The 141,619-nt window shown below is 46.4% G+C and overlaps 1 protein-coding gene across 4 annotated transcripts; it reads right to left on the reverse strand.

Annotated features, from left to right (window-relative positions):
* Positions 1–1,070: 1,070 nt before the first annotated feature.
* On the reverse strand, positions 1,071–71,731 carry arhgef39 (Rho guanine nucleotide exchange factor (GEF) 39). 4 transcript variants are annotated; one of them, XM_055652893.1, is made up of 13 exons: positions 71,664–71,731; positions 69,818–69,889; positions 44,021–44,196; positions 43,512–43,606; positions 41,931–42,051; positions 39,830–39,948; positions 27,873–27,943; positions 26,623–26,751; positions 21,919–22,148; positions 10,645–10,733; positions 6,001–6,133; positions 4,716–4,813; positions 1,071–2,836 (listed from the first exon to the last, which is right to left on the reverse strand). In XM_055652893.1, exons 2-13 carry the CDS (start codon positions 69,858–69,860, stop codon positions 2,779–2,781), a joined length of 1,362 nt encoding a protein of 453 aa, XP_055508868.1. In that variant the 5' UTR covers positions 69,861–69,889; positions 71,664–71,731; the 3' UTR covers positions 1,071–2,778. The 4 variants fall into 4 exon arrangements, with proteins under 4 accessions (XP_055508868.1, XP_055508867.1, XP_055508865.1 ...); XM_055652892.1 differs by having other exon boundaries at positions 69,818–69,911; positions 71,664–71,692; XM_055652890.1 differs by having other exon boundaries at positions 69,818–69,911; positions 71,551–71,688.
* Between the last annotated feature and the right edge of the window lie 69,888 nt (positions 71,732–141,619).

Raw genomic sequence — 141,619 nt, forward strand, 5'->3', positions numbered from 1 at the left:
ACCCACCATTCACCCTCTGTGGGGGTCTTAAATATTGAACACACAGCAAGGAACCAATCTTCTGGTTGTTTGTGTTTTTGTTCAATCTTTTGGAGGGGGGGTGGGGGGTGAAAATGTTCTCAGCTTCTGCCTGCCTCATAGGTTGTCTATGACATCTCAGCATGCTGTGGCACTGTGCCAGAGGATGGCTGGTTCTCTCTTGATCTCGCCAGCTGCCAGCTTATCCCACCTCCTGCAAAAACAGTGCGATGTTCCCAAAGTGCCAAAGAAACACAGCATGGGGCCCCTGTTCGGTACAAAGAATAGTTACTCCTTCTTAACAACTTGGCTTCTAATTTTGCAAAGCAACGGTTCGAGACAGGAATGTTTTATTTACTGTTAAACTGCACTGACGTCCAAAATTCTTATCACACTTAAAGTATTTGTCTTCCTGGAAAAAAATGCTTCATTTGGAATGAATAAAAATGTGAATTTATCTGCAATTGTGGAATTGTCGCAATTAAAGAGATGAAAAATTAGTTATCGTTTGTTTTTTGGTTTAAAAAAAGTCTAACCGCTATTCCAAAAAGTAAACAAAATGCATGTTAGATTGTAGAAACCAAGAACTGCAAAAAGTAAGCATGCAGGTACAGCAGGCAGTGAAGAAAGCGAATAGCATGTTCGCCTTTATAACAAGAGGAATCAAATATAGGAGCAAAGAGTATAACTTCTGCGGTTGTACAGCGCCCTAGTGAGACCACACCTGGAGTATTGTGTGCAGTTTTGGTCCCCTAATTTGAGGAAGGACATTCTTGCTATTGAGGGAGTGCAGCGTAGGTTTACAAGTTTAATTCCCGGAATGGCGGGACTATCATATGCTGAGAGAATGAAGCAGCACACACAGACAGCACCCGAGGTCAGGATCGAACCCGGGTCTCTGGCACTGTGAGGTAGTGGCTATACCTGCTACGCCACCATGCCGCAACATAGTGTTGCAATCACCGTGAGTTCACGACATTGCACGTCTAACAACCATGCTATACGGCCACTTTTGATTACAGCAGATTGGAAAGAAGATTTCAAAGAAATACATTTATTAACGAGATTTAATAACAATAAAAATAGTTTGACACAAAACACACGCGCAACTTCATTCCGCTACAGTTTGTAACGGAGGCAGGAACACTCGCCATTCACAGTTGTGTACAAACCTTGGCATCATTGAAGCAGCTTTGCAAACCTTACAGCAAAACAATCTGTGCAATTTAAAGCTCTCCCTGATTGGTATTTTCTGTGCAATTTTCATTTAAAAATCGATTCCACCACAAGCCTAAAATGAAAGCGAGTTGGGTGAATATGGCTGAACGGAGAAGCTGATCGTATTAAAACTATCATGTCTGAACAGCAGGTAGTTTATGTAAGAGGTTATGTAATTGTTTGAAGAGAAGGGGGACGGGGAGAGTTATCAAAGAGAATGTCAACTAATCGCAGGCCAATATCTAGCAAGACCACCCCACTCAACCAATGAAAATATTTATTCCCTTTGTTTTCTGCGAACAAAAATTAATTTAACTTCACATTTTTTAAAAAACAATTAATACACTTGGAATAAAATTTAAGGGCGTTATATTTATTTTATTTGGAAACAAACAGGCTCTTTAGCCCACGCCAACCATCGATCACCCGTTCATGCTAGTTCTATGTTATCCCACTTTCTCATCCACTCCCTACACAATTTACAGAGGGCCAATTCACCTACAAACCTGCACGTCTTTGGGATGTGGGAGGAAACCTGAGCACCCGGAGGAAAACCCCGCGGTCACAGGGAGAACTTGCATACTCAACACAGACGGCACCCGAGGTCAGGATTGAAGTGGGTTCTCTGCCGCAGTGAGGCAGCTACTCCACCGCTGTGCCACTGCAGGTTGCATTCCGAATACCTGTAGTATTCACAGTGAAGGATTAGCCCTTTGGCAGCTAAGGCGGGACATTCCCAGCCTAACGATGATAAAATACGTGAAAGAAAATCTCATTCATTATTCTACAGCACAAATTGACAGCTCTTTTAGTAATGACCAAGTAAAGAACATTAAACAATTATCACCAATGTAATCGGTGTTGAACTGTAATCGTGGACACAGCATTAAACCGTTAATTAAAAGGTGTTCCTTATTGGAGACGGGTCCGTCCTGGCTTGTAATGTGAACATCAGGGTCTGCTCAGTAAAATAAGAATGGATTCGGCATTTCCAGTAATCAAAATCACCGCGGCATGACTTTGACCAGGGTCTGGACTGATCATTTACGTGGATGGAAGGGGAAAGGAGTCGGGAAAGTGGGACAAATGGGGGCACAGGGAAGAGTGCGTGGGGAAAAAAGGCCAGGGATACTAAGAACATTTTTCAACCTCCATGAAATCCAAGCAAAAAACAAAGAGGAGGTGAAGGACTGAACTTCTTGTGGTTCACAGCTAAATCTGCTGGGATTCATACCGGAAGAGGTTGATGGTGTTCATGCCAAGTGTACAGTTATCTCTCCTCCCCACCCAGCAGAGGTTGAACCATCAGCATGTTATATTACACAGCAGGAGTCAGACAATGTCGCGGGTAAGGAGACCTTTCCGATCCGTAGACTTCAAGCGGGCCTTTTGTACAATGACGCTGCACCCGACTCGTGGTGCGTTAGAGCAGGTGCAGGGTTTGAGTCCAGGTGCGTTTACAAGCCGCCTTCACCCGTGGTACGTTGAAGCTTGTGCTCTTTATACAGAATGGAGTCCGGTCCTCCCTGAGGCTTGGAAACATCACAGGATGATACAGCTGTTGCCCGCCTGTTGCGCACTGGGGCCGGAGTCTTCGGGCCTGGAAGGGTCAACACAAGTGTCAGTGGTGGAGGGAATTGGTGTTTGCCTGTACCCTAAATCTGGCTTCCAGCTGGACCCATCTTGTTCCCCCTTGGGTTAGTTTAGTTTTAGAGATTCAGCGCATCCTACACTCCATGGAGACAAGTTACAGAAGCCAATTAATCTACAAATCCGCACGTCTTTGGAGTGTGGGTGGAAACCAGAGCACCCAGAGACAACCCACGTGGTCACAGGGAGAAGCCGCCCCGTCAAGTCATTGAGTCCTACAGCACAGAAACAGGCTCTTTGGCCCATCTCATCCACGCTGACTAAGATGCCCCATATACACCAGTTCCCACGTTTGGCTCGTATCCCTACAAACATGTCCTATCCATGTACCTGTCCAGTACCTTTTAAATGTTGTTATTGTCTCTGCCTCAGTTTCTGAGGAAACAATTAGACTGGTGGATAAACACATTATACACGACCAGGGCAAAAGTACTGCACTCCAAAGATCTGAGGACTGGCCTGTTCTACCATTCTTAAATAACAAGTCAAACTCAGATGCGCAGACTATAGAGCCACCTTGTGGGATCATCAGCAAAGTACAGAATAGAGTTTAACTATTTAAGGTTTTTTAAAAACACACAAGGAGCTGGAGTAACTCAGCAGCTAAAGCAGCATCTCTGGAGAACAGGCGACGTTTCAGATTGCGACTCTTCTTCAGACCGATTGTAGTGGGGGGGATGTAGAAAGCTGGAAAAGACAGGTGGGGGCAAAGTTCCTATAGTAAGCAAGATAGACCATTCGACGAAAAAGACGTAGTACGGTCATGGGCAGACTCATGGGTAATTTTCGGCCCCATTTCCGTAACCGGCTTCCGTCTCCGCACCAAAGATCCCATAGGATACTAGTGCGGAGACGGAAGCCAGTTACGGAAACATCCTCGTAAAAATCAAAGTTCTTTGGTAAAAATCTTCTCCTCATTTTCAGAATTATAATTTATTAACACAACCTGATCCCCCCCCCCCCCCCCTAACGTTGATTACACTGCGAGTCGGGTCCGGTTACTGAAATGGATGAAAAAAAAGGCCCACGTTCCGCTCCGTTGCGTACTATACGTCAGCCCATTACATTTAGCAGGAGTGGTCTATCTTGCTCCACTATTGGATCTTTGGGTGGGGGTGGGACAAAACCTGGCAAGTGATAGGTGGATACAGATGAGGGGGGTTTAATTGGCAGATGGGTGGACTAAGTAACAAAGGCTGCAGGTGAAAAGGAGACAAAAGGACATCAGATAAGGAGAGAAGAGGAGCAGTGGAATGTAAAGCTAGAGGGAGGGATACAGGTGGGTGTACAGGGGGAGACCATGATTGAGGTAGAAATTGGTGCACATCCGGGTGGGGCACAGGGGAGAGGGTGAGAGGAGGTGAGGGATTGTCTGTTAGTTACATAAAGTTGGAGAAGAGATAGGTGGAGACAGGGGAGGGAAGTTAAGTGGCAGCTGGGTGGACAGAGGACAGAGATGAGAAGGAAACAAAAGGAGAAAATAAAGGAGAGGAAAAAAGGAGATAAAAGGATATCAAATAAGGAAAGAAATGAAATGTGAAGACAAAGGAAAGGGGGGGGGGTAGTGGGAGGAAATGGGTATGTGCTGTGGTGCACAGGGAAGGGGGGTGGGGGGGGGGGGGGGGGGAATAGGGGGGGGGGGGGGGGGGGGGGGGGGGGGGGGGTCGTCACCTAAAATTGGGGAGATGATTACATATGGCCTTAGGACCAAAGGAAGATGGTTTAAGATCAAAAGAGCAGCCAGTGCAGTGGATCAATAGAACAGTCTTGAGTTGGGAGCAGTGCTCCAGCATCAGAAGCACTCGATGTGCAGGAATGGTGGAGATTACCTCAGGGTGGGATGTGGCATCAGTTTCATTTGCTTTGGTTCAGTGCAATGGTTCTCAGTGTAACTGCTCGCGCTTGGCTCCTCTCGTGGCTGGTCGCTCTTTGAACAGTTAAGGAGAGAGAGTTGTGGGTTAATGCAGTGACAGTAACAATGCAACATCTACAGTGTTGGATCATTCACACTTTGGCCAGGCCGCCTGTATTTGGAGTATTGCGTGTGGTTCTGGTCACCCCATTACCGAAAGGATGTAACGGCTTTGGAGAGGGTGCAGACGAGGTTTACCGGAATGATGCTTGGATTAGAGCGCATTAGCTATAAGGAGAGGCCTTAGACCTGGACATGGTTTGCTTTCTTTGGAGCGTCGGAGGTCGAGGGGAGACATATAAAATTATGAGAGGAATATACCGAGTAGACAGTCAGAACGTTTGTTCCATGTGGTCGCAGGGAGTAAGTGCAGCGTCATATTGTCTTAGCATTCAATGACATTGCCTTCATCCAGTCCTTAACATCAGCATCCTGGAGTAGGGTGGACAGAACCTATTTCTGGGGTCGACAGTCAGAATCTTGCCTAGATAGTCAGAACATTTCTCCTCAGGGTGGAAATGCCAAAGACGAGAGGGCACAGCTACAAGGTGATAGGGGGATTAAAGATTAAAGGGGGATGTGTGGGGCAAGTTCTTTTTCCCCTCAGAGGGTGGTGGGAGCCTGGAACGCGCTGCCGGGGGAGGTGAAGGCAGATACGATAGTGGTGTTGAAGCGTTTACATAGGCATGTGGAAGTGCAGGGAATGAAGGGATATAGATCATGTACAGGCAGATAAAATCAGTTTAACGTTACTTTATCATGCTCGACACAAACATTCGGAGATGAGATGTACACTGCTGATTTAGGTACCTTTACTGTTTTGACCCTATATTTAAAATTCAAGATCCATTGTCTAACGTCGTACATATTAAATCAATTGTTGTCACACATTGTTAATGGCCATTTTAGAGTGGTTCTACACTTGTAATCAAAATACAGTGGTAGATCTATTTTGGTTGAGCATGGATTTTAATTAGTGGCAATGCTGCCAGCAAATCTGGAGTCCTTCTTAAAGGCTTTTAGAAATGCAAATGGATATGCCGGGCATGGAGGGATATGGAACACGGGATTATTTTAAATTGGAGTTATGGTCGGAAGGGATATTGTGGGCTGAAGGGCCTGTTCCTGTGCTGTTCTCAGTAACAGCTTGTATAGATATCCCTGGGATGTGGGGCGTTTCCTCTCTCGAAGTAAATCCTTACCAAGTATCTCTTGCTGCCGGCTTTCGGGATGGGCGAGTCAGTGTTCGCCTGTGTTGAGTCTTGTGCCGGCCGTAGTGGTCTCCTTGCGAGGTTATCCCTCCTCTGGGTAACAGTGGCCCGCGATTGCAACCGCCTGTGACATTACACAGTTAAAACAAAACTTTATTCGGTCGTAAATCGCATTTCTTCTGTACAATCATCCTCTACGATCATTCTCAACACTGGTTGAGGGCGCGGTGGAGCAGCGGTAGAGTTGCTGCCTCACAGTGCCAGAGACCCGGGTTCCATCCTGACTACGGGTGCTTGTCTGTACTTTCTCCCCGTGACCCGTGTGGGTTTTCTCCGAGATCTTCGGTCCTCTCCCACACTCTAAAGGCGCACAGATTTGTAGATTAAGTAGCTTCGTATAAATGTAACATCGTCCCTAGTGTGTGTAGGGTAGTGTTATTGTACTGGGTTCCCTCGTGTGTGTAGGATAGTGTTATTGTGTGGGGTTCACTGGTCGGTGAGGACTCGGTGGTTTGTACGCCTTCCCTAGTTTTCTCCCACATTCCAAAGATGTACCCGTTTGTAGGTTAATTGACTTCTGTAAATTGTAAACTGTCCCTCATGTGTGTAGGATAGTGTCAGTGTATGGGTATCGCTGGTCCACACCGAAACTGAACAAAACGAACACCCTCAAGGAAGCATTCTCTGCCCCCGACTGTACTCCATATACATCCAAATACAGCCAAATACCAATCCAATTCCATGTACAAATTGAGGAAAACGAAGAACAGTAGATGCTGGTTTATAGCAAAGACAGGCACAAGTTTTTGGAGTAACTCAGCGGGTCAGGCAGCATCTCTGAAGAAAAAGGTTAGATGATGATTTGTGTCGGTACACTACTTCAGACTGAAGAGAGGTTTCAACCTAAAACGTCACCCGTCATTTTTCTCCAGAGATGCTGCCTGACCCGCTGCGTTACTGCAGGACCTTGTGCCTAACGATGTACAAGTTTGTAAATGACACCACCATAGTGGCCGGATAATGATGAGGAGACCGAGAATCTCGTAACCTGATGAAAAGACAACAAGCCTTTTCTCCATGTCAGCAAGGCAAAGGAGTTTGTGATTTAGACTATAGACAATAGGTGCAAGAGGAGGCCATTCATCCCCAATCAGTACCCCGTTCCTGCCTTCTCTAAAAATATACTTGCGACGAAAAAAAAATGGTTACTTTTTACTCGTAGGAGCTTGTGAACATACTTGTGGAAGGTAGCAGGAGTTTGTAGAATACCGCGAGTTTGATTTTTTTTTAAACTCGGGAAAGCTCTTGGGTAAACTCGCATCATGGGACAGGGGCTTTAGGAAGCTTGGCACGTTCCCAGCGACTCTCACCAACCTCGACAATATTCCAGAGAAAGCATTTTATCGGGATGCATCACAGCAGGGTTTGGGAACCGCTCCAAGTCCGCAAGAAACTTCAGAGGGTTGTGGACGCAGCCCAGACCATCACATAAATCAACCTCCCTTCCTTCCATTGGCCAGCTGCACTTCACGCTGCCTCGGCAAGGTCACCAGCATAATCAATGACCAGTCTCACCCCAGTCACTCCCTCTTCTCCCCTAGGTACAGGCAAGAGTACAGAAGTGTGAAAACGCACACGTCCAGATCCTGCCACTATCAGGCAACTGAATAATCGTCTCAATGACTAGAGTGTGGTCCTCACCTCCGATCTACCTCATTGGAGACTTTTGAACTATCTTTAGACACACGTTATATTTCACTAAATATTGTACTCTTTATCCTGTAAACTGTGGACGCCTTGATTGTAATCATGTATAGTCTTGTCCTTAACTGGATAGCACGCAGACAAAGCTTTTCACTGTACCTCGACAATAATACACTAAACTGGAGGGATATGGGTTATGTACAGGTAGATAAGTAATTGTCTTGGCATCATGTACGGCACGGGCGTTGTGGGCTGAAGGGTCTTCTCCTGGGCTGTACTGTTCTATGTGAAAGCACCCTGTGCAAGTATTCTCACAGAGAAGACCAAAACAAGGCGACAGGTAGCTGAGAAGAGGGGTCCGTCTGATTTTCCCTTATCACCAGTCCACATTCACGGTTGGTTCACAGTCAATTCTCTTTGGAGCCAGAGTCATTATGGAGAGCGATGTGAAGCCCACTTCTAGTGAGCGGCTGGGATGAAAGACTGCCCTTCAGACGAGAGGGAAATCAGGGCACCCACACTCTTTATTCACGGTTACAAACGACCACTGTGCCTCCACCAGGAGGTGTACAGGGGCAGAGGTTAGAGGTTAGAGGTGAGGGGGGGGGGGAAGTTTCAAGGTGTGCGGGGCAAGTTCTATTTTTAAACACAGAGGGTGTTGGATGCCTGGAACACACTGCCAGGGGCAGGTGGTGGAGGCAGATACGATAGTTTGGTTTAGTTTTTAGTTTAGTGATACAGTGCGGAAACAGGCCCTTCGGCCCACTGGGTCCGTGCCGACCAGCGATCCACGCACATTAACACTATCCTACACACACTAGGGACAATTTTTACATTTCTACCAAGCCAATTAAACCACAAGCCTATATGTCTTTGGAGTGTGGGAGGAAACCGAAGATCTCAGAGAAAACCCACACGGGTCACGGGGAGAACGTACAAACTCCGCGCAGACAGCACCCGCAGTTGGGATCGAACCCGGGTCTCCAACGCTGCATTCGCTGCAAGGCAGCAACTCTACCACTGTGCTGCTGTGACCACGTTTAAGATATGATAGTGGTGTGCAGGCACATAGATATGCAGGGGATGGCAGGATATGGATCATATGCAGCCAGAAAGTAGTTGAAACATCTTTTAGTTACCTGTGACCGTATTCTGGTGGCGTCTCTGAGATTACTACAACATGCTTTTATAATGGTGGGGAGTCGAGTCTGTGTGAGTCGAGACTGGGCTACATCCACAACTCTGCAATTTCTTGCAGTTTTGGGCAGAGCTGTTCCTAACGTTGCCAGGACGTGACAACATGGGCTACAGGGAGAAGTATGGCAGACTAGCTCTTTCTTTGTTCCTTGTAGTGCAGGAGACCGAGGCCTGATCTTATAGAGGTGTTTGAAATCATGCGTAGAATAGATGTGGTGAATGCACAGAGTCTGTTATGAGGCCGTCCCACTGTGTGAGCTAATTCAAGAGTTCCAACTCGGAGAATTACGGTAATAGCCGCTCATAGGTACTCGGGGCTCTCGTGGACATTTTTCAACATGTTGAAAAAAACTTCTTCACGAGCTTACCGGGTTTCCCCGAGTACCTGCTGTTAGTGTTACGAGCCGCTAAGAGACGTCCCGAGCTCCGACGTACCCTCTACGTACATTCTACGTGCTTACCACGAGTTTGATTTTTGTTTAAACTCGGGAGAGCTCTTGAATTAGCTCGTACAGTGGGACAGCCCCTTTACCCAGGGCAGGAGAATCAAGAACCAGAGGGCATGGGTGTAAGCTGAGAGGGAAAAAGATTCAATAGGAACACGAAGGGCAAACCTTTAACTAGGGTGGGTGTATGTAACGAGTGCCAGAGGAGACAGTTGCAGCAGATACAATCGCAACATTGAAAAGACATTTGGACAGGTACACGGATAGGATAGGTACAATGGCAGCATGAAAAAGACACTCGGGTTCCTATTAAATCTTTTCCCCTCTCAACTTACACCCATGTAGTCTGGTTCTTGATTCTCCTTCCCTGGCGAACAGGCTCTGTGCGTTCACCCTGAAAGCTTTAGAGGGATCTGGGCCAAACGCAGGCAAACGGGACTATCTTAGATGGGGCATCTTGGTCGGCATGGACGACTTGGGCCGAAGGGCCTGTTATTCCACGAGAATAACATTGCTGCCCACATTACGCGGAGTACTTCTAACAACGTGTGCACAACGGAATAAAAAGAAGAGATTTCAAACTCCAGAGACTGGCTGCCGGCATTCATGTCAGTGAAGCTAGAAGGTATTGAAATAAAACACCAACTGTTCTGGGCTTTTAAGCAAAACTTTCAAGGACTTGACAACTCTGGCTAACAGATGCTTTTGACAATATCATGTATATAAAAAAAAAAAACTTTTAACAAGGAGCTCTCAGTGGCGATCGGTGCTGCGCTCCCTGTAGTGTGAATTTTATAGCAGGCTTCTTTCAGGGGCAAGGGTAGTGTAGGCTGGTGGTGTTTTTCTACTTAGGGTTCAAACTGTGGCCCTGCCGGCAATGTTACAGCAGGGGTGACCTTGGTAATGACCGGCGTGTAACCACTGCCAAGTCTGGCCATCGCCACCTGATTAAACTTTCAGCGGTATCCCTTGTGCAGGGAAAGGGCAAAGACGACAACTACCCCCCCCCCCCCCCCCCCCCCCCCAATCGTCAGGGCGTCTCTGTATAATAAACTAATTAGCAAACCGCACGGTCTGTGGACGCTTTAATGAGCTCCATCGGCTGCGCTCTGTAATAATAGCCCACGTCGGGTCCCTTTTGGGATTCAATTAAGGGAAAGACTGTCATATGCTGGCTCTGGCTGATCAATGAATCCATTCCGACCTTTTTGCCAACAGTTCTCTCCCCCCCCCAGGTCAGTGGCTCCAGCAAGGACAGCAAGCAAGGACAGCAGGGAGAGACACCTACCCTATAGCAGCGGAGAGACAACGGTACCAGTTGTTGATGTCCTCCTGGTCATTCGACATCACCAGGAGCTTCTCCTCTGGGAAGGTCAGCTGGAAGACATAATGGTTTGGTTTTTTTTAAAAAGTAAAATACGTCACTAGAACTTTAGTTCCAGTGCTGGGGAAACATGGCGGGTCGTAAGGGATAGGAGGAGAATTAGGCCATTCGGCCCATCGAGTCTACTCCGCCATTCAATCATGACTGATCTATCTCTCCCTCCTAACCACATTCTCCTGCCTCCTGCCACAGAAGCTAGTTGAGGCCAGTTCATTGGCTATATTTAAGAGGGAGTTAGATGTGGCCCTCGTGGCTAAAGGTATCAGGGGGAACGGAGAGAAGGCAGGTACATGATACTGAGTTGGATGATCAGCCATGATCATATTGAATGGCGGTGCAGGCTCGAAGGGCTGAATGACCTACTCCTGCACCTATTTTCTATGTTTCTATGTTTAAACCCACTGACTTTGCCTCCACAGCCTTCTGTGGCAAAGAATTCCACAGATTCACCACCCTCTGGGGAGGCAGAGGTGGTGAATCTGTCGGGCAGCATCTCTGGAGAATTGTTCGGTGGTCTCTTCTGTACCGAGGTACAGTGAAATACTTGTGTAGGAAGGAACTGCAGAGTAAAGGAGGGTTCCAACTTCTGCATATTAGTAGCAATGTTACCAAATTTTGAGATTTAAAAAATCAAGTCTGTAATTTATCCCATCAGATAAAGCATAAAAAGAAGTTTAATTTTGCACCTAATTCACTTTCATATCGCAAGTATTTAAAAAGTTATGGCCATTTTCATACTCGGAAATTAGCATCTTGTTCCCTATTGATTTTCTATGGACATAACAAAAAAGCTGTGATCGTGTACAGTCAAAAGCCCATAACCTTCTTAAAAATTAAGAGAACTGAATGAAATTTTCAGTTATCGTAGATTGAACCATTCTGAAACAAATATAAAATAATCTTACTTGGATGACCTGAAATTAAAGCATATAATTAGTTAGTTACCCAAGTGTAGCTAATTTCAAACTTAAATTACTAGATCTAAACATCTATCCATTTCTTAATAAATGATTAACATTTTTAAATAGCCTAAGTGTCCAAATAATATTCATAAATAATTCACAATAAAACATGATTTTTAAATCTCATTTACATTAATTTATAGGCCAAATGGGAGGAATTTAGTGTTCACTTGCTGTAAATTAAAGTCAATTTAAATCAGCTTTCTAGTGGGATCCTGTGAACGCGCTGGTTTAGAACGTTCACATTGCACTAGATTTGTGCCCTCAAATGCCCAGAAAAATACTGCGGGATATAATGGGCCCAAAATGAGCTACTCGCAATATTAAACTTTGTATAAAGGGATCTTAAGAAGCCCTTTTTAATGTAAAAATAAACAGCCTACCTTCTGTTGTCTGCTCTATGCGACCCTGACGGCTGCCGGTGGTCGCGGGTTTAGAGATTGATTTTTAAACTACTATAACTATTATACAAGGCCTTTAAAACTAATAATAGCTTTTGCGACGGGGTCTTCCAGCGATTTTTCATTAATAATTAACTAGGCTGAACATCTTCGATTGGAACAGCCTAGGGAAAATCGCGTTTTAAACCCCGCCCCCCTCTAAACGGCGCCAAAATCGCGCACACCCGCAGCGACAGATTTTCAGCGACGTTTCAGGTAGGCTTTGCATTAGCCTGTACCCAGGAGGAAAAGATATAATAGCTGGCCACATAAAGAACTCAGCGGATCAGGCAGCATCTCTGGAGAACATTGATAGGTGAAGTTTCAGGTGGGGACACTTTCATCAGTCTGAAGAAGGTCCTCGACCCAAAATGTCGCTTATTCCTTTTACACCCGAGATGCTGCCTGACTCGCTGCGTTACTCCGACACTTTGTCCTTTTTGTGTAAACCAGCGTCTGCAGTTCCTTGTATCCAGCAGTTTAGAGATACAGCGTGGAAACAGGCCCATCGGCCCATCGAGTCCATGCCGACCGTTGATCACCCGTTCAACGTGATCCCACATTCCCATCAACTCCCTACACGCGAGGGGCAATTTTAGAGGGACAATTAGCCTGCGAACTCGCACCTTTTGGGGATGCGAGAGGAAACCGGAGCACCCACATGGCCATGAGGAAGAACATGATAAACTGCACACCCGAGGCCAGGATCGAACCTTGGTCTCTGGCGCTGTCAGTCAACGGCACTACCCGCTGCACCACTGAGCCACCACTGCTGTTTCAAAACAGCCTTTTGAACATAAAACGACAAGCCACCAAAATGATGTAGTTCAATAATGTGCATGGTTTTTTTTTGTTTTTTTTAAACTGTTCCGCCTTTAGATCAGGCAGCGTGAAATATTCGAAACCATTTAAGAATGCATCGGCACGTTATCATTCAATAACCATCTTTGACAAGGTGAGCTTGAGCCCGATGATTGGAAACGTCAAATAAAATCAGCCAACCACCACGGCAAGACAACAATATTTCTTTGTTAACAAAAAATAAATATATGGAGCAGCGGAGGGTGAGGGGTGATCTTACAGAGCTGTCCATGCACAGTCCTTTACCCAGAGTAGGAGAATCAAGAACCAGAGGACATGGGTTTAAGGTGAGGGGGGGATTATTTAATAGGAACCTAAGGGGCAACTTTTTTTTTCCTCCCCACACAAAGGGTGTTAGGTGTATGGAACGAGCTGCCATAGGAGGTAGTTGGGGAAGGTACCGTAATAATGGTTTGGAAACATTTAGACATGAAAAGGATAGGTTTAGAGGGATACAGGCCAAATGCAGGCAGGTGGGACTAGTGCAGGTGTGGCTTGTTAGCTGGCATGGGCAAGTGGGGCCGAAGGGCCTGTTTCCACGATGTATGACTATGAAAAGCAACTTTACGAGTGTGAGAATGAGCAAACGTTTACATTTAGAGCGGCACGGTGGCGCAGCAGGTAGAGCCACTGCCTCACATCGTCAGAGACCCGGGTTCGATCCTGACCTCGGGTGCTGTCTGTGTGTAGTTTGCACGTTCTCCCTGTGACTGCGTGGGGTTCCTCCGGGTTATCCGGGTTTCTTCCCGCATTCCAGAGACGTGCGGATTTGTAGCTTAATTGGTCCTCAGTAAATTGTCCCTAGTGTGTAGGGAGTGGGTGCAAAAGGGTGACAACATAGAACTAGCATGAATCAGAGATGCTGCCTGATCCGCTGAGTTACTACAGCACTTTGTGGCCAGCTGTTATATCTATTCTTCCAAGGTACGTTACAGGCTAATATATTAAATTTGGACTTGCAATTAAAATTAGACTTAATTTCTTGTAAAGAACTGGTCACTAGATTATAACCGGCAAAACCTTGCTCTGTCAGTGGTAGAAACAAGGAACTGCAGATGCTGGTTTACAAAAATAAAGACACAAAGTGCTGGAGTAACTCAGCGGGTCAGGCAGCATCTCTAGAGAACATGGATAGGTGACATTAAGTTGAGACCATTTCATCAGTCTGAAGAAGGGGTCTCGACCCGAAACGCCACCCATCCATTTTCACCAGAGATGCTGCCGGATCGTCTGAGTTACTCCAACACTTGATGTATTTTTTTTTTGTAAACTAGCCTCTGCAGTTCCATGTGTCTATATTTTCGAGGTTGACCATTTTCAAACATAATTCAATGAAGAAAATAGACAAGATCCAGGCATTTGCAAATGATTGGATGAGATACAGCATAGAAACTGGCCCTTCGGCCCACCAAGCCCATGCTGACCGTCGATCACCAGAGGCGACGTTTCTGGCCTGGATTGGGACCCTTCTTCAGACTGTAAATATATTTTGCTGCAAAATACATCTCCATCACAGGATTCAGAATCGTACACCGATTAAGATTAATCTTTAATAAAGATTTCAAATGCGCTGTCATCAATTGTATTATCTAATTATGAAGTTCAGTGAACAGGCCAAGCAAAACTGTTGATAACGTTACTTCAATGCCTCGTGGGAATACTTAAGATTTATGCATAAATAGGCTCAGCGGCTGAGGAAATGCTGTAATTAAGAATTTGTCATGGAAATTTGACTCTCTGGGGCAGAAATTACATTGTAACTCCAGAACAGCAGTCCGCCAATATTTGTACTGGGCATGATTCACGTTGATTATTTATACATCAAAAGCAGTTCACAGAGAACTGAGCTATAAGGCCGAGCGTTCTCAACGGCCAAATTCTCTTTCAAACCCGCGTGCAAAAGTGAAGATTCATGAATCACTTCGTTTTGCATATAAATTGGGGCACAGGTTTGTGCCTCTGAATTTAATGCTGTCAAAGTTAATTTCTGTTTAATTCTTCAAGAGAGCGCCTCGTGGCACTGACTGCAATTGTGCAATGCTTACAGGTAGCACCCAGATTGATAAGCGGACTGGGAAAGAGGGAGGGAGGGGGAGAGAGAGGGATAGGGAGGTGGGGAGGGAGGGGAGAGGTGGAGTGTCAGTGGGGAGGGAGAGAGGGGAAGAGGGATGGAGAGAGGAATGCAGGAGGGATGGATGCAGGGAGGGGAGAGTGGGGGGGGAGAGAGAGGGGGGGGAGAGAGAGGGGGGAGAGGGGGGGAGAGGGGGGGGGGAGGGGGGAGAGGGGGGGGGAGAGAGGGGGGGAGAGAGGGGGGGGAGAGAGGGGGGGGGGGAGGGGGGGGGGGGGGAGAGGGGGGAGGGGGAGGGGAGGGGGGGGGAGGGGGGGGGGGAGGGGGAGGGAGGGGAGGGGGGGCGGGTGGAGGAGGGACGAGGGGAGGAGGAGGGGGCGGGGGGGGAGGGAGAGAGGGGGGGAGAGGAGAGGGGAGAGAGGGGGGGGAGAGGGGGGGGGGGGAGGGGGGGGGGGGAGGGGGGGGGGAGGGGGGGGGGAGAGGGGGGGAGGGAGGGGGGGGGAGAGAGGGGGGGAGGGAGGGGGAGGGAGAGAGGGGGGGGGGAGGGGGGGGAGAGGGAGGGGGGGGGGGGGAGGGGGGGAGAGAGGGGGGGGAGAGAGGGGGGAGAGAGGGGGGGAGGGAGAGAGGGGGGGGGGGGGAGAGGGGGGGAGAGGGGGGGGGAGGGGGAGGGGGGGGGAGGGGGAGGTGGGTGAGAGAGAGGGGGGGGGGAGAGGGAGGGGAGAGGGGGGGCTGGGGAGGGTGGGGGGGGGGGGGAGAGGGGGGGGGGGGAGAGGGGGGGGGGGGGGAGGGGGGGGGGGGAGAGAGAGAGGGGAGGGGGGGGGGAGGGGGGGGGGGGGGCGAGGAGTGGGGAAAATTAGGCTTTGATATTATTGCACTATTAGCCTCCAAGAAATTCACTTCACTGGAAAATGGCTTGATGAAATGACTAGAGTTATTAGAGAAAGCAACATACTTAAATGAAGTGTTTGACAGAATTGGCAGCGACAGACATAAACACACACCAGCTCAAAACATTTAAATATTGCAATAAGTGGAATAAACTAATATTCAAAGCTTGAGAGGCACAAGTGAATGCAGGTGCAGGCTTTCAAAAGATAAAGACACAAAGTGCTGGAGTAACTCAGTGGGTCAGGCAGCATCTCCGGAGAACATGGACAGGTGACGTTTCAGGTCGAGGCCCTTCTTCAGACTGATTTCTCCCCCCCCCTCCCCCCAATTAGTCTTAGTCTGTTACAATTAGTCTGAAGGAGGGTCCAGACTAGAACCGTCACCGATCCATGTTCTCCAGAGATGTTGCCTGACCCGCTGAGTTACTGCAGCATTCTGTTTCCAGACTACATCAGTTATTCCATGCTTATTCCCGTTAGCAAACCATAAACTTTTAATTCAATAAAATTATCCATTTCATTTGCATCTCATGGTGATTTTTTGATTTTATCTGTTAAAATTACCCAGTAATTACTTCACTAATGAAATGAATCAAAATGAAATTGCCTTTGATATATAGATATGCAGAATTATTACATCTAATTAATACCCAGGTCTCAGTAACCTCATTTTATCTGCATTTAACATATATTATTTGGTTAATGTTTAAAGCGTTGAAGTTCGGCATGAACCAAACAACTCTCACCAACTTCTACAGATGCGCCTTAAGGGGCTGTCCCACTGTACGAGGTCATTCAAGAGCTCTCCCGAGTTTAAAAAAAAATCAAACTCGTGGTAAGTACGTAGAATGTACGTAGCGGCCACGTCGGAGCTCGTGGATGTCCCGTAGCGGCTCATGACGCTAACGGCAGGTACTTGGGAAACGCGGTAACTCGTGAAGTTTTTTTCAGCACTGTGAAAAATGTCCACGAGAGCCCCGAGTACCTACGAACGGCTATTACCGTAATTCTCCGAGTTCGAATCAGGGGAAACTCGGGGGAACTCTTGAATTACCTCGTACAGTGGGACAGGCCCTTTAGAAAGCATTTCATCGGGATGCATCACAGCATGGTGTGGGAACAGCTCCATCCAACACCGCAAGAAAATGCGGAGAATTATGGACGTAGCCCAGACCATCACACAAACCAACCAACCTCCCTCCCATCGACAGCATCTACACTTTGCGCTGCTTCAGGAACGCTAGCAACGTAATCAAAGGCCAGTCTCACCCTGGACACTCCTTCTTCTCTCCCTCTCCCATCAGGTTCGAGGTACAGAAGTGTGTAAACGCATTCTTCTACATTCAGGGACAGTTTCCATCAGGCAACTGAACCATTCTATCACCAACTAGACAGCATTCCTGACCGACCATCTTCCTCATTGGAGACTCTCAGGCTATCTTTACCCAGTTCAGTGCCTCCCTCGAGTATACTCAGGTCAGAGTGTACAAGTGGGAAAAAACAGGTTAGTGGAATTTATCTTGCACTGAACATTATTCCCTTTATCCTGCATCTGTACACTGTTGACGGTTTGATTGTAATCGTGCAGTCTTTTCGCAGACTGGATAGCACGCAACAAATGCTTTTCACTGTACCTCGAAAATAACTTTTTTGAAAGACAAATCTAAAGCTAGAAGAGAGGAGAGGCAGGAGAAAGCTGTCGAGTTATGCTTGTAATAAGGCTCGTACCACGACGTAAACAGAGTATACCTTTAATCTGTACAACAACAGCAGCAACTGCAACAGCCTCGTGTAAGCCCAGGCCTCTCTCTTCCCCTTGCCGACACCCTGGGTTTTCCAGACACAACCGGTTACTGGAGCCTGGCTTCTGGCAGGGTCCTAGTGCCCCTCTGCTCAGCCTTACTCTATTATTGCATAATACCACATCTCCCTTTCTTTGAGAACAAAGGGTGGACTACCTTTGTCTCTGCAGGTCTTAAGGGGTTTATTCTGCCCTTTTGCTGGAAGACCTGTCCCTGATCTAAGCATGCAAAATAGAAATAAAATAACTTACACGTTACCATACTGTGAACTATTCTTTCAGGTTTCAGGTAAATGTAACAGGTTTACAGAACATTTTCACATCACATTCCACTCTCTCTTTTTCTTTATTGTAGAAAACAGATCAATAAATCACAAATCAAGTCTCTGCGGCTTTCTAACCTCTCTCCCACACCTAGTCCGCACAGTCTCTGTGGTGGGGCCCTCTCCGCTGGGTGATGCTGTCACTGGTGGAGCTGGGTCTGGTGGAGCTGGCTCTGGTGGAGCTGGCTCTTCTCCCACCGGTGGCTCATCCGCGTCGACTACCTCACTGTTGGTCTGCAGCGGCACCAAGTGCTGCCGGTTCCTCCTCAGTGTGCCCTGAGGCACCTGGACGATATAAGAGCGAGGTGCATTGTGTGTAGATAGCACTTTGCCCTGGACTCGTGCATCGGTGATCCACACATCCTCCCCAGGTATTAGTGGCTCCAGATTTCTCGCTCCGTGCCTCTTGTCAAAGGATCTTGCGTCGTTCCACCTCTTCTCCCTTTCTTTGGCCCCCAGCGCGTTGTAGTCAGGCAAAACTGGATTCAGCAGGGTTGGAAGGGCAGGAACTGTAGTGCGTAGGCGGCGCCCCATCAACAGCTCGGCCGGGCTATAGCCATTCTGTAGAGGGGTTGCTCTGTAGGCCAGCAATGCAAGATATGGGTCTGACGCCTTTGTTAGCAGGTTTTTCACGGTTTGTACAGCGCGTTCCGCCTCCCCATTGCTCTGAGGAAACCTGGGGCTGCTCGTGATGTGCATAAAGCCATACTCTGCTGCAAAGGATTTAAAGTGGCTACCTGAGAATTGGGGCCCATTGTCACTTTTAAGAAATTCACAAATTCCATGACGAGCAAATATGGATTTCAGGTGCACCACCACATCTGTGGACCTTGTGGGTGATAGTAGCGCAACTTCCACATATCTTGAGAAATAATCTACGACTAATAGATAAGTCTTGTTTTTCAGCGTGAATAGGTCAGCTCCCAAGGTTTGCCAAGGCCTGTCTGGCATCTCCGTTGGCATCAGCGGCTCTTTGACGTTCCTTCGCTCTTGGATGCAGGTTCTACATTTCAGCACCATGTCATTCAGCTGGCTGCTGAGTCCTGGCCACCATACCGTCTGTTTGGCCCGGCCCCTGCACTTTGTCACCCCCAGGTGTCCTTCGTGTAGTCTCTGCAGCACATCACCTTGTAAGGCTGATGGGATGACGAGCCTCGTGCCCCGCAGCAGCAGCCCATCGTGCACAGTCAGCACTGCTCTATCAGCCCAGTAATGTCTCAGCACTCCCTGCAGTTGGCTTTTGTCGGGCCAGCCTTCTGTGCAGTACTCCATCAGTGCAGAGCATGTGCTGTCTGCCTGTAGGTGCTCCCGTAGGCTGCTCAGATAATCTCCACTGACAGGAATGTTGCTGATGACAGAGTCTACATAGATGTTGGTGTCCTCTAGTAGGCTTGTTTTATTGCCTCTGCGCAGTGTTTCTCTGGCTACGCCCAGGACAGAGAGTGCATTGCCCCCTGGCCCAAACAATGAGCGTGTCGACACTGCCAGGCACTTCACATCATGCCCCCCTGTAATGTCATGGTACACCTCCGCTGGCATGGCGGTCACATCAGCACCAGTATCTATTTTAAAGCGCACTTTTTGTTGTCTCACTTGTAGCTGCACCGTCCATGGGTCTTTTCCAGCATCCACGGATCCCAGGAAAAAGCTCTCTTCTTCCTCTGTAGTGACAGCATTGAGAGATTTAGCACCGTTTCTGCACACTTTGCCATAATGTCCCTTTTTGCCACAGTTGTGACACGCAGCATCTTTAGCAGGGCATTCCAATTTTCCATGCGAGGGCATTTTTCCACATCTATAGCAGGCCTTTGAACCTGGCTGTGGCTGTGTATTAAATTTATTTTTGCCTGGTGTTTGTGCTTGTGGCTGAGGCCTTGAGGGAAATTTGGGTTTTCTGTAGCTTTTAGCATGCACAGCATCAACATTTGTGCACTTGCTAGCACCGCTATTTTCTCCTCTTAAGTCAAACCGCTGTCGTCTAACTTCTTCAGACTGCCTTGTCTTTGTTATAGCAGTTTCAAGGGTTAGGTCTCTGTCTAGCTGTAGCTTTTCGGACAATGAGACGTTTCTCAGCCCAACCACTAACCTGTCGCGGATCAGCTCGTTCTGTAACTGTCCATAGTTGCAGTGTTCGGCTAATCCGTATAGAGCAGTGATGAAGGAATCCACCATTTCTCCTGGCAGTTGCACACGCTGATTGAACTTGGCTCTTTCATAGATAACATTCTTTTTAGGCACAAAAAATGCATCAAAGCCCGCCTTGACATCCGTGTACACCCTCCTCTCATCTGCAGTTAGCGTTAGCCCCTTTAGCACATCATCTGCTTCATCGCCCATGCAATACACTAGCGTGTTCACCTGGTTTTCTGCCGACGTCGCGTTTAAATTGCTTGCAAGCCTGAAGCGGTCGAATCTCCTGATCCAACGCTCCCATTCTTGAGGCTTGGTAAAATCGAATGGCTCTGGAGGTTGTATTGTGAACGTAGCAGTTGGTGTAGGTTGCGCCATATCTGCCAGCTCGTCTCCTATTTCCCGCCAAAACGATACACCGTCCTCTTCTTCTTTATTTATTTTCTTGCTTACAAGTCTCCCAGTTCTGGCACCATGTCGAGTTATGCTTGTAATAAGGCTCGTACCACGACGTAAACAGAGTATACCTTTAATCTGTACAACAACAGCAGCAACTGCAACAGCCTCGTGTAAGCCCAGGCCTCTCTCTCCAACTGCCGACACCCTGGGTTTTCCAGACACAACCGGTTACTGGAGCCTGGCTTCTGGCAGGGTCCTAGTGCCCCTCTGCTCAGCCTTACTCTATTATTGCATAATACCACAAAAGCCTGGCAAGTAATAGGCTGAAGATAGGCACAAAGTGCTGGAGTGACTCAGCAGGTCAGGCAGCATCTTGGGAGAAAGTGGAAGAGACAATTCGGGTCGGGACACTTCTTCAGAGCGATTGTAAGATGGGAGGGGGGTGGAACTGAATGCAAGAAAGGAGCAAGTAATAGGTTGATACGGGTGAGGGGGTTATTTGTTTGCCAGATGTTTGGACAAAGGCCAGAGGTGAAAAGACAGAATGTGTGAGGCAAAAGGACTTGTGCATTGTGAAGCTAGAGGAAGGAATCAGGGTGGGGGGGGCAAAATAGTCATAGGAGCAGAATTAGGTAATTCGGCCCATCAAGTCTACTAGACCATGCAGTCATGGCTGATCTATCTTGACCTCTCAACCCCATTCTCCTGCCTTCTCCCCATAGCCTTAGTCACCCTTCCTAATCAAGAACCTGCCAATATCCCCTTTAAATATACCCAAAGATGGCCTCCACCGCTGTCTGTGGCAATGGGTTCCACAGATTCACCACCCTCTGGCTATAGAAATTCACCATCTTTCTAAAGCTACCTCCTTTTATTCTGAAGTGGGTCAGAGTCCTTTTGTAGGGCGAGGTAAATGTTAAAGTGACTTTTAGTTTATAATTTGGAGATACAGCTCCGAAACAGGCCCTTCTGCCCACTCGAGTCCGCGCCGACCAGCGATCCCTGTGCACTAGCACTCTCCCGCACTCCAGGGGCCATTTTACAATCTTTACTGAAGCCAATTAACCTACTAACCTGTCGCCTTTGGAGTGTGGGAGGAAACCGGAGCCACCTGGAGAAAACCCACCCGGTCATGGGGAGAGAAGGTACAGACTCCACGCGGACAGCACCAGAGGTCAGGATCGAACTCCGGGCCCGTGGCGCGGTGAGGCAGCAACTCCACCGCCGCGCCACCATTTTATCCTCCCTTCCCATTCCCACGCGATCTTTCAGTCATGATCGAACTCGACTCTCTCTCGAAGACTCACGCTGATCAGGCCTCCTTGACTCCTGGTGTGCCCGAAGACTTTCTCTACCCTGCCCTCGACCAAAGGGTAGGCCCTCTGCCAGACGAGCTTGTCGGAGTGCACGGGGTGGAGCGGGTGACAGGGTTTGGTCATCAGGAGAAGGTCGGAAAACAGAAAGAACATTCTGTGCTTGGTTTCCTCGCCCTTGGACGGCACGGCGGTCAGCCAACCTTCGCGAATGTACTGCCTTCCTGTGGGAGAAAAGATCAAAGTGGCTCAGATATTAACGTTGGAAACTACAAAAGGAGCTTGTGGAGCCCAGAACCTTCTCATCTAAAATATCCATTCAAAGGAAAAAATTCTCACTTGACGATGTTGATCCCACCAATCTATTCGCCCTTATTTTTAAACTGTGGTTAACAATTATTAGTCTAATGGCAGCTTAGAATTTCTCCGTGAAAGGACAAAACCGCATACTTTGATGGGGGAACTTGGGTTAGAGAGTAAGGGTGTGTTATCAGTGCGGGTAACTATGTCAAAGAGCTACGGTGTGAGTTAACCTGCTCACTCCCATAACCAACAAGCAAAGCATCAAATCAAAGATACCCCCCTATTTTCAATACGCCAGGATTTAAAAATTTTTTTTTTTTAAAGAGATACAATCTGGAAACAGGCCCTTCGGCCCACCGAGTCCATGCCGACCATCGATCACCCCCCTTCACACTAGTTCTACATTATCCCACTTTCTCATCCACTCCCCACACAATAGGGAACGACTTACAGAGGGCCAATTAACCTGCAAACCCGCACGTCTTTGGGATGTGGGAGGAAACCCCGCGCGGTCACGGGGAGGGCATGCAAACTCCACACTGACAGCACCCGAGGTCAGCATCAAACCCGGGTCTCTGGCGCTGTGAGGCAGCAGCTCTACCCGCTGCACCACCGTGCCTCCTTGGTGGCATTTTTATTTAAACTGCGCCATTCCCCCGAGGCAATATTCCATATTCATTCGCTCATTTTGTAAAGTCAATAAAAAGGGATGGCTGGCTCTGAACAATGTTGCTTGCAGATATTTTAAACTGGCCCAAAAAAGGCAGGGTCAGGAAATCTTGCTCCTGTCCACCTCTACCCATTTCAGAATTAATTTCATAAGTCATAGGAGCAGATTTAGACCACTCAGCCCATTGAGTCCACTCTGCCATTCAATCTTGGCCATTCTAACTTTCCCTCTCAACCCCATTCTGCTGCCCCATAACATTCGATGCCCTTACTAATCTAGAGTCTGTCAACCCTTAAAACTACCAATGACTTGGCCTCCACAGCCTTCTGCAGCAAAGAATTTCACAGATTCACCACCCTCTGACGGAAGAAATTCCTCCTCATCTCTCAAGGCACGTCCTTTTATTCAGAGGCTGTGCCCTCTCCCACTGGTGGAAACATCCTCTCTACACCCACTCTATCCAGGGCTTTCACTGTCCGTTAAGTTTCAATGAGATCTCCCCGCATTAAACTCCAGCGAGTACAGGCCCAGTGCTGTCAAACGCTCATCATGCCTTAACCCAATCATCACGCCAACCTCCTCTGGACCCTCTCCAAGGCCAGCACACCCCTCCTCAGATATACAGGGGTCCAATTAAATCGATAAAGTCAAGACTTCAAAGCATCGGAGAAGGCGAGGGATGTTTCTGAACTGGGTAGCAACCTCTGGTAAACCCCGCCTCGGATTGTGAAAAATATACATCTTCTAGATGCGCTGGGATGCATCCTCAGTGACGTGATCTGGGGTCATCGGGTGTTTCGGGTCTCACAGCATCAGACACCCTCGCCCCAGGTGACCCAGCCGGGGTTGATCGGGCCCCAGCGGCAACCGCCCACGGATCAGCCATCTTAATAACTACTCTGCAGGGGTTGGGAGACTCTAGAGCGTGGAGGGACTGGGCACTGCGGGGTGAGTCCTGGCCGGGCTCCACCTCCGTCTCACCAGGTTCAAGGCCTGTGTGCTGCACACCTTTCTCCTTCTCCAAGCATTTCATTCTCGCCTGATGTATTTCTAGGCCACGGTGGTTCATTCGGCCTTTCCGTAGCTTTGTTGGGTGTCTTTTCTCACGAAAGGCACAGACTGGGGTCCCGGGTGCCGTCTCTCCGTGCCTTCAACTGTCTCTCCAGTAGTCACCAAACTATTCTTGGTTGCCATTAATAAAGTGGGTCATTTGGCGAAGGGAATAAATAATATTCGAGTTAAAATAAAGTAGGTGTGGGCCTGCGCGGAATGAAAATACAACGTGATGTGTCCTCTATTCAATGAGCTGTGGACCGGTGTATTATTGCCCTCCCCGGTACTTTAAGCTGGTCTTTGAAAAGGGAGAATTCAAAGAGCAAGACTTTCATGCCACCCTTTCCATGTCCAACACTTTCAACTTCTCCATTCAAAGTGAAGCCCAGTGCCAGATCAAAGACTTGCAGGTTTGCAGGGGGCAAGGAGAGAGCTAGAGGTCGTTCGACTAAATCTTACAACTTCCCTGCAGTAATATATCTTACTCAGAAGCTAAAAAAAAACCTTGGAAAAGTAAAGAGAGAGAGAGAGAGAGAAAAAAAACAACATATTGAATTGCTGTCAATGTAAACACTGAAGCCTTTGCCTCACATTTATTCAGAAATGGGGAAAGCGCAGAGAGAGCAGACAAAAGGCTTCAGGATTAGTTTTTCATTAAATTAACTAGTTAATATCAAGAGGGATGAGAGAGGTTGAGATTTAAGAAATTCCATCTAAGATCCACAGGAACACTTAAGAAAAGCCTACAAACAGCTAAAAAAAAACAAACGTGGCTTTGTACATGTCAGGGATTCATCTTCCTCTCAGTCTATCGCTCGGCTTTTTATCTGCCTGCCCAGAAGATTTGGAGCACCATTAATTGGTCTTCAGGGAGGTTGACAGACCTTGGCTTTCATGACGAGACTCTTTGTGCTGTTACACATGTGGGGATCTCTCCAGAGATAAACAAAACGAGACGGAGAGAGGGGTCGGAGAAAGGCAGGGAGAGAGAGAGGCAATGAGAGAAAAGAGAGGGGGAGAGAAAAGAGAGGGGGGAGGCGAGAGAGAGGGGGGGGGAGAGAAAAGAGAGGAGGGGAGAGAAAAGGCAGGAGGGGGGAGCGGAGAGGAGAAGAGAGGGGGGGAGAGGGAGTTTCGGAGGGGAGAGAAAAGAGGGGGAGGGGGAGAGAAAAGAGGGGAGGGGAGAGAAAAGAAAGGAGGGAAAAGAGGGGAGGGGAGAGAAAAGAGGGGAGGGGAGAGAAAAAAGAGGGGAGGGGAGAGAAAAGAGGGGAGGGGGAGAGAGGAGAAAAGGGGGAGGGGGGAGAAAAGAGGGGAGGGGGGGAGAGAAAGACAAAAGGGGAGGGGAGGTTTTTCAAAAGAGGGGGTTAATGGGGGAGGGAGAAGAGAGGGGAGGGGGGAGAAAAGAGGGGGGGGGGAGAAAAGAGGGGAGGGGGGGAGAAAAGAGGGGAGGGGGGAGAAAAGAGAGGGAGGGGGGAAGAAAAGAGAAGGGGGGGGGGGGAGAAAAACGAGGGGAGGGGGGGAGAAACAGAGGGGAGGGGGGAGAAAAGAGGGGAGGGGGGGGGAGAAAAGAGGGGAGGGGGGAAAGAAAAGAGGGGAGGGGAGGAGAGAAAAGAGGGGAGGGGAGAGAAAAGAGGGGAGGGGAGAGAAAGAAAAGAGGGGAGGGGAGCAGAAAAAGAGGGGAGGGGGGGTTGACAAAAAAGAGGGGGAGGGGGGAGAAAAGAGGGGAGGGGGGAGAAAAGAGGGGAGGGGGGAGAAAAGAGGGGAGGGGGGATCTCTCCAGAGAGAGAAGAAAATGGGGGGAGGGGGGAGAAAAAGAGGGGAGAGAGAGGGGGGAGGGGGGGAGAAAAGAGGGGAGGGGGGGGGGAGAGAAAAGAGGGAGAGGGGGAGGGGGAGAAAAGAGGGGAGGGGGGAGGAGAAAGAGAGGGGAGGGGGGAGGGGAAGAAAAGAGGGGAGGGGGGAGAAAAAGAGAGGGGAGGGGGGAGGGGAGAGGAAAGGGCGAGAGGGGAGGGGGAGAGAAAAGAGGGGAGGGGGGGAGAAAAAGAGGGGGGGGGAGAGAGAGAGGGGAGGGGGAGAGAGAGAGAGGGGGGGGGAGAGAGAGAGAGGGGGGGGGAGAGAGAGAGGGGGAGAGAGAGAGAGGAGAGAGAGAGAGAGGGAGAGAGAGAGAGGGGGGGAGAGAGAGAGAGGGAGAGAGAGAGAGAGAGAGGGGGAGAGAGAGGAGAGAGAGAGGACACACAGAGAGAGAGAGAGAGAGACGGGGTTGCGGAGAGCTACACACAGTGTGTGTGTGTGTGTGTGTGACGGGGGAGTGTGTGTGTGTGTGTGGGGCGTGTGTGTGTGGGAAGGCGTGTGTGTGGGGGTGGCGTGGGTGGGGGGCGTGTGGGGTGTGCAGGGGGTGGGGGGGTGTGGGGGTTGGTGGGTGTGTGTGTGTACACATATATTGGGGAAAGAGCAGAAAGTGAAGAAAATTATAAACTATGTCTTCAATAATCCAGTTAAAGCCCTTGAAGGCGGGACAATTAACAAGGCCCATTCTTGTTTGGGCCGCATGATTACGACTGATGTAATCCCCCAATACACTGGGCAGTGGGATTTCTGTGTTCTCATTTCTCCACCATACAAGACCCTTCCGAGGAGGAGGTCAATATAAAAGGGAATGGCTGATCACAGGGACGAACCTGCGGCCAGCACCTTGCTCCGTCGCCCTTTCAATAGTTTCTGCACCCGGAGCACCTGGAGGTGGTTCTCCTGCCTCCGAGCCTGGTCCTGAATGTGCTGGGAAGCTTCCGAAATCACCCTCACTGCACCTGATAGTCGGTGGAAACAAAAAAGGCAGCAAAGGCAATCAATTCTATTTATTTATTTTCATGAACTTGATGTGCTACAATGCTGAGCCTTCAATGAATCAGACAGTATAATTTTTGCCTTTGATTCGTTACTCCGTGAAAACCAGACGCAAAAACGCCGAGATTTTTACCATTTCGCTAGCGATGTTACTTTTACATTCGCATATCCACACCTCATTAAATTTGGTCATTTTTCTGTACACATTTTCAATAAAACCCTTCACAAAACTTACTGTTTTCTTTAAATCGGCAGCTGCGGACGTCACTATGCCCTTGCGCTGGCGGCGCTGCCACCCGCTCTCGATTCAAGCAGATGTTCTCAACGCGCAGGCGCACTTTCCACCAACCCCCCCCCCCCACCCGCCCCTGTCACGCTGGCGGAAGCCACAGATCGGCTGTTCCCCCGCTGCTTTTCACCGTCTTCACATCGCACCGTGCATTTCCTCGCAGCCCGCAGGCTCACTCGGACCCACGGCAATATTGGAATTGGTGGAGTGGTGGAATATTGCGAGCCCTCCCGTGTGAACATGGGACCCAACACATACTATAATCTGCACTCTGTATCTTCCCCTTTGCTCTACCTACTGCACTTGCGTTTGACTTTAGAGATACAGCTTGGAAACAGGCCCTTCTGCCAACCAATGATCACCCCTACACTATCTTACACACTGGCGACAATTTTACCAATATCAATTAACCTACAAACCTTTGGGTCTTGAGAGCATGGGAGGAAACTGGAGCATACGGAGAAAACCCACACGGTCACTGAGCGAACTTACAAACTTTGTACAGACAGCACCCATAATCAGGATCGAACCCAGGTCTCTGGTGCTGTAATGCAGCAGCTCTACCGCTGCGCCACCCAACTTGATTTATATTCCTGTATAGTATTATCTGATCTGTTTGGACAGCATGCAAAACAAAGCTTTTCACTGTACCTCGGTACGTGACAATAATAGATCTAACCATACTTAGCAATAAAAGCCGAGTTCAACAACGATGTCCAGCTAGCAAAATATAAATGGGATGAAAAAAAAATCAACGAACCTTCATCTGAATGATGATGAAGCCAAGTAACTTACTTTTGAGCTGCTGAAACTCTGGATGGTCAGGATTGGTATTTTCAGTTAAATCTCGCAACAGATGCTTGTATCTGAAATAAATTTTTCAAAATAAATGCCACTGTTTCAACAGCAGAACACAAACTTGCATATGATTTCTCAGCACACAACGACTCATTGGGATTGCAGTTTCTTTAACTATTCCTGCCTCCCGCTACCTTCAGGCTGAAGAAGGGTTCTGACCCGAAACGTCACCTGATCTCTTTGTCCAGCCTGACCTGCTGTGTTACTCCAGCACCTTGTGTCTATCTAGCGGTTAATTTAGTTTTAGTTTAGAGATAGAGCGTGGAAACAGGCTCTTCGGCCCACCGAGTCCACGCCGACCATCGATTACCCGTTCACACTAGTTCTACGCTATCCCACTTTCTCATCCACTCCCTACACACTGGGGGCAATTTACAGAGAACAATTAACTTGCAAACCTCCATGTCTTTGGGATGTGGGAGGAAACTCGCAGTACTGGAGGAAAGTAAATAGCGTGGAGACAGGCCCTTCGGCCCACTGAGTCCATCCCGACCAGCGTTCACCAGTTCTATCCTACACATTAGAGACACTTTACAGAAGCCAATTAACCCATAAACGCATAAATGGAGTGGGGGAGGAAACTGGAGCACCTGGAGAAAACTCACGCAGTCACAGGGAGAACGTGCAAACACACACATAGACAGCACCCGAGGTCAGGGGCGAACCAGGGTCTCCGACGCTGCGAGGCAGCAACTCAACCAGCTGTGCTGAGGGAAAGTAAAGGGCCTGTCCCACTTGGGCGTAATTGACGCAACATCATTTATGCGTCACGACGCATGCGTCTTGCTGCGCAAGTGATGGGCGCATGGTGCGTGGTGGCGTGGGCAGTGACGCGCGGTCGCACACGCGCCCCGGGATTTTGAGATGTACAAAATCTTTGCGCGCCATCTGCATGACACGTAAGTGACGCCCAAGTGGGACAGGCCCTTGATGGTTGACCGTCTGTACCCAACCCAGCAACTTGTCAGCCCAAGCAGATGGAAGGCACAATCTGGCCCGATGTGACTCTGAGCAGCGGTGGTGGGCACAGGTCTACAAGTGACCTCTCAAGTCCAATGCCACCCAAGACCTCATTATGCACCACCTTCAGTAGTTCGGCACAAGCTCCCAACTAGGAATATTTCCAGACCCGTCGCAACTGTCCAGGAAATAGTAATTGCTCTAAATCCATTTCCAGGGGGAATCCCCGCGCCGTACGTAACTGACAGTAATGAGAGACAGAAGTGACAAATATACTTATGGCTTCAGATGTGACATTCTGATAGAGGTTATTTATCAATGTTCATGTTTTAATTAAAATGAGGCATGTTGACACACTACTTCTGGGAATATACAATTTGTGGTCGCTGTTTGTTAACGACTGAAATGGGGAAATAATATATTCACAAGGTAGGCGCCATTTCACGGACCTTGCGCAAGTTGGGAACAAATGCAAACTTCAAAAAGAAATGGTGCTACTTTGCAGAATGGTATTCAAAAGGGGGGTTTCACGGGGGGGGGGGGGGGGAAGAAGATGCACTTCAAATGTCCACTTGCATCTCCTTTCATTTCCCTCGCAACCCTTCCATCCCTCTCTGTAGTTGGGACACTGTCAGAAGAGATTATTTGTTCTTCCCTTAGATAAATTCTCAAGTGACAGGAGTTTTAAAAAAAAACTTCTGCACACAATCGGAACCAAGTGCGGCAAGATATCATTAGGCCCCAGGAGTTGACATAAAACGCCTGGATTGCAAGTGGAGGTTGCCGCGAGACGGGTCTGCAGAGGTTGTCGTGCTGGAAAGGGAGCAGAGGTTTGTGAGGATGTTGCCAGGACCAGATAGTTAGTTTAGTTCAGAGATACAGCACGGAAACAGGCCCTTTCGGCCCACCGGGTCCGCGCCGACCAGCGATCCCCGCACATTAACACTATCCTACACCCACTAGGGACAATTTTTACATTTACCAAGCCAATTAACCTACAAACCTGTACGTCTTTGGAGTGTGGGAGGAAACCGAAAATCACGCATGTCACGGGGGAACGTACAAACCCCGTACAGACAGCACCCGTGGTCAGGATGGAATCCAGGTTTCTGGCGCTGCATTCGCTATAAGGCAGCAACTCTACCGCTGTGCCACCAATAGTGTGAGCTATAGGGAGAGGTTGAGTAGGCTGGGGCTCTATTCCTGGGAGCGCAGGAGGATGAGGGGTGATCTTATACACGTGTATAAGATCATGAGAGGAATAGACTGGGTCTCTTGCCCAGAGTATGTGAATCGAGGACCAGAGGGCATGGGTTTAAGATGAAGGGGAAAAGATTTTCATAGGAATCTGAGGGGAAACTTTTTCACACAAAAAGGTGGGTGTATGGAACAAGCTGCCAGAGGAGGTAGTTGAGGCTGGGACTATCCCAATGTTTAAGAAACTGTTACATAGGTACATGGATAGGACAGGTTTGGAGGGATATGGACTAAACGTAGGCATGTTTGACGAGTGGAGCTGGGCAAGTTGGGTCAAAGGGTCTGTTTCCACACTGTGTCACTCTATGAATCTTGACCCGAAACATCACCCATTCTTTCTCTCCAGAGAAGCTGCCTGTCCCTCTGAGTTACTCCAGCATTTTGTCTCTACCTTCTGTGGGATTACAGAGGCCAGCTCCAGAAATAACAGAAAGCTGTATTCAATGATAACACAATCCCCACCTGACCCAACTGTTCAATTAAACCCATTGACTGCACCTTTGTAAATAATCAAAAGTTATTTCATGCATAGAATTTTTTAACAATCTATCCGCCACTTGCACCATTTTCCTGCAGAAATGTCCCTGCTTTTACTGGGAGTCGGTTCAGGTTAATTATTGTATCGAGCTAGAGTGAAAAGCTTTGCTCTGCATGCTAACCAAGAAGATCGGACAAAACTACACGTAAATATAATCAAGTCAAACTCAAGTACAATAGGTGGAGCAAAGGGGAAGATACAGAGTGCAGAATATAGTTCTCTGCATTGTAGCGCATCAGCTCCATACACATAGTCCAATGTCCGCAATGGAGTAGAGGTGAATCAGACAGTATTCCAACTGATGGAAGGACCGTTCAGAAGCCTGATAACAGAGGGGAAGAAGCTGTTCCTGAGTCTGGTGGTGTGCGTTTTCAAGCTTCTGTACCTTCTGTCGGACAGGAGCGGGGAGAAGAAGGAATGACCGAGGTGGGACAAGTCTTTGATTACGTTGGCTGCTTTCCCAAGGCAGCGTGAAGTGTAGATGGAGTCGATGGTGGGGAGTCTGGTCAGTGTGGTGGACTGGGCTACATCCACAACTCTGCAATTTCTTGTGATCTTGGACAGAGCTGTTCCCAATTCAAACTTGTGATTGAAGTGGTTTCAGTTTTGATCCCAGTGACTTACCTTTCCGCTGCCCTATCAATAGATGTTTTTCTAAGTTAAACGAACCTCCACCTGCACATGATCCATATCCCACCATTTGTGCTTGTCCATGAGCCTGCCTGAAAGCCCCTCGTGCATGGGGTGATGGTGGATGCAGGCGGGATAGTGATGTTTCAGAAGCTTCTAAACGTTGGGCCGAATGGAGGGATAGGGATTACATGCAGATTAGTTTAACTACGCCATGTTCGGCACAGTCAATGTGGGCCAAAGACCCTGTCCCTATGTTCCACGTTCTATGAAATAAAACACCCAGAAGTTGCACAGTAATCAAAAGACAGCACAGAAACAGGCTCTTCAGCCCATCTTGCCCATGATGGCCCATCTCCACTCGTTCCACCTGCCTGTGCTTGTCCCATATCCCTCCTGTCCTTTCCTATACATGTGCCTGTCTAAATATATATTTAAATGTACCTGCCTCAATTACCCACTCTGGTTCCTATTAAATCTTTCCCCACTCACCTTAAGCCTATTTCTTGCTTCCCCTACCCAGGTTAAAATACTCCGTGTATTCTCCTTATTTATTCCCTCATACTACAAATAAATTGAACATGACAATATTTTCTCTTATACCGTTCAACCCTGAATTCGATTTTTCCTCCCTCACCTTAAACCTATGTCCTCTAGTTCCTGGTTCCCCAATTCTGGGCAGAATGTGCATTCCAGCCATCAATTCGCGGAAACAATACAACAGGACAAACATTTTCACATTAAAAATCACCATTAGACCTATGTAAAACTAGTTCACCCTGCACACTCTCTCTCTCTCTCTCTCTCTCCACTCATCAGGCAAGAGGTACAGAAGTGTGAGAACGCTCACCTCCAGATTCCAGGACAGTTTCTTCCCAGTTGTTATCAGGCAATTGAACCATCTTATCAACAACTAGAGAGCAGTTGGAGACCCTCAGACCATCTTTAAAGGAACTTTACTGGACATTATCTTGCAATAAAAGTTATTCTCGTTATCCTGTAGGTAGACGAAAAAGCTGGCGAAACTCAGCGGGTGAGGCAGCATCTATGGAGCAAAGGAAATAGGCAACGTCTCTGGCCGAAACACTTCTTCAGACCCTTCCGGGCTGAAACCCTTCTTCAGGTCTGAAGAAGAGTTTCAGCCTGAAACGTTGCCTATTTCCTTCGCTCCATAGATGCTGCCTCACCTGCTGAGTTTCTCCAGCATTTTTGTCTACCTTTGATTTTCCAGCATCTGCAGTTCCTTCTTAAACCCTTTATCCTGTATCTGTACATGGCTTGATTGTAATCATGCATTGTCTTTCCGCTGACTGGATAGCACGCAACAAAAATACTTTTCGCTGTGTCTCAGTACACGTGACTATAATAAACTAAACTAAGTTTGGGCGATACCAGACAAATCCACCCTCTTCCGCACAAACACAATGGGAGACTAATTAGTATGGATTTAACGTGATCAACATTCCCGGTTGCTGGCATTCCATGCAGGAAAGAAAAAGTCTAATGAAAACATTGCAGCCTTGACATACCGATCTGCTCAACACACACTCCTCGCATTGTGCTTCTCATATAATTAGTGTATTTTGTTGTTGCCTGATAAGATACTTTCTGGTAATAAAGGGCAGCGTGCGACAGGTCTCAGCTCCTCTGGGTCTCTAATGTGTCGGTGGAGCAGGGCGGTCGCGGTGGGAGTGCGTGGAGAGCGGGGAGTTCCACTGAGCTGAGCCGCTCCGAACAGCGTCCGCATCTGTCGATGGCATATGCTTCCTCAGGCTGGAGTTGCCCAGGATGGCTGGCTGCCTTTATCACGGAGGAGATTAATTACTGCAGAATGCTGCCAGTTACAGCGAGGACTGGAGCCGACAGGGGGAAAATCCCACTTTATACACACTGTGACAGGAGACATCATGGGCAGTGTCATTCACACGCCCAGCGCTCGACTCTCTGTTCTTAAGACAAAATTTTAAACAGCCCTCAAAGGCAAACTGGAGATCTATTATTTTGCTAAACTCACTTTGGACGTGGTAAAGAGTTTAAAAATCCAAGAAAAACGTTTTGCAGAAATAATTGCGGTTCTGGGGAAAAGGTTAACATGAGCAGCACACGGGTGGCGCAGCTGGTAGAGCTGCTGCCTCATAATGCCAGGAGGAGAGGAGACGGCGAGGGGTTGAGAATTTTCCATGTTCTCGCTGTGACCGCATGGGTTTCCTACATTTCTTCCCACATCCTAAAGCTGAGGGTTAATTGGCCCTCTGTAAATTGTCCCCCCCCCCAAGTGTGTCGGGAGTGGATGAAAAGGTGGGATCACATGGAGCCAGTGTGAATGGGTGATGGATGGTCGGCGTGGACTCAGTGGGCCGAAGGGGATGTTTCCACGTTGTATCTCCCAATCAAGTAACATTAAATCAGGAATTACGGGATTGTGAATCAGCATCGGCAGTTTAGACGGTTAGAGACACAGCGTGGAAACAGGTCCTTCGACCGACCGTCACCCGTTGACCAGTTTTATCCTACACACTATGAACTATTTACAGAAGCCAATTAACCTGCAAACCTGTACGTCTATGGGGTGTGGGAGGAAATTGGAGCAGATGGAGAAAAACCCGCCTGGTCACTGGGAGAGCCTGCAAACTCCGTACAGCCAGCAGCAGAGGTCAGGATATCTGGCACCCGGGTCTCTGGCACTGCAAGGCAATAACGTTATTGCTGCGCCGCCCTGATACAAGTTCCTCGTGTCCATATTAAAGAGAAAGCAATCCATTTCCTCGGAAGGGGACCAGCTTGCAGAAGATGCTTCTCATTCCATTGCTATGATTGTACATTCAGAGGGGAATGTTGCAGAGTTAGGACCTACTCACAAACCTGTGGTAAGTTAAATTAGATGACTTTTAAAAAAAATTCTAGTTAGTGGCTGTAACACGAGAGGCTGAGGGGTGATGCTAACGAGGTGTATGAACTCACGAGTGGGTCAGATCGGGTGAATGCACCATTGAATCACTCTTCTGGCAGCTCATACAAGACTTTGATGAGGCCGCACTTGGAGCACCGTGCCGTAGTTTTGGCTACCCTCTAGAAGGAAAGAGGCCATTAAACTGGAACGAGTGCAGAGAAGATTTGCGAGGATGTTGCCAGGGCTCGAGGGCCTGAGCTAAAGGGAGAGGTCGGGCAGGCTAGGACTTTATTGCTTGGAGCACAAGAGGATGAAGGGTGATCTTATAATGATGTACAAGAGCACGAGGGGAATAGATTCAGTGAATGTACCAGGTTGGGGAAATCAAGAACCAAAGGACACAGATTTAAGGTGAGAGGGGCAAGATTTAATAGGAACCCGAGGAACAGCTTTATGACACAGAGGGTGGTGAGTGCATGGAATGAGCTGCCAGAGGAGGTAATTGAGGCAGATACTATAACAACATTTAAGGCACTTGGCCAGTACACAGATAGGACATGTTTAGAGGGATAGGGGCCAAGCACGGACAATGTGACTAGCTAATGGGGTGCTTTGGTCGGCATGAACAAGTCGGGCCGAAGGGCCTGTTTCCTCCCTGTATGACTCTTTGACAGGGATGACAGAGTTGCGAGTCTGTGGAATTCCCTGCATCAGAGGGCAGTGGAGGCCAATTCTCTGGAGGCTTTCAAGAGAGTTAGATAGAACTTTTAAAGATAGCAGAGTCGGGGGATATGGTGAGAAGGCAGGAACGGGGTACTGAATGTGGATGATCAGCCATGATCACAGCGAATGGCGGTGCTGGGTCGAAGGGCCGAATGGCCTACTTCTGCACCTATTGTCCATTGCAGGGGTGTCAAACTCATTTTAGGTCACGGGCAAAATGCGACTTTATGCGCTTCGGATTACGCCGTGTACGCACGAATGCAGTCCGATCCGGCACCGGGGACAGCTGCAGCCCGCTCTGGCATCAGGGAAATCATCCCGCGGACTTGATCGGACCCCTTCGCGGGCGGCATCCGGCCCACGGGCTTGACACCCCTGGGCCAGTGTCTGTTGTCTTTCTCAGGCAGTTGACAACCTATAAGTAAATTATTTTCATGAGAGAACTATATTCTGCACTCTGTATCTTCCCCATCGCTCTATCTATTGACATGATTGTACTCCTGTATAATATTATCTGATCAGACAGCGTGTAAAATCAAACCTTTTCCCTGTACCTCGTCAATGATAAACCAAAAAAACTTCTGCTCAGAATTGTAATTCTCCACTGTTTAAATGGTGATTTTTTGCGTTCTAATACTCCGAGATAGAAGTATTGCATTGAGGGAGATAAATGAATAATAAATAAGCCTTTAATTTATGAATGACAGTATACAAAATCAGACGGAAATTGTAGTTCCACAGGGAGACATCCTCTTAACCAGAATATTAATATTTCCCTGTGGACTATGAAATCTTCAAATTTGGCAAAAATAAAGATTGTGGCGCTCGGACCAGAGACTAAAACAGCCGACAGGATAAAGGTTTATTTATTCAAAGCTCAAAGGGCGGCGCTATGGCGCAGCGGGTTGAGCTGCTGCCTCAGAGCACCAGAGACCCGGGTTCGATCCTGACCTCGGGTGCTGTCTGTGTGCGTGGGGGGTGTATGCACGTTCTCCTTGTGGCCGTGTGCGCTTTCCTCCAAGTGATCTGGTTTCCACACACCCCCCAAAGACGTGCGGGTTTGTACATAGAACGTGGAATAGTACAACACAGGAATATGCCGAATATGATGATGTCAGGTACAACTGATCTCATCTGCCTGCACGCGATCCAAATCGTTCTATACCCTGTGTGGGTTTCCCCCCCACGTCACGTGCGGGTTTGGAGGTTAATCGGCCCTCTGTAAATTGCATTTAATGTGTAGGGAGTTGATGAGAAAGTGGGATAACATAGAACTAGTGTGAACGGGTGGACAATGGTCAGCTTGGACTCAGTGGGCCGAAGGGCCTGTTTCCATGCTGCATCTTTCAATGAATCAATCCCTTCATCTGGTCAAAAGATGCAGCAGAACAATAGACAATAGACAATAGGTGCAGGAGTAGGCCATTCGGCCCTTCGAGCCAGCACCGCCATTCAACGTGATCATGGCTGATCATGCCCAATCAGTACCCCGTTCCTGCCTTCTCCCCCGTCTCCTCTATCTTTAAGAGCCCTATCTAGAAAAAATCTCTCTCTTGAAAGTATCCAGAGAACCGGCCTCCACCGGACGAGACAGAAAATTCCACAGACAAAGCAGAACAAAGTTGTTACAATGAAGAGTAAAATTCCAAAAGTAATGTATCCTAGTTCTGCATACACCAAACTACTCCCTCTTCTCCCCTCTCCCATAGGGCAAAAGGTATACAAGTGTGAAAACGTACACCCCAAGATTCAGGGACAGTTTCTTCCCAGTTGTTAACTGCCAACTGAACCATCCCACCACAACTAGAGAGCGGTCTTGAACTACTATCCACCTCAGTTGGAGACCCTCAGACTATCTTCATTCGTACTTCACTGCCTTTACCGTGCACTAAATGTTATGCCCTTATCCTGTGGTTGTGTACATTGTGAATAGCTCGATTGTAATCATGTATAGTCTTTCCACTGACTGGATAGAACGCAACAAAAGCTTTTCACTGTATGTGGCAATAAACTTAACTGAACTAAACAAAACAAGGAGAAACACACCATCCATTGTTAAAATTTGTCTGATTCTTTTATTTTCCTCAATTAAAATGGACCCAACCCGTTCAACCTTCCTTCATATATCAACCTCCCCATCCCAGGAGCCAACCTCATATAGATTTGCCATTTATTGTCACTATAGTGGTACAGTGAAACTGAAAGCTGCTTAACTCATGCATACATATCCATTTAGCACAAAACCACAAAAAGCAGGAGTAACTCAAAAACGGGCAGGCAGGGGGGGGGGGGGGAAGGAAGATAGGTGCACAATTCTGCGGCGCTACATACATATATACAGATGGAAGTCCGGGTGTTGGGCAGTGAAGTCAGTGCATGTGTGAATTTGAATTAAGAGTAGTTATAATTCTCGGAAAGCAACTATTTCTGAGTCTACTTACCTTGTCATGTACCTTTGCCACTCTGCCTCCAGTGGCACCTCATCCCCCTTTAACATGAAGACCAAATCCATTCGAAGAGAGACACAAACAGCTGGAGTAACTCAGCGGGACAGGCAGCACCTCTGGAGAGAAGGAATGGGTGGCCTTTCGGGTCGAGACTGTCTGAAGAAGGGTCTCGACCTGAAACGTCACCCATTCCTTCTCTCCAGAGATGCTGCCTGTCCCGCTGAGTTACTCCAACTTTTTGTGTCTATCTTCGGTTTAAACCATCATCTGCAGTTCCTTCTTACACCAAACCCATTCTCCAGGTACAGACTCACCTGCACCCTGTAAAGTTGCATCAAAACCTCTCCACCTTTATGCTCAAAAAATTGTAATGGTATCAGCCTTAAACTTTGCCCCTAGAACAGTACAGGGCAGAAACAGGCCCTTGGGAACAACAATGTCACCACCGAACATGAAGACAATAAAAAGGCAAAAAATCTCCTCTGCCTGCAGTGGTCAGTATCAGGCAGCATTGCCTGGACAACAGGGCAGAGGTGACGTTTCGGGTCAACACCACACTGGTATCTGCTACCACCACTAATCCTTACAGCACTGAAGGCACCAACCCTTTTATGCAAAAAAAAATTTTTTTTAATCTCCCTTAAACTTTGCCCCTCTCACCTTAAAGGGCAGGATTTACGTAGAACAAAGCTGCTGCTGGTTTACAGGGGGAAAAAAAGGCACAAAGTGCAGGAGTAACTCAGCTGATCAGGCAGTATCTCTGGAGAACATGGAGAGGTGACGTTTCGGGTCGGGACAGTGGGGTGTGGATGGGGAACAGGTTACAGACTTGTAAGAACTTCATTGTATTGAAAGGAACTGCAGATGCTGGTTTACACCGAAGATTGGACATAAAATGCTGGAGTAACTCAGCAGGACAGGCAGCATCTCTGGAGAGAGGGAATGGGTGACGTTTCAGGTCGAGACCCTTCTTCGGACTGGTCACCCATTCCTTCTCTCCGGTGATGCTGCCTAACCTGCTGAGTTACTCCAATAAGTTGCAAGAATTTCATTGTTCTATCTGTGACCTATGACAATAAAACACTCTTGACTTGACTGTTGCCAGTTCTAGCACATTGTGTTTTGCTCATTAGTTGTCGCAAGATTAGTTGTTGCTCAGGTAGAGCGCACCTGTCCACAGTAACATCTTCCAATAACGTGCGTCAAATGTCTTGCCTCACAGCACCAGCTTATGATTATGAAGCACCAGGATTGGAGTGGGACTTCTGTAATGAAAGCTGAGTGCGGAAGCATGATTTGTGTTTGATGTATACATCACGTTATGAAATGAGATATCAGGTAATAACTCAAGATCAGATGTCATTGGTGACTCTAGGTATTAAAATGCAGTCGACAGACTGGGGAACCACACAAGCAGAAGACTAAATAATTCTAAATCAATCAACGAGACTGATCCGGGTAAATACCATTTCATCCGCACAGCCCCTGATGACGAGGTGAATGAGAGTGAGGGCTGATGTCAATGCATTTGCCACCAAGAAACCAAATTTACCAATTTCTTTGGTTTGGCATTTAAATGCTAACAAATAAACTTCATGGCTTTGTGCAAATTTGTGGGGTTTAAAAAAAACCAGGGCACATAGAATCATACAGTGTGGAAACAGGCCCTTCGGCCCAACTTACCCATGCCGACCAACATGCCCCATCTACACAAGTCCAACCTGCCTGCGTTTGGCCCATAACCCTCTAAACCTGTTGTATCCATGTACCTAAGTTGTCGCAATAGTGCCTGCCTCAACTACCTCCTCCAGCAGCTTGTTCCATGCTGTTCTCTTTGGACAAGAAGCGAGCCGAGAGTGCCCTGGACTGCTGTGGTCTCAGCTTTAGCCGGCATGAATCCATCAAGCCTGAAGACTTCACACCAGAAATCTTTCATTGGGTGACAAAGCATCCGATGGCACGTCGCTGCAAGCAGGAACGCCGTCCGGCCCAGTATCGGAAATCTCCAACGCCTCTGTTAGCCCTTCGAGCACCTCCACGACATTAACTGACTTGACTAATGTCGTGAAAGGGTTCATCACCCTTTGTGTGAAAATGTCACCCCTCAGGCTCCAATTAAATCTTCCCACCCTTATCTTAAACCCATGTCTTCTGGTTTTCAATTCCCCTACTCTGGGCAAAAGGCTCTGTGCATTTTCCCGATCTATTCCTCTCATGAGGAATAGACCAGGAACCTCTCTGAGATCACCCCCCTCATCCTCTTGCAATCCAAGGAATCAAGTCCTAGCCTGCTCAACCTCCCCCTACGGCTACGGCCTGCATGTCCGAACAACATCCTCGTAAAATCTTCTCTGCACCCTTTCCAGCTTGACAACATCCTTCCTACAAAATCAAAACAGAACAGATGCCAATAACTAGATAAATTACAATAACTAGTAAGGCTACTCACTGATATATACGCCGAAGAGGCAGGGGAAGCAAGTCTTCTAGTTTCAACCCGTGGAATTCTGCTCGAGATTCTTGAAGCTTCTTAAATCGAGCGAATTGTTTGTTTTTCTTAATTTGCTCCTAAAACAGAACGCAGGAGACGCACATTAATTAAAAGGGCGTTGGGCACTGGTAAAATACATTATTCTCGCACACCGAGAAGATATTTCAGAAGATCTGTCGATGGAAACTAATTGCACTAGGGCACATTATTATGCACAGGGACGTTACTGAAGGTTGATTAGGGCAAATCTACCGGCTTTTGTCACATCGCCCTAATTATGCAGCCCCATGTTCCGACAATTACATTTATGTACACCCACTGTTAGAATCAATGTTACTTGTGCAGCTAGTGCTTAATCAATGAAATCAGTCAATTTACCATGGTCATATCCTTCTTCTTAATTAAGACAGCGATACCTCTCTCCAGCTCAGGGTGTTGAAGAGATAAATAAGCACATAGGTTGGGAACTACTGTCAAAAGAGGCGATGCTGCGATTTCACTCCTTCAGACTCTTGAAGGAGCAAGACTTTGCCGCCGTTTCCCAAAGGGGTGAGGGAGCTCCGTGCCACCTTCCCAAACTTGCACCCACATAAAGATGACAGCGCGGTCTCTAATGAGCAAAGACTGTGACGAGCGCGCACAATGCGAGCAAAGTCTGAAGTATGAAGCTTGAACCACATGCCAAAACTAATTGGGAAAGGAGCAAACTGCATTGAACAATTAGCCTTCCCTTGGCAAGATTGATTTCAGTTTAGTGTCACCTTCCTGACCAACAGAATGGCGTGCAAAAGAAATGTACGGTTTGAGAGTCATAGAAGTGAGACAGTATGGAAACAGGCCCTTCGGCCCATCTTGCCTACATTTTTGGGGCCCAGAACCTTGAACTGTTTTGGGGGCCCCGTCGCGACCAGCAACGAGGTTTGGGTAACCACTGTTATCTTCTTCAATGGGGTTGTCCCACAACAGGCCCCCCCCTGAAGCTCCTGCATTTTCAATACATTGAAAGTGATTTCAAGCTTTCTGCTGGTAGTTTACATAACAGAAGCTTAGAATTATCCTAACATATAAGCAATAAAATAACCCCCAAAGGATATATATTTCATGAAATAGACAATAGACATTTCTATGATCACCCACAATCAGTACCCCATTCCTGCCTTCTCCCCATATCCCTTGTCTCTGCTATCTTTAAGAGTTCTGTCTATCTCTCTCTTGAAAGCCTCCGGAGAATTGGCCTCCACTGCCAATCCACTCTTGAAGATAGCGGAGTCAGAGTATATGGGAAGAAGGCAGGAACGGGGTACTGATTGTTGATGATCTGCCATGATCACATTGAATGGCGGTGCTGGCTTGAAGGGCCGAATGGCCCACTCCTGCACCTATTATCTATTCACAACTCTCAGTGTGAAAATGTATTTCCTCATCTCCGTTCTAAATGGCCTATCCCTTTTTCTTAAACTGTGGCCCCTGGATCTGGACTCTCCCAGCATTGGAAACATGTTTCCTGCCTCTAGCATGTCCAAACCCTTAATAACCTTATAAGTTTCAATAAATGGCCCTCATACAGCTAAAAAAATCTTTACAAAAAATATGTTCCCTGAAAAGTCTCTTTGCCGAGCACTGAGATGAGAAAAAACTTTTTTGCCCAGAGTTGTGAATTTGTGGAATTCTCTGCCACGGAAGCCAGTGGTCTCGTCTCCTTCAGCAGCAGTTCGGTCTCTGTTCCCGAGCTCAGACACCCACTTCTCCTCACCTCACCTCCGCTCACTTCCCCTCACCTACACCTCGACTAATCCCCTCGCCTCACTAAACCCCTCGTCTCAACGATACCTCACCACCAAACTTCTCCTCACACCTGGACCTTGCCTCAACTAAACCGTACATCACTAAACCTCGCCCCTCAAATAAACCTCACACCTTAACCCCGCCTCAACGTAACTAAACCTCCCACATCACACCTGATCCACGCCTGCGCCACTCACCGCGCCTGGACTTTTGTACATACATTCTGAGCGCTCGTCGCAGTCATGCCCATAATGCCCCCTCGTGGATGAATTACCTGCAAGACTTTGAGAGCATGTTCCATGTTATCTGTGTAAGTGGTATAAAGATGAAGTTGAGGGCAGAAGCGTTCAAATCCTTGCCCTAGTTTTCCGTTCTCGAGATCACTCAACAGCATCCTGTGTGAGACCCAAAAGCCGTCAGCAGCTAAGTGACAAATATGACCCGTGTTTTCACACCTTACCCTTCCATGTCTCCCTCTCCCCTGACTCGCAGTATGAAGAACGGTCTCGGCCCCGAAACGTCACCCACTCCCTCTCTCCAGAGATGTTGCCTGTCCCACTGAGTTACTCCAGCATTTTCTGCCTATCTTCAGTGACAAATTAGGGCAGACCAAGACTTCATTTCTCAGAGCACAGGAGGTTGAAGGGCAATCTTATAGAGGTGTGTAAAATCATGAGGGGAATAGATAAGGCGATTGTTTGTGAAATGCCGTTATAGTACCGGCCTCAATTACACTGAACCATCCAACCATTCCACCGACAACTTATACAAGATGTTGGTGAGACCGCACTTGGAGTACTGTGCTCCGTTTTGGTCACCCTGCTGAAGGGAAAGATGCCATAAGGCAGAGTAGCTTTGTGAGGATGTTGCCAGGACTGGAGTGCCCGAGTCCTGCCAACACAGGGTGAGGTCGGACAGGCGAGGACTTTATTCCTTGAGACACAGGAGGCTGAAGTATGATGTTTTAGAGGTCATTGTGTAATATCACGAGGGGAATTGATGGGGTGAATGCAGAGTATTTTACCAGGCCAGGGCAATGAAGACCCAGAGAACTTAGCCTTAAGGTGAGAAATGAAAGATTTAATAGGAAAATGAGGGACGACATTTTCCAATCAGAGGGTGGTGGTTAAATGGAACTGGCTGCAAGAGGAGGTAGTTGAGCCAGGTACAATAACAACATTTAAAAGACACTTGGACAGGAACATGGATAAGAAATGTTTGGAGTGAATTGGATGAAATGTGGGCAACTGGGTCTATCTAAGATGGAGCATCTTGGAAGGCATGAACAAGTTGGATTGAGGAGCCCGTTTCCTTGCTGGACTAACTTATAAATTAGACAGGTACATGGATAGGAAAGGTTTGGAGAGATATAGACCAACGGGTGGGAAAATGGGACCAGTGATAGGCATGAACTAGTTGGGCTGAATGGCCTGTTTCCATGCTGTATGACTCTACGATACGGTATGTCTCATTGCCTAATTATACTTTTATAATTTCCTAAAATAAATTATCCCTGGAGGCAGAGCCTATTTCCTTTACAAAGGACAGGTTGAATGAACCCGCACAAACTGGATAATCAGAGATACACATCAGCCATCTTGCCGTGCCCACACGTCCTGCGTCTCTGCAACTTGTAATCTGACACCTTAGACACTGACCTCTGGGATCGGAGAAACAAGGAACTGCAGGTGCTGGCTTGCAAACAAGACACAAAGTGCTGGAGTAACTCAGCGGGTTAGACAGCATCTCTGGACCCTTCTTTGGTTTGAAGAACAATTGGCTTTTTACTGTACCAGGACATCACCAAGCAGTGTTTTACTAAGAAATTTAAAAGTCGAGTTTTAAACTAGTGTACCTGTTTATTGAATGGATGGACTTAAAGGTGCAAAATATGGCATCTCGTTCCTCCGTCCGCAGAGTCCCCTTTGCCGTTAAAATCTCTATAAAATACTGCAATACAAGACCATTAGACATTGAAGAGACTGTTTCTTTAAACCTTGAACATTGCATGTGACTATAAGTTCCTGCAGGGCACTCCGTTACAAGGGTAGCACTGTGGCACAGCTGGTAGAGCCACTGCCTCACAGCGCCAGGGACCCAGGTTCGATCCTGACCCCAGGTGCTGTCTGTGTATGGAGTTTCCACATTCCCCTTGTGACCGCGTGCGTTTCCTCCCACAGACGTGCAGGTTTGAAGGTTAATTGGCCGTCTGTAAATTGCCTGCAGTGTGCGGGGAGTGGATGAGAAAGCGGGATAACAAGAACTAGTGTGAACTGGTTAGATCGCTGGTCTGCGTGGACTCGTTGGGCTGAAGGGCCAGTTTCCATGCTGTATCTCTAAATTTGAACACTGAAACATCCTTACCACTGCAACTAACTCCAGCTGTTCGAAGTACCTCTGCTCCGTCTCAATCAACTCTTTCACAGTCCGAACCCTTTTCCTTTCCCAACGCGTTCTCTGCTCCTCCAGGTTGGTTCCGCCCGCTGGGTACTTCGGCTGAGGGCGACTTGCCATGGGGACACGGACTTCTTCACTGGAAGCTGGGTTTGGGAAACAGGAATCACGTGCCAACATGAAGTAGAACACAGGTAACATACAGTGGGGTGAATGCACACAGTCTTTTACCGAGCATCGGGGAACTAAGAACTAGAGGGAAACGAAAGGAACTGCAGATGCTAGTTTATAGCAAAGACAGACACAAAATGCTGGAGTAGGTCAGACTGCATCACTAGATTTTTTTTAAATTAATAGGTGACATTTCGGGTCGGGACCCTTCCTCAGAATCAAGAACTAGAGGGCATAGGCTGAAGGTGAGAGGGGAGGATTGAGTTAGAGTCAATCCTCAGGGACTACATTCACACACCAACAGCAACAGTCACAGCAGGGAAACATTCCCTTTGGCCCATGCCGACCAACATGCCCCAACTACACTAGCCTCACCTGCCATGTTTGGCCCATATTCCTCTAAGCCTATCCTATAACTTTAATAGGAACCTCAGAGATTGGTGGTTGGAAAGAGTCGAGCAGCATCTCTGGACCCTTCTGTGGTTTGCAACATTGAAAAGATGCTTGGGTAAGTGACAGATAGGATAGATTCGGAGCGATATGGGCCAAACGTGGTCAAATTGCTTTGGCTTAGATGGGGCATCTTGGGCGGCATGGTTGATTGGGCCGAAGGGCCTGTTTCCGTGCTGTACGACTATGAAACACGGGCAGCTTTGACTTTTTTTTTTGCTTTGGTTGGTTGATTGACTTGATTGTATTTGACTTGATTGACTGCAAAAGAGTTGATTGAGTGCGTTTCGTATTATCAGGTTGGCAAGCGTGCAATACAAAGCTTTTCACTGTACCTCAGTACATGTGACAATAATAAACCAAAACACCTGATTCTGAATGTAGTCCAGCACAGCACAAGGGACATGCGCTGAACATGATGCCAAGTTAAACTGATCTCCTCTGCCAGCACGTGATCCATACCCCCTCCATTCCCAACATCTCCATGTGCCTGTCAAAAAACACGATCGTATCTGCCTCCACCACCACCCCTGGCAGCGAGTCCAGGCATCCACCACCCAAACGGGTTAAAATGTAGAAAGACATTACTTCAAACCCCACACTAATTTCATTACCATTAGTTCAAAATAAAAACAGTAGCAGCTGGAAATATTCTGTAATAAGTTTCAAACTCATGGGTCCTAGCATTTAATTTCACTCCAGAAGACTTCTTTCCAGTCTGAACAAAGGTCTCGAACCAAAATCTAGTCTGTCCATTCCCTCCACAGATGCTGCCTGATCTGCTAAGTTCCTCCAGTGCTTTGTGATTCTTGCTCAAGATTCAGATTCAGATTCAATTTTAATTGTCATTGTCAGTGTACAGTACAGAGACAACTAAATGCATTTAGCATCTCCCTTGAAGAGCGACATAGCAAACGATTTGAATTTAAAAAAAATAATAAGTGTCCGGGTGGCGGGGGGGTGATTGGCAGTCACCGAGGTACGTTGTTGAGTAGAGTGACAGCCGCCAGAAAGAAGCTGTTCCTCGACCTGCTGGTTCGGCAACGGAGAGACCTGTAGCGCCTCCCGGATGGTAGGAGGGTAAACAGTCCATGGTTGGGGTGAGAGCAGTCCTTGGCGATGCTGAGCGCCCTCCGCAGACAGCGCTTGCTTTGGACAGACTCAATGGAGGGGAGCGTGGAACCGGTGATGCGTTGGGCAATTTTCACCACCCTCTGCAATGCCTTCCGGTCGGAGACACAGAGCAGTTGCCATACCATACTGTGATGCAGTTGGTAAGGATGCTCTCGATAGTGCAGCGGTAGAAGTTCACCAGGATCTGAGGAGACAGATGGACCTTCTTCAGTCTCCTCAGGAAGAAGAGACGCTGATGAGCCTTCTTGATCAGAGTAGAGGTATTGTGGGTCCAAGAGAGGTCATCGGAGATGTTGACTCCCAGGAACCTGAAGCTAGAAACACATTCCACCTCCGTCCCGTTAATGTGGATGGGGGTGTGCGTGCCGCCTCTGGACTTCCTGAAGTCTACAATGAGCTCCTTGGTCTTCTTGGAGTTAAGGGCCAGGTTGTTGTCAGCGCACCATGCTGCTAAGTGCTGGACCTCCTCCCTGTAGGCCAGCTCATCGTTGTTGCTGATGAGGCCAATCACCGTTGTATCATCTGCATACTTGATGATGGTGTTAGTACCATGTACAGGTGTGCAGTCATAGGTGAAGAGGGAGTAGAGGAGGGGGCTCAGCACACAGCCCTGAGGAACGCCGGTGTTCAGGGTGAGGGTTGAAGAGGTGTGCTTGTCTAACCTCACAGACTGGGGTCTGTTGGTTAGAAAGTCCAGTATCCAGTTGCAGAGGGAGGGGTCGATGCCCAGGTTACCGAGTTTGGTGATCAGTTTTGATGGAATAATGGTGTTGAATGCTGAGCTGTAATCGATGAACAGCATTCTTACATAAGTGTCTCTGTTGTCGAGGTGGGAGAGGGCGGAGTGAAGTGCCGTTGAGATGGCATCCTCCGTACTGCTGTTCTTGCGGTAGGCAAACTGATAGGGATCCAAGATTCCACCATCTGCAGTTCCTTGTGTCCCCATCTTACTTCTCCTCTGTGGACGTTCCTCAAAGATGTTCTTCTCCACACTGATGGGACCCTCTCTCACTGCTCCCTCCTCTGTGATACCTGCTGCACTCCTGCCCTTTGGCCATGTTCTGACTCGCACTCAATGCCACAGCCATCCATCTGCCAATCACATGCATCCACCGACCACTCGACAGGCTCTGTCTCACCCCCAACTCTCTCTTCCAGCTTCCTTCCCCATACTGCACTCAGCCTGAAGAAGGGTCCCAACCCGAAACATCATCTGTCCTTTCCCACCACAGATGCTGCCTGAGCCACTGAGTTCCTCCAGCACTTTGCGTTTTGCTCAGGGCAGCACAGTGGCGCAGCCGGTGGAGGCTTTGCCTCACAGCGCTAAAGACCCGGGTTCAATCTTGACCTCGGCTGCTATCTGTGCGGAGTTTGCACGTTCTCCCTGTGACCACATGGGTCTCCTCCGGGTGCTCCGGATTCCCCCCACATCCCAAAGTTGTGTGGGTTTGTAGGTTAATACTAATTGTATTAAATACATTAACTCTGTAAATTGCCCCTGGTGTATAGAGAGTGGATTGGAAAGTGGGATAACATAGAACTGGAGTGAATAGGGTCGGCGTGGACTCGGTGGGCCGAAGGGCCTGTTTCCATGCTGTATCTCTAAAGGAAGCACAGGATTCCAGCAGTCTTGTGTCTCTCAAGTTAATTCCTCACGTATGGATTCTGTACTTTGAAGCTTTGCTCTTTTCATAATTTGGCTCTGTCAGTCAAAAGCCAACTCTGGAATTTGAATGTTTACAACACGATTTACAAAAGAGCGAGTCCTCTCCTGATGTCCATCACTGCTCTTCAAAAATTAATCCTTCATTCATTCACCTTTATTGTTTACAAACCAGCGCCGATCCTCAGAAGTAATTAATCGAATGTTAAGCGCTTGAGACCCTTCCAAGAGATGTGGGAAGGCGATGCATAAACAAGGACTTGTTTTTGTGCTTGAAATTTACTGCCTTTGTTCCCATTTCTGTTTCTTGTTGATTGAAAGATGCAGCGGGGAAACAGGCCCTTCGGCCCACCAGGTCCACGCCAACCATCGATCATCTGAACACACTCGTTCTACATTATCCCATATTCACATCCATTTCCTACACACTAAGGGCAACTTACAGACTAGGACTACATACTTGGGGCATTTTTGAGTTTGGGGTTCCAGCACGCATGGAAACAGGCCCTTTGGCTCACCGAGTCCACGCCAACTATCGATCACCCATTCACACTGCTCTGTCTCCGACCAGAAAGCACTGCAGAGGGTGGTGAAAATTGCCCAACGCATCACCGGTTCCACGCTCCCCTCCATTGAGTCTGTCCAAATCAAGCGCTGTCTGCGGAGGGCGCTCAGCATCGCCAAGGACTGCTCTCGCCCCAACCATGGACTGTTTACCCTCCTACCATCCGGGGGGCGCTACAGGTCTCTCCGTTGCCGAACCAGCAGGTCGAGGAACAGCTTCTTTCCGGCGGCAGTCACTCTACTCAACAACGTACCTCGGTGACTGCCAATCACCACCCCCCCCCCGGAACACTTATTATTTTTTTTATTCAAATCGTTTGCTATGTCGCTCTTCAAGGGAGATGCTAAATGCATTTCGTTGTCTCTGTACTGTACACTGACAATGACAATTAAAATTGAATCTGAATCTGATGTTATCCCACTTTCTCATCCACTCTCTACACACTAAGGACAATTTACAGAGGGCCTGTTAGACTACAAAGACAGAGTAACTCAGCGGGTTAGGCAGCATCTCTGGAGAACCTGGAATAGGTGACGTTTTGGGTCGGTTGCCTTCATTAGACTCCACATTTTGACTGCTCTAGCCCATAAACCCACACGTCTTTGGCAAGTGAGAGGAAACCAGAGCACCCGGAGGAAACCCATGTGATCACAGGGAGAACGTGCAAACTCCCCACACACCCAAGGTCAGGATCGAACCCGTGTCTTTGGCGCCGCGAGGCAGCAGCTGCGCCACTGTGCTGTTCACTTTCTAAAAGCAACTGTACCTCTTCCGAAATTAAACCTGCCATTTTCCAACTCTCCGATGCCAGCCATTCTCGGCACGAACAGAACCATCTAAGTAAAAAGTCTGTTCCAGCACTTACAACTGAGCACTTGATCTGGTCAATGCTAAACACACCAAAATGGTTATTTCTTGGAGTCCATGAAAATGTAAATATTTGTTGCTTTTGAATTTCTTGTGCTCATTTATAATATCCAAGGTCCTTCCATAAGCTAAGATACAGTCCCTTTCACCTCTACACTTCACGCCTTGGGAAAGCAGCCAAAATAATCAAAGACTTGGGAACAGCTCTGCCCAAGATCAAAAGGCATTGCAGAGAATTGTGGATGTAGCCCACCCCAGACTCCCCACCATTGACTCCATCTCCACTTCACGCTGCCTCAGAAACACAGCCAACCTAATCAAAGACTTGCCCGTCCCACCTTGGTCATTCCTTCTTCTCCCAGCTCCCCTCAGGCAGAAGGTGCAGAAGCTTGAAAGCGCGTACCACCAGACTCAGGAACAGCTTCTTCCCCTTTGTTATCAGGCTTCTGAACAGTCCTTCCATAAGCTAAGGTACTGTCCGATTCACCTTGTGGACTTTGTCTCTGGAACTGATGCGCTACAATGCTGAGAACTATATTCTGCACTCTGTATTTTCCCCTTTGCTCGACCTACTGTACTTGAATTTGAACTGATTGTAGTCAAATATAGTATTATCTGATCAGTTTGGATAACATGCAAGCCAAAGCTTGCCACTGTACCCGACCGAGTGCACGTGACAATAATAAACCTGATCCTATACGTGTATCAAGGGTAGATCTTTTAAGATAAAATAGCAATTCTATCTTGAGCAATAAGTGAGTTTAAAGCAATAGAGGTTGATGAAAGCATCCATCACCTTAATTCCACAGACAGGTCACCAAAACTGTCAATTCCAATCTGCTCTGTAATTAAATACATCACTAATATGGATTTTTCCAAGATTGTCACCAGTTCTACAGACATCAAGTCTGTGACAGTCAAAGATTTCAGCCTTAAAGGTTTCAGCAACTTTACCCTGGTTGCACAAATCCAATAAACGAACACACTGCCGCGCCAATTAAAATTCAAAGATGATAGTTTGCCCTTAAAATATTTAATCCAGGAGTCCATCTAAAACGGAAAGCGAGCAGATGTATAAATCTAAACTGGCGGCACCATTTTGACACTGGGGTTTCTGCTTTTCACCTTGCACTTAAGCTTTTAAATGCTTCCTTATAGATTCACCATTGTTGCAGCATACTGCCCAGGGCAGCACAGTGGCGCAGCTGGTAGAGTTGCTGCCTCACAGCACCAGAGACCTGGGTTCAATTCTGCCCTCGGGTGCTATCTGTGTGTGAGGTTTGCATGTTCTCCCTGTGACTGCATGGATTTCCTCCAGGTGCTCCGGTATCCTCCCACATCCCAAAGATGGGGAGGGTTTATAGGTTAATCAGCCCTCTGTAAAATGGTGTCTGATGTGGATGAGAAAGTGGGATAACATTGAACTCATCAATGGGCGACTGATGGGCGGCATGGACTCGGTGGGCCGAAGGGCCTGTAATAATGGTGTATCTGTAAATTTAAACCAAGATGGAACGCAATGCCCCCTGTCCCACTTAGGAAACCTGAACGGAAACCTCTGGAGACTTTGCGCCCCACCCAAGGTTTCCGTTCGGTTCCCGGAGGTTGCAGGTGGTTGCCGGAGGTTGCAGGTAGTGGAAGCAGGTAGGGAGACTGACAAAAACCTCCAGGAACTGCACGGAAACCTTGGGTGGGGCGCAAAGTCTCCAGAGGTTTCCATTCAGGTTTCCTAAGTGGGACAGGGGCATAACAACTCACTGAGGACAACGATAACAAAGCATCGTCATGGGAACTCATTACCTTCAAGCAAGACCCACAGTGTTTGAGTAACTCAGCGGGTCAGGCAGCATCTCTGTAAAACATGGACAAGTGACGTTTCGGGTCTGGACCCTTCTTCAGACTGGAGAAGGATCCGAGGAAGGGTCCTGACCCAAAATGTCACCTATCCATGTTCTCCAGAGGTGCTGCCTGACTCGCTGAGTTACTCCAGCATTTTGCGTCACTTTTGGTAACCCGGCATCTGCAGTTCCTTGCATCTACATTACTTTCTAGCACTCAGCGATCATCCCACAATCTCCCTCCCAACTCCCTCCCAACCCACCCCCAACCCCACTCCACACTGACTCCATCTACACCTCCGCTGCCTCAGCAAGGCCGCCTACACAATCAAGGATCAGTAACACCTTGATTACTCCCTCATTCTCCCCCCCCCCCCCCCCCCATCAGGCAAGAGGCACAGAAGTGTGAAAATACACACCTCTAGAATCAGGGACAGGTTCTTCCCAGCTCTTATCAAACAACTGAACCGTCCTCTCACTAACAAGGGAGCGGTCCTGAGCAACCATCTACCTCTGGAGACCCTCGGACTATCTTTAAATTGGACTTTACTGGACATTACCTTGCACTAAACATTATTCCCTTCATCCTGTATCTGTACACTGTGGACGGATTGATTGTAACCATGTATAGTCCTTCTGTTGACTGGATAACGCGACAAAAATGCTTTTCACTGTTCCTTAACCCACGTAACATGAAACTAAACAAAACACGACACCATCCCGAATGATATACGCCATGACTTTTACACCTTTAGCTCCCAATCTGACACCACTGTGGATGCTGGCTGGTTTCATGGTTCAGGTTGGCCGGGGCAACGAGTGCTATAAAATTGCACACATTTCCCACGTCTCAAAACTGCACCAAAACAATAACTCCTTGCGGCTCAGTAGGAGCACATTAGTCACCAGCGTCACAACTCAGAGCTAACACCTACACGTCAAATCAAATTATTTAAAGACTGCATAAGATGTTATGAATTTTGTTGCATTTGCCCATTTTGTCAATTTTTGGCAAGTTTACATGTTTAACAAGTCAGACCCAAGAAGGAGACAAAGTAGTAGGAAAGAACTGCAGACACTGGTTTAAATCCACGGTAGACACAAAATGCTGGAGTAACTCAGTGGGACAGGCAGCGTCTCTGGAGAGAAGGAATGGGTGACGTTTCGGGTCGAGACCCTTCTTCAGTCTCGACTCAAAAGGTTGCTGCCTTACAGCGCCAGAGCCTCAGATTCAATCCTGACCTCTGGTACTGTTTGTGTGGTGTTTGCATGTTCGCCCTGTGACTGCGTGGGTTTCCTCCAGATTACTGTAGGTGAATTGTCCTCTTTAAATTGCCCCTATTGTGTCGGGAGTGGATGAGAAAATGGGATAATGTAGAAATGTACATAACATACAAACAGCTCTAGACTGCCCAAAACAGCAAGATATTGCAGAGTTGTGGATGTAGTCCTGTCAATTACACAGACCAGACTCCCCACCATTGACTCCATCTACACTTCACGCTGCTTCAGAAAAGCAGCCAACATAATCAAAGACTTGCCCGTCCCAGCTTGGTCATTCCTTCTTCTCCCTGCTCCCCTCAGGCAGAAGGTACAGAAGCTTGAAAGCGCGTACCACCAGACTCAGGAACAGCTTCTTCCCCTTTGTTATCAAGCTTCTGAACGGACCTTCCGTAAGATAAGGTACTGTCCGATTCACCTCTATCCCATCGCGTACATTGGACTATGTCTAAGGAACTGATGCGTTACAATGCTGAGAAGTAGATTCTGCACGCTGCATATTCCCCTTGGCCCTCTGCAAATTGCCCCTAGCGTGTAGGACATGGATGAGATAATGGGATAACGTAGACCTAGTGTGACTGGGGTGATCGATGGTCAGAGTGGACTTGGTGGGCTGAAGGGCCTGTTTCAATGCTGGATCTGAACGAAACTATAAAAGACTGCATCGCTCCAGACATTTCCTGCACTTGCAATTGTTTATCGAGTCGCTTTGTCACCTAAATGAGTTCAAGCAGAGGCCCGTGAGCATTTGGTTCCCTCTCGGTATCAGGAAGCCAAGATGCAGATGGTAATTAGTTCCTCCAGGAAACGTAGAGTGAGGCGCTCAGGAAATGCAAATAATAAACCCTGAATAATCTTCCTATCCGTTGTATAATTTGCTCCCAGTGCAATGCACCTGCTGCAACTCAGACCCCGAATGTCAATGGTAGACAGCGTACAGCACTCTCTCTGGTCCATTCTCTACTCAACACTAAGGTGTAAACATCGAGCAGACCCTGCAACAAAAGTCTACGGGAAAAACCTACACTATTTAAAAACTAATTTACACTATCCTCCCTCTCTCCTTATCCCCCTCCTCCTGCCGGCTCTCCCTATCACCCCCCTCGATATCTCTCTCCCCATTTTTAAACCGCCCCACCCCTTCTCTGCCACCCCCCCTCTTTCCTTGGCTCCCTCTTATAGGGCCTGTCCCACTTTCACCACCTAATTCACGAGTTTCCCCTTGACTCATACTCGCAGCATGGTCGTCACGAGGTCGTAGGCAGGTTGTGATGCTAGTCGTAGGTACTCGTGGCATCAAGTAGGTTGGGGCGTTTTTCTAGCCTGATGAAAAATGTCCATGAGTAAAAAAGGTTGTGAATTAGGTCGTGAAAGTGGGACAGGCCCTTTATCCCTCCCCTCTCTCTCCTCATCCCCTGCCTCTCTCTCCCTTTATCCCACCTTTCCCGATCCCTCATTATCCCCCTCTTTTTCCCCTGGCATGCAGGGAGTGGATGAGAAAGACAGATAACATAGACCTAGTGTGAACGGGTGATTGACAGTCGGTGTGGACTCGGTGGGCCGCAGAGCCTGTTTCCCAGCTTTGCCTCTAAACTAAACTATCAGATGAAGTTATGTACAGATGCAAGTACAAACATTTCAGGAAATTTCTCGCAATAAATCTTACAACGTCAGATCGAGTGGCAATATCGAGCATTTGCTAATTATGGGGTTTTAATATCAGATATCATCTGTGGTACATTTTCCTTGCCTTCCATCAATTAATTTTTCAGGGAGAATAAAAAAAAACACACACACATCTAAATAAGACTTAATTAATCGTGAATTGTCAGCTCTCCATATCCACAGACAGTGCCAGCTCAGTGAGGACGGCCAGAAATGATCGCATTAAGTTCTCTCACAAGAGACTCTGAGAAACAGACACATTGATTGAAAAACCAAGTCTCAGACACATGTCCCTGAACACAGCCAGCTCTTGGATTCATCGCGCAAGGAATTCAAAGAGCGTTTACGGCACTTAAGTTTAAAACATTTCTGTACCGTTAGAGCATCATGGAGCCATACAGCACGGAAACGGGCTCTTCGGCCAAACTCGTCCGCCTGCTCCAAGATGCTCCATCTTTTAGACTTCAGGGATACAGAGTGGAAACAGGCCCACTGAGTCTGCGCCGACCATCGACCCCCCGCACACTAGCAATATCCTACACACTCGGGACAATTTACAAATTTACAGAAGCCTATTAAATTACAAACCTGCACATCTTTGGAGTGTGGGAGGAAACCAGAGCACCCGGAGAAAGCCCGTGTGGTCAGTGGGAGGACGTACAAACTCCGTACAGACAGCACCCCTAACCAGGATCTAAACCCGGTATCTGGCGCTGTAAAGCAGCAAGTCCACCACATCATCACTGTGCTGACTAGCTTAGCTGGTTCGACCTTCCTGTGTTTGGCCCATTTCCCTTGAAACCTTTCCTATCCATGTAGACATAGACATAGAAAATAGGTGCAGGAGCAAGCCATTTGGCCCTTCGAGACAGCACCGTCATTCAATGTGATCATGGCTGATCACACACAATCAGTTCCCCGTTCCGGCCTTCTCCCCATATCCTCGATTCGTCTAGCTGGAAGAGCTCTACCTAACTCCCTTTTGAATGCATCCAGCGAATCGTCCTCCACTGCCGAAGCAGAGAATTCCACAAATTCACCTCTCTGTATCCATACTCCAAATGCAGCCTAACCAATGTCCAATAAACAAATAATCATTGGATTTCCAACAGGCCCATATCCCTCAAAACTCCTCCTTTTCCCTTTCTTGTCCCCACCTACCCCCACCCCCGATCAGTCTGAAGAAGGGTTTCGGCCCGAAACGTTGCCTATTTCCTTCGCTCCATAGATGCTGCTGCACCCGCTGAGTTTCTCCAGCTTTTCTGTGTAACCTCCCTCAAAACATTTCCTATCCATGTACCTGTCCTTTAAATGTAGTAATTGTACCTACGTCAACTACCCCCTCTAGCAGCTCGTCCAAAATTGCTACCACATTCCGAGTAAAAAAATGTTGCCCCTCAGGTTCCTATTGAATCTTTCTCCTCTCCTCTGGTTCTTGATTTGCCTACCCTGCTTAGAGGACTCTATGCATTCACTCTATTCCTCCCATGCTGTTATACACGTCTATAAGATCACCAACCTCGATCTCTCTGTCCAAGCATCCATCCAATGATTGCCTCAATCTAACTGTTCAACAACATTTCCACATTTATTTTTCCTTCTGGGATGTGGGCAGCAATTTCAAAGCCAGAATGTGTGATTGATTCCCAATATCCCAAACACACCCATTCCTTGCTATTCGCTGCTTTCACGTTCTCCCTGCGCCCACGTGGGTTTTCTCCGGGTGCTCCGATTTCCTCCCACATCCCAAAGACCTGCCGGTTTGCAGATTAATTGGCCGTCGTAAAGTTCCCCTTTGCCCTGGGGCAGGTTGTTTTTCAGAGGGTGGTGGGCGCCTGGAATGCACTGCCAGGGGTGGAGGGAGAAGTCGACATGAGAGTGGCAGTTAGGAGGTCCTCACATCGACACATGGATATGTAGGGAATGGAGGGATATGGATCACGTGCAGGCAGAGGAAATTAGTTCAACGTGGCATCATGTTCGGCACTAGCGTTGTGGGTTGAAGGTCATAGAGTTGTACAGCGTGGAAATATGCCCTTCAGCCCAACTTTCCCTGTCCAATAACATGCCCCATCTGCACTATTCCCACCTGCCTGTGTTTGCCCCGTATCCCTCTAAAACTACCCTTGATTAGATATGTTGATTTCTCTAACTTCAAGTAACCCTAGCATCCCCTCTCTCTTCCCCCGTCCCTCCCCCACCCCAGTCATCGTACTAGTTTCACTGCCGTCTATTGAGTTTCACCGTCTGTATAACTCGTTATCACCCAACCCGCAGCCAACAATGGACCATTGTGGGCTCCACCTTCCCTTGATCATCGTTTCTTTTTGCATATCTTTCATTCATATGTTCTACATTCTATATCTCTAGTTTCCCTTTTCCCGACTCTCAGTCTGAAGAAGGGCCTCAACCCGAAATGTCACCTGTTCCGTTTCTCCAGAGATGCTGCCTGGCCCGCTGAGCTACTTGGGTCCAGCATTTTGGGTCAAACTTCAGTAACTAGTTCGCCCCAGACGACTTTGACTGTAGTAATCACTGCTGAACAAGCTTCAAACTGAAAGAGCACTAAGTGCTCATACAAAATCATCATTCTACTAAATAAGCTTTCTCGGCTTAGTCTGTCTTCCTTCACGTTAAAATGTTACTACCTTTTCCTTAGTGTGCCTTAAAATTACAGACGTTGTAAAAATCCAAAACAAAGGCAGAAAGTGTTGGAAGCATAAAGCTGATAAATATCTTCACTCGGGCATGGGTCGTTTCATAGAACAAAGAACGGTGCAGAACAGGAGCTAGCCCTATGGCCCACAATGTCCATGCTAGACGGAACACCAAGACCAACTCCTATCTGCCTGCATGTGATCCATATCGCTCCATTCCCTGCATATTAATGCCCCTATCCAAAAGCCTCGTGAATGCCACTATCCTTTCTGGTTCAACCACCATCCTTAGCAGTGCATTCCATGCCCCCACCACCCTCTGTGTAAAAGAAAACTTGCCCCACACATCTCCATTGAATTTTCCCCCTCTCGTCCTCGAGTGTTAGACATTTCCACCTGTGAAAAAGGTTATGACTGTCTACCCTATCTATCCCTAGGAACTGGGTGAAGGAACAGGTTATCCGGTGTGGTCCCGATTTGAAACGTCAGCCAGTCTATTCCCTCCACAGGTGCAGCCTGACCTGCCGAGTTCCTCCACACTTTGCGCTCTGCTCAAGATTCCAGCATCTGCGGTTTCTAGTGTCCACATGATATCTCGCGGGGATCAATGAAGTAGGGTTGGAAGGGGACTTTTATGTAGCGTGTCCATCAGCATTAAACAGTTGAACTGAACCGTTTGCTAATGCGTAGGAAGTTGTGTATTGTGTAGTATTCACTGGAATTTAAAAGGATGAGGAGATCTTATAGAAACATATACATTTTTTAAGGGATTGGACAGACTAGATACGGGAAAAATGTTCCTGATGTTGGAGTTCAGAACCAAGGGTCACCGTTTAAGAATAAGGGGTAGGCCATATAAGACTGAGATGAAGAAAAACTTTTTCACCCAGAGAGTTGTGAATCTGTGGAAATCTCTGCCACAGAAGGCAATGGAGGACAAATCACTGGATATTTTCAAGAGAGAGTTAGATAGAGCTCTTGGGGCTAACACAATCAAGGGATATGGGAAGAAAGCAGGAATGAGGTACTGATTTAGGGTGATCAGCCATGATCATATTGAATGGCATGCTGGCTCGAAGCCCCGCACCTATTTTCTATGTTTCTATGTTTTGTAACAGGCAGATGTGATGTATCGTATACAGACCCACCTACTGTGGTGAGACCAACGATAAGGCTGTTCACATGCAGAGAGCAGCTCGAGTAGTTTCAACAAATCCGTAAAAAGCCAAGTTTGAAAAATAAAAAGTGTTTTTTTTTAATGGTGAAGCCAAAGAATTTAAAAAAAACGGCTGTATTATTTTATTTATCAGCTGTACTACTAATACTTTCGATTTGCAAATCCCAACAAACTTAATGGGCTACTTCAGGAATTCCACCACTTAATAATTCAGCACGAGCTGTTCGCTGTAAAAATCATTCATTGCCAGGGGCAAAGCTCTCAGAAAGAATTAAATGTGCAGGAAAACTGAGGAATGGGATTAAAATCAAAGGATGGATTGGGGTCGGACAGTTTTATGGAGAGGAAGGGTTTAGAGGACTATGGGCCAAATAAGACAGCCCAATATGTCAACTTAGTCGGCATGGACTAGGTGGGCCAAAGGGCCTATTTCTGTGCTATCTAGTTCTATGAGGACTAGCAGGAGGGAGAGTGAGAGACCAAAAGGAGATGAGGCTTAAAGTGGTAAGATTGACACAAGGTTTGCTAGAGATGGGTTTAGGTTTATTATAGTCATGTTTACCGAGGTTTGTTCTGCTTGCTTTCCAAACAGATATGCCATACATAAATACAATCGTCAAACTCAAGGAGGTAGAGCAGAGGGGGAAGATACAGGGTGCAGAATATGGTTCTCAGCATTGTAGCGCATCAGTTCCAGAGACAAAGTCCAATGTCCACAATGGGGTAGAGGTGAATAGGACAGTACCCTAGCTTATGGAAAGAGCATTCAGAAGCCTGATAACAGAGGGAAAGAAGCTGTTCCTGAATCTGGTGTTGCCCACTTTCAAGCTTCTGTACCTTCTGCAGAGATGGAGCAGGGAGAAGAAGGAATGACTGGGGTGGAACAAGTCACATCCCAGGCAGTGTGAATTGTTGATGAATCAATGGTGGGGAGTCTGGTCTGTGTGATGGACTGGGCTACATCCACAACGCTCTGTGATTTTGTACGGCCTTTGGTAGAGTTGTTCCTAAACTGACCCACACACCAGCACGTCTTCGGGATGTGGGAGGAAACCGGAGCACCCGGAGGAAACCCATGTGGTCACAGGGAGTACATGCAAACTCTATATGGACAGCAGCTGAGGTCAGGATCGAACCCAGGCCTCTGGCGCTGTGAAGCAGTAGCTCTACCAGCTATGCCACTGTGCCATCCCTGATATCTGAGAATGATCCTGGCGATGATTGGGCTAATGTATGAGGAGCGTTTGGCAGCTCTGGGCCTGTACTCACTGGATTTTAGAAGCATGAGGAGTGGATCCCATTGAAATCTATTGGATAATGGAAGGCCCAGAAAGAGTGGATGTGGAGAGGATGTTTCCAGTAGTGGGAGAGTCTAGAACCAGAGGGCACAGTCTCAGAATAAAAAGATGTACATTTAGAGTGAAGGAGTTTATTTTGTTAGTGTGGCGAATCTGTGGAATTCATTGCCACAGATGGCAGTGGAGGCCTCGTCATTGGGTATTTTTAGAGCGGAGATTGATTGATTCTTGATTAGTTTGGGTATCAAAGATTACAGGGGGAAGGCATGAGAATGGGGTTGAGAGGGAAAAATAGGGTTGATCATGTTTGAATGGTGTAGTCGATTTGATGTGCCAAATGGCCTAATTCCACTCCAAAGACGTACAGGTTTGTAGGTTACATTTTCTTGGTAAAAATGAAAAGTGTCCCCAGTCTGTGCAGGATAGTGTTAGTGCGCGGGGGGTGGGGGAGAGAATCGCTGGCCAGCGTGGACTTGGGCCTGTTTTCACGCTGTATCTCTAAACTAAACTAAGTTTTATGGCAATCTTCCATTCCAGCCTTGGCCACAGCCAGACACACCCTACACACTCTGAGCAACTTCAGGCGAGGAAGGATGAGCATAGGTGTCGCTCCGAGTGTTGGCCAACCACCAACAAAGCCACCGGAGGACGGCAGCTATCTGTGCACCTGGGGGACAATTAGGCAGCTTAAGGATCAGTTGACGGTGAGAAAGCACCGTTTTGCAGGTGACAAAAAATGTCACCCGCTATTGCGCACGCAGAGTGCGTTGACAAGGCTGACAGAGCCAGCGCGGGCTTAATTACGTGATGGCCCCCATAATGTTGCATGTCAACTCCACTCCAGGCCTCTGTCACCTTCGTTCCTGCCTCAGCGCAGCGCCAGTCACCTCGCGCTTCCTTCAGCACCGCGTTTTTTTTTAATAAACGTCGCAGCAAGGATGCATTGTTAGCCGGCTGGAAGAGTTTAACAGTAATTAACCTCTGCTCCATCTCCTGGGAGCCATACATCAGCCACTTGCCACAACACTGTAAACAAGTGGATCCTGATCAATGAGGAGCCACGCTGGCTGAAGGGCTCGCTAATAATGGGAACCATTCCCACACGGACAAGCCCACACAACTGATGGTGCAAGCGTGACATTATCTTCAAAAATTAAAAAACACTGCAAATACCAAATCCCATTTTTCAATGCATAATTGAGACCCAAGATGATAGCAAAAGATTTGAGCGCAAATAAAACCAGATGCCTTCCTTAATATAGATAGAGTAAGTGGCCTATTACTGCAAATATGTCGCAAGCACTTACTCTGCCAGATAACACATTCTCCTCCTACACTAAAATGGCACACAATGAACCCATGTGGTCGCCGGGTGATTGCTTTTTAAAATTCCAAGCACTGAAGGTTTACGATCTCCTCCAAATTCTGTCAGTTAATAAATTAAAAAAACCTTAATTCCAATTGCACAAACCAGAAGCAGCGATAGCTGAAGGCTGAGGATTGTGATTCTGCAAATCCCGAACAGCACCTCTGACTCTGAACCGTCAACACTAAGTGGTTTCCAAATGGAATGGACCCTCCGCATTAACAATGTCACCGCTGGAAGCCACAACACAGCAGAGAGCCATTGTTAGACTTAAATCCATAATTCTCTCCTTTCTGCAACCCTCCTCCCTCTACTGCAGTCAGTCTGCCTCACAATCGCAATCCTCAGCCTTACGGTGCCAGAGACACTGGTTCAATCCTGACCTCGGGTGCTGTCTGTACATTCTCCCTGTGACAGCGTGGGGTTTCCTCACATACTCCAAAGCTGTGCGGGTTTGTAGGCTAATGGGCTTTTATACATTGTAAATCGTCCCAAGTATGTAAGATAGTGCTGGCATACGGGATGATCGCTGGTCGGCGCGGACTCGGACTGTTTTCACGCTGCATCTCTAAATTCTAAAGTAAAATTCTCTCCTTTCTTTCATCCGCCTCCAAACAAAGACCTCCGCTCCCCAAGTCTCTGAACATGTTGCTATGACTCTGACGCTGAGAGTTCATTCATATAGGCTGGGTTCATACAATTGTCCATTGCCCCTCATTCTTTGACCCAGTTTAATTGCCATATATACCAAAAACACAACAATTACATTCCAAATAGACACAAAGTGCTAGAGTAACTCAGTGGATCGGGCAGCATTTCTGGAAAACATGGATGAGTGACCTTTCTAGTTGGGTGCCATTCTTCAGACTAGCATCTGCAGTTCATCCTCTCTATGTTATGATCCATTCCACCGTGCAATCTTAGAAGAAGTTATGGGAGACCCTCTATCACTGCTCCCACTCTGTGATATCTGCTGCCGAAGTATCCCGACCTGAAACGTCACCTATCCACTTCCTCCATAGATGCTGCCTGACCGGCAGAGTTACTCAAGCATTTTGTGTACTTCTTTGCAAACTAGCATCCATGGTTCCTTGTGTGTATATTGTTCACTGCATGCAAGATGGCACCGTGTGGTTGCCAAGTGTACCAAGTCTAGAGGAAGGGGCAGTCACCATGGAAACCAGCAAGCAAATTTGGAAAGCAAGGCAGACACACGCACACATATACATGCGTGCACACGCACTTGAATGGGGCTCCAGTGAAACCTGAACTACTGCCTTGGAGGAATCAGTACAAAAAGGAGTTGTGTTTTTCTGATACGAGGCCCGTGACCAGTGTTCACTGGTTAGATGACAGAGTTCCTCAGTCTGAAGAAGGGTTTCGGCCCAAAACGTTGCCTATTTCCTTCGTTCCATAGATGCTGCTGCACCCGCTGAGTTTCTCCAGCACTTTTGTCTACCTTCGATTTTCCAGCATCTGCAGTTCTTTCTTAAACACCTCGAATAGAAACATCGGGTGTTTGACAGAAGATAGACAGAAAATGTTGGAGCAACTTAGCGGGACAGGCAGTATCTCTGGGCAAAAGGAAGAGGTAACGTCGAGCCAGAACCCTTCTTCAGACTGAAAGATAGGGAGCAAAACAGGGTTAGCAAAAATGGCCTCAGGCAGGGTGGAGTCCATAATGGCCTATTGGTGGCTGGGGAAGATGTGCTAACGAGATGGATACAAGGATGTGATCAGTGGAATTAGTAGGACGACTAAGAGGGGGGGGGGGGGAGAAAGAGGGGGGGTGGGGGGGAAGAGAAACGAGTGATCTGTTTCACAGAGGTCATCTCACAACTCACTGGATATCAGCCGTAAATACATGGATTAAAGATACTGATGTCAGTAATGACCGACAAAATGAGGAGAGGTTAGAGCAGGTGCATATGAACCTCTGGCTCAGCTGGAAGGGCTGTCAGGGTCCCTGGAAGGAGGTGCAAGGTGTTACATATGGGGTGGTTTGACTGGGAAGGGATTTCAGTAATGGCGAAAATTATTCAAACCATCCAAAGATCCGACTCAGCTTGAACTTCAAGTCATGGATCCGACATGTTGCATGGTTTCCTCTGGAACGCCAGAGGCTGAGAGCAGACCTGTACAAAATTACGAGCGGCAAAGAAAGGGTAGACCTTCCCCTTCCCCCTTCCTTCCCCCCCCCCCCCCCCCCCCCCCCCCTCCCCCAGGCTGAAAATGTCAAAGATGAGAGGGCTTAGCTTTAAGGTGAAATGGGCAAAGTATAAAGGAGATGTGTGGGGCAAGTTTTTTTTTTTTTTTAAATCACACAATGGGGGGGGGGGGGGGGGGGGGGGGTGCCTGTAACGCACTGCCCCCCCCCTTGGTGGTTGAGGCAGATATGAGTAATGTTTAAGAGGCTTTTAGATAGGCACCTGGATGTGCTGGGAATGGAGAGATATGGCAGGCAGAGGAGATCAGTTTAGCCTAGCATCACGCTAAGCACGGACATTGTGGGTCGAAGAGCCTGCTGCGGTGCTGTACCGTTCTACGTTCAATGTTCATTTCAATCTCTCACATTCTTCATTCCTCCTGGGAATCAAAACCGCACAAATTTTGCAAAGAATTATTTCCTCGTTATTCAGGAGTCGACAGATTAGTTTACTGGGGAACTACGAAGCCACTCAGTAAAATGTAATTATCAGAATTACCAGATGCCAAAACGACTGGAAAAATATATAAATTCTCGACGGCTTTGACCCGATAATTAAGAGACCGGAATCCTAAGGATGTAATCTTCAGAATCCTAAAACTTAAATCTTGATCTTTGATTATTTTAATTAGGAGATGCAAGCAAGCCTCCGAGTATTTAATCTACTGATGAAGAGCATCGTAAACTAGCCTTTGATAGTTTACATTCGTTCAAAAACAAATCAGCAACATTTCTGTGAATATTCTCAATGCGAAAAGTGTTTGTCCAGCATTTCACTTCAGTCAATGTGGGAATGAATATGTAGCTCAACTGTGGCATAATCCTTTGGCCATTTGGCTACAGAGAGAATCTCACTGTGAGTTAAGATTTCAAAGGGATATCTGCCCAGCCAGCATGAAAGAACCACCCCACCCTGGCCACGCACTGTCATTCTAATCATCGGGAGAAATAGATACAGGAGTATGAAAACCATAACTACCAGGTTCAAGAGCAGCTTCTGACCCGCAACCAGTAGTGCAGCGGTAGAGTTGCTGCCTTACAGCATCGGAGACCCAAGTCCGATCCCGACCTCGGGTGCTGTCTGTACGGAGTTTGCACATTCTCCTTGTGGGCGTGTGGGTTTTCTTCGATTACTCCCGTTACCTCCCACATCCCTAAGGCGTGCGGGTTTATAGGCTTCTGTAAATTGTCCCTCCGGTGCGTCGGATAGACCTAGTGTACGAGTGGTCGATGGTCACTGCGGACTTGGTGGCCGAAGGGCCAATCTCCACGCTCTATCTCCAAACTAAACCATCAGGTTGTTGAACATGACAAACGGTGACTAAACTACAAAGTACGAACTCTTGTGTAAGAAAGAACTGCAGATGCTGCTTTAAATCGAAGGTAGACACAAAATGCTGGAGTAACTCAGCGGGACAGGCAGCATCTCTGGAGAGAAGGAATGGGTGGAGTTTCGGGTCGTAGAGGAATCAGCCCCCATCCTCGGGGACCAGTGCGTAAAAGGTCGCTACCCTCCAGCGCCGTCTAATAACTCTGGTGGGGGTCAAGGAAAGAGCGTTCACATCGCGGCCCCATCTTTCCACCACCGCACACAAGAAGCACAAGACAGATGCCATTGTGTGCAGATGCCGAGAAGCGTGTTCAGCTCTGGCTGAACAACACCTAATCCTGCGTGTGGACTCGATAAGAAGAATAACTCTGGTCATAGTAGAATCAGTAGATCGAGTTTTCTCTGCTAAAACGCTGGATTCACGAGATGTCGTATCATGGGCAATTGAAGCGATGGAAGGGATTGCTTTTAGGCAACTTGACAACGGAACTTCTCCGACGTGGAATCTCGCAGCACGGTGGGCAGCGGTAACGTTGCTCACAGCGCCGGAGACCCGGGTTCGATCTGGATTCAGATACTGTTTGTGCAGAGTTTTCACGTTCTCCCTATGACCCCGAATTCCTCCCACATTCCAAAGATGTGCGGGTTTGTTGGTTTATTGGCCTCTGTAAATTGTCCCTCGTGTGTAGGATAGAACAAGTGACCACTGGTCAGCACGGTCTTGGTGGAGAAAGCGCCTGTTTCCATGCTATATCTCGAAAACTAAAACTAAAGTCATTGAGATAGAACATAGAACAGTACAGCACAGGGTGTCCTCCAGGTTTTGGCCAATCTGGTCTGGCTGTATGAAGTTGGACACCATGTCCAGTAGATTTTCACGTTCCTGCACCCTCTGCACACTTGATTTCTGTTCTGCAAACCCCTCTTCAGGATCAGCCCAGAACTGACCCCCAGTACTCCCCTCTGACGAGGGAGAAGCACTGTGCAGCCCTACAAGAGGTGCTGCTGTGGGTTTTACATAGAGCCCACAGTGGCTCGACTCCATCTCCCGGAGCCTGTCACATTGGAGCAAATGCTCCACACACCGCTCCATCCGGCTCCAGCGCTCACGGTCGCTGGCCGCCCTAGCGTTTCTACGGAAACGAAAACACATGATCATGGCATATCTAGATGACATACTTATTGTGGGCAAAACTTTGGAATTGGCCAAACAAACTGTAACAGCAACAAAACAGTTATTTGAAAAACTGGGGTTTATTATCCATCCAGTTAAATCTAAATTAACGCCTTCCACTACTACGGACTATTTGGGGTTCACCATTGACTCAGTTCACATGTCGGTGACTTTGCCAAAGGGAAAGGCTATAGACTTAATAGAGGCTTGCAATAACCTCATTGACATCAGTAACCGTCCATCAGATTGGTAGCAAATGTAATTGGCAAAATGGTGGCTGCTTTTCCAGCCACACAATTTGGACCTTTACATTACCAAAATTTACAGAGAGCAAAAATACAAGCACTCAAAATCAATGCTGGTCATTTTGACAGACCAATGAAGCTACCAATCAAAGCTATAATGGAACTAAAATGGTGGATAGATAACATTTGGCTTTGTTTCAATCCAATCATTATCAGCAACCCTTCTATGGTGCTACAAACTGATGCCAGTGCACTTGGCTGGGATGCCACCAATTCCATCTCCAGCTGTGGAGGTAGATGGACTGCTCAGGAGGCATCATTATTACTAACACTGGGCATAAACTACCTGGAAATGTTGGGTGCATTCCATGGCCTAAAGTTAGGTATGTTACAAAACCTACCTGAATCGTGGCTGAGCATCTGCCCCACCCCTTGTGTGTGATTTTGGCGCTGTTTAGAGGGGGCGGGTTTAAAACGCGATTTTTACTAGGCTGTTGCAATCGAAAATGTTCAGCCTAGTAAATCATTAATGAAAAATCACTGAAAGACCCCGTCGCAAAAGGTATTATTAGTTTTTATGGCCTTGTAAAATAGTTAGTTTAAAAATCACTCTCTAAACTCGCAACCTCTCGCAGCCCCAGGGTTTTATAAAGCAAACAATTAAAGGTATGTACCTTATTTTTACATTAAATGGGGCATGTATATAACCCTGTTATTAAGTTTTCTATAGCGAGTAGCTCATTTTGCGCTCTTTATATCCCGCAGTATTTTTCTGGGCATTTGAGGGCACAAATCCAGCGCAATGTGAACGTTCTAAACCAGCCTGCTCACAGGAACCCACTAGAAAACCGATTTAAATTGACTTTAATTTACAGCAATTGAACACTAAATTCCTTCCATTTGGCCTATAAATTGATGTAAATGAGATTTAAAAATCATGTTTTATTGTGAATTATTTGTGAATATTATTTGGACACTTGTGCTATTTAAAAATGTTAATCATTTATTAAGAAATGGATAGATGTTTAGATCTAGTAAATTGAAGTTTGAAATTAGCTACAATTGGGTAACTAACTAATTATATGCTTTAATTTCAGGTCATCCAAGTTAGATTATTTTATATTTGTTTCAAAATTGGTCAATCTATGATAACTGAAAATTTCATTCAGTTCTCTTAATTTTTAAGAAGGTTATGGGCTTTTGACTGTCCACGATCACAGCTTTTTTGTTATGTCCATAGAAAATCAATAGGGAACAAGATGCTAATTTCCGAGTATGAAAATGGCCATAACTTTTTTATTACTTGAGATATGAAAGTGAATTAGGTGTCAAATTAAACTTATTGTTATGCTTTATCTGATGGGATAAATTGCAGACTTGATTTTTTAAATCTCAAAATTTTGTAACATTGCTACTAAAGTCATATTGTACTGGGTCATATCACCAGCATGTTAGACTACAGATTGACAATACCACCGTGGTAGCATATATCAACCACATGGGTGGAAACAAATCGACATCATGTGACAATCTGGCTAATACAATTTGGCAGTGGAATATACAGAGAGATATTTGGATGTCAGCTACTTACCTACCAGGTAAACTAAATTTAGTGGCAGACACCAGGTCACGCAAATTTAATGAAAACACCAAATGGATGATGAATAAAAAGTATTTGCTGATATTACAGCATGATATGGAACACCAGATATCGATCTATTCGCATCCAGGCTTAATCACCAGTTATCAAACTATGTTTCGTGGGAACCAAATCCTGGGGCAGCGGCGACAGATGCATTTTCGCTGCAGGGGTCTGCGTCTGGTATTTTGGTAGTACCCGATTGGCCTACGCAACCATGGTTCCCAGTGATACTGAACATGGTATTAGAACCATGTATCACCATCCCGAATAGACCAGACTTATTGGCTCATCCCGTAACAAGGGATAGCCACCCATGCCATAACTATTTGAATTTATTAATTTGTAGAGTTTAAAAATACCACTACTACAGCTGGGACTGACGGACCGAACAGTGAACATGATTTCGGCGGGCCACAGACAGTCCACCAAAAAACAGTATCTGGTCTATATGAGGAAGTGGGAGATGTATTGTCACAAAAACAGCATCACCTACAGAGATATGAACATCCTGTCTGTCCTGGAATACCTGGCAGGCCTCCATTATGATGAGGGGCTCAGTTATAGTGCCATCAACTGCGCCAGAAGTGCCCTATCAACTTATCAATGGCAAGGAACAGAGCGTCACTCTGCTGGGACTCACCCACTGGTAACAAAACTTATGAGGGGAATTTTTAATACAAATCCCCCAAGAACCAGGTGCTCCCAAATATGGGATGTGAGTATTGTCCTGAAGATGCTCAGGAATTGGTCTCCAGCAACAGCTGACATTAAAAACAGTCACGCTAATGGCATTGGTCACAGCACAAAAGGCACAGTCATTACATAAATTAAGACTGGTCACATGACTTCTTCATCTGAAAATATTACGTTTCATATTTATGAATTAGTAAAGCAGAACAGACAGGGATCAGCAGGCCTCAATATAGAATTTAGGTCATACCCAACAGATGATCATCTCTGTATAGTAAGACATTTGTCGTTATACATGGAGAACACGAAAATCATCAGAGGCAATGAGAAGGCACTTTTAGTCAGCCATAAGCAACCACACAAAAGAGTGACGGTCCAGACCATCTCAAGATGGCTGAAACAGGTTCTAATACAGGCTGGGATGGATACTAATATTTTTAAATCTCATTCCACCAGGGCTGCAGCTACTTCGGCAGCTATGCAGTTGGATGGCAATGGACCAAATCCTCAAGGCAGCAGGATGGTCAGGGGAAAAACATTCCAACTATTTTATCATAAACCAGTCATTAAACCTGGAACATTTGCAGAAACAATTTAAGTTCGGTAATTTAATTACCCCATAAATAGGGGCTATAATTTGTGTTAATCAATTCATGGATTTCAATGTCGGATTCATGTCTAAAATATGTTGACACAATTCCTCCTACAGTCATTAAGGCAGATGTGATGCATGGACTCGTTTCCATGGCGTGAAATCACAGAGCTTTGAAATCTTCACGTAGTCACTCATGTGACTCCGAAGTAAAATAGTAAGATTAAACGAGAACTTACCAGTTCGAAGTTTGATCATTATTTTAGGAGGAGTACGTTGAGGGAATACGTGCCCTCCGCTCCCACCCATGATCATATACTCAACTGGTATTTCTTCTCCAATCTTACTATGTTTAAGTCATTACAGTTATCTGTGATTTCACACCGCTGCTTTGAAGAATGACACGCATGCGTCCTGGCGGGGTTCTTCATGTATTCCCTCGACGTACTCCTCATAAAATAACGATCAAACTTCGAACTGGTAAGTTCTCGTTTAATCTTACTATTCTTGATTAGTACGGGTGGCAGAGGTTATGGGGAGAAGGCAGGAGAATGGGGGTAGGAGGGAGAGATAGATCAGCCATGATTGAATGGCAGATTAGACTTGAGGGGCCAAATGACCTAATTCTACACCTATCATTTATGATCTCATGACAGGCCCTTTGGCCCACAGTGTCCCTACCGATCACAAGAACAAGATAAACTAATCTCCTCTGCCTGAATGTGGTCCATATCCCTCCATTCCCTGCATATCCACGTACCTATCTAAAAGCCTCAAGCACCACTATTGTATCGGCTGCCACCACCACCCCTGGCTGCATGTTCCAGGCACCCACCACCCTCTGTAAAAAAACACCTGTGCTGCACATCATCTTAAAATTTGTCCTATCTGATGCAAAAGCTTTGCCCTCTAATCTTTGACTTAACGACCCTGGGGGAAAAGGGTTCTGACTGTCTACGTTATCCATCCCTCTCACAATTCTATACACTTCCATCAGGTTTCCCCTCAATCTCTGGTATTCTAGTGAAAATAATCCATCTGTTCAAGCTCTCCGTGCAGCTAAGACCCACTAACTCAAGCATCATTCTGGTAAACCTCCTCGGCACCATCTCCATAGCACTGCACTCCCTTCCTGTAACGGGGCGACTAGAACTGCAAGCAAGACTCCAAATGCGGCCTGCCCAAAGTCTTGTAGAGGTGTAACATTACCCCCCTAAGATCTGAATACTGGAAAGAATATGGTTCTCCCCTGAAATGACAGAATCCCTCTGAAGCATTTTGCTGCAAAACATGGTATATTCCAAAGCCGGATCAAAACAGGAAAGGATAAGTGCCCTATTGTTTACATGCAGGCACAAGAAACTGCAGATGCAGGTTAATAAAAAAAGACACAAAATGCTGGAGTAAGTCAGTACATCAGGCAGCACCTGTGGGGAACATGGACAGGTGAGATTTCAGGTCGATACCAATCTTCAGACCAGCACCCCCCAGTGTGAAACATTGTCCTGAACCCACCACTCGTCCAGCTTTCTCCGCACTTATCCCACCCCTCCCCCCCACCAGCACTACCACCACAATCACTGAAGAAGGGTCCAGACCAAAATTCCACCTTTCCATGGTCTGCAGCGATGCTGCCTGACCCACTGAGTTACTCCAGCAGTTTGTGCCTTCTCTTGTAAACCCAGGGTTTGCAGTTCCTCGCATCTGGATTAAAACAGGGTTTTGGTCAACGTTAGGAACCATAAGATATACTCACTCAGGTGCCGCTCCACTGGGGTGTGATAGGATGGCGCAGACATGACTCCAACAAGGTGACTTTCTGTCCCACCTACAAGCAAGCAAAGAGCAACCTAGAATAAAAAAAGCAGCAAATAAAACATAAAGCCTACACCCACTCAGGAGGTGATGACATGAATGAACAAATGCTGCAAGGGTGGCTGCAAGAGTCAATGCAGACATGCTGCAAGGGTGGAGCAGCTGGCAGAGCTGCAGCCTCACAGTACCAGAGACCCGAGTTCAATCCAGACCTCGAGTGGTGTGTGCGTCCGTGTGTGTGTGTCTATGCGTGTCCATGTGTCTATGCGTGTCCGTGTGTATCTATGCGTGTCCGTGTGTATCTATGCGTGTCCGTGTGTATCTATGCGTGTTCGTGTGTATCTATGTGTGTCCATGTGTCTATGCATATCCATGTGTATCTATGCGTGTCCATGTGTGTCTATGCGTGCCCGTGTGTATCTATGCGTGTCCGTGTGTATCTATGCGTGTTCGTGTGTGTCTATGTTTGTCATGTGTCTATGCATATCCATGTGCCTATACGTGTCCATGTGTGCCCGTGTGTGTCTATGCGTGCCCGTGTGTATCTATGTGTGCCCGTGTGTATCTATGCGTGTCCATGTGTGCCTATGCGTGCCCGTGTGTGTCTATGCATGGCCGTGTGTATCCATGCGCATCCATGTGTCTGTGTGACCATGTGGAGTCTGCACGTTTTCCCTGTGACAATGTGGTTTCCTCCATCATCTCTGGCCTCTGTGCACCCATTTGTCAGAGGTTATGGGGAGAAGGCAGGAGAATGGGGTAGGAGGGAGAGATAGATCAGCCGTGATTGAATGGGGGAGTAGACTTCATGGGCCGAATGGCCTAATTCTACTCCTATTCCTTATGACCTGATGATCTGCCAATTAAATGCCCTCCCCCCTCACCTGTATCCACGTATCACTCACCAGGCTATGTCCCGCCACCACCTCTCTTTTCCAGCTTTCTCTCCCCACCCCCCCCCCCCCACCCAGGACAATCAGATTGAAGAATGGTGGGCGCAAAACATAGCCTATCCATGTTCTCCAGAGATACTGCCTGACCTGCTGAGTTACTCCAGCACTTTGTGTTGTATGCTCAAGATGCCAGCATCAGTAGTTCCTTGTATCTACCTTTAAGAACTTCTTCAAAGTGGTCACACTGTAAGATTTCACAGTGGACCAGACAGAAGGAACTGTAGATGCTGGAATTTTGAGCAAAATACAAAGTGCTGGAGGAACTCAGCTGGTCAGGCAGCAGCTGTGGAGGGGAATGGACAGGAAGGAGTGTCCAGTGTTTCTCTCTCTCTCTCTCTCCTCACTTTACTCATTGAAAGTAAATGAATGTAAAAGCTTCCAGTGAAAGTCAACCAGCTCATTCAAATTAACGGGGGTTAGGCGGGCATGACTGGGTGAAGGAGGGGGCGTTAAAGCCAGAGGAAAGGGAAGGGATACAAGCCGCAGAAGACGATGTGGGGGAGGTGAAGTAAGAAGGGGGGTGGTAGAGAGGAGAGGAGAGGGGTGGTAAAGTCGGGGGCGGAGGAGTGAGGGAGAAGGGGTAAAACCACACAGTGGCGGGGGAACAAAGAGAGCCCACCCTCTGCTCAGCGGGAAGTGAGACGGAGCCGCCCAGAGACGGGCCGCTTCACTGGGGCAGAGTCTCCCCGCGACCCGGGGATGGGACCGAGCCGCCTCTTACCCGCTCAGACCGAGGACCGATCTCTCCACACACGGGGACTGAGACCCCCGCTCTTTTCCCCCTAGACCAAAGCTTGCAATAGGATCTTTGCCTTAAACCGCTCTCAATCTCACCTACTGCCGCTCCGTCCGCGCCTTCTTTTCAAACAGCCGACTTCCTGCTTCTGGCGGCTTTTGATTGGCTCCCTGGAATGTATCCACTGGAATGTATCCAGTGAAACGTCGCCAGTGGCATGTATCCAGAGGCATGTATCCAGTGAAATGTAGCCAGTGGCATGTATGTATCCAGTGGCGTGTATCCACTGGAATTCATCCAGTGAAACGTAGCCAGTGAACCGTAGCCAGTGGCATGTATCCAGTGGCATGTATCTAGTGGAATGTATCCAGTGGCATGTATCTAGTGGAATGTATCCAGTGGCATGTATCTAGTGGAATGTATCCAGTGACTCACTTGGGAGCCCCTGAAATGTGTAGGAACTGCAGATGCCGGTTTAAACCGGTCAGAAGAAGGGTCTCGACCCTATACATCACCTATTCCTTTTCTCCGGAAATACTGCCTGACCTGCTGCGTTACTCCAGCTTTTTGTGTTTGCCTCCTCAAATGTATCCAGTGAAATGTATCCAGTGACTCACAGTGACCCCCTGAAATGTATCCAGTGAAATGTAAACATTTTTCCAGTTTTGTACTCACAGAACAATTTCCTTTTTTAGTAATTTTCTTTTTTAGTAATTTACAGTGTCGGTCAATTTGCAACTAAAGCCAGTTCATTTCTGAGTTTTATTCATGTCGGTGAAGGACATGGAAACAGGCCCTTCAGCCCAACTAGTCCATGCTGACCAAAATGCCACAAGCATCAAATAACAGTCAACGAGTCTCAATGCAAGCATTCTAACTATTTTGCCACAATGATGAAATTACATTTTATTTTAGTTTAGTTTAGAGATACAGTGTGGATACAGGCCCTTCGGCCCACCGAGACCACGCTGATTATCGATCACTGTACACTAGCACTATCCTACACACTGGGGACAATTTAATGTTTTTACAGAAACCAATTAACCTACAAACCTGTATATCTTTGGAGTGTGGGAGGATACTGGAGCACCCGGGGAAAACCCACGCAGTTATAGGGAGATTGAACAAACTCTGTACAGACAGTGCTCATTGTCAGGATTGAAACATAGAAATATCAAAAATAGGTGCAGGAGGAGGCCATTTGGCAATTTGATGCAAGCACCGCCAATCATTGTAATCATGGTTGATCATTCACAATCAGTAACCCGTGCCTACCATCTCCCCATATCCCTTGATTCCACTAGCTCCTGGAGCTCAATCATCTGTAATCATGGTTGATCATTCACAATCACAAATTCACAACACCGTGCCTACCATTGTCATCCAAGCAACATATCCAAAATGAAAAGACGTTTCCCAGAATAGCGGAGCATCGCACATGAAATTTAAACACTTCACACATAACAACACTAGCTCCTGGAGCAGTATAATATTTAAAAGCTCTACACAATGTTTACAATAAACCAATCATAAAAAAGTGAATTGGCCTCTACTGTCCTGCCAGCCGCAGAGTCAAGGCAGAGAGTGACTGTCAGCCTCAAATGTGGTACAAGCTCACCTGGGGGCTGATGCTTTTTTTTGGCAGGAGAGATCCAGGTGTGTGTGGGAGGGGGTGCAGTTTGTCCTTGGCAGTTTTCAAATGGAACAGTTCTTGTTGGGAGCCCATTGATCCTCTCTGCTCCCCTCATTCTGCAGAGCTTCCTGTCCGAGCAGTTGCAGGTGCAGTACACGTATGCAGTATATGCCCCTATCCTGATTTTGTCTAGATATACGGTCCCAGTGGTGTTCCTGGACCAGGTGAGGCTGTCCGTTATTTGCACACCGAGGAACTTTATGCTCTCCACTCTCTCCACTGCAGTGCCACTAATGTTGAGCGGTGTATGCTTTAGCTGCGCCCTCCTGAAGTCGACAACCATCTCCTTAGTTTTGTCGACATTCAATGGGTGAATTTTTTTTTCTTGCAGTATTATTTTGGACACTAGGGGGTGGTCATTAGATGCACAGAGTGGCATATGTATATGGGCATGACAGGAAGTAACAGACACAGGGAGGGAGAGCATACAGTTCTCACCAGACCAGGGAGAACAGCCAGCTACAACTTGTATGCAGAATAAGGAAAACCTGGTACGTTCATCTCTTTGTTTGTACAACTACTTCAATAAACAACCAAATAAACTGGAAATAACGACTGGAAGATCTGTTCTATTTTGGTCTGTGTAAGATCACTCCTACTTACCTGTGTAGTAATGGCAACGGAAAAGAGGACACTGGAAGAGTCGGAAATTTGTCATTACAAATGACCTCCCCATTATTCATAGAAGGTGGCCCCCTGGTTCTGGACACCCCCAACATTGGGAACATTTTTCCTGCATCGAACCTGGGTCTCTGACGTTGTAAGGCAGCAGCTCTACCGCTGTGCCACCATGCAGCCCTTTTAATATTGATTTTGTAAACATTTAAAGTAGAATAGTTTTGTGCTCAACCTCTGTTGTTAAATAATGGAAAAGAAATGCAATGTGGGTATAACCTGATGCTCAAAAAAGGTCACCTTTCAGAGCTGTATGATACGATGCAATACAATAGACAATAGGTGCAGGAGTAGGCCATTCGGCCCTTCGAGCCAGCACTGCCATTCACTGTGATCATGGCTGGTCATCCACAATCAGTACCCCGTTCCTGCCTTCTCCCCATATCCCCTGACTCCGCTATCTTTAAGAGCTCTATCTATTGCGATAGAACTTTATTTTGGTCTGCCAACAGTCATAGAACAGGGATACAGAAAACTAACATTTTGTAATTAGTTCCCTCAAAACAAGTATGTAAATGCAATAGGATAGATTACATTTTCAGTTAAACAATAATATGTTACGGAACGATTATAAGCAGTCATTTTGACAGTGTCATTTACAGAATCTTGTCTTTAACGGTTTAGAATCAACAGTATAATTGTTTGTGTAGGAGGGAGGAAATTAATGGGAAGTGCAACAAATTGGTTAGATTTGTGGAGATGCAACCATGTTAGAAGAGGATTTAAAACGGGTTCCTCTCAAGAGCTGCATCTGTTTACAACACTTTGATAATTTAGGACTTTGGAAGAGATGGGTGGTACGGTGGCGCAGCGATAGAGTTGCATCAGAGACCCAGGTTCGATGCTGGCTACGGGTGCTATAGAGTTTCCTCCCACACTCCAAAGACATGCAGGTTTGTAAGTTAATTGACTTCTGTAAATTGTCCCTAGTGTGTGTAGGATCACTGGTCGACATGGATTAGATGGGCCGAAGGGCCTGTTTCTGCGCTGGATCTCTACGGTCTAAAGTCTAAAGATATCAGATTGAATGTTGTAATGAAGACAGACACAAATATCTGGAGTAACTCAACGGGACAGGCAGCATATCTGGAGAGAAGGAATGGGTGACGTTTCGGGTGGAGACCCTTCCTCACACGTGCAATGTTCTAATGGATGGCATTCCCATTGGATGGGATTAATTGGAGTGATCTATAATGCTCTACGTGTAAGAGTTCTGCTTGCATTGTTTTCTTTTGTCCCAATGAAATTACAAACAAAATCTTTTCAAAGACAAGAAATAGTAACAGGGGTAGAACATAGAACATAGAACAGTGCAGCACAAAAACAAGCCCTTCGGCCCATAATGCCTGTGCCGAAAATGATGTTAAGTAAAACTCCTCCGCCTGTATGTGATCCATATCCCACTATTCCCTACATATCCATGTGCCCATCCAAAAGCCTCTTAAATGCCACTATTGTATCTGCCTCCACTCCTACCCCTGGCAGTGTGTTCCAGGCATCCACAATTCTGTGTATAAAAACATGCCTCACGCATCCCCTTTAAGCTTTGTCCCTTTCACCTTAAAGCTATGCCTTCTCGTCATTGACATTTAGTTTTGAGGTACAGCCTGCACCTTTATCATCAACTTGCCCCAGATTCTACCACGCACAACATACTTGAATTGAGTTCAATTGAAAGATCAGAATGGAAACGGACACTTTGTCCCAGCAAGTCCACGGCAACTGTCGATAACCCGTTCACACAAGTTCTACATTATTCCAATTTCTTATCCACTCCCTACACAACTTATAGAAGCTAATCTCACCTACAAACCCGCACGTGTTTGGGATGTGGGAAGCAACCGGAGCACCCGGAGGAAACCCACGAGGTCAGAGGGAGAACGTGCAAAATCCACACCCGAGGTCAGGAATTAACCTAGGTCTATGGTGCTGTGAGGCAGCGGCTCTACCCGCTGCACCAACAGTGATGGTGACTCCGTGACACCACAAAGATGACAACCTAATAATGTGAACGACCCAATCTCTCGCTGTTTACAGATGGGGACTAGAAACTGGGCGTTACATTCTTGAATCCACAGCCTTATTTCATGGTGTGCTGGTTTTGCCTCTATGTATTTTGCCTTTATACCTGCTGTGCTGCTGCAAGTAAGAATTTCATTGTTCCATTTCGGGACACATAGTAATAAAACACTCTTGACTCTTGAAACATGTGCTGTACTAACATTCAAAAGTCCGATATGAACATGGCTTCCTGTTTTAGAAAAAAAATCCCAGAAGATCAATTTCGTTTCAGTAAATTGAAATTGATTAAATGGTGGCTTCTCTCGATGAATATTTGTGCTCTTAGCTGCTGTGGGCCATTGCTGGATAGACTTTTAACAGGCTTTACTACGTCTTGCCGCAACTTGTCAATACTGCTTACTTAGTATGAATATTGATACGCAGCTAAATCTAAAATTGTTTTCACTGCATCGGTAGTCCATTGCTCCACTGATGACTAATAGCCCATGATGAAAATTGAAAATGATGAAGGCAAGTCCACCAAGGTTGGGATTTATGCTCCGTTGCAAATCATTTGTGGACCTCAGACCACAGATCCATAATCTTGCCCATTGCAAAAATCCCATTTCAAATATGTTTACATTTTGACAAGTGCTCGGGAAAAAAATAGACCAATCTATTTAAATGCATGTGGGTTTATCTGTTGTCATAGAAACCGGGGTTGAAACGTTTGTGATGGACAAATCTTTACATGCATTTCAATAACCGGCCACTAGTGCTTTGAATTCAATGAAAAGAGAAGGTTTCAATTGCTCCTCTCTGTAAGTAGGCTATCTGCTTAATGCAGCCTGATATTAGAACTTAGAACCTGGAACAGCACAGCAACAGGCCCTTAACCAATGTGCCAAGACCAACTCATCTGCCTGCATGCGATCCATATCCCTCCATTCCCTGCATACCCATGTGCCTTCCTAAAAATCTTTTAAATGGCATTTCTGTATCTGCCTCCAGCACCACCCCTGGCATTGTGCTCCAGGCACCCACCACCCTCTGTGTAAAGAACTTGCCTTGCACATCTCCTTTAAACTTTGCCCCTCTCACCGTAAAGCTATGCCCTCTAGTATTTGTCAATTATATCCTGGGATAAAATGTTTTGACTGTCTACCCTATCTATAGTCAAGGATGAGTCTTACCCCGTTCTCCATCTTCTCCCCTCCTATCAGGCAAGGGGTACAGAAGTGTGAAAACGCACACCTCCAGATGCAGGGATAGTTACTTCCCAGCTGTTATCAGACAACTGAACCATCATACCACACTTGGAGAGCTGTTATCTGACAACTGAATGGTCATCTCATCAGCCAGAGTGTGATCCTGACCTCCCATCTACCTCATTGCAGAGCTTTGCAGTATCTTTAATTTGACTTGATCTTGTATTAAATGTTGTCCCATTTATCCTTTGTCTGTGCACTGTGGATGGCCTGGTTGCAATCATGTATAATCTTTTCTTTGACTGGATTGCACACAAACAAAAGTTTTTCACTGTACCTCGGTGCACGTGACAATAATAAACTAAATTAAACTATGCAGAAACCATCGGCCTAACTTTCACTTTCTTAGGTCCCTAACTTAGGTCCCACTTTCACGACCTAATTCACAACCTTTTTTACTCGTGGACATTTTTCATCAGGCTAGAAAAAACGCCCCGACCTTACTTGATGCCACGAGTACCTACGACTAGTATCACGGCCTACCTACGACCTCCTACGACCTCGTGACAACCATGCTGCGAGTATGAGTCAAGGGCAAACTCGGCAGAGGTCGTGAATTAGGTTGTGAAAGTGGGACAGGCCGTTAAGGCCAGCAGTGGACAAAAGGGAATGGAGGAGTACACAGGAGATCTAGTGCCAATAAAGAAACTAGCTGTGGGAACAGCAGGACCAGAGGTTGGTGTGCATAAAGGATGGTGATAAGGGCCTCATGCCAAGTATTTTGAAGATGGACACCACAGTAATGAGACTAGCCTATCACACAAATGGAAGTGGCTCAAAAAGGTAATGTAGTATTTGGAACAAGTTTAGTTTAGTTCAGAGATATAGCATGGAAACAGGCCCTTCAGCCCACCATGTCCATGGTGACCATTGATCACCCACCCACACTAGTTCTATGTTATCTTCTTTCACATCCACTCCCTATAGGAATGTCTTTAGCCAGAGGGCGGTGAATCTGTGGAATTCATTGCCACAGACGGCTGTGGAGGCCAAGTCAATGGGTATTTTTAAAGCAGAGATTGATTGGTTCTTGTTTATTAAGGACGTCAAAGGTAAGAGAATGGGGTTGAGAGGGAAAAACAGATCAGCCATGATCGAACGGTGGAGTAGACTCGATGGGCTGAAAGTCCTAACTTTGCTCCTATTTCTTATGACTTTATGATTATGCACTTGGGGCAATTTACAGCACCCGGAGGAGTATCTCAGTGCAAAGTCCCATGATCTGGATTGAACCCGATGTCCACCATTGTTAGACAGTGGCTCTACCAGAATCCCCACTGTGCCGCAGTGAACCACACTGAACACGAGCTGTAGTTTATGGCATTGGAGATGGCAGCACATATTCATTGGAATAGTCAAACGTGGGTGTAAGAAAGATTCATCATTGGAGGTGTGACAGAGGCTGATAGTGTTGTGATAATGAGCAGCCTTGGCTGGGATTTAAACTTAGCAGCATTCATGTTTTTTACATTGATAGTGTCGATTCAGAAGACTAACATTTATTTTGTATAGCATAGAAGTTGGGATATTATGTTACATGTATGCAAGACATTGGTGAGGCCACATATGCAGTACAGGTATTGTGTTTAAGAAGGAACTGCAGATGCTGGAAAATCGAAGGTAGACAAAAGTGCTGGAGAAACTCAGCAAGTGCTGGAGAAACTCAGCATCAAAATCGTAGCCGATGGAGTATTGTGTTGAGTTTTGGTCACCCTGTTATAGGAAAGATGTTATTAAGCTGTAAATGGTGCAGAGTAACTTTACAAGTATATTGCCGGGACTCGAGGGTCTGAGCTACAGGGAGTGCTTGGACAGGCTAGGATTTCTATTCCTTGGAGAGCAGGAGGATGAGAGGCTGATCTTATCGAGGTGTATAAGATAATGAGGGGAATAGACAGGATAAATGCACAGAGTCTTGTGGCATGGGCAGATTGTGCTGAAGAGCCCGGTTCAATGCTGTATGACTCTATGAATCTATAATCCCTAGATTTTTACCCAGGGCAGGGGAATCAAGAACCATGGGTTTAAGATATGCCATTTATTGTCACTATACAAGTACAGTGAAACTGAAAGCTGCTCGTACTCAGTGCATACATACAATTTAGCACAAAAAACAAGAAACAGAAAAAAACAAAAAACAGAAGGGAGATGGGGGGGGGGGGAATAGGTGCACAAATTCTGCGGCGCTACATTCATATATACATATATACAGATGGAAGTCCGTGTTGGGCGGTGTAGTCAGTGCATGTGTGAATTTGAATTTATAGTAGATATAATTCTCGGAAAGCAACTATTTCTGAGTCTGTTTGTCCTGGATTTGATGCACCTATAGCGCCTTCCAGAGGGCAGCAGGTCGAACAGTCCAAACGCAGGATGGGAGCTGTCTTTGATGATCTTCTTTGCCCTGCTAAGGCAGCGGGAGGTGTAGATGTCCATCAGGGAGGGGAGAGGGGCAGCCAATGATCCTCTGCGCTGTCCTGGTTACCCTCTGAAGCCTCTCCCTGTCTGCCATGGTGCAGCTGCCATACCATGCTGTAATGCAGTATGTCAGCAGGCTCTCGATGGATGAGCGGTAGAAGGTCAGCAGCAGGTTAGAGTCCAGGTTGTGCTTCCTGAGGACCCTCAGGAAGTGCAGCCGCTGCTGAGCCTTCTTGATGACCGCTGTCGTGTTGTCCGTCCAGGAGATGTCAGCAGCGATATGGACACCGAGAAACCGGAAGGTGTTGACCCTCTCCACACACTCGCCGTTGATGTGTAGGGGGGCTAAGTCGGTGCTGTGCCTCCTGAAGTCGACAATGAGCTCTTTTGTTTTCCTGGTGTTCAGAGCCAGATTGTTTTCTGAGCACCAGGTTGTCAACTTCAGGACTTCCTCTCTGTAGGCTGCCTCGTCTCCCTTCGAAATAAGTCCGACCACAGTAGTGTCGTCAGCAAATTTGACGATGCGGTTGTTGTTGTGGGCCGGACTACAGTCGTAGGTGTAGAGACAGTATAAGAGGGGGCTTAGCACACAGCCCTGTGGGGAACCGGTACTCAACCTGCGAGTGGAGGAGAGGTGGGGGCCGAGTCTCACAGTCTGGGGCCGGTTGGTGAGGAAATCCTTTATCCAGGCACATGTGACAGTGGGGAGGCCGAGAGTGACCAGTTTACCTATGAGAATGTCCGGAATGATTGTATTAAAGGCTGAACTAAAATCCACAAAGAGCATCCGGACGTAGCTCTGTCCCTGCTCCAGATGGCTCAGCACAGAGTGGAGAGCTACGGTGATGGCGTCTTCTGTGGATCTGTTTTGGCGATAGGCGAATTGGTGGGGGTCGAGGTCTGGTGGTAGATAGTCCTTGATGTGCTGGAGGACCAACCTCTCGAAGCACTTTTTTGTCGTGATTACCGGAGTGAGGGCCACAGGACGGTAGTCATTAAGGCTGGTGATGGTAGACTTCTTCGGCACAGGGACGATTGTGGCTGATTTTAGGCAGGACGGAATAACTGCCTGGGCCAGGGAGAGGTTGAAAAGGTTTAAGGTGAGAGGGGAAAGAGTTACAGGTGCACAACCTTTTATCCGGAGTTCCAGAAACCGAAAAGCTCCGAAAACCGGCCATTTTTTCCAGATGTCGTCTGCGCACCAAAGCTCGCGTTTGGCGCCAAACTTGACCCAAAACGACCCACGGTCAACCCAGGTCTGTACTACTGTAGCGGCTGCCTCCTCCCTGGAGACCGGGAGACACTTAAACATCTGTTAGTCAGTTAGTTTGGAGGGCTTTTATGTGAAGGGGGGTGAAGGGGTAAACTTTAATTCTTAGTCCCCTACCTGGTCGGAGAGGCGGGGAGCGGTCAATGCCTTACCGGGTCGCTGTGCAGTAAGCTCCGCGGCGCTGTGGCCGGTGGGGCCGCGGGCGGCGCCAGTTGTAGCTCCGACCCCGGCAACTCTACCCCTGGCTGCGAGGCGCTCCAAATCCAGCGCGGCCCGCGGCCGGACGCCCCAGCTCCGCGAATGTCGGGAGTCGGCGGCGTCGCAGCGCTGGGATGCCAGCGGGGTGCGGGCAATGCCTTACCGGGTCGCCGTGCGGCAAGCTCCGGAGCGCTGTGGCCGCCGACACACAACATCGCGGAGCTCCGCTGGATTTGGAGCCACGCAGCCAGGGGTAGAGTTGCCGGGGTCGGAGCTCCAACCGGCGCCGCCCGCGGCCGGACGGAGCCCCCAGCTCCGCGGCTCCAAATCCAGCGACGCTCCGCGAATGTTGGAAGAAGGCAGCCACAGCGCTCCGGAGCTTGCCGCACGGCGACCCGGTAAGGCATTGCCCGCTCCCCGCTGGTATCCCAGCGCTGCGACGCTGCCGACTCCCGACATTCTCGGAGCTGGGACGTCCGGCCGTGGGCCGCGCTGGATTTGGAGCGCCTCGCAGCCAGGGGTAGAGTTGCCGGGGTCGGAGCTACACAACCGGCGCCGCCCGCGGCCGGACGGAGCCCCCAGCTCCGCGAGGTTGGGAGTCGCCGACCAGGTAGGTAGGGGACTAAGAATTAAAGTTTCCCCCTTCACCCCTACACCACCACCACCACATAAAATCCCTCCAAACTAACTGACTAACATTTATGCAATGATTCTCCCGGTCTCCGGGGAGGAGGCAGTTGCTCCAGACTTTTCAAGCCGCCCGCGCTACCTACCTAATCTACGCTAAAAATCTTCCATTCTGAAATCCGAAAATGTCCGAAATCCGACAAGTGTCTGGTCCCAAGGCTTTCGGATAAAAGGTTGTGCACCTGTACTAGGAACTATAGCTGGAACACCCTGCCGTTGCACATCAGACAGGCCCCCTCACTGTCCATCTTCAAATCCAGTGTTAAAACGCATTTGTACTCCCTGGCTTTTGACCATGCCTGAGGCTTTGCTTCTGTTTGTGGTGTTTTTGATGTTTCTTTATTTTACATGTCTTTTCCTACTATTTCTTTTGATTGTTATTTTTGGTGTGTATTAACTTTTTTGTCAATGATTAGTGATGTACAGCACTTTGTTGCAGCCATGTTTGTTTTTAAAGTGCTCTATAAATAAAATTATTATTATTATTATTATTATTATTATTATTATTATTATTATTATTATTATTATTGCAGCAACATTTGCGCACAAAGGCTGATGGGTACGTGGAGGCAGGTTCTATCACATAGAAACATGGAAGCATAGAAAATAGGTGCAGGAGTAAGCCATTTGGCCCTTTGGCCAGCACCGCCATTCAATATGACCATGGCTGATTATCCAAAATCAGTACCCCATTCCTGCTTTCTCCCCATATCCCTTTACTCCATTAGCCCTAAGAGCCAAATCTAACTCTCTCTTAAAAACATCCTTCTGTGGCAGAGAATTCCACAGATTCACAACTATCTGGGTGAAAAAGTTTTACCTCATCTCAGTCCTAAATTGCCTACCCCTTATTCTTAAACTGTGACCCCTGGTTCTGGACTCCCACAACATGGGGAACATTTTTCCTGCTCACAATTTTTAAACGGCATATGGACAGGTACATGTATAGGATATGTTTAGAGAAATATGGGCCAAATGCAGGCGGGTGGGTCTAATGTAGATGGGATATCTTGGTCGGCATGGGCAAGTGCTGAAGGGCCTGTTTCCATGCTGTATGGCTCTATGAATCTATAATCCCTAGATTTTCCAACGTACTTTTACAACGTGGTGAGTTTTGTTTGGTGTGTAATTATCGGTGAATTTAGAAAACTCAGCAACTCTTTATCAACTTTTACATTCCACCAACAATTGATATTGACCAGATAATCTTTATTTGAGAGAATAAGATAGGTCAGGGCACTGTGGAATAATCCTCGGGCAAGGTGAATCTCTTGATTTCACCTCCGAGTCAAACAGAGATGGGTGTTGAGAGGATGTTTTCACTAGCTGGAGGGTTTCCTTTCAGGATGCATAGATCGTCGAACAGTGCAGCACAGAAACAGGCCCTTCAGTGACAATGTCCGCGCCAAACATGATGCCAAGTTAAACTAATCTCCTCTGCCTCTTTGACACCACTATCGTACTGTATCTGTCTCCACCATCACCCTTGTCAGCATGTTCCAGGCACTCATCACCCTCTGTGTAAAGAAACTTTCCCCACACATCTCTTTTATTAAATAAATTAGGTGTTCAGGCCCTTGAGCAACTTTAGCAGTTCCTATGACGATAATCTGCACTCGACACCAACAACAAGTCTCTTAAACAAAACTATCATCTCTAACAGCATATGTTCATCAGTCACTGAAAGTAAGCATGCAGGTACAGCAGGCAGTGAAGAAAGCGAATGGCATGTTGGCCTTCATAACAAGAGGAGTTGAGTATAGGAGCAAAGTCCCTCTGCAGTTGTACAGGGCCCCAGTGAGACCACACCTGGAGTATTGTGTGCAGTTTTGGTCTCCAAATTTGAGGAAGGACATTCTTGCTATTGAGGTGAGGCGCAGGTTCACGAGGTTAATTCCCGGGATGGCGGGACTGTCATATGTTGATAGAATGTAGCGGCTGGGCTTTCATACTCTGGAATTTAGATGGATGAGAGGGAATCTTATTGAAACATGTAAGATTATTAAGGGATTGGACACGCTAGACGCAGGAAACATGTTCCCGATGTTGGCGGAATTCAGAACCAGGGGCCACAGTTTAAGAATAAGGGGTAAGCCATTTAGAATGGAGATGAGGAAAAACTTTTTCACACAGAGAGTTGTGAATCTGTGGAATTCTCTGCCGTGGCAGTGGAGGTCAATTATCTATGCTTTCAAGAGAGAGTTGGATAGAGCTCTTGAAGATAGCTGAGTCAGGGGATATGGGGGAAAAGGCAGGAACGGGGTACTGAGTGTGGACGATCAGCCATGATCACAGTGAATGGCGGTGCTGGTTCGAAGGGCCAAATGGCCTACTCCTGCACCTATTGTCCATTGTCTATTGTCTATTGTCTAAGACATTTATGACTCAAGGACACAAGGTGCTGGAGTAACTCAGCGGGTCAGACAGCATCTCTGCAGAACATGGATAGGTGATGTTTGCGATAGTTGACCCTTGTTCATTCTTTGGTCACACATCCACAACATGTCACCTCTCCACCTTCTCCAAAGATGCTGCCTGACCTGTTGAGTTACTCCAGCACCTTGCGTCTTTTCGTGTCAATCAGCATCCACAGTTCCTTGTTTCTACTGTTTAACATTTAGGACTCTTCACAGGGGATGGTGAAGTTGTGAAGCTGTCCACCATATAAAATTGTCCAGGAGATTTTGCAGAATATATTTAAGAAGAAGATCAACATTCTTCTGGATATGAAAGGCATCAATAAGTATGGATGAAGTGTGGGAATATGCCCTGGAGTAAATGGTTCTGCCGTGCTCATGTTTATTACACAGTGGTTTCCTTTGTTCCAATGGCCAACTCCTGCTCCCATTTCTCTTCAGCTTAGAGTTTAGAGATACAGCATGGATACAGGCCCCTCGGCCCACCACGTCTACGCCGACCATCGATCATCCATTCTCATTAGTTCTACGTTATCCAACGCCAGAGCTCCATCATCCGGCGAGAGGGCCTGAAACATTGGGTTGCCGTCACGGCAACTGCGGAGGCTTCAAATAGGCCCTGACCATGGGTGAACAAGAGGAAGAGGACTGGACTTTGCTGCCTTCCCTCAAAGTGGGAACCATTGTGGGGAGGATGTTTTTATGTTTAATGTTAAGTTCTTTAATGTTGTGTTTTATTTTTATTGGTGTGCTGCAAATGGCAACTCAAATTTCACTGCACCAAAAATGGGGTATGTGACAATAAATGTCCTTTGTCCTTATCCAGCTTTCTCATTCACTCCCTGCACACCAGGGGCAATTAACACCAGAGGCCCAATTAACCAACAAACCCGCACGTCTTTGGAATGTGGGAAGTAAACGGAACACCCGGAGGAAACCCATGCGGTTTCAGGGCGAATGTGCAAACTCCACACAGACAGCGCCCAAGCTTAGGATCAAACGCAGTAATCTGGTTTGAATCTGAGGGATTAATAGGAACCTAAGGGGCAATAGTTTCACTGAGGTGGGTATATGGAAGGTGGATGTAGTTGAGGCAGGTACATGGATAGGAAAGGTTTAGGGGGATGTGGGCCAAAAGGGACGAGCTGAGATGGGCCATCTTGTTTGGCGTGGACCAGTTGGACCAGAGTGCCTGGTTCTATGCTGTGTAAAAGCCCTGTCCCACAGTACGAGTTCATTCAAGTGCTCTCCCAAGTTTTAAAATAAAATCAAACTCGTGGTAAGCACGTAGAATGAACGTAGCGGGTACGTCGTAGCTCGGGGACGTCTCATAGCGGCTCATAACGCTAACAGCAGGTACTCGGGAAACATGGTAAACTCGGGAAGACTGGTGAAGATTTTGCAACATGTTGAAAAATGTGCACGAGAGCCTCAAGTACCGACGAGCGGCCATTACCGTAAATCTTCGAGTTCGAATCAGGGCAAACTCGGGAGAACTCTTGGAATGAACTCGTACAGTGGGACAGGGCTTTGACTCTATAACTCTATGGATTTTTGATTTGTTACAGTACCCACAATTTGTTTTAAAAAAGTGCGAGAAACTTCTAGTGCTTTATTTATAACAACAGACCGGGATTGTTGAACACATTGACGCAAGGTTTTGAAGTGTAAGATTGTCACTAATCATTGTCAGGGAGCTGGGAAACATTAACATTGCACTTTCTGATTTAGCATATTGTTGTGCTGCAAATTCTGTACCTGACAGCTGCACTCGGAACGTGAGAACGTCTGCCTGCACTGCGGGGATGGATTTGTTTCCTGTTAAAACGATGGAAACACTTCAATAAAATGTAGCCCACGAGAGTTAGCGGATTTGTAAACTGGAAATTGTAATTAACTATCGGCTGAATGAGACCTGTTTTCCAAGTTTACATTGACCTCTGGAAAATGTTGGAGGATAGGATGAAAAAAATGAGGGAGTCAAAAACCAGGATTTTCCATTTTGTGTTATCCCGTTTAATTATGTGTGCGTCTGCCAGCAAACATATTTGACTAATTGATCATTTTTTTCCATTATCCCTGGATATGGTCCCATTAATTATCCTGATTCTCTCTGCTTTCCTTCGTGTTGGTGGTTACACTTGTCAATGTATCGTTTGCTGTATGACTTTACTTTAGACTTTAGAGATACAGCATGGAAACAGGCCCTCCAGCCCGCTGTGTCCACGCCAACCAGCGATCACCCCCCCATACACTATCCTACACACTAGGGACAATTTTCAATTTACAGAAAGCTATTTACCTAGATTTTCAGAAAGCCTTTGATAAGATGCCACACAGGAGGTTGAAAAGGAAGATGAGAGCCCACGGTAACTGAGGGCAGATACTAGCATGGATATCAGGTTGGCTGGATGGCAGAAGACATAGAGTGGCAATAAAGGGGGCTTTTTCGGTTGGTTGCCAGTGACTAGTGGAAATCTGCAAGGTTTGGTGTTGGGGCCTTTGCTCTTCACGTTGTATATTAATGATTTGGATGAGAGGATTGAAGATTTTATGGCCAAGTTTGCAGATGATACGAAATTAGGTGGTGGGGCAGGTAGTGTAGATAAAGCAGGGACTCTGCAGAAGGATTTGGATAGGTTGGGAGAGTGAGCAAAGAAGTGCCAGATGGAATATAGTGTAGCAAAGTGTGGAGTCATGCATTTTGGTAGCAGGAATAAAGGGGTAGATTATTTTTAAATGCGGAGAAAATCCAGAAATCGGAGGTTGTGAGTGCCGGTGCAGAAGATGTTTGCAAGAATGATCCCACGAATGAGTAGGTTAACCTATGATGAGCATTTGTTGGCACTGGGCTTATACTCACTGGAGTTTAGAAGAATGAGGGGGGATCTCATTGAAACATACAGAAAACTGAAATACTTGGATAGAGTGGATGTGAAGAGGATGTTTCCACTGGTGGAAGAGTCTAAGACTAGAGGTCATAGCTTCAGAATTACAGGACGCTCTTTTAGAAGAAGATGAGGAGGAATTACTTTAGTCAGAGGGTGGTGAATCTGTGGAGTTCTTTGCCACAGAATGCTGTGGAGGCAAAGTCAGTGGATATATTTAAACCTGAGATAGATACATTCTTGATTAGTACAGGTATCAAAGGTTATGGGGTTAGGAGGGAGAGATAGATCAGTCATGATTGAATGGGGGAGTAGACTTGATGACTCAAACGGCCTAATTCTGCTCCTATTCCTTTCGACCTTATGAATGACCTTACAAAAACCTGTATGTCATCAGAGTGTGGGAGGAAATCAGAGCACCTGGAGAAAACCCACATGATCACAGAGAAAATGTGCATACTCCGTACAGGTAGCCAGGATCTAAGGAGGCTACTGCTGTGCCACTGTGCCAAATAGTTGGTATAAACATCGGTGTGACCAAGCGGAGACTTGGCAATCGTTTCGCCGAACACCTCCGCTCGGTCCGCATTAACCAACCTGATCTCCCTGTGGCTCAGCATTTCAACTCCCCCTCCCATTCTGAATCCGACCTTTCTGTCCTGGGCCTCCTCCATGGCCAGAGTGAGCACCACCAGAAACTGGAGGAGCAGCACCTCATATTCTGCTTGGGCAGTCTGCATCCCAGTGGCCTGAACATTGACTTCTCCAATTTCCAGTAACCCTTGCTTTCTCCTCCCCTTCTCAGCTCTCCCTCTTCCCTCCGGCTCCTCCTCTTCCTTTCTTCATCTCCCCCCCACCCCCCCTCCCCCCCGCATCAGCCCGAAACGTTGCCTATTTCCTTCACTTCATAGATGCTGCCGCACCCGCTGAGTTTCTCCAGCACTTTTGCCTAGTTTGTATGGAGAAGTGGGAGGTCTTGCCTGTGGTCCCTCAACACCTCTCCTTGTTGTGGGCCAAAGGGCTTGGTCCTGTGCTGTACACTTCCACGTTCGATGCTCTATGTTCAATCTTCAATGTGGCTGCAAAAATGTACCTTACTGTAGCAAAGCCACAGAATCAGTTTCAAAGACCCAAAGCAACATTTTTTTTACAGAATTAGATTTAAGTTGTCTTAAGCTGCTTATTTTTAATAAAATGTTTGAGAGAATAATATTGAGTATTGCGTAGATAATTGGGCAATTAAAACCTATTTTAATTAAGATTTAACTGACAAAATTCTTCCCCACATCTCCATCCTCCCGGTTCACTACTCATTATCCTTTAATGAGTAGTTATTATTTTCATGTTTAGAGCTCTCTTGCTTATTTTAATTTTAATCTTAATTATTTTCAACCAACTGCAACACCAGATTAAATTTGCCTAATAAGACCCTCAACCACAACTATAATTAAACTCCCTGGCCTAGAAATTCAATCAACCATAAAAAAGCCATGCTAAAATGGTGGCGTGCTGGAGATCAGACTCTCTGCTGCAATTTAGTTTAGTTTAGCATTAGAGATACAGCATGAACATTGGCCCTTCGGCCAACTGAGTCCATGCCGACCACCGATTCACATTAGTTCTGTGTCATCCCACTTTCTCATCCACTCTCTACATACTCGGAGCAATTTACAGAGGGCCAGCTAACCTATAAACCTGCACGTCTTTGGGATGTGGGAGGAAACCGGAGCAACCGGAGAAAACCCACACGGTCACAGGGAGAAGGTACAAATTCCGTACAGACAGCGTCTATAGAATCGAACCCCGGCCTCCAGCGCTGTAAGGCAGCAACTCTACCACTACACCACGGTACTGCCCCTTGTAGCAATGCTGCAGAATCAGTTTCAAATATGCAAGCACCATTTTTATACAGAATGAGATTTAACTTGTCCCTGTGGGACCCAGACTTGTGGCTGACTTAGCACGTTCTCCTTCAGCTAGCTTTGCCGTTCACCTGCAAAGTAATTGATGACCCAGAGCTTGCACGCTCTTCTCTGTACAGGTTAGTGGAGTCTGTCACAATTTTATTGCCATGGATTCATTTCACAGGCAGGCGCCCATTGTGACAGTGAATGACATCCGTGGACATGGGCATGTTACATACACAGCATCACACAAACACGCTTCATCACATGCTAACCACGCAACCAGGCACCAATTATACATGGTGACAAATGTTACATTACAATTCAACCATCCTACACCCTGTATCTTCCTGTTTGCTCATAAATTCATGTTCATAAGTGATAGGAGCAGAATTAGACCATTTGGCCCATCAAGTCTACTCCACCATTCTATCTTTTCCTGCTAACCCCATTCACCTGCCTTCTCCCCATAACCCCTAACACCCGTACTAATCGAGAATCTATCTATCCCTGCCATAAAAATATCCATTGACTTTGCTCAACCTATTGTATTTGAGTTCGGCTTGATTGAATTTACTTTACTTTAGACTTTAGTGATACAGAGTGGGAACGGACCCTTTGGCCCACCGAGTCCACGCCGACCATCAATCATCCCATACACTATGTGGCGGGGGTGGCACGGTGGCGCAGCAGTAGAGATGCTGCCTTACAGGAGACCCGGGTTCAATCCCGACTACGAGTGCTGTCTGTACGTTCTCTCCGTGACTGTGTAAGTTTTCTCCGAGATCTACAGTTTCCTCCCACACTCTAAAGATGTACAGGTATGTAGGTTCATTGGCTTGGTATAAATGTAAATTGTCCCTAGTGTGTGTAGGGTAACCTTAATGTGTGGGGATCACTGATTGGCGTGGACTCGGTGGGCTGGAGAGCCTGTTTCCTGCGCGGTATCTCTAAACTAAACTAAACTAAACTAAACTAAACTAAACTAAACTAAACTAAACTAAACTAAACTAAACTAAACTAAACTAATCTAAACTAAACTAAACTAAACACAAGCACTATCATACACACCAGGGACAATTTACAATTTGTAGAAGCCAATTAACCCACAAACCTGTATGTCTTTAGTGTGTGGAAGGAAACCAGAGCAACAGAGGAAAACCACACCATCACCATGAGAACGTACAAACTCCGAACAGACAGCGCCCAAAGTCAGGGTTGAACCCGGGTCTTTAGCGCTGTAAGGCAGCAACTCTACCGCTGTGCCACTGTGCCGCACAGAGGGATATGGATCAGGTGCAGGCAGATTGGGTTTGGTCTTGGCATCATGTTCTGCATGGACATTATGGGCTGAAGGGCCTGTTCTTGTGCTGTTCTGCTCCATGTTCCATGTTCCATGTTCTATGTCTAATGGAGTACGCTCTTGTATTCAGGAATGCCGTACATAGCCATTCGGGATCTCCAGCTTTACAATACTTGTTGCTGCAATTTCTTTTCAAAATAAGATGGAAAGCAGCAAAAGGCAATTGCTCTGGTGAAAAATGCATCAAGACCCATAATGGAAATTGGCTCATGCAGCACGCGTGGAATATGTTGCTGAGATTCTATATGCCCCTTGCTAAAATGTGTTTATCTATTAACTTGTGCTGGAACTTTGCAGGACATGAATTGGCTGTTGACATCCTGCATAATAGCAGTGACTGTAGCTTGAAAAATTCATTGGTTACAAAGTGCTATAGGATGTGACAGTACTTTGTACACAAGCTCTGGCTCATCCTAACACCAGGGAATATGAGAATGTCATATTCACTGTGTGGGCTAAAACCTGCCAAGGGGTAGAAGCTGTTTTTAATCACGATACTGCTTGTGTTTAGTCTTATCCTTGGCATTTAGTATGGCCTCAATCCAAAGCTAAAACACATTGCCAAGAAGCAGACAGGCGGCACAGTGGTGCAGCTGGTAGTGCTGCTGCCTCACAGCGTCAGAGTCCCAGGTTCGATCCTGACCTGGATTCCTGTCTGTGTGTGAGGAGCTTGCATGCTCTCCCTGTGACCGCGTGGGTTTTCCTCCGGGTGCTCTGGTTGCTGTCCACATCCCAAAGACGTACGGGTTTGAAGGTAAATTTACCTCTGTAAATTCCCCCTGGTGTGTCGGGAGTGGGTGAGAAAGTGGGATAACATAGAACTGGTGTGAACGGGTGATCATTGGTCAGCGTGGACTCGGTGGGCCGAAGGACCTGTTTCCAAGTTGTATCTCTGAAACTAAACTAAACTAAACTAAACTAAACTAATGTAAACTAAATTAAAGTATTCTCAACTAAAGACAACTACATTGAACTACACTACACTGAACAAAACTGGGAAACAATGAACTGTTGCCACACTTTTGGTGAATTTCCCAATTTATAATCGGACTTTATTGCATGTTATCTTGCATTAAATATAATTCCCCTTATCATGTCTCTTTACATTGTGGACAGCTCAATTGCAGTCATGTATTGTTTTTCCACTAACTGGTTAACAGGCAAAAAAAGCTTTCCACTGTATTTTGGTACATGTGACAATAAACTAAACTAAATTAAACTTATAAAAATGTTGTGACCAACTCAATGTTCTTTTAGAGACTCTAAGGATCTGCAGATGTTGGTTTACAAAAAAAAGACACAAATTGCTAGAGTAACGCAGTATCTCTAGAGAACCTGGATATAAACTAACTAAACTGCAGGCCTGGAATTCATCGAGGAGTGGGTGTGGGGATACAAGGTTTGGCCTCTGCTGAGGATCGTCCATTCTGCATCAGAAAGGAGGTGGTTGGGGGGGAGGGGGTGAGGGAACGGTGAAAACCCAACAGGGGGTAAGGGCTGGGGTCAGACCCAGCCTCTGAGTGGAGCCGGCAGTGGGAAAGTGGGTCCCTACTTGAAACATCACCTAGACATGTTCTCCAGAGACGCTGCCTGACCCGCTGAGTTACTCCAACACTTTGTGTCTTTTCTCAGTGGTTTTTTTTTTGTCGACTAAAAGGTGCGGGTACGCAGGATTACTAAACTTACCTGACATGTTGTTTGAAAGAAAAATAATGACATTTAACTTCTTACAGGTGCCAGAACGCCGTACAGGTACATAACGTCACAATAAAAACACTGTCCTAAACTACTTGGCACATAAAACTAAGAAAACAGGGCAAGAGAATGCCATTTAGAACTTTGAGTATGATTGGAGTGGTAATGAAGGCGTATGGTACGCTTGCCCTCATCAGTCGGGGCATTGAGTGTAAAAGTCGGGAAGTCACAATGCAGCTTTATAGGACTTTGGTTTGGTCGCATTTGGAGTATTGCGTGCAGTTGTGGTTGGCCCTTTACAGGAAGGATGTAGAGAGGGTGTCGAGGAGATTTACCAGAATGATGCCGGGATTAGAGCATTTCAGGTACAAGGAGCGGGTTGGGCAGACTAGGATTGTCTTCTCTGGAGCGTTGGAGATTAAAGGGGAACCTGATACAAGTATATACATTTACGAGACGTAAAGATAGGGTCGACAGTCAGAACCTTTTTTTCCAGGATAGAAATGTCAAGCACCAGAGGGCATAGCTTTAAGAGTAGAGCAATGTTTAAAGGAGATGTGAGGGGCACGTTTTGAGTGGTGAGTGAGAGAGGAGGGTGCCTGGAACTGGCTGCCAGGGATGGTGGTGGATGCAGATCAGAGCATTTAAGAGGCTTTTGTATCGGCACATGAATATGCAGGGAATGGAGTCAGGCGTAGATGAGAAAGTGGAATAACATAGAACTAGTGTGAACAGTTGATCGAAGGGCAATGGGCATGTGCAGGCAGATAAGAGTTAGTCATGGCATCATGTTCGGAACAGACATGGTGGGCCGAAGGGCCTGTTTCATAGTGTCCTAGAGTGATACAGCATGGAAACAGGCCCTTCGGCCCAACTTGCCCAACATGTCCCAGCTACACTAGTCTCACCTGCCTGTGTTTGGCCGATATCCCTCCAAACCTGTCCTATCCATGTACCTGTCTAACTGTTTCTTAAATGTTGGGATAGTTCCTGCCATAACTACCTCCTCTGGCAGCTTGTTCCATACACCCAACACCCTTTGTGTGGAAACATTAACCCTCAGATTTCTATTAAATCTTTTCCCCTTCACCTTAAACCTATGTCCTATGGTCCTCGATTCACCTACTCTGGGCAAGAGACTCTTGGACCCACCCGATCTACTCCTATCATGGTTTCCTCTCACGACTCAACCTCTCCCTACAGCTCAGACCCTCCAGCCCTGGTAACATCCTTGTAAATCTTCTCTATACCCTTCCCAGCTTGACACCAGCTTCCATTCTATATCTCTAAAACTAAACTAAACTAAAGTTCATAGCAGAAAAGTCTTCGATTGTCGGGCGAAAACCTTTAAAAATGCAATCTTCAGTTCTATCTAAGTCTTTCAGATAAAGCAAGAAAGTTAGAAAGTCAGATACATAGCAAACAATATTGAAGACCTGATAATGATAAATATCAAGAAATTCTTCAAAATTCATATACTGAGAATACATTGATGTCGGTGAGAACTCTCCCTCGTAACATCTATCAAGTAAATAATCTTTTCAAAGTTCATGCTCTGAAGCCAACTGTGACCTTGAAGTAAAAATACAAAGCAAATACAGAGAGAAGTGTTAAGGGGTTGTCCCACTGTACGTGGTAATTCAAGAACTCTCCCGAGTTAAAAAAAAAATCAAACTCGTGGTAAGCACGTAGAATGTGCGTAGCGGGTACGTCAGAGCTCGGAACGTCTCTTAGTGGCTCGTAACGCTAACGGCAGGTACTCGGGAAACGCGGTAAGCTCGTGAAGACTCGTAAAGATTTTTCAACATGTTGAAAAACATGTCGAAAAATATCCATGAGAGCCCGAGTACCTACAAGCGGCTATTACAGTAATTCTCCGAGTTCGAATCAGGGGAAACTCTGGAGACCTCTTGAATTACCTCGTACAGTGGGACAGCCCCTTTAAGGCACAGGAGTGTGCTTGGTTACGTAATTTCATTATTATATTGTGTACCGCTCTTTGTTGATGACTTCATGTTGATCCTTGCCTACTTTGGTTGTTGACAAAAGACTTTGTTAAAAAGAATCAGTTACTTCCTCTGTGCGTGTGGGGCATAGATAACGGCTCAGACCTTTCGGCACCGTGCCATAGAAACATCGAAAATAGAAAATAGGTGCAGGAACAGGCCATTCGGCCCTTCGTGCCAGCACCATCATTCAATATCATCCACAATCAGCACCCTGTTCCTGCTTTCTCCCCATATCCCTTGATTCCGTTAGCCCTAAGAATTATATCTAAAGGGGCTGTCCCACTGCGACGACCTAATCTGCGAGTTTAGAAGAGTTTTCCGTCGACTCAAACTGGCAGCATGGTCGACACAAGGTCCTAGGAGGTCCTATGAGGTCACTGGAACTCTCCTTCATGCTGGAGGGAAGTTCCAGTTTCCTCCCACATGAAAAGACATACTGGTTTGTGGGTTAATTGGCCCTCTGTAAATTGTCCCTAATATGCAGTGGGATGGCCAATGTGACCATGTGATGGTTGTGTGGACCCGGTGGGCTGAAGGGCCTGTTTCTGTGCTGTATCTCTCGACTGTAAAGTGGTGTGTAAGAGGCTTTAAGATGTACACGTGGGTGTCCAGGGAATTAAGGGATATGGATCTCATGCAGGCAGAGGAGATTAGTCCAACCTGGCATCATGTTTGGCACGGACCTTGTGGGCCGAAGGGCCTGGTCCTGTGCTGTAGAGTTTTACATTTTATGTTCTGCTTTGACCTCTTGTGGAAATCTGGATTATATTACACAAATGTGTGGCAGAATGAACAAGCAAGCATTTGGTAACCTTTGAATCATTTCTGCACATTTTACACTCAGATCTAAGAGATGAATAGCTCCGTGTAAATATTCTCTGTGTACTGGATACCTGTGGTGGGAACAATCCATAAAAAAACGGCACCTCTAGGCTAGCATAGTGTTAGCCGGGCTATTAAATTGCAAGCTTTGAACCAAGGTTAGCTTCCAATTTTAGCCTGGCTACCATACCATTATTGGAGCAGCTAACATCTCTCTGTCCTTTACCTCTCATTAACAGCTTATTAAAATCTATATTTTCAATGAGGGGAGTGGTGATGATGCATAGAAAATGTAACCTTGGTCCCAAATATCATCGGAGCATCAAGTCACCTATGCAGAAATTAGGTGCCATTTTTATTTGCTAATCTTACATTTTTTAAGAAGAGTGTCTATGTGTCTATGCACTTGACATCTGATCACTTTGTTAGATGTCACATTGTCTGTCCACAGGCATGTAATTAGATTGTAGAACATAAAACAATGTACAGTACAGCACAGGAACAGGCCCTTCAGCCCACAATGACTGTGCTGAACATAATATCAAGACCGTGTAGGTAAGAACTGCAGATGCTGGTTTAAATCGAAGGTGGACACAAAATGCTGGAGTAACTCAGCGGGACAGGCAGCATCTCGGGAAAGAAGGAATGGGTGACGTTTTGGGTCGAGACCCTTCTTCGGACTGAATCAGGATCAACTCCCATCTGCCTGCACATAATCCATATCCCCCCCCACCATTAACTGCATATCAATGTGCCTATCCATAAGACTCTTACACGCCACTATCATATCTGCCTCCACCACCATCCCTGGCAGTGCACTCCAAACACTCACCACCCTCAGTGTAAAAAAAAGTGCCCCGCAAATCTCCTTTATACTTTCCAGTCAGCGCCAAAGCTCAGTATTGAAACTGGATCTTTAAAACTACTCACTGTAGTATTGTTTTAGAAAGGGAATATTTTAATAGTAACTAATTGCTACAAGCTGGAATGGGTGCGGAGCAGATTTATGAGGGTTGTTGCCTGGACTCAAGGGTTGTTGCCAGGCCTAAGGTTGAGTAGGTTGGGACTCTCTTCCTTGGAGTGCAGGAGGATGAGGTGTGATCTTATAGAGGTGTACAAAATCATAGAGGAATAGTTCGGGTAGACCCACAGAGTAGGGGAATCGAGAAACAGAGGATATAGGTTTAAGGTGAGAGGGAAAAGATTTAACAGGAAACTGAGGGGTGACTTTTCCACGCAAAGGGTGGTGATGTATGGAACGAGCTGCCGGTGGAAGTAGTTGAGGCAAATACTGCCATGTTTAAGAAACGTTTAGACAGTTACATGGATAGGACAGGTTTAGAGAAATGTGGACCAAATGCAGGCAGGTGGGATATGTAGCTGGGATATGTTGGTCGGCATGGGCAAGTTGGGCTGAAGGGTCTGTTTCCACAATCTATCATTTTATAACTCTATAACTTACTAGACCAAGTGCAGACCCGTTGGGTCTGTTCCCCCAACGTGCGGTTGTGGGGGGGAGGCGGCATGCAGCATCACACACACTAACTACCCCCCCGCACTCACGCTAATTACCCCCCTTGATATTATATTAATATTATTAATTTGCTCCTTTTACCCCATAACCACCCTATCTACTGATGCATAGCCCCCAACTTGCAGTCACATCTAGAGAGAGGGGGGCGGGGGTAGAGAGTGAGGGCAGAGAGAGAAGGGGCAGAGACCGAGAGAGAGAGAAGGCGGGAGAGGAGAGGGGGGGGAGAGGAGGGGAGAGAGGGGAGGAGAGGGGGGGAGGGAGAGAGAGGGGGGGGGAGGAGAGGGGGGGGGGAGGGGGGGGAGGGAGGGGGGGGGAGGGAGGGGGGGGGAGGGGGAGAGGGGGGGGGGGGGAGGAGGGGGGGGGAGAGGAGAGGAGAGGAGAGGAGAGGGGAGAGAGAGAGAGGAGAGGAGGGGGGAGGGGGAGAGGGGGGGGAGAGGGAGAGAGAGGGGGAGAGAGGAGAGAGGGGGAGAGAGAGGAGGGAGAGAGGGAGAGAGAGAGGAGGGGAGAGAGAGAGAGGGAGAGAGGGAGAGAGGGGAGAGAGGGGGAGAGAGAGGGAGAGAGAGAGAGAGAGGGAGAGGGAGAGAGGGAGAGAGAGAGGTGGGAGAGAGAGAGAGAGAGTGAGAGTGACTTCAACCCAACCCCAAACAACCATTTGCAGGCAGTGCTTTTTTACTTCAAACTAACCATATATTCTTTTTCAAACCACATTAAGGGTACTCACAGTGATGTAGACATTTGTTCAGTGTCATTCATAGCTCAGAGTGACAGAGACTAATTGACAGAGCTCCATCTTGCAGAGACTAATTGAGGCACTCCACTTCCTGGTTTGATAGTCCCTCCCCCTCCCTCCAGCAGGGGCAGCAGAGAGAATGGTGAATTTTGTAAAAGCATTAATATCTCTGTCATTTTCCATCAACGGGAAAAATCCTCAGCACACATGCGGCGGAGGGGGGCTCTGAGCGAGGTGGCCAAAAATGACGGCCATAGGTGGCGGCGTTCTCTCGGACATCGCAGCACAGACAGCCAAAAGCGGTCAAGAACAGGGATTTAGTAATATAGATGACTGTAAACATACTCGTCTTTGAGTCAGAATATTGTGGCTCCAAGACTCATTCCAGAGACTTGGAGACATAAGTGATGGCAGCATTGTCATTGTGTGAAGGAAAGAACTGCAGATGCTGGTTTAAATCGAAGATAGACATAAAATGCTGGAGTAACTCAGCGGGACAGGCAGCATCTTTGGAGAGAAGGAATAGGTGATATTTCGGGTCGAGACTGACGAAGGCTATTCAATCATGGTTGATCTATTGTTCCTACTCAACCTCATTTCCTGCCTTCTCCCCATAACCACAGACACCCGTCGCCACGTATAGAGCTCTGACAACGTTACTAAAGTATTCAATGTCGACCCAATGGTTTGTTATTGTTGTGAGATACGGTGACAAATGTTGTGTGCTATTCAGGCAGATCATGCCATGCATAAGTGCAACTCTACTAAACATGAGTAGTGGTAAAGAGAAAACAGAGTGCAGAATATAGCATTACATCTACAGAGAAAGTGCAAAAAAAAGCATAAGGGCAGCAGTGAGGTGGGTTGGAAGACCGGGAGTGCATCCTTAGCAAATAGGAGTTTCGTTCACGGGTCTGATATTGTGGACTGGCATCCAGTTGAGGAAGCATTATGCTGTTCGAGGTGCCGTCTCCTAGATTTGAAAGTAGAAAAGAACAGCATAAGCTCAGGCCTTTTGGCCCACGATATCTGTGCTGTACATGATGCCAAGTTAAACTGCTCTCATCTACTGCACATAATCCATATCCCTCCATTCCCTGCCTATCCAAAAACTTCTTAAATGCCATTATCGGATCTGCCTCCACCACCACTGCTGGCAGTGTGTTCCAGGCCCCCCACTACCCTCTGTGTAAATAACCTTGCTCCGCACATCTCCTTTAAACTTTGTCCCTCTCACCTTAAAGCAATGCCCTCGAGTCGATAATATTTTCAGCCTGCAGGCTTATATAATTTTTGTTTCTTATAAACATAGCGCTAGATCTGCAACATAATAATTAATGCACAGAAATAATTACACGTTGTTTATGCTTCGAAAGAACAATTGTGAGTATTGAATGGTGGTTTCAGGCTACCGATAAATCATAGTCATCACTTCTGCTGGATATTGATTTATCTGTTTGTGGAATTAAGCAATGCAAATAAGACAGCAAAGTGGAAACCTGTGGCCAACAAAATTAATTGATCCGATAACTTGAATTGACCGATCCTTTGAACTTTGGCTCAAAATGTCTTCTGCCAGGTCGCCGTTTGATAGGGAGATGGTGAAGAAGGTGCTGGAGTCTGAAAGCTGTGACCACCAGGTTCAAGAAAAGTGGCGGCAGCACAATGCCGCAGCGGGTAGAGCTGCTGCCTCGGCGCGCCAGAGACCCGGACTCCATCCTGACTTTGGGTGCTGTCTGTCTGTTGGTGGAGTTTGCACGTTGTCCCTGTGACCACGTGGGTTTCCTCCGGGTGCTCCGGTTTCCCCCCACATCCCGAAGACGTGCGGGTTTGTAGGTTAATTGCCCTCAGTAAAATACCATGTGGAAACAGGTCCTTCCGCCCACCGACTCCATCGATCACCCATTCACACTCGTTCTATGTTGTCCCACCTTCTCTTCCATTCCCAATACACTCGGGGCAGTTTACAGAGGGACAATTGACCTACAAACGTCTTTTGGTTGTGGGAGAAAACCGGAGCACCCGGAAGAAACCCACGGGTTCGCAGGGAGAACGTGCAAACTCCACACAGGCAGCACCCAAGGTCCGGATCAAACCCAGGTCACTGGCGCTGGGAGGCAGCAGCTCTACCCGCTGCGCGTTTCCCGTGGCGTTTCCTAATCGTGGCATTGTAAGATGATGGCATAAAACTAATTCTTACAAAGAAAAACATTTCCTTCCCCCATTTTAAGTGTCTAATCCCACTCCCTCAAACAAAAGAATAACTTGAATTTGTGTCACTTTTTTGCAAGATCTCTAGAGATCCGAAGCACTGTGCAATCATTGAAAATGCACTGGAGATGCAGTGACTTGTAATGTAGGAAGCACCGCAGTCAACAGTATCAATAATTCAACTCCAACTGCAATGAACAAACATTTAATAAGTTGAATCTTGGAAATGTTTCATTCATTAAGCTGTGCAGTGTGCAATTTTCGTTGGAGATAGATCATTGCTAAATTCTGCTTGCCTGATCCATTGATTTTGTGTGCCCTGGTTTGAGAATTGCTAGAAAATCGGATATGGACAGGGGGAATAGTACTGAACGGATTTTTCTGCACAATATATATGTTAAGGTAATCAAGCATTTTGCCATCTCTGCGTATACAGTAACCACATGTTATAATGGACCGGGAAGGGGAGTGCTGTCTGTTATTGCCTATTGTCCATTGTAACTGAGTAAGGGATTATTGTTGTTGTAGTAGAAACAAAGAACTGCAGACATTGGTTGTTGCACAAAAGGACACAGAGTGCTGGAGTAACTCAGCGGGTCAGGCAGCATCTCCGGAGAATGTGGATAGGTGACGTTTCGGGTCAAGACCCTTCTTCAGACTCTGGGTCTAAAACTGTGCCTGTGATCCAGGTGAGTTGACGGCCCTGGGCTGCTGTTGGTCGGGGGAGAGGCGAGGATCGGCGGAGTCGATGGTCGCGGCCCGCGGGCGGCCAGAGTGCAGGTGAGGTCAATTCATTGGATGTTTTCAAGAGAGGGATTTAGCTCTTTGGGCCAATGCAATCAAGGGATATGGGGAGAAGGCAGGAACGGGGTACTGATTCTGGATGACCAGCCATGATCATATTGACGGGCCGAATGGCCTACTCCTGCACCTATTGTCTATGTTTCTGTGAGGGCTGGCGGTGGCTGCAGCAGGCATGGTCTGGAAGTGGCCGGGAGGTGAAGGTCAGCAGCCTGGCTTGGCGATGAAGGTCAGCTCGCTATAACCAAAATCCATCATAAAGAAGTCTGTAATAACAAGGGATTACTGTAATTACAAGTTTAAAGGAGGGGATATCTTCCAAATATGGACTTGGATTGGTTTCTCTGGAGCATTTGAGGCTGAGGGGCAACCTGAGAGGTAGATACAATTCTGTGCTTATAGTTAACATTTTAAATAGCATTGATAAAGTAGGCAGTCAGAAGCTTTTTCCCAGCATGGAAACATCAAAGACTAGGGGGCATAGATTTAATGTGAAATCAGTAAAGTCTAAAGGAGATGTGCAGGGTGGTGGATGCCTGGAACATGCTGCCAGGATAGGTGGTGGAGACAGATACGATAGCGGTGTTTAAGGGACTTTGTGATAAACACATGGGTATGCAGGGAATGGAGGGATATGAATCACGTGTAGGCAGAGGAGATCAATTTAACTTGGCATAATGTTCGGCACGGACATTGTGGGCTGAAGGGCCTGTTCCTGTGCAGTGCTGTTCTGTGGAGAAAAAAAAAGGAACTGCAGATGCTGGTTTACAAAAAAATGCCACAAGTCTGAAGATGGGTCCATCCGGAAACGTCACCTATTCATGTTCTCCAGAGTTACTCCAGCACTCTGTGTACAGTTCTATCTCTTAGTGGCAAAGCCCTATAGATACCAAATGTCAGGTACCAGATTGTAGTTCTGATAGTGGCATTTAAGAGGCTTTTGGATATATATGCAAGGAATGGATTGAAATGGATCACGTGTAGGCAGAGGAGATTAGTTTAACTTGGCATCATTCACTTTACATTAGACATAGATGGCGGAAACAGGTCCTTCGGCCCACCAAGTCCATGCCAATCAATTATACACAATTATACAATTGTCACGAAATTTGGCTTCTGCAGCCATACAACAAGAAGAAACAATTTTACAAGACACACAACCAACTCAATTCACACAAATATCCATCACAGTGAATCTCCTCCTCACTGTGATGGAAGGCAAAGTCTTGTCTCTCCCTTGTTCTCCATCCTCTCCCGATATAAAAGCCCCCAGCAGGCGATGGCAAGTCCCGCGGCCATTAAAACCGTGCCGGGCGATGTAAGGGTCTGCTCAGGGTCTTAATATTGGAGACCCCGGCTGGCGATGGCAAGTCTCGTGGCCGTTTAAAGCCGCGCCAGGCAATGTAAGCCACCGCTCCGGTTCATTTTCAACCCCGCAACTTGGGCGGCAGAAGTTGCCGTTAATGCCAGTAATCACCCTACACTCTAGCACTATCCAACACACTAGCAACAATTTACAGTTGACAGAAGACAATTAACCAACAATCCAGTACGTCTTTAGAATGTGGGAGGAAACGGGAGCTCCTGGAGAAAACCCACCAGGTCATGGGAGAACGTGCAAACTCCGTACATAGAAACATAGAAACATAGAAATTAGGTGCAGGAGTAGGCCATTCGGCCCTTCGAGCTGCACCGCCATTCAATATGATCATGGCTGATCATCCAACTCAGTATCCCGTACCTGCCTTCTCTCCATACCCCCTGATCCCCTTAGCCACAAGGGCCACATCTAACTCCCTCTTAAATATAGCCAATGAACTGGCCTCAACTACCCTCTGTGGCAGAGAGTTCCAGAGATTCACCACTCTCTGTGTGAAAAAAGTTCTTCTCATCTCGGTTTTAAAGGATTTCCCCCTTATCCTTAAGCTGTGACCCCTTGTCCTGGACTTCCCATCATCGGGAACAATCTTCCTGCATCTAGCCTGTCCAACCCCTTAAGAATTTTGTAAGTTTCTATAAGATCCCCTCTCAATCTCCTAAATTCTAGAGAGTATAAACCAAGTTGGACAGCACCCGTTTGATCCCGGGTCTTTGGCACTGTAAGGCAGCAACTCTACCATTGCGCCACCGTGCTGATATGCAGGGAATGAAGGGATATAGATCACCTGCAGGCAGAGGAGATTAGTTTCACTTGGCACCAGGTTCGGCACAGACATTGTGGGCCGAAGGGCCTGTTCCTGTAATGTACTCCAGACTATGTACTACAAATCGTTACAGAAAATAATTGCAGATGGTGTAATTCTTTAAGGAACACGGTGAGCACTAGGATACATGGAGCCTGAGTGAATCTGATGCGAGGTGTGTGGGCTGAATTTGAATAGTGTGGGTTTTAAGGTAGGGTGATTATCATGGAAATCTGATTGATTAGGGAGAAATTTCACAGAACTGGACCATGGTGAAGGTTTCTTTTCTTCATTTTAATTACCTCCCTGCTCACCCTCTGCCAGACACAGAGAGTGGAAGGCGTTACCCATCAGAATTCAATTCTGCAAACAGCCTAAGGAAAATCTCGCCCCTTTGTAGTTGTGCATTTGCATTCTCAGTCGAGAAATTAACGGGAAGAGAGGAGAGCACATTTCAAGAGGTGAAACAATGAATGGACTCTCAGGGGCTGCACACCTTTGTTACCTGGGGAACGTTGAGCGCCACAGGTAGTCACTGAAACATTCTGCACCTGTAACGCTGCCAACTTCACAGCCAGCTACCTGTCCACTGTGACTTCAATATGTATAATCCATGCTCGCAAACCCTTTATTATTTATTCCGCTGGCAAAGGCAGGCTCCCAGAGTAACAAGAGAGGGGAGAATTCAAACAACAGCATTATAGAGTTGTTATGGGCTCGCAGTGATTGTTCAGATGACAACTTCAATATCAAGATATCAATAATAATTCAAAAACCCATTAATTGCCCTGATGGTGGGCAATCAGCATTTAAAAACAAGCACCGATAATCATTACACTTTTCACTAATGAGCCATCAAGAAAGCAGAACACTGTTGCATACCATTATTATGTCAGGAACTTAAAAGAGAGGACAAACTAAATATATCTTACATCGCAATGAATGATAGAGGGATATTAGGTCCCTGCTGTATTTTGGTAAGTAAATCAATGTCAAATGTTGTCCTTGGAAATATCTTAAGGTTTGCGTTGGCATAGACAGAACAGTTCTGCCCAAGACTGCAAGAAATTGCAGGGTGTTCTGGATGTAGCCCATCACACAGACCAGACTCCCCACCATCGACTGTCTACACTTCACGCTGCCCCCGAAGAGGGTGCAGAGGAGGTGTGCCAGAGTGAGGCCTGGATTAGGGGGTGACAGCTACAGGTTGGATAGACTTAAATAGTTTTCTCTGGAATGCAAGAGGTTGTGGGGAGACTTGATAGAAGGCTATAAAAGGCATAGATAGGGTAGACAATCAGAACCCTTTTCAAGGATGGAAATGCCAAATGCTAGAGGGCATAGGTTTAAGGAGATGTGCGGAGCAAATTGTTTTACAGAGAGGGTGGTGGATGCCTGGAACATGCCGTCGTGGGTGGTGGTGGAGGCAGATGCAATAGTGGCGTTTAAGAGACTTTTGGATAGGCAGATGGATACACAAGGAATGGAGGGATATGGATCATGTGCAGGCAGATAAGAGTTGGTCTTGACATCATTGTGGGCCGAATGGCCTGATCCTGTGCTGTTCTGTTCTATGTCCTATGTCCCATGTTAGTGGTCACATGAAATGATAATTTGTTGTGATGTAAAGTGGAACAGTTACATGAAATGGTGGGACGTGACACTGAGTGGAAAGAGGATTTTAAGCATTCTGCTGCTGCCTGAAGCCTGGAGATATAATAATTATTATCGAGCATTATCAATTGTGTTTCATTTTCAGCTTTGCAGTCGCTCTGTTAGTGATGGAGTGAGTTCACCCATCCATGGTTTACAGTGTGCATTGAACAAGTAATGGGCTTTAACAGTGATGTACACCATGTACACCCTCAGCATCTGTATGATCACTTCAATGAGGCAGAGAAACCAACCTAAGGTTTAACACAGTTACAATGGGCTAGGAATTGAATCACCACACATTGATTCAATTGCTGGTAACTAAATCACCACTCGTTATTAACCAGTTTAATGTTATTAAATAAGGGCTGCACGGTGGCGCAGCGGTAGAGTTTCTGCCTTGTAGCGCCAGAGACCCAGGTTCGATCCTGATTAAGGGTCCTGTTTGTACGGGATTTATACGTTCTCTCTGTGACCTGCATGGGTTTTCTCTGAGAACTTTGGTTTCCTCCCACAAACCAAAGACGTACAGGTTTGCAGGTTAAGTGGCTTTGATATAAATGTAAAAAGTGTAGGATAGTGCTAATTTGCAGTATTCACTGGGCAGTGTGAACTCGGTGGGCCGAAGGGCCTGTTTTCGCACTGTATCTCTAAACTAAACTAAACTAAACTAAACTAAACTAAACTAAACCTAATGTTATCATTTAACAAATCACACAAGACCAGGATTACATATTCTGTGGTGAAATCTTTAAAGTTGGAGAGATTATAGCAATCTTAATGTAACAGCTTTAGACTTTAGATACAGCGTGGAAACATGCCCTTTGGCCCACCGGGCCCGTACCGACCAGCAATCACCCCGTACACACTAATGTTATCTTACACACTATGGACAATCAAACAATTTTACTGAAGCCAATTAACCTTCAAACCTGTACGTCTTTGAAGTGTGGGAGGAAACCAGAGCACCCGGAGGAAAGTCACATGGTCACAGTGAAAACGTGCAAACTCCACGCTGACAGTACCCGAGGTCAGGATCAAACTCAGGTATCTGGCGCTGTAAGGCAGCAACTCTACCACTGTGCCACCCAATCTGACACTGGGAACCATCATCTCCAAGGACCTTAAATGGGGGGCCACCATCGACTCCACAGTCAAAAAGGCACAACTGAGGATGTAGGCAGCTGATCTGCCACAGGCAATGATGGCCCAATTCTACACGGCCATCATAGAGTCTGTTCTCACCTTCTCCATCATGGCCTGGTTTGGCTCAGCCACCAAGCACGACACCTGGAGGCTGCAGCGAATCGGCCGATCAGCTGTGAAGATTATTGGCTGCAACCTTCCCTCCATTGATGAACTGTACACTGCAAGGGCCAGGAAGCGAGTGGGCAAGATCATCTCTGACCTCTCTCACCCTGGCCACAAACTCTTTGAATCACTTCCCTCTGGAAGGCAACTCCGGATTGTCAAAGCTGCCACAGCCAGACATAAAAACAGTTTTTATCCACGATTAGTTGCTCTACTCAACAGCCAAAAATCTGTAGCCTCCCTTTGATCTGGTATTTTGTTGGTTCACATGCTTGATCAATGGTGTTTTATCATTAATGTTTTATTATTATTAATGTTTAGTGTTTTCTGAGTCATTCGTAACTGTCACTGTATGTCATGTTGTTACTTGTGGGCGGAGCACCAAGGCAAATTCCTTGTATGTGAATACTTGGCCAATAAACTTACTTACTTACTTACTTACTTACTTAGAAATAAGATGAGATGGTTTCTTGAGTCAGGGGTGATGAATCTGTGGAAATCTTTGCCATAGACGGCTGTGGAGGCCAAGTCAATGGATATTTTTACAATACAACATAATACAATAATACTTCATTTGCCAAATATGTTTTGTAACAAACGAGGAATTTAATTTGCCAAGTCAGTCATACAAATAAAAAGCAACGGAACAGATGGTGAAGATTGATAGGTTCTCTATTAGTAAGGGTGTCAGGGGTTATGGGGAGAAGGCAGGAGAATGGGGTTGAGAGGGAAAGGTAGATCAGCCATGATTGAATGGCGGACTAGACTTGAATGGAATTGAATTCTGCTCCTAGAAAGTATGAACTTATGAAGGATGATAAATAAGCAAGCAATGTGAGAGAAATGAAAGCTGTAGTGAGTATAAGCATCCACTAGAGGTGCCTACGCCCTGCTCAAAGATTCAAACAATCCAATAGAATAGTGTTTCAACTTTGCTGACATCGAAGGCATCTTTCTTCAGGCTGCTTCTGTGTTTGTACATCTTTAATTATAAAACTCCTACACGTTTGCAAGTGGCAAAGTCAAAACCTTAAGATAATTTCTGTGCCTTGGATTTTCTTTGTGTGATTTAATATAAATGTAAATGATGAGGTGCATGGGATTTACAGAGAATAAGCCGAGCGGCGCAGAACGTGGATAACCCAGGAGTCTCACCAACAAGAAGCTCATTTGCTTCTTGACATCACATTTGTCATTTAAAAAAAAAAAAACATTTTTCTATAAAGTGCCACTCACAAATCATTTATTGCATTTACATTTGCGTGCTATGGGCAGAGAAACACCTCAGAGTCAAGAGGGAGTTATAGAATCGTAGAGTTATGCAGCACGGAAACAGTCCCTTTGGGCCCACCTTGCCCATGCTGACCAACATGCCCCATCTACATTAGTTCCACCTGCCTGCGTTTTGTCCACATTACTCTGAACCCTTCCTATCCATGTACCTGTCCAAATGTCTTTTGAATGTTGTGATAGTACCTGACTCAACTACCTCTGCCAGATCATCCCATATGCCACATGAAATCTTATCCATCGTTAATAGACCCTGTTAAATCTTTCCTCTCTCACCTTAAACCTCTGTCCTTTAGTTCTTGATTCCCCTTCTCTGGGTAAAAATGCACACCCTATCTACTCCCCTCATGATCTTATACATGAGATTATACATGATCTTATATAAGGGCGGCACGGTGGCACAGTGGTAGAGTTGCTGCCTTACAGCGAATGCAGCGCCGGAGACCCGGGTTCAATCCTGACTATGGGTGCTGTCTGTACGGAGTTTGTACGTTCTCCCCATGACCTGCGTGGGTTTTTCTCCGAGATCTTGGGTTTCCTCCCACACTCCAAAGACGTACCGGTTTGTAGGTTAATTGGCTTGGTAAATGTAAAAAAAAAATTGTTCCTAATGGATATAGTGTGCGGGGATCGCTGGTCGGCGCGGACCGAAAAAGCCTGTTTCCGCGCTGTGTCTGTATCTCTAAACTAAACACCTCGGAAAGATCATCCCTTATCCTCCTGTGTCCCAAGGAATAAAGTCCTAGCCAGCTCAAATTCTCCCTGCAGCTCAGGCCCTCAAGTCATGGAAACATCCTTGTAAGTTTTCTCTGCGCTCTTTCCAACTTCACTACTTTTCTGTAGCAGGGTGCCCAATACTGAACACAATACTCCAAAAGAAAGAGTTAAAATGTGTTGACTTGTCATATGTACAGAAATAAAATAGAACAGCAAAATTCTTACGACGGGGTAACAGGTCTATAAACATAGGACTTAATAAATAACATAATAAAGAAAACAAAGTTCAATAAATTAAAATAATATTTGTGCCACTACGTAAAAGACCAAGTCTTCAGAACATCCAAGACAGTTCCTAGTTCATAGTTTAGTTGGTGTTGCGTCGAGCTCAAGAGTCTGATAGTTGTTGGGAATAAGCTGTTCCTGAACCTCGAGGTCATGGGTTTCAGACTCCTGTACCCTCTTCCCAAACTTAAAGGTAACTGCCTGCAAATTCTCAAAGTTACCACACATACCCTGTACGTAATGATATTTACCGGATATTGTTTTGTAACTTGTAATCAAATTAAAGCAGACTTTCAAATAAATAAACAATTTGGATTTATGCAGCTCCTTTAACATAGTCATACAGCACGAAAACAGGCCCTTCAGCCCAACTTGCCCATACCGACCAACATACCCCATCTACACTAGTCTCACATGCCCTGTTTGGCCTGTATCTCTCTAAATTTATCCTATCCATGTACCTGCCTGCCTCAATTACCTCCTACAGCCGGTCATTCCATACACCCACAACTCTTTGTGTGCAAAAGTTGCCCCTCAGGTTCCTAATAAATCAGTTTCAGTTTCAGTTCAGTTTATTGTCACATTTACTGAGGTACCGGGAAAAGCTTTTGGTGTGTGTTATTTCTCTCCAGAGATGCTGCCTGTCCCGCTGAGTCACTCCATCATTTTGTTTCTATCTTTAAAGCCCTGTTCCACTGTACGAGTTCACTCAAAGAGCTCTCCCGAGTTTGCCCTGATTCGAACCCGGAGATTTACGGTAATGGCCGCTCGTCGGTACTCGGGGCTCTCGTGGACATTTTTCAACATCTTCACGAGTCTTCCCGAACTTACCTGCCGTTAGCGAGTCTTCCCGAACTTACCTGCCGTTAGCGAGTCTTCCCGAGTACCTGCTGTTAGCGTTACGAGCCTCTAAGAGATGGCCCTGATTACGTTCATTCTCCGTGCTTACCACAAGTTTGGTTTATTTTTAAACTGGGGAGAGCTGTTGAATGAACTCGCATCGTGGGGCAGGGCCATAAGGATTCTAAAGCGTATGCGTTTTATGCGGCCTGACACAGCAGCAGATGCTGAGATATGCTTTGGTGGGATGAAGATCTTGTCGATGGTGTTTATGATGGTGCTGACTGCTCTAATGCGACGGCCAGTGATGTTTGTGGTGCTTGGGGTAGTGTTGTTGCTTTGGTACTCTCCTCTCACTGTGGTCTCTCCGCTGCTGAAACCAGGCTGATATCAGAGCTGGTGAACCAAACGTGCCTGAGAATGAGCTGATGAGATCCTGCGTGTTTTATCTATCTGCCTCATATTCAGCCTTTTCTTTATTAACATGTCATGAATTTGACTCTGACCACTGTGGGAATTCACAAAATGTAGACCAAACATGTTGGATAACAGTGGAAAAGTCGCATATGTTTTTGAGCCTATTTTATACTGTGATAACCTTGAAACTGAATGAATATGTATGATTACGATACCGGCATCTAAGAGGCAGATAGATCTGCAGGGAATAGAGGGATATGGATCACGTGCAGACAGGTAAGAGTTGGTCTCGGCATCATGTTCAGCACAGACATTGTGGGCCGAAGGGCCTGTTTTTCTGCTGTAATGTTCTATGTGTTGGAAGGAACAGCAGGTGCTGGTTTGCGTCAAATATAGACACAAACTGCTGGAGTAACTCAACGGATCAGACAACATCTCCGGCGAAAAGAAATAGGTATTGTTTCGGGTTGAGACCTTTCTTCAGACTGAGAGTCGGAAACTCGAGGTATGAAAAGGTGCAGAACTAATCACCAATGACCAAAGAGCCCACCCAGCAGTATGAATACTGATTCCTTGCATTCCCTCTTTCTCTGTCTCTCCCCCACCCTAGTCATCCTGCTAGTTTCACTGTTCATACCCCTTCATTATCGCCTCCTCCACAGCCAACAATGGACCATTGTGGGCTCCTTAGGCGTTGGTGCCGGCTCCGATTTGTTCCGTGCCTTTTCATATCTCTAGTTCCCCTCTCCCCTGACTCTCAGTTTGAAGAAGGGTCTCGATCCAAAACATCACCTATTCCTTTTCTATAGAAATGCCGCCTGACCCGCTGAGTTACTCCAGCATTTGGTGTCTGTACAATGTTCTATGTTCTATACCTGATGGAGTAAACTTTTGTATTTTGCAAAGCCGTGCACAGTCATTCAGGATATCACACATTTTGCAATGATTTTTGCTGCTATTATTTTTCAAAAAAGAGGTGGTTTGGTATAATTGTAAATTACTTGTAGTGTGTGTAGGGTAGTGTAGGTGTGTGGGGATCGCTGGTCAGTGTGGACTATTCATGGACTGAAGGGCCTATTTCTGCGCTGTATCTCTAAGCTAAACTAAACTAAACTAAACCAAAATCAAGAGGTTTAAAGCCCTGTCCCACTGTACGAGTTCATTCAAGAGTTCTCCCGAGTTTCCTCTGATTCGAACTCAGAGATTTACGGTAATGGCCGCTCATAGGTGCTCGGGGCTCTCGTGGATATTTTTCAACATGTTGAAAAATCTTCACGAGTCTTCCCGAGCTTACCGCGTTTCCCCGAGTACCTGCCGCTAGCGTTACGAGCCGCTAAGAGACGTCCCCGAGCTCCAATGTATCCACTACGTACATTCTACGTGCTTCCACGAGTTTGTTTTTTTTTTAAACTTGGGAGAGCTCTTGAATTAACTCGTACAGTGGGACAGGGCTTTTAAGCTGAGAGGGGCAAGGTTTAAAGGAGATGTGCATGATGTTTTTTACATAGAGGGTGGTGGGTGCCTGGAACACACTGCCAGGGGTGGTGGTAGAGGCAGATACAATAGTGCCATTTAAGAGGCTTTTGGATATGCAGCGAATGGAGGTATATTGGTTATGTGCAGGTAGATAAGAGTTGTCCTTGGGATCTTGTTCGGCACAGACATTGTAAGCTGAAGGGCCTGTTCGTGTGCTTAACTGTTCTATGTCCATGTTCTATATTCTATGATTTAAAAACATGAAAAAATATGGCAACATCATTCTGAGCAAAAAGAAAACCTAGCAACCTAGACATCGTTAGAGTGTGGGTGAAAACCACAGCACCCGGAGAATTCCCACGTGGTCACAGGGAGAACGTACAAACCCACGTACAGACAGCACCCATTGTCAGGATCGAACACGAGTATCTGGCGCTGTGAGGCAGCAAATCTACGGCAATGTGCAGTTTGAGGGACAGTTTACTGTGGAAAATTAACTTCCCCAGGTCCTAATGTCTGTAAATACCACGGTTGGAATCTTTCATGTTGACGATGATCAGTCTCGGGTACTTGTGCTCCTTGAAAATCGCCTGCCACTCAACAACCGAAGCCATGAATGGTGTCAAAGCCGCGCTGCGTACAAGATGGCCTGCATCAAACCACGGGAAGTATTGATTAAAAACAGGTTTCTCTTCAATAAAGGCAAAGTGCTACCCATCCATCATTGACTGATGGATAGATGGGACAGATCAGTTGGACGTGTATGGATGGGAATGTTTTAGAGGGCTCTGGGCCAAACGCAGGCAAATGGGATTAGTTGAACATGCCAACTTGGTTGGCACGGGCAAGGTGAATCAAAGGGCCTGCTTCCATGCTGTGTCGTTCTACGACTATGAACGCACAGCTAGAATAGGCAGGGTGGCGCAGTGGTGCAGCGGTAGTGTTGCTGCCTTACAGTGCCAGAGATCCAGGTTTGATCCTGACTACGGCTGCTGGTGTCATGAGGTTTGTACCTTATTGTTATTATTGTCACGTGTAACAAGATACAATGAAAAGCCCTTTTTGTGACCACGTGGGTTTTCTCCAGGTGCTTTGGTTTCCTCCCACATTCCAAAGATGTGCAGGTTTGTAGGTTAAATGGCCTCTGTAAAATTGTAAATAGTCCCTTAGTGTGTAGGATAGAACTAGTGTACGGGGGGATCGCTGGTCGGCACAGACTCGGTGGGCCGTAGGGCCTGTTTCCATGCTGCATCTCTAAACTAAACTAAAACCAAACTGATTGACCTCCTGTTCTGTAGCTTCTGTCATTTTCTCAAGGTTGTGAAGGGTGCAACATTTACTGGGCAGACTCTCTCCACTATCATGCAACAAACCTCCAGGACAATCTCGACGATGAAGCATGCCGTGGCATAGCAACCAATATTATCAAGCCCCTTTCCCACCCTGGTCATTCCCTCTTTTCCCCGCTCCCATCCGGCATAAGAGATGCCTCAAATTGTGCACTGCCAGAGTCAGGAACAGCTTCTTCCACTGTTGTCAGGCTTCTTAATGGTCCTTCTGTGAGTTAAGGTGCTCTCCCAATCTTCCAGCCAACCTCCCAGAGAAACTTTCTCTGGATCTGTAACACTACAATGCTCAGAACTATATTCCCTCCACAGATGCTGCCTGACCCATTGAGTTCCTCCTGCAGATGGAGTTTGAAGAAGGGTCCCGACCCAAAACATCATCTGTACATTCCCTTTTCCATCTTTAGTCTGCCCCTCCCTACAATCAGTCTGGAGAAGGGTCCCGACCCGAAACGTCATATATCCTTATTCTCCGGGGATGCTGCCTGACCCGCTGAGTTCCTCCAGCACTTTGTGGTTTGCTTAAAATTGCAGCATCTACACTTTCTTGTGTCCCGTCTACATTAGCATTGTTTGCTGTAGGTCCTGGAGGAAGGACATCCAGCATTTGGAACCAAAATATCAGCCTCGTTCACCCACAGTTTGTGAGCTAGTGGTATAGTGGTGTTCTGAACACGATAAGCCAAAACGTTACATTTTATATTATTGGCCCTAAACAAGAGAAGTGATAAAAAGATGATTTAGTTAAATACTTACTGAATTTCATAGTTGAATAAATTCCATTTCATGCGGTTAAATTTATTGCAATATTTATTATAACGGCAGTTTGCCTGAGTTGGTAGATTTCCCACTTTCTCATCATAAGATCACGGGATCAGCATTCCCGGTGAATCTTGAGGAGATAATCTGCCTAGATGGTGTCAGATTAGGGAAAGGGGAGATGCAACGAGACCTGGGTGCCCTTGTACATCAGTCACTGAAAGTAAGCATGCAGGTACAGTAGGCAATGTTGAAATCAAATGGCATGTTGGCCTTCATAGCGAAAGTGGGTGGGCAGCGCGACTCATGTCGCAGCGGCCTCTGCAGTCCGTCTGTCATTTTTTAATTTTTTGTCTCGTTTGTATGTTGTTTTTATTTTTTTTAACTGGGTATGTGTGTGTGTGGGGGGGCGGGGGGTGGGGGGGGGGGAAAACTTTTTAAAATCTTTCCCCTGCACGGAGAACCCGACCTTTTCTCTGTCGGGTCTCCGTTGTCGTTGGGGCCTAGCACCGTGGAGCGGCCTCCAACCGGAACGACCTGGGGCTCCAGTCGCGGAGCTGCGGACTACTCACCATCGTGGAGCTGGCCGAGTTCGGAGCGGGAGGAGCGGTGGTGGCGCGCTGCTGCCGCCCGACCCCTGGAGATTCGGAGGCTCCAACCGCCGGCCCGGTGGACAGTAACACCGGGAGCCCGCGGGTCCCTGCTGGGAGAACGCTTTTCGGGGCTTCCGCAACGGCGACTTCTCCCGCCCGAGTTGCGGGGTTGAGGATGACCTGGAGCGGGGCCTTACATCGCCCCGCGCGGCTTTAAATGGCCGCGGGACTTGTTAGCGCACGCCGGGGCTCCAACACCAAGACCCAGAGCAGGGCCTTGCATCACCAGGCGGGGCTTTATAATTGCCGCGGGACTTATTTACCATCGCTCGCTGGGGGCTTTGACTCTGACATCGGAAGAAGAAAGAGGAGTGCAGGGGAGAGATAAGAGTTTGCCTTCCATCACAGTGAGGAGGAGATTCACTGTGATGATTGTTCATGTAAATTGTGTTGTGTCTTAGTTCTTATTATTGTTTGTATGACTGCAGAAACCAAATTTCGTTTGAACCTCTGGGTTCAAATGACAACAAATAAATTGTATTGTATTGAAAGGATTTGAATATAGGAGCAAGGAGGTACTACTGCAGTTGTACAGGGCCCTGGTGGGACCACACCTGGAGTATTGTGTGCAGTTTTGGTCTCCTAATTTGAGGAAGGACATTCTTGAGGAAGTGCAGCATAGTTTCACCAGTTTAATTCCAAGGATGGCAGGACTGACAAGTGGGGAAAGAATGGATCGACTGGGCTTATATTCACTGGAATTTAAAAGGATGAATATAGAAACATGTACATTTTTTAAGGGATTGGACAGGCTCGATGCAGAAATATGTTCCCGATGTTGGGGAGTTCAGAACCAGGGGTCACAGTTTAAGAATAAGGGGTAAGCCATTTAGGACTGAGATGAGGAAAAACGTTTTCACCCAAAGAGTTGTGAATCTGTGGAATTCTCTGCCACAGGAGGATATTTTTAAGGAAGAGTTAGATAGAGCTCTTAGATCTAATGGAATCAAGGAATATGGGGAGAAAGCAGGAACGGGGTACTGATTTTTGATGACCACCCATGATCATATTGAATGGCAGTGCTGGCTCGAAGGGCCGAATGGCCTACTTCCACACTTATTTTCTATGTTTATATGTTTCTATCCTCAGAAAATTCCAAAAGATTAGTCAAGCATGATTTCCCGTTCATAAATCCATGATGACTTTGACCGATCCCGTCACTGCTTTCCAAATGCAATGCTATTACAGCTTTAATAATCGACTCAAGCATCTTCCCACTACCGATGTCAGGCAAACTGGTCAAAAATGTCAGTTTTATCTCTCCCTCCTTTCTTAAAAAAGTGGGGTTACATTAACTACCCTCCAGTCCTCAGAAACTGATCCAGAGTCTTTTGATCGTTGGAAAATAATCACCACTGCATCCACGATTTATGTGGCCGTCTCCTTGAGTACTCTCGGATGCAGATCTTGGGCCCTGGGGATTTATCTGCCTTCAATCCCAACAGTTTACCTAACACTATTTCCTGACTAATGTAATTTCCTTCAGTTTCTCCCTCCCGTTAGATCCTAGGTCCCCTAGTATTTCTGGGTGATTGTTTGTGTCTTCCTTGTGAAGACAGAACCAAAGTACTTGTTTCCTCCCATGTGCGGGTTTTATAGATTAATTGGCTTCTGTAAATTGTCCCTCGTGTGTACAGGAAGACTTTAAGCTTTAAAGATTCAACGCGGAAACAGGCCCTTCGGCCCACCGAGTCGGCACTGACCAGTGATCACCCCGTACACTGGCACTATCTTACACACTAGGAACAATTTATAAACTTTCTTTACCAAAGCCAATTAACTTACAAACCTGCACGTCTTTGGAGTGTGGGAGGAAACCGGAGCACCCGAAAAAAACCCACGTGGTCACAGGGAGAACGTACAAACTCCGTACAGATAGCACCCTTAGGCAGGATCAAACCCGGGTCTCTGGCACTGTAAGGCAGCAACTCTACCGCTGTGCCACCGTGCTGCCCCAAAAGATGAGGAGAATGAACCTGATTGAAAGGCCCTGGGAACCAGTTTTATCTATATTAATTTATTGGGAAGACAGGGGACGTATATAACTCCGGCTTATGCGGGAAAATGTTGAATAAGTCTAAAGCCAAATCCCGACCTGAAAAGTCGTCTATCCTTGTTCTCTGTAGATGCTGCCTGACTGGCTGACTTACTCCAGCACTTTGTGTCTATCAGTGAAAAAAGCTTCAGCGAATGATTTATGCACAGGTGTTACAAAGCCTTTACAAACAGTCTTGAAGGCAGACAAACAGAATGCAATATCATAGATACACAAGGAAAACAATCACCTCTTGTTCATCTCCACAGCACCGCATTTTGTTCACTGATGAGTTTACGTGAGATAAATGGTTGAATATTTTGAGCGTGTATATTTTGAACTGTTTCTGCAAAGGATTAATTTGTTGAGCGCCTTTGTGTTTGACGTACAAATGTACATACACACAGCGTGATAATGTAAATCGGACAAGTTTGTCTAATTTCCTTGACCAATAAATTCATTGTCACAACGTTGAACATAAAATGGTGCCATTGAAAATAGACTTAACCCAGAGGGGAGCCGAATTAGTGCATTGCTAGGTCTTTGGAAACCCAATCCCTGACTGTCCAACGGGAATTTTGGTAACACTTATAACCTGGTTCCATCAGAAAATTTGACCAAGTGTAGACTCAGCTACCGTTTGACCGAACACTGCTGTTCAGTGCACTTAATCCTATTTTAGTTAACTAGCAAATCCCCCGCCCTACCCCCCGTCTTTCTTTTCTCCTCACCTCTGTTCCCTGTGCCCCATCTGGATTTACACATACTTCTCTCCTCCCCCTCCTCTTCCACCTGCATTCTTTCCTCTAGCTTCACAATTTGCAACTCTTCAATCTTTTTGTCTCACACATTCGGCCTTTTCATCTCTGGCCTTTGTGTAGCCATCTTCCTAACAAATAACCCTCTTTCCTAAATACACCAGTACTTGCCAATCATTGTCCTGCCCCTCCTCTCTTCCAGCTTTCTTCTATTCCCACAATCAGTCTGATTTAGGGTCCCGGCCCAAAACATTGCCCATCCATTCCCATTCCATCTTTCCCTCCCCCCCCCTCCCCCCCTCCCCCCCTTTAAATCAGTCTGAAGAAAGAACGTGACCTGAAATGTTGCCCATCCATATTCCCCAAAGATGTTGCCTGACCCGTTGAGTTCCTCCAGCAATTTGTGTCTTTTGCTATAAACCAGCATCTCAGCTCCTTATTTCTACAAACTTGTATTGTATTCTATGGACTGTCAGAGACCGAGGGGGAGACCCGATAGAAGTATGTGAAATTATGAGAGGCATAGACAAGGTAGACAGTCAGATCCTTTTCCTCGGGGTGAAAATGCCTCGTGGTAGAGGGCATAGCTTTACGGTGGGAGAAGCAACGTTGAAAGCAAGAGCGGAACTCACTATCAAAACATGGAGGGGACGGGGGACACAATGTTTTGGCGGCCACGCGCGCATGCGCGCACTCACACACACGCGCGAGGCTTCGGAGGTCAATCCAGCGCTAAAAGCGGAGATTTTAAAATCGGGATCACAAAACCTTGGTGGGGATGTCCGCACCTCTCAAAACATGGGGGGGATGTGTCCCCTCTGCACACCCCTGGGTTTGCCGCCTCTGGTTTAAAGGATATGTGTGGGGCAAGATGTTTTACACAGAGGGCGGTGGGGGCCTGGAATGCGCTGTCAGGGGTGGTGGCGGAAGCAGATACAATAGTAGTATTTAATAGGCTTTTAGAGAGCTGCATTATAGAGGTTGTAATAGTGGGGCTAAGATTTGGGACATTGTGAAAGAAGCTTTCACTAAACTAAGGAAACCATGGGAATCCAGCATTGACAAATGAAGATCAGATTGCAGGATTATCTGCAGGTGTATTATAGGTGTATCATATTTTCGAGTTGCATCAGAGCTTGGTTGGGAACAGCTTGGGAAGACCAGAAGAAAGGACAGGGATAGACACAAAAAGCTGGAGTAACTCAACAGGTCAGGCAGCATTTCTGATGTGGTCAACAGTGGGCTCCGTCTTTCCTTGATCCTCATTACTTTTTCCATATCTTTAATTCATTTGTCCCATAGCCTCTATATCGCCATCTATATCTCTCGTTTCCCTTTCCCCTGACCCTCAGTCTGAGGAATGGTCTCGACCTGAAACGTCACCCATTCCTTTTCTCCAGAGATGCTACCTGATGTAGTTTTAATTTAGAGACACAGTGTGGAAACAGGCCCTTCGGCCCACCGGATCCACACCGACCAGTGGTCCCCGCACATTAACACTATCCTACACACATTAGGGACTTATAATTTACACTTATATCAAGCCAATTAACCTATAAACCTGTACGTCTTTGGAATGTGGGAGGAAACCAAAGATCTCGGCCAAACCCCACGTGGTCACGGGGAGAACGTACAACCTCCGTACAGGCAGCACACCGTAGCCGGGATCGAACCCGGGTTTCCGGCGCTGCATTCGCTGTAAGGCAGCAACTCTACCGCTGTGCCAACGTTACTCCAGCATTTTGTGTCTATCTTCGGTTTAAACCAGCATCTGCAGTTCCTTCCTACTGAATCGTCAGAGAGTTGTAGATGTAGCCCAGTCCATCACACAGACCAGACTCCCCACCACTGACTCCATCTACACTTCACGTTGCTTTGGGAAAGCAGCCAACATAATCAAAGACCTTCCACCCTCCCCAGCTCCCATCAGGCAGGAGATACAGAAACTTGAAAGCACGCACTTCCAGCCTCAGGAACACCATCTTCCTCTCTCATGAGGCTTCTGAACTCCATAAGCTCGGGTACTATTTGATTCACCTCTACCCCATTGTTGACATTGGACGTTGTCTCTGGAACTGATGCGCTACAATGCTGAGAACTATATTCTGCACTCTGTATCTTCCCCTTTGCTCTACCTATTTTACTAGATTACTTGGACATGTTATTTATGTATAGTATTATCTGATCTGACTAGGCAGCATGCAAACAACGTTTTTTACTGTACCTCTAAACCCGTTAGAATAATAATCTAAACCTATTTTTTTTGGCACTAAAGATCAGTAAACTGCCACTGTGCTTTAAAATTAATTCAAACCAGGAAGAATATTTAAGGTTTGATGTGTGTTGTCCATGTAAATATGAACCACGGTACCTTGTGGCCAATTATGAAGTTTAGGATGCTGTTTCTAACGCTTTTGCATAAATCTCACGTTGTTGACACCACAAGCTTGGCATCCTGACACACGACCTGCCCCTTAATGAGGCAGCAACAGTGATGATCATTGATGCTGAGCCACAAGACCCTCTGATGTTGATTGAAGCAATCCCAGGGGTGGCACATTGGCGCATCGAGTAGAGCCGCTGCCTCACAGAGCCAGGGACCCGGGTTCGATCCTGACCTCGGGTGCTGTCTGTGTGTGGAATTTGCACGTTCCCCCTGAGACCACGTGGGTTCCCTCTGGGTGCTCTCGTTTCCTCCCACATCATAAGACGTGCGGGTTTGTAGGTTCATTGTGCCTCTGTAAATTGCACCACAAGTGTGCAGGGAGTGGACGAGAAAGTGGGATAACATCGAACGGGTGACCGATGGTCAGCATGGACTCAGTGGGCCGAATGGCCTGTTTCCATGCTCTATCTCGAAACTAATCACCACAAATATAAATAGGAACAGGGCTGAGCGACCTGCGCTTTGAAGGTAAATCATCAAGGTGTTAGGTCATAAGAGATAGGAGCAGATTTAGACCATTCTGCCCATCGAGTCTGCTCTGTCATTGTCAAGGTGTTGGCACCTCGGTGGGACACAGTTTTACTATTCCACCTATCACTTGCCAAACCTTGTCCTATCATCACCTCTCATGCTCCCTATCCTCCACCACCTTTCCCTTCTCCAAACAGTCTGAAGAAGGATCCCGTCATGAAACGTCACCTGCCCATTCCCTGCACAGATCCTGCCTGACCCTGTGAGTTCCTCAAACATTTTGTGACAATAATTTTTCATTCCGACTTACATTCCATTTGTATATGGCCTATCATGGGTATTGAATTGCATAACCCCTGAATTTCGAGTCTAGGTATCTCGATGTGCAAACAATTGTAAAGAAAGCACACAGTGCTAGAGGAACTCAGCAGGTCAGACATCATCTCAAAGACATGGACATTTAGTTTAATTTAGTTTAGAGATACAGCGTGGAAACGGGTCCTTTTAGCCCACCGAGTCCGCGCTGACCAACAAATACCCATACACTAGTTCTATCCGACACACTCAGGACAATTTACAATTTTAACCGACAATTTAACCTACAAACTTGCATGCCTTTGTAGTGAGGGAGGAAACCAAAGCAGGTTTGTAGGTTAATTGGCTTGGGTTTGTATACTTGGTATTAGTGTCCCTTGTCCCTCGTGTCACTTGTCCCTAGTGGTTGTAGGCTTGTGTTAATGTGCGGGGATCGCTGGTCGGTGTGGCTGTAGGGCCCGTATCTCTAAACTAAACTAAACAAAACTAAAATAGACAAGCACCCGGAGAAAAGGTCACAGGGCGAACAGACAAACACCGTACAGACAGCACCCGTGGTCAGGATCGAACCTGAGACTCTGTGGATGTAGTAATGCCCCTGTCCCACTTAGGAAACCTGAACGGAAACCTCTGGAGACTTTGCGCCCCACCCAAGGTTTCCGTGTGGTTCCCGGAGGTTTTTGTCAGTCTCCCTTCCCTGCATCCACTACCTGCAACCTCCGGCAACCACCTGCAACCTCCGGGAACCGCACGGAAACCTTGGGTGGGGCGCAAAGTCTCCAGAGGTTTCCGTTCAGGATTCCTAAGTGGGACAGGGGCATAAGGCAGCAATTCTACCGCTGCACCAAATTGCAAGCATGTAAGGTTTTGGGTCAGGACCCTGCTTTAAACTAATTCTAGTAGGGGGGGATGGGGAAGACCTTTCTGCGCAGGTTAGGGGTGCCTTTTGGATTGTCGGCAGACATTAATTTTTCACTCTGACTTACATTCCATTCTGGAGAACGTGGTATTAAAAAGTAAGAGGGCAGACACAGAGAAATCCATAACCCAAGCTGCCCTTCCACTAATTGAATGAGTCAAAGCATAAAGCAAAAAGGAGAAAATAAAAAAAAAGCTGCCAATGGATTTATTTTTTGAGATGTGAATGAAGTCAGAAAAAGTTATCTTTTAAAAAAATATGTGAGTTGACAGTTTAAAATGTGATGTCGAATCCAAATGGGACTTGCTTTTGCAATTCAAGTGGGAATAGATTCATTGTTAACAATGAATGGACTAGAATTGATTTATTTCTTTGCTTTTTGATGCTTTTAATCATTTGATATTGCGGCCAACTTATTTCTAGACCAGCAGAAATAATGGGAAGGGGGAAGAATGGGCCAAATAAAGTCCCTATTCAAATCATTTAAATGTCCTGCCTAACAGGTCACCCTACCAACTCACATCAAATAGATTGCTCCTATAATAATCTACACTGCCCTTCTTGTAGCTGCCAACTAATAATCAAGGCACACACTTCCTCCCACTCATTAGTGGCTAACACAGACTGTATTAGCCATTTGAAAATAATTATTTCTAAGGCAATTGCCACATAATTAGGTGGTAGCAAATAATTACTCACCAGCTCATTTACATGTTAAATCATTTTTTGAAATTGACTATAAATTAATAACTAATTAGTCACAATCATTAATGTTTTTGAAGGGTAATCTTAAACTACATAATGAAATCTTGTCCGGAGATTAAAAAATGTACTGAGGAGGAGAGGTTTTTTTTTCAACAGTGCTGAATAATGGGTTTGGTACACACAACATGCAGATGCGGGTGGTTCCACCGTGGATGGTTCCGCTGCCCGACCGCGGGAGAATAAAGAGGGAAGAAGATTAGACTATTTTGCCTTCCATCACAGCGAGGAATGTGGGGAATCCGCAGTGGTGGAGGTTTATGTTAACTTGTATGGAGTTGTGTGTCTTGTTGTTTTTTTTTGTATGGCTGTATGGGAATTTGTGTTTCACATTTGTGTTATACCTTAGTATAACGTGACAATATACAGACGTTTGAAACCATTAATTCATCAAGGGTTTTGAAAGGAGAAAACTCAAACATGTTCCTTAAAGCCAGCAGAGGACTCTCTGATTTACGGGCTGTTCACAGGGACACATTTGGAGACGGACATCAAGTGCTGCTGGAAGATCATCTACTCGCTCTTTGGTCTTCCTGAAACTTGTTGGCCTTCCAGCACAGGATGGCACGGTAGCACAACGGTAGAGTTAAGGTATGTTGCAAAACCTACCTTCAGCGGGGCTGCAGATCTGTCCCTGCCCGTGTGCGCGATTTTGGCGCCGTTGAGAGGGGGGCGGGTTTAAAACGCGATTTTCCCTAGGCTATTTAAATCGAGCTTGTTCTGCCTACTTAGTTGCTGACGAAAAATCGCTGCGAGGTTCATTCGCTGCAGCTATTTTTAAACTTAATCGGTTAATTTAATTGTTACAGTAGGTTAAAAATTATCCTCTAAACCCGCGACCGCCGACAACGGAACGGATCTCATACAGGGGACAACGGAAGGTAGGTTGTTTATTTTTACATTAAAAAGGGCTTCTTAAGATCCCTTTATACAAAGTTTTATGTTGCGAGGATCTAATTTGGGGCCCCATTAAATCCCGCAGTATTTTTCTGGGCATATGGGGTACAAATCCACCGCAATGGGAACGTTCCAAACCAGTGCGTTCCACAGAGTTCCACAGGATCCCACTCGAAAGCTGATTTAAATGGCCATAAATTTACAACAATTGAACAATAAATTCCTTCCATTTGGCCTATAAATTAATGTAAATGAGATTTAAAAATCAGGTTTTATTGTGAATTCTTTGTGAATGTTATTTGGACACTTAGGCTATTTAAAAATGTTAATCTTTTCTTAAGAAATTGATAGATGTTTAGATCTAGTAATTGAAGTTTGGAATTAGCTACAATTGGGTAACTAACTAATTATATGCTTTAATTTCAGGTCATCCAAGTAAGATTGTTTCATATTTGTTTCAGAATGCTTCAATCTAAAATAACTGAAAATTTATTTCAGTTCTCTTAATTTTTAATAAAGTTATGGCCATTTCACTGTCCTCGATCACAGCTTTTGTGTTAAGGCAATGGAAAATCAATAGGGAACAAGATGCTAATTTCCGAGTATGAAAATGGCCATAACTTTTTTAAATCCTGAAGATATGAAAGTGAATTGGGTGTCAAATTAAACTTATTTTTGTGCTTTATCTGATGGGATAAATTACAGACTTGATTTTTTAAATCTCAAAATTTTGTAACATTGCTATAGAGTTACTGCCTTACAACGCTAACAGCATCGGAGACCCGGGGTCGATCCCGACTAGGTGGGCTTGTCTGTACGGAGTTTGTACGTTCTCCCCGTGACCGCGTGGGTTTTCTCTGAGATCTTCCTCTTCCTCCCACACTCCAAAGACATAAAAGTTTCCAGGTTTGTATGTTAATTGGCTTAGTATAAATGTAAAATTGTCCCTGCTGTGTGTAGGATAGTACCTGTATTAATGTGCGGGGATCGCTGGGCTGTGCGGACTCGGTGGGCCAAAGGGGCTGTTTCTGCACTGAATCTCTAAACTAAACTCAACTAAACGTAACAAGATGTCCGTCAGGGAATGTTGCCTACTGGCCCACAGGAGGTTGAAGAGTGATCTTGTAGCAGTGTACAAAATCATGAGAGGAATAGATCGGGTATACGCCCAGAGTAGCGGAATCGAGACGAAGTCATTGGTTTAAGGTGAGGGGGGAATTGAATAGATTTAATAGGAATCTGAGGGGTAACTTTTTTACACAAAGGTTGATAGTGTCTGGAGCGAGCTGCTGGAGGAGATTGTTGAGGCAGGGACTACCACAACCTTTAAGAATCATTTGGGCAGGTACATGGACAGGACATGTTTAGAGGGGTATGGGCCAAATGCAGGCAGGTGGGACTAGAGTAGATAGATGGTGCATGTTGGTTGGTGTGGGCAAGTTGGACCATAGGGCCTGTTTCCATGCTGTATGAGTCAAAGACTCTATGGCCCGCTCCAGACTGCGGGAGTACGTGCTGAGGGACGCACTGAAGCTCGGTGCAGCCAACGCCAATGCTCTATGGAGGAGAAGCACAGTCTAGGGTCCTTCCGCTGCTGGACATGGAGGGGAAGAGTCCGGTGGGGACACCCACAAGCAAGGGAAGGGATATCACCACTATGAGTGGCAAGGATGCTTGGTATAAACATAGATTGTGAACACTACTGAATATAACATTTTTTGCACTGTTCTTGTTTCTTATACAGTATGTTTTCTATTATTCTGAATTAAGTTTATTTTTGCGGGAAAAAAGGACACAGAGGGCTGGCAAGACTCAGCGAGTCAGGCAGCATCTGTTGAGGGCTGCGATAGGTTATGATTTGTGTCGAGACCCTTCTCTAGATCCAAAACATCACCTGTCCATGTTTTCCAGAACTGCTGCCTGACCCATCGACTTACTCCAGCACTTTTTTGTGTATTTTTGTGTAATAACCTTTAGGCCAGAGCTGAGTCGGTTCTGAATCCTCTTGCTCAATCGTTGGCCCAAGTGCCTTGTGCCACACAACTTGTGTCAAAATTTTATTTAGATTGGATGATCAGCTTGCAAACGCAAGGAGCTGCAGGTGCTAGAATTTTGAGCAAAACACAAAGTGCTGGGGAAACTCAGTGGGGCAGGCAACATTTTAGTATAGAGATGCAGCACTAACACGGACAATTCGTCCCACCTAGACAGCGTCGATCAACGATCACCTGTTCACACTATTTCTATGTGGGAGAAGAATAAGGCCATTCAGCCCATCAAGCCCACTCCGCCATTCAATCATGGCTGACCTGTCTCTCCTGAGTCCATTCTCCTGCCTTCTCCCCATAACCCGACACCCGTACTAGATCAGAGGCTTATATTATGCTCACACTTGGAGCACTGAAAGTATTTCTTGTGAAAGCAGGTAAATAAATCGAATGTGGAAGTCTGAAGAACGGGTTCCAAACCCGAAACATCATCCATTCTTTCTTTCCAGAGTTGCTGCTTGACCTGCTGAGTTACTCCAGCATTTTGTGTGTATCTTCTTCTCAAGAAATCGATTGCTGTATGCCTGCCACTTTGGGTTTTGCATGTTCTTGTTTATAACATTTAGTGAATTAAATAATCAAAGAAGTGTTATTATCAATGATAAGTTGCAAGGACATCTATAGAAGCTAATCATATCAATTGTACCATACACTGCTGAGGTAAACCAACTGTGGTAATGCTGTAGATGATTTCACTGAGAATAGCATAAACTGCTGGGCTATTATTAAAATCATTTTTCCCTTGAAGCATTTTATTAGTGGAAAAATAATAATACTTTAAAACGAATATTGCTTTCTTATAACAACAAGCATACTTCATTGAATTTCTCAGATAAAACTAATGGGAACTAACAGCAAATGGACATAATGCATCATTTAAATAACGCAGGCTGCGTTAGCACAGTTTTTAAACTGTGTGTATGTGTTCAGAGAAAACTGGTTAAAATGTTCACTCATTGAACATGTAGGCGGCACAGTGGAGCAGGGGGTAGAACCACTGCCTCACAACACCTCACAGCGCCAGAGACCCGTGTTCGATCCTGACCTCGGGTGCTGTCTGTGCGTGTGGAGTTTGCACATTCTCCCTGTGACCGCATTGGGTTTCCACCGGGTTCCCCTGTTTCCTCCCACATCCCAAAGTCGTGTAGGTTTGTAGGTTAATTGCCCCCTAGTGTGTAGGGAGTGGATGAGAAAGTGGGATAACATAGAACTAGTGTGAACGGGTGATTGAAGGTCAGAGTGGACTCGGTGTTCGCCCATAACCCGATCAGACATTCCAGTGAGAATATTGGCGACGCCATTTTCCATCTCTCGCGCTGTATTGAAACAAGGGAATTAATTAAATATCAGAGTCACAAAGTGGGGCTGAGATTAATCCTGGCATGCTGTCAAGGCACTCGCTCTTGAGTTAGTCAGGAAATCCAGAAAATATCTTAATGCCACGACCACCTTGAAGCTGCCTGCTTGCCCACTGGTGCTTTAGGTTCGCCTGCTACTTCCTACTTAACTTCCACTGAACACTTCACATTACTTACTACTTGACTTCAGAACCTCTTCACAGTTTCGGTCCAAATGTGGACCAAAGAGCTGGTCTCCAGAGGCAAGGTGCGAGTGACAGAGTGACATCAAGGCAGCATTTGACCGAGGAGTCATAGGTTTAACATGAGGGTGAGGTTGGGGATCTGGTGTTCCTGATATGGCCTCCGGTATATCGGCGAGATCAAGCGTAGACTCAGCAACCATTCTGCCGAACACTACCGCTCTATCCAGCAAGATCTCTCGGTTGCCAACCATTTTAACTCCCCTTCCCATTCCCGCACTGACCCTTCTCTGCTGGGCCTCCTCCATTGCCACACACAAACTGGAGGACCAGCACCTCATATTCTGCTTAGATAGCTTACAACCCAACAGTATCAACATTGAATTTTCCAATTTCAGGTAACTAATCTACCAATGATCTCCTCTCTTCTCTCCCCCCCCCCTCCCTTCTTCCTTGTGTCTTATTTGGATTTGCACACATTTCTCCACTTCTGTCTCCCCTTCCCCTCCCATCTATATTCCATCCTCTGGCTTCACAATTCACACTTTCCTCCATATCTCACATGTTTGGTCTCTTCATCTATGGCCTTTGTCCAACCAAGAACAACCTTCACCTGTATCCACCTATCACTTGCCTGACTTTGCCCCACCCCCACCTCTTTCACCAGCTTTCACCCAGTCACGACAATCAGTCTGCAGGGTGCACAATGGCGCAGCGGTAGAGCTACTGCTTTACAGCGCCAGGGACCCGGGTTCGATCCTGACTACGGGTGCTTGTCTGTGGAGAAGTTGTACGTTCTCCCCGGGACCTGCGAGGGTTTTTCCCGATAACTTCAGTTTCCTCCCACACGCCAAAGAAGTACAGGTTTGTAGGTTAATTGGGGTGGTATAAATGTAGAAATTGTCCCTTGTGTAGGATTGTGTTCATGCGCGGGGATCGCAGGTCGGTGCGGACTCGATGGGCCGAATGGCCAGTTCCCGCACTGTATCTCTGGCACCTCCAACTCTGCCCAGCCCCAAAAAGTCACCTATCCATGTTCTCCAAAGATGCTGCTTGACCTGATGTGTTACTCCAGTGCTCTGTGTCTTTTTTGTTTTGGTAAACCATCATTTGCAGTTCTTTTTGTCCACATTTCATGTGGGATTTTTGGCATATCCTCACTTTCAGCGCACGTCACCTCAAACCCACTTTGAATAATCAGAAGTTTACAGGGTTTAACATCTGTCGTAGCACAATTCTGTGGACTTCCATCTAATTCAGGCGATCTGCAGCCCTTTGCATTGTGCCCTTCCTTGTATATAGTTACAGGACTTAACATTTTGTCGGTGGTAAACCCCCTGTCCCACTTAGGAGACCTAAACAGCAACCTCTGGTGACCTTGCCCGCCACCCAAAAAAAAATCAAGGTCGAGGTGACCTGCAACCTCCTACCACCTCCCACGCATACGTTGAAAACCTTCCTCAACTGTGAAGAAAACCGGCTTCGACTAGACCTGCGACAAAAAAATTACCAATTTTTAAAACAGCAACCTATTTTTAGTCGAGGCCGGTTTTAAACATGATGAAAAAATAGCAGCAACCTAGATGAAGCCTCGACCAAGCGGAAACCACTTTCGACCATTAGGGAGAGTGACCAAAACCTCCGGTGGCCTCACGGAAACCTTGGGTGGCGGGCAAGGTCACCAGAGGTTGCTGTTTAGGTCTCCTAAGTGGGACAGGGTCTTAAAAAAAGCCAGATTACTGTGTTTTGGAAATTAACGTCCCTTTTTATGAAACTAATGCTCCAGAAAAAGGAATTTTATGTGAAGGAAGCAGACATTGGAAAATTGTCCTTTTTCATTCCCCTACTTTCACTTCTTCAAAACGTATAACGCTTGATAAAATGAGTCGGTATTTAAAAATGGATCGCTTAATCCTGTCCCAATTGAAGGCATTTCACATGAGACAAGATGGAGTCTTTCGAAAGGATTGAGTAAGGATAACAAATGTGGGTGGGAATTTTAGAAAGACATTCATTTGCGTATCATACTGAGGTGCTATGTTCCAAATGTGAGAATATTAGTAGCAGAAATAGCTGACTGAAGGGAAATAAAGTTTAAATGAGGGTAATTACTTGGAGTCATATAGTCATACAGCATGAAAACAGGCCCTTTGGCCCAACTCATCCATGCTAACCAAGATGCCCCATCTAAGCTTATCCCATTTGCCTGTATTTCGCCCATATCCTTCCAAACCTACCTGTCCAAGTCTCCTTTAACTATTGCTACAGTACCTGCCTCAACTACCTCCTCTGGCAGCTCGTTCCATATACTCACCACCCTCAGAGTGAAAAGTTGCCCCTCAGATTCTTATTAAATCTTGCACTTCTCACCTTAAACTTATGTCCTCAGGTTTTTGATTTCGCACCACTGGGTAAAATACTCTGTGCATTCACCCTATTTATTCTCCTCATAATTTTCTACACCTTTATAAGATTCCCCCATAGCCTCCTGTGCACAAAGAAATGAAGTCCTAGCGTGCCCAAAATCTTTCTACAGGGGCACGGTGGAGTCTACTCACGTACTGCATAAATACGTGGTACTCCACCTGCAACTACTCGGACAGGAAGGCTCTGCAGAGCGTAGTGAGGGGAGCAGAGAGGATCATCGGCGTCTCCCTACCCTCGGTACAAGAACTGTTCCAGAGCCGCTGTCTGAAAAAAGCTCAGAGAATTGCTAAGGACAAACTGCACCCCCTCCACATACACCTGGATCTCCTGCCATCCAGCAAGAGATATCGAAGCATCAAAGCCCGGACTACAAGACTGCTAAACAGCTTCCTACAACAGGTTGTGAGGCTGCTAAACAGTCACTCTGCACTCACAGTCACTTGATTCTGCGGCTTGGCACGGACACTTTAATAACTGGCACTGGCCACTCAAATCAGCGGCCCCGGACATTTTTTATGATTGGTTTATTGTATTTTAATATTGTGTTTTACCTGCTTTTAACTATTTATACTGTTCCATCAGGGACTGGATTGTTTTTTAGTGTTATTATGTGTGAAATGTTTTAAATTTCATGTGCGATGCTCCGCTATTCACTGGGAAACGTCTTTTCATTTTGCACTGTACAACTGTTGCTTCCAAGATGACAATAAAGGTTGATTGATTGATTGATTGATCTCCCTGTAGCTCAGGCCCTGAGTCCCGGCAACATCCTCGTAAATCCACTTTGCCTTCTTTCCAGCTGAATGACATCCTTTCTATAGCAGAGTGATCAAAACTAAACATAATACTCCAAATGCAATCTCACCAATGTCTTGTACAACTGTAAACATAACATCCCAACTTCTATACTCACACTAAAAGCCTTCTTGACCACCGTTATCTACCTGTGATGCCTCTTTCAGGGAAGTGGAAAGTATTCCACTGCGTCCCCTGGGTTACAACAATTGATTGAAAGATACAGCACAGAAAGACACAGCACTATCGTTCACCTTCTCTCCATCAATCTAGCCACAAGCTGGTGGGGGTTCACTAATTCACCTTATGCTTTATGATGCATCCATTTATGAAGTCATAGATATTTAGAGCAGGGAAGCCGGCCCTTCGGCAGACAATGTTCATGCTGACCAAAATTGGCGTACTGGGGTAGAGGCACCTCCTGATTTACACATGTTTGATTTGTGCATGTCTAGAATAACACCATTTAATACCAAAGGCCGATTTACATGCTCACGTTTTTTTAAGAATAACAAGCTTAAACCTACACCTGGCATCTTATATGTTTAATTTTTGAACTAAACGCTGCTGTTCAAAAAAATAACCCCTGCATAAAACACAATGTTGTCGTGAGACCAGGCAGGTTGAGCAAAATTGTTTTTATTAACAAAAACACAAACAAAAGCTCGTATCACTGCATACATAGTCCAGCTAACAAATACAACTCCGGTCGATGTGAGGAGCGCTGATTACTGACTATAAGCCCGCGAACGAACGCCCGCGGTTACGTGACAGTGCCAACCAATGACGAGGGTTCTGACTTCCCAGCCCCACCACTAGGTGCCGCAACAATGTCCTGGAGTCCCATTTGCCCATGGCCCTTTAAACCAAAGATCCTATAGCGAGCAAGATAGACCACTCGACGAAAAAGAGGTAGTACGGTCATGGGCAGATTCATGGGTAATTTTCGCCCCCATTTCCGTAACCGGCTTCCGTCTCCACACCAAAGATCCCATAGGATACTAGTGCGGAGACTGAAGCCGGTTACGGAAACATCCTCGAAAAATCTTCTCCTCATTTTCAGAATTACAATTTATTAACACAAACTGTTCCCTTCGCAACGCTGATTACACTGCGAGTCGGGTCGGGTCGGGTCGGATTACTGAAATGGATGAAAAAAAGGCCCACGTTCCCTCAGTTGCGTACTACACATCAGCCCAGTGGCGGACTGGCCAGGGTGTCAGCTTGCCCGATGGCAAGTGGGCCCCTGATGAAGTGGGCCCCCTATATCAAGTGGGCCCCTGATGAAGTGGGCCCCCTATATCAAGTGGGCCCCAGATGAAGTGGGCCCCCTTTGTCTCCTGGCAACCAATATTTTTAGACCCAGTCCGCCACTGCCTCAGCCTGTTGCATTTAGAAGGAGTGGTCTATCCGCTATAGGATCTTTGCTTTAAACCCTTCCAACCCACACATTTGTCCAAATGTTGACTATCTGCGTACTTGGTCATCGTTTGTTGATCTATCTCTTCATTAGAAATCCATCAATAAGTAGGTCAGCGGTATCTCTAGTTACATTGCAGATAATATTTATATCTCAGACTGTATTTTTGTTCCTCATCTTCAAATGTTCACTCAAGTTCAGCTCATTTTTATTCAGAAACAAAGGCTAGCGGGCGCAGCTTTAGGGCAAAGATTAACGGAAACGTGCAGGGAAAGAAAATATGTACGGACCGGGATAACAAACAGGTATAAAACTTTCATGATATGCATCATGATTTCTAATTCGGGGCGGCCCAGCCTGAGGCTGAAGACGGCACAGTGCTCACGTGAGGGTGGCTGGGACGGTGTTCTGGCGGCGGTGGCCTGAGTCTGGGGTTCGGCCGTGGGCCAGCAGCTGCTTCTGCAGGACTGGTGGGCGGCAGCTTCAACCACCCCGGGCTGCGATGTTTGAGCCGCGGGACTGTTCTTAACATCGCCCGGGGGGGGGGGGGGGTATCGCCCCTGCGCAGAGGGAGAAGAGGAGGGAAGGGACTGCGGACCTAAGACTTTTGCCTCCATCACAGTGAGGAGATGCTGGGTGGACTCACTGTGGTGGATGTTAATATGTGTTTATTGTTGTTTTATTGTTGTTTTATTGTATGGTATTATATGTATGACTGCTGCAATTTCGTTTAGACTTCGGTCTGAATGACAATAAAAGGCTATCTATCTATCTAATTGTGTTCTGACTCTAAACACTAAGAGAGAGATTGCCAAATTTGTTTTGCTGTGTTATTTTCAACTCACAACTCAGTGGACTTGTTATTATAAAACTAAACCAGATGAGAATGAGAATATGAAATATGGGAATTGCAAAATGTGAGTCTGAAGAAGGGTCGCACCACGTAACATCACCTATCCATGTTCTCCAGAGATGCTGGCTGACCTGCTGAGTTACTCCAGCACTTTGAGTCTTCTGTTGCAAACTTGCAAGTTTTCTGCCGTTCAATTTGACTGCTATTAAACTGAGAATTTAGGCTGAATATTTAGTATCTGATTTTGTTCTGACAGGAAAAAGTACAAAGTGCTTTTTAAGTTAAACCAAGCAGAAACGGTGACCATACGTAAAACGAGGACAATTAGAAGTGGCCGGCACGATGGGAGCACTGCAGTAATGAAAGGGGAAATAATACGGGATTGTTTTTTTTCCGACAGAACAATTGGTTTGGAGGTCGAAGGTGTGATATTTGACAGCGTGGACACACAGCTGGTCACAGACGGTTGATGCTCAAGGCTGAAGTTTACAATGTAGCAGCAAGACACAGATTTAAACATGAAGGTTCAGATTTTGGAGTACAGCGGAGAGACTATCAAGGGTCAGTGTAACAACAGTTAAAATCTGACTGCAACTTCAGGCACCTGTACATGCACAGTTAAGCGAATATGTTTGTGCCAGGGATACCAAAAAATGCACTAAATGCTGGAGTAACTCAACGGGGCAGGCAGCATCTCTGGAAAGCATGGATAGGTGATGTTTCGTGTCTGAACCCTTCTTCAGACTGATTCTGTTAGGTATACCCTATTCCAGCGTTTCTCAACCGGAGTTGCCTGGAATGCTAGGGTTCCGCGAGGGGTTCCCCAAGACATTAAAATTATTTCAAGAGTTCCGCAAGGGTAAAAAGGTTGAGAAACCCTGCCCTATTCCTACACAGGGTGTGCTGAAACAGTCCGAATAGGGGGCGGCGCAGTGGTGTAGTGGTAGCGTTGCTGCCTCACAGTGTCAAAAATCTGGGTTTGATCCTGACTGCCGGTGCTGTCTGTATGGAGTTTGTACATTCTCTCTGTGCCCATGTGGGTTTTCTCCAGTTTGTAGGTATGTAGATAAATCATCCCTAGTGTGTTGGATAGTGTTAGTGTAATGGGGTGATTGTTGGTCCGCATGGTCTTGGTGGGCTGAAGGGCCTGTCCCACGCTGTATCTCTAAAGTAAAGTCTGGGTAAACTAGACACTAAATATAACCCATGCCAAGAGGTTAGAGGGAATTGGACCAAACGCAAGCAAATGGGAGTGGTTTTAATGGGGCAACTTGGTCGGCATGGATGAATTGGGCCGAAGGGCCTGTTTCCATGATGTACGACTCCAGGACCTCTTGTATTACCATGGACTTGTTTTCTAATTGTGTTTTGCACAAATAACCTATTTATTGCAAATAAGTTGTTTTGTTTTTACGGTCTTCAGGCTGAGGCTTATGGGTACATGATAGAGAATAGCTTTGGAGGGATAGTGACCAAATGCAGGTTTAGAGAGATATTGGCCAAATGCTGACAAATGGAATGAGCTTAAATGGGACATCATGTTTTCCATGGGCGAGTTGGGCCGAAGGGCCTGTTTCCGTGATGTATGAATCTATGACTATGTTTCCGTGCTGTTTTATGAATAATGAAAGGGCTGGATGGAGAGGAGTGGAGTTTCCACTGGTGGGAGAGTCTGGGATCAGAGGGCACAGCCTCAGAATAAAAGGAAGTACCTTTAGAAAAATGATGAGGAATTTATTTATTCAGAGGGTGGTGACTCTGTGGAATTCATTGCCTCAGATGGCTGTCTGTGAAGGCCAAGTCTTTGAGTATTCTTAAAATAGATTGATGGTTCTTGATTACTAAGGGTGTCAAAGGAAATTGGTGAAGGCAGAACAGAGTTGAGAGGGAAAAATAGATCACCCGTGATTGAATGGCAGATTAGACTTGATGGGCCGAATGGCCTGATTCTGCTCCTGTGACTTATGAACTTATGTATGATTTAATGACTCTATTTGATAGCAATAGGACAGGGCTAGTCTACTTGTGGGTGTTAACTTTTAATCAGGCGAAATGCCAAAACGGGCTGAAAATTAAATTTTACAAAGTGAATCCATCGGAAGTTATTTTAGGGTGGCGATTGAAACAAATATATATAATCTTTATAAGCAGTGCTTTTTTTTGTGACTGTGTTAAAAAGTAGATTTATGAATTTTTCATATTGCAAAAAAGTTTAAAAAATTTAAATGTATCAATTAAATTAAGCAGCAAATGTATTAATTACATTAAGCCAGGCCCTTAACCAGCTTAAGCAGCTTACAGGACAACAATGAGCCGCAGACACCAGCAGCAAGGAACCTAGTGGAGACTGATGAAGGGTCCCGACCTGAAACGTTATCTGTCTGTTCCCTCCAGAGATGCTGCCTGACCTGCTGAGTTATTCCAGCATCTGCAGTTCCTTGTTTATATTCTCTTGAACATCTAAGTTTATGTTTAGGTTTATTATTGTCACTGTATTAATGACGCTGGATTGGAGATGAATGGAGGACAAGGACTTGTTTCTCTTCCTCGAATGTCGCCATGGGATCTTCTCCGTCCATCTAAAGGAGCGTCCCATCCTCTGACCTTACTGAAGAAGGGTCTCGTCCCGAAAGGCCACCTATTCCTTTTCTCCTCTGCCTGACCCGCTGAATTACTCCAGCTTTTTGCGTCTATCTTCTCTCACCACCTCACTGGTTCGCCCAGATCTCATGCCCCAAAAAATGGAAAGGGCCCCAAAATGTCTCCCTCCTAACCCATTCGCTACCGTAATGCTTGACACCTAACTGGTCAATTATGTAACAGAATGTCATCTTATATTTATAAATTCTCCAATCCCAAATTACCGATCTTTGCTGTGTCACCCGGAAACGGCATCAGATCGAAAATGGATGCGACGCAAAAGAGTAACCGATAGGTGGATCGATTTAGAGAGAGGCACAGAGAGTTATACAGCGCGGAAATAGGTTCTCCAGCCCAACTTGCCCACATTGACCAACATGCCCCATCTACACTAGTCCCTCCTGACTGCGTTTGGCTCATATTCCTCGAACCCTGTCCTTTCCATGTACCTGTCCAACTGTGCTTTAAGGGCCTGTCCCACTTGGCTGTCATTTGCGTGTAAATTACGCTACATCATTTTCGCGTCACGACGCACGACGCGCGCGACGTGACACGCTTAGTGCGCATTACGCACGCATGGTGCGCGATGACATAGGCAGTGATGCGCAGCCGCACGCGGAGTCGCAGGATTTTGTGATGTACAAAATCTTTGCGCACCATCTGCCAAGTGGGACAGGCCCTTCAGGCATTGTGATAGTGCCTGCCTCAACTACCTCCTCTGGCAACTCGTTTTATACATTGTGTAAAAAAGTTGTCCCTCAGGTTCCTGTTAAATCTTACCCCTCTCAACTTAACCCTATGTCCTCTGTTTTGTAATTCTCCTACCCTGGGTAAAAGGTTGTGTGCATTTACCCTATCTCTTCCCCTCATGATCTTATGTACCTCTTTTAGATCTCCACTCATCCTTCTCTGAGTTACTGAGCTGTGGCCTGCAATCTGTTCGTAGTCCTGAAGTGGATGAAGTTCTCCTGTCCTTATTCCCTGAACAAACAGAGCACACAGGCAGAGGGCGGCACAGTGGAGCAGCGGGTAGAGCTGCTGCCTCATGTCCACTGAGACCCAGGTTTGATCCTGACTATGGGAGCTAAGGGGAAGATACTGAGTGCAGACTATAGTTCCCAGCGTCGAAACTAAACAGAACTAAAATTCAAACAAAGGGCGGAACAGTGGTGCAGCGGGTAGAGCTGCTGCCTCACAGCGCCAGAGACCCGGATTAGATCCTGACCTCAGGTGCTGTCAGTGTGGAGTTTGTGCATTCTCTGTCTGCAAGTTTGTATGTTAATTGGCTTCTGTAAATTGGCCCTAGTGTGTAGGGATGGCTAACAAAGTGGGATAAAAACAAACTAGTGTGAACGGGTGATCGATGTTTGGTGTGGACTCGGTGGGACGAAGGGCTTGTTTCCATGCTGTATCTCTAAACAAAGCCAAACTAAACTAAAGTCAAAGATACACAAATAAAGTGGAATAACTTAGAACTAGTGTGAACGGGCTGGCACGGACACTGTGGGCCGAAGGTCCTGCTTCCACGATACGCCTCGAAACTAAAAATGAGGCTTTTTTTCCCCTGAAAGTAAATAACAATAAAGGATTGAAGAGTTACTGACAAAGTTTAGCTCATTTTTTAAAAAAAATAGATAACTTGAATGAAACTTCATATAGAGGCACCGGTAAAAAAGGGGGCAGTTTGGGAAGGGGGGCCTTTGTGGAGTTGTCTGATTTTATGCAATTCTGTCTGGATAATAGAATCCACAAGAAAGGTTAGAACAGGCATTACTTGTTGTCAGAATTTAAACAGCCAACTAACTGGCAAGTACTGGGAAAAGGATCTCACAAGAGGTTAGTTAACCTTTTAAACTTGTATCTGTTCTGCAGTTGACACAATAAATATTGCATGAACTGATAGACCTGGGATCTCTGTAACCTCAGCTAAGACTCACTGACTGAAAATAGTGTCTTGTGTGTTGAATTGAAAGATTTCACCCGCACGTTTAATCACCTTCTCTCAAGTCAATGACAGGCTTGTTTCTTAAATAGAAGATAGACACAAAGCGCTGGAGTAACTCAGCGGGACAGGCAGCATCTTTGGAGAGAAGGAATGGGTGACGTTTCGGGTCGAGACCCTTCTTCAGTCAGGGGAAAGGGAAATGAGAGATTTAGACGGTGATGTGGAGAGATATAGAACAAACGAATGAAAGATATGCAAAAAAGTAACGATGATAAACAAGTTGTTGGCTGTTTGCCAGGTGCTAACGAGAAGCTGGTGCGACTTGGGTGGGGGAGGGATGGAGAGTTGAATTAACTTTATACCATGAAAACAAAAAAAAATGTTTGCAGCCCACACCCTCTGCAGCACTAAATGTTTGATATTTCACTCTGAAGAGAAGCGCTTGAATTGTGAACACTACACAGAGAAAGCTTTGTCCTCACACTTAAAAAAAAAAACCCCAGCCTTTGAAGAAATTGTTCAATTAGGACAGCAGGGTGGTGCAACAGTGGAGTTGCTGCCTTACGGCGGTTACAGCACCGGACACCCGGGGACCTGGGTTCGATCCTGACTACGGGTGCTGTCTGTACGGAGTTTGTACGTTCTCCCCAAGACCTGCGCGGGTTCTCTCCGAGATCTTTGCTTTCCTCCCACACGGCAAACACGTACAGGTTTGTAGGTTGATTGGCTCTAGTATAAATAAAAAAATTGTCCATAGTATAGGATAGTGTTAATGATCAGTGCGGACTTGGTGGGCTGAAGGGACCTGTTTCCGTGCTGTATCTCTAAACTAAACTAAACTAAACTAAACTAAACTAAACTAAGCTAAACTAAACTACCGAAGAGGCAACATTATGCTTAACGGTAAAACTAATACAAAAAAAATTGTTGCGGCTTTCATTTTTCACAAGGTCACCCTTTCTACTGATGAGTAACATTAGCCATACGTGATTGTGCAAGGGTTTGTCAATGTAAAAAAAAAATCAGTCTGCGAGGCCCAGCTTTGTCATGTGGTTTCTGGTGATTGCAGTCGTGTGAGTTTTAATTAGCTTAAAATTCATCAATATTTGCCTGTGATCGCTATTAGGCATATCAATCTGCACTTCACCACAGTACAAAGGATCCCTTTACATTATCCAGGCACCACCATCACTGAATCCATAGCACGGACTCACAAGACTGGATTTTCAGCACCAAGGATCATCAATAACCTGCAATTATCTATTCATTGGCTCGAGACTGTGTCTACAAGGCAAACCGCTGTTGTAAGTGGAATAAAGATAAGTTTACTTCAGAAACATAAGACAGGAAGGACAAGAATTATTGCAAATTTAAAAAAAAGTTGCTTGCTAACTTATTAGTAATTCTTTTGCAGAGAATATATAGAGAATCGTTGTATAAAATCACGAGGGGAATTAACAGGGTGAATGCACGAGAGTCTTTTACCCAGAGTCGGGGAATCAAGAAAATAGGTTTAAGATGAGACAGGCAAGATTTCATAGGAATCTGAGAGGCAACTTTTCCACCCAGAGGGTGGTGGGTATATGGAGCGAGTTGCCAGAGGAGGTAGTTGCGGCAGGTACTATACCAGCAATTAAATGAGACTTGGACAGATGCATGCTCCACGCAGACCATCGATCATCCGTTCACACTAGTTCTATCTTATCCCATGGTAACATCCACTCCCTACACATGGGGGCAATTTACAGAGGGTCAACTAACCTCTAAACCTGCGCGTCTTTGAGACATTCGAGGAAACTGGATCACCTGGAGGAAGTCCACGCGGTCACGTGGAGAACTTGCAAACTCCACACAGATCGCACCCGAGGTCAGGCTCGAACCCGGGTCTCCGGCGCTGTGAGGCAGTGGTTCTACCCGCTGCACCACTTGTGCCCTGTGGTATGTGCTATGTGCCCTGTGCTATGTGCCCTGTGCTATGGAACTCCTGGTGCGGGAGTTACGAGCCCATTCATTTGAAAGGGAAGAAAAGGGAAAATAAATAAATGGAATTTCTTTTTTAATGTTTGTCATTATTTAGAAAGCTTTCACAAAGTTTTAGTTGTTTCATTTTTGACAGAGCCATAGAGTCATAAAGCACGAAAATAGGCCCTCTGGCCCACCTTACCCATACTGACCAAGGTGCTCGCTCCAACTACACGTCCCCACCTGCCCATATCCCTCTGAACCTTTCCATCCATGAACTAGGCCAAATGTCTTTTTATCATTGTTATAATTTCTGCCTCCTCTGGTAACTCTATCCATATACACTCCACCCTCTGTGTGAAAAACCTGCTCCTCGGATTCCTATTAAATAGACTTCTAATGTAATAGGGGTTTGTGAGTTAGTCATTGAATGCGCTCTTGAACTTCTACAGGTGTACGGTGGACAGCGTACTGACTGGTTGCGTCAGGGCCTGGTTCAGCAACTCGAACGCCCAGGATTGAATGAGATTACAAAAAGTGGAGAACACTGTTTCCTTAAATCTCCGCATAACGACTCATTTGCAAGAAATTGCAGCCCAATTGTGGACGCAGCCCAAACCAGCACACAAACCAACCTCCCTTCCAATTACTCCATTTATACCTCACGCTGCCTCGGCAAGGCCAGCAGCACAATCAAGGACCAGTCTCACCTTGGCCACTCTCTCTTCCCGCCTCTCCCATCGGGCAAAAGGTATAGAAGTGTGGAAATGCACTTTCCTCCAGATTCAGGGACAGTTTCTTCCCAGCTGTTACCAGGCAACTGAACCATCCTACCACAACCAGAGAGAGGTCCTGAACTACTATCTACCTCATTGGTGAGCCTCGCACCATCTTTGATCGAACCTTACTGGCTTTACCTTGCATTAAACTTTATTCCCTTTATCCTGTATCTATACACTGTAAATAGCTTGATTGTAATCATGTATTGTCTTTCTGCTGACTGGTTAGCACACAACAAAAACTTTTCACTGTACATCGGTGCACCTGACAATAAACTAAACTAAACTAATTAAGATTAGTACCCTCCAGATGCCTCTAATGTCCGAGAATAAATTGATTACCCTTATGTGAGGTTTTGTTCAGCTTTGGAAAATGCAGTTGAGTTTTGCAATTAGAGACCGTTTGTTTTTGATGAATGTGTGCGGTTATTAGCATCTCCTGTGCAGAAACACCAGGCAGGGTTGCTGAACTTATTTAATAACCGTGGCAACTAAATGTTTATTTTTAGTGTCGGACTTTCAGCCTCTCCGTACTGGAGCAGAATTCCTCAGCGCCCACGATGGAGAGGCTGGAGAGGCGGGAGAGAAGCAAAATAAGTGGAGCGACGGTGTCACGAAAATAAAGCCCCTGTCGCACTTTCCCGAGTTACTCACGAATTCTCCCGAGTTTTCCCCATTGATTCAAACTCGGAGAATGACTGCAATAGCCGGCCGTAGCTCCGCGGGGCTATTTTTTTCACTCGTGGACATTTTTCAACATGCTGAAAAAACGTCCCGACTTACCTAATGCGTCGAGTACCTACGGCTGGCATTACGATCCGCTACAAAATATCTACGGATGCCTATGGCCTCCTACGGACTCGCTACGGACAATCTCCGAGTTTGAAGCAAGGGGAAGACTCAGGAGAATTTGTAACTCGGGAAAATGGGAAAGGGGCTTAACATGGGCTCCTTCAAGAAACGGGAACTCCGCTGCTCGCTATCATGTTCCGCCCACATAGTGTCTCTTACACGCCCATTATTTGCTTCCTAAGCTTCCAAAACCATAATTGATGGGTCATAAAGTCACACAGCACGGAAACAGGCCCCCTTTGGCTCAACTTGCCCACACGGCCCAACATGTCCCATCTACACGAGTGCCACATGCCCACGTTTGGCCCATGTCCCTCTAGACCTACCCTATCCATGTACCTGTCCGATTGTTGTAATTGTACCTGCCTCAAATATCTCCTCTGGCAGCGTATTCCACTTACCCTGTGTGAAAAAGTTATCCCTCAGGTTATTTTTAAATCTTTCCCCTTTCACCTTAAACCTATTTGCTCTGGCTTGTGAATCTTTTACCCTGGGTATGAGACTCTGTGCGTTCACCCCATCTATTCCCCTCATTATCTTACGCACTTCAGCACGATCACTCCTCACCCTCCTGCGCTCCAAGGAATAAAGTCCTCGCCTGCCCTACCTCTCCCTGTAGCTCAGGACCTCAAGACCTGGCAACATCCTCATAAATATTCTCTGCACTCTTCCCAGTTTAAGATCAGTGTGGTGATTTTGAATTCCACTCAATGACTCTCTGGCAGAGCATTTCTTCCAGCTTCTGGATCCCTTGGGCTTTGTTTTGTCCGAGCCGGGATTGTGCTGCTCAAGTGGTGGATGCTGAAGAACAAACTATGGGAGAGCGAGAGAAACACTTCTCGACAGTGCTCTCTAGGGAGATGATCATTAGTGTTGGTAGGTTTAGGCTGAACTCACTCCATATGGTTCATATAGTCATACAGCGTGAAAACAGGCCCTTGGGTCCAACTGATCCATTCCAACCAAGATACCCCATCTACGTTTATCCCATTTGCTCGCCCCTCGCCCATATCCCTCCAAACTTTCCCTATCCATGCACCTGGAGTCATACATTCATAGAGTCTTACAGTGTGGAAACAGGCCCAACTTGCTGACACCAGCCAACATGCCCCATCTACACTGCTCACACCTGCCTGCGTTTGACTCACCCTATCCATATTCTCCACAGATGCTGCCTGACCCACCGAGTTACTCTAGCACTTTTTGTAAGGTAACATCTGCAGTTTCATGTATCTCCCTCCCCTGGCAGCTCGTTCCGTACACCACCACCTTCTGAGTTAAAAAGTTGCCCTTCCTGGTCCTATTAAATCATCCAACAAACAGCTAACAGCTCACACTAGTTCTAAGTTGTTCCACTTTTGCAGCCACTCCCTACACACGAGGTGACCATTTACAGAGGCCAATTAACCTATAAACCTGCACATCTTCCAAGGTGGTAGGAAACAGGACCAGCTGGATGAAACGCACTGGGTCGCAGAGCGAACGTGCAAACTCCACACAGACAGCACCCGAGGTCAAGATCGAGCCTGGGTCTCTGGCGTTGTGAGGCAGCGGCTCTACCAGCCCCACCACATCTCTTGACCATGACCCGTTGTCCTGGGTGGGAGTTACAGGGGTGGGCCTGGCCTGGCGATGGTGTCCATGTCTCCACCGCTCTGTGCCGCTACAGGCCGCGTCCGTTCCACGCGCCCGTCCGGCCTCTGTGGAGCCTCCAGCGGCGCCCGATCCACACGGTGATTAATGGGATGTGCAATTTATTCCACTGTCTCGGCACCAAGCTTAAAAATTGCCAAGTAGAACATGTCTTTCAATTTTCTAATCCTTTAAAGTGTTGTTTACAACTTTCCTCTTTGACTGGGCTTCCTTTCCCCTCTCCTGATCTCTCCTCATGTCACTCACCCTGATTTTAGTCTGAACATCTTTATAAGATGCTTCACAAATTCAAGTTCTTGTTGTTGCCTCTACCGTTTTAAGACTGGCAGCCTAGAGAGAGGTGTTGATGTGTCATTAGTTTTGTGCACAGTTTAACATCTCCTGAAAGAAGGGACAACATGAACACAGTTACCATCTAAACACCCATTTTGCTAACAATTACTTTTCTATGAAATAACTGCAATTTGCCGGTGCAGTGAGAGACCTTTTGATAAGAATGCAATTAGGCTGCAGTGTTGAAGAGTTAAGACAGGCCAACAGAAACCTCTGGGGATTGAATGCTCAGGAGATGTGGTTCTCTTTGTTATATCTCACTCTCTTTGAAGTTCTAAGCACTCACAAAGAACACCTGGAGAATCGATTGCACTTTCAAGAATGTTATAGAATTCCAAAAATAAGCTGTGAAGTGAATATTTGTGTGGGCCTCAGTGTTGCATGGAGTTATCTAGCCCGACTCGCCAGTGTTGTATGAACTGCCACTTGGCTTAGGACTGGATTCAATACTTGGATACTGGCTTCACACATGCATATACACAGACACACGCACACATGCACACATACATGCATTTACACAGACACACACACACATGCACACACACATGCATATATCCCACTTGCATTCGCACATGCTTATACAGATACATGCACACACACACATGTATATACACAAACACACACACGCATGCATAAACACACAGACACATACACACTTGCGCACACACACATGCATATACACAGACCCAC

This window comes from Leucoraja erinacea, chromosome 22 (genome assembly GCF_028641065.1).
Source record: "Leucoraja erinacea ecotype New England chromosome 22, Leri_hhj_1, whole genome shotgun sequence".
NCBI lineage: Eukaryota > Metazoa > Chordata > Chondrichthyes > Rajiformes > Rajidae > Leucoraja > Leucoraja erinaceus.

Coding starts and splice junctions, on each gene's coding strand:
- arhgef39 (XM_055652893.1), bottom strand. CDS start 69,860: ATGTCTGCGCCATCCTATCACACCCCAGTGGAGCGGCACCTGA. Junction 43,607..44,020: donor AGCTGGAGTTAGTTGCAGTG/GTAAGGATGTTT, acceptor CTTGTATTGCAG/TATTTTATAGAGATTTTAAC. Junction 26,752..27,872: donor AGAGTTTCAGCAGCTCAAAA/GTAAGTTACTTG, acceptor ACCGACTATCAG/GTGCAGTGAGGGTGATTTCG.